We start from the raw sequence: 144,179 nt of genomic DNA, 5'->3' as shown, positions 1-144,179 counted from the left end.
GGCAATGGCCAAGGGGGCGGTATCCGAGTTCCAGCTGTAGGCCCCTTTTTTTGGCAGCTTGGGATGGTTTGGGCTGTATCTGTGCTGTTTGGATGCCACCAGCAGCCCAGTGGGTGCCTGAGTGGCCTTTCCGGAGGCAGATGGGCCTCTATTACCTCCCTTTTACCAACAGGATGGAGGTGTCACTCCCTTTCTCTCGCTGGGCCGGCCCATTAGTGTATGCAGATTGAGCGGGGGTAGGGGGCAGTAGCGGCCCATGGTGGGAGTACTGCTGGGCGCTGACGTGGGGCAGAGTAGGGGGTAGTAAATTACGTATTATGGCCAATTAGAGGTAAGTAAACATAAATAAATAAAAAATAATTTTGTTGCGCACCCTGCATTGCCAAATGCGATGCAGCGAGCACAACAAAACTCATTTCATTTATTTATATGTTTACATACCTCTAATCGGCTTTAATCTGTAGTTTACTGCCCCTCACCCTGCCACCCTCCCCCCCCGCCCCACATCAGCGCCCAGCAGCACTCCCACCACGGGCCGCCGCTACTGGTAGGGTGCCTGAGCCGAATTGGCCTCACTGTTATTCAGTTGTGGTTTACCAGTGTGAACTAATCGTGCCTTTATTTGATCTAAGTGGTTTATCAAAACATGCCTCTGACAGAGACCTCTCCTCCTTTTTTCCATAGAACTTTCCCTGCAGCAGTGTTTTGCGGAAAGGCAATATGCTAATGTGGGCACGTTTTTAAATGTTTTTTTTTGAGTGCCCGGGACTATTTTTTTACTTTTTTTAATACAGATTTATATAGTGCGAACTCGACCCGAAGATATTGGAGCACTTTACATAGGCACCGGTTACGTTACACAAGGACACATTCAGGCACGGGAGATTAATCGATTTGCCCAGAATTACATCCGCGAACCCGAGGCTCGAACCTTGGTTTCCAGCACCAAAGTCAGCAGTCTAGCCGACGGACCACATCCTCTCCCAAGCAGGACAGTGAGGACCCCAATCTCGAACAGCAGGTTGCACCGAATGTTGAAACACCAACAAAAAATAAAAAATTGCGCCAGGGATTCCGTGAGACCGCGAGTCAGAGGAAGCTCGCACTACAACTGCCCCTGAGAGGCCTCTCCTACTGGCTTAGCAGCAACGGCAAAGAGCGAACTCCTACTGTACTTCCTTCAAGTCTCTCCCTTGCCCCCGTTCCTGCCCCACTTTTCTTCCATCCTCCCTCTTCCAGTTCCCTTCTCGTGTCATCCCTTACCCTCTTCTCTCCTCTCTCGCCGTCCTTCTCTCTCCTCACCCTCAAAGCTCTCCTCCTTCAAAGACACTTCCAAATTTAATTCATGCCCTCTCTATTATCTGAAGGAAGTCCTTCCATTTTAGGAAATTCTGTTCTACATGACTATTGAAGTGCCTTCCCAATGTGTTCTTGTGGTTTGAGAGTCTGCCATTTATTGCAGTATTATACTTCTACTTGTATTGTGTACTCCTTTGTAACATGCACACGTCACTTTCCCTCTTGTGATGTATCATTTGCTACCTCTTGTATTTTGTTTGCTTTTGATACATGCACATTTGTCACCATTGCCTCATGTAACGTAACGTTTGTTTGTGTGTTTTGTGTATCTGCCATTTAGTGCAGTATTATATCTCGACTTGTACATTGTACGCTCTTGTAACATGCACACATGTCACTTTTTTTCCTCTTGTAACGTATTGTTTGCTACATCTTGTTTTTTGTTTGCTCGATACATTCGCAATTGTCACTATTGCCTTATGTAACGTAAAGCTTGCTTTTGTAACATGCTCACTTGTAATTTCTCCACATGTTTCACTACTGTTCCTATTGTAAAGCGCTCTGAACCTTCGGGTAAAGTCTGCGCTATATAAAAATGCATAAAATCAGGGCTCGAGTCGGGGTACCACGCGGGTGGATGGCATCCCCCCACTTGTTTTACTGGAGGCACACCGTCCCCCCTGCCAAACAGCTGGACTTCACTCTTTGGCCTCTCTGGGACGAGGAGGTAGGCACTCGTGACGTCACTTCCTGACGTGACGTCACTTCCGGTGACAGCGCCCCCACTTCTTTTTTTACGAATTGTGCCCTGCATAAAATAAATAAATAAATAAAAATCATCCTAAACTTATCCAAGTCCATTGCCTTCTGTCTCATCCTCTCTTCTCCTTTACCTCTGCATTACCCACCTTCCCCTCCCTCGTCTGCCCCCACTGCTTCCTCTCCTGAACCACCTCCTTCTGCCCTTCCTACTCTCCCTCCTGCAGATCCTTACCTCTTTTGCCGTCGGCTTCCATACCTTCTCTCACGACTGCCCTTTCCACCTGCCTACGCACCCTTCTGCCTCTCTACCAGCCCTCCTGAGCATACCTTACTTACCGCTCTCTCCTGCTGCCTGCCACTCTCCGCCAATTTTCCAGGCGCCCGGGTCATGAGAGCACAATGAGAGGTCATCATGAGAGCGCGCACAGGTACGGAACGCGCATGCGTAGTGTGAGAGCAGGTCCCGGCTTCGTCGGGTGGATGGCAAGGACAGTGGGACGCAAGTAATAGCCTCTGCCCTGTAGGTGGCGGTGTGGTACCTCGGTGTCGCGTGCAGCCCTTCATGTCTGGCCATTTCTCTGTAAATACTGCTTTCTGGAGATAGTCGTGAAGGGGGACCCCGGGCACCGTCTGCTCACCCCCCCCCCCCACCCCATGTACCCGAATCCAGGCGATGTAAGAACAGCAGAGCTCCAGGTACTGGTGGACGCGCGGTGCGGCACTGTAACTGGGCTAAAACAGAGTAGTAATTTGATGGGAAGTATTATTTTAGGTGGGGGCAATGACTCTAGTGGGATGAAAACACGTGGAGGGTCTGTAAAAGGGGTGTGACCTATCAATGCGAATGACCTCAACAACTTCCGCCCCATCACTAACCTTCCCTTTCTTGCAAAGATAACAGAAAGATGTGTAGCCAAACAACTCTCTCGTCATATCAAGGACAATGATCTTCTTGACAATTGTCAGTCCGGCTTCATCCAAAACTGCAGCACTGAAACAGCCCTACTGCAAGTGGTTGATGATGCGCTGAGGATACTCGACTCAGGGGGGTCCTGTCTGCTAATTCTCCTTGACCTCTCCGCAGCCTTCGACACTGTTAATCACAACACCCTCCTCAATATTCTTCAACAGAGAATGGGCATGGAGGGCACTGTGCTTAAATGGTTTGCATCCTTCCTCTCTGACAGATCTCAAATGATCAAAATAGCGAACAGTCTTTCTTCTCCTGTGGCGGTGGGTCAAGGTGTTCCCCAAGGCTCTATACTTGCACCCACACTGTTCAATCTCTACTTAGAACCACTGGGAAACCTCCTAAGCAAATCCGGGATTCACTATCATCTCTATGCAGATGACACTCAACTCTACCTCAAGGTTGCCTCCACTCATGATCTCTCCATCCTAAGATCTACTCTTGACTCCATTCAAAACTGGATGTCATCTCATCAATTAATTCTGAATCCCTCCAAAACTGAATTCCTCCTCTTCTCCTCCTCACTCTCTCCTCCCCCGGTTCAATCATGGATGGATCAGATGAATCTACTAAACAACAAACCCATCATTGTCGACAGCGCAAAATCTCTTGGTGTCATTCTAGACAAAAAACTCAATCTAACTCCCCACATCAATTCTATTGCAAAATCCGCTCGCTACCAACTGCGCCTTCTTTGGGGAATCCGTCGCTTCTTCCCGGAGCAGGACCTTATAACCCTGGTGCAATCGCTGGTCCTCTCCAGACTAGACTACTGCAATTCTCTTCTTACTGGCCTCCCCAAATCTCACCTGTCCCCACTTAAGTCTGTCTTCCATTCAGCAGCTCGTTTCATCTATGGGGCCAAAAGAAGCGATCACATCACACCGTTGTTATCCACCCTCCGCTGGCTTCCCTTCGAGGCTAGAGCTATCTACAAGACCGCTTGTATCACCCACAAAGCCTTGCACTCCTCCTCTCCCCGCTACCTGGTGAATAAACTGAAACTCTCTGGAGGCTCTAGACCTTCACGCAATGCCGAGAATCTACTGCTTGAACCTCCCACTTTCAAGAAGGAAAGAACAATGGCCCAATCCTTTTCAGGCAACGCAGTGAGAATCTGGAACTCGTTTCCGCCTAAGCTCCGGACCACCGCCTCCTCCCAGGCCTTCAAAAGGGACCTCAAAGTTCTCCTCCTCCAGAGACACCTCCAAAAGTAATTCACGTCCTCTTGCTATTCGGAGGAAGACTTCCCACTACTGATATTTTCTACTTTCCATGACCATGGGAGTGCCTTCCCAGTGTTTTCCTGTGGTGGGAGTGTCTGCCTTGTTGCAGTATTCTCCATGTACTTGTGTTCGGTGCCCTTTTGTAACATGCACACAACACTTTGCCCTTGTAACACACGGTTGCTACCTCTCACATGTTTTTACCTTTGATACTTGCTCAAGTGCCACCTTGCCTACGTAACGCCTGTTCTTGTGCCTAGCACTTATTGCAGTATTATACCTCAAATTATACTCTGTTTTCTCTTATAACTGCACACTTGTCACTTTTCCTCTTGTGCACTTTTGAGTACCTCATGTATTTTTAGTTGTTCACAATTTTTACTACCTCAAGTATTTTGTTTGCTCACAATTGTCACTATTACCTTTACTACCTCATGTATTTTTGGTTGCCCACAATTTTTACTACCTCAAGTATTTTGTTTGCTCACAATTCTCATTATTACCTTTACTACCTCATGTATTTTTGGTTGCTCACAATTTTTACTACCTCATGTTTTTTGTTTGCTCACAATTGTCACTATTACCTTATGTAAGTAACGTATGTTTTAGTAATCTGCTCTTCTGTAATGTTTCTCATTATGTTTCATTTCTGTTCCTAATGTGAAGCGCTCTGACGCCTTCGGGTAAAGCCCGCGCTATATAAAAATGCATAAATAAATAAATAAATAAATAAACATGCAACCTACATTTCTGAGATGCCCATACACTGGTGCCTCTCTGAGCTTTCTGATAGGGCATCCATTCCAGATATATTATAAAACAAATGCCACACCTAAAACTAGCCAGGACTGATGGCTTGTTAGTGGTTGTTAGCTGTCTGAGGTACATGAGTAACAATAATGATGTTGTAAACAAATGAATAAACAGTTTAATTATTTTTTTTTAAGTGTGAGTGAATCATCATACATTACTGAGGCCTTTGGAAGGGATAGTAGTCTTCACAGTGCTTCAATTGCTCCCTTTATGTTAATATGTTGGTCAGGCATGTCCTTTTTCTCTCTACATTTCCTTCGGCAGCATATCTCACACCTCATCATCTTTTTCAGTACCCTCCCCACTCTCCTGAATGCATGTCCTCACATCTCCTTCACTTCGTCACCCGAACACACACAACGCACCACTCACCTGTAAGCACTGCATTTTCTTATACTTTCACCTTGTCAATTCAATTCAATTCAATTCAAAGATAGCTTTATTCGGTATTTGACAAACACCATATAAGCAAACATTACAAAATACAATTAAAACACCAACATTAAACATTTAAGTACAGAAAAAATTCCTATTCGTTACGCTAGTCATTCAATTAGTCTAGTATTAAAAACCATAAAAAATTTTCCTAAAACGTTTGGTACAAAAATTAATTCATTAGCTTGATAGGAGGTTGAGGTAAATATAACATATTTATGTATTATATGGTGTTATTAGGCACAGAATAATACTCCTACAAACCCTCAGCCTTCTACTCGCTTCTCATAGACCCTCTACATTTTATAATGAACGACAAAAATTTTATCATCACTCCAATAGTAAGCTCATCTTGAAGCAAATACAATCTATGGAGGGCTGCTTTACAACTTCTCACGCCCCACAACTTTAGTAGTGGCAACAGGTGTTTTTTTCTCCCCCACTGATAATACTTGCAGAATAGGATACAATGTATGTTAGTCTGGGTAGCTACTCCATCACACGGGCATTTTATCAGTTTCACTGACCAATCATTTGGGACAGGGAACGTTATTAGCCTGAAAAAGGAATCTGTCCTCAAACGTGCTAAAAGCATTCTGTGATAACAAGAGAAATTTGGCGCCAAATAAGGATGAAGACCATGATCATGGAGGATCTGACGATGGGCTATAATAGTAGACTTATTCCCATCCAGATAATATCTCCTCTCCTCCAGTAGACCAAGACATGTCTCTTTTAATACTTTTTTTGAGATTTGGGCACATGAGGTTGGGTCTAAAAAGAATTCTGGTTGGCCTATGGAGTTCAGGAATTTTTTAACATAGGCCAGCCATGGCTGTTTAGCGCCATTCACTTGCTGCAGACAATCATGAATTACTTCCCTATTGAAGGTCGTGTCCTCGCATGTCCAGATCTTGTGCCACAACATGACTGGCGCTATCTTTATCAGATCACTAATATGGGATCTGTCAAGTTCGTTGTGGCAAATAGTAGTGGATGTGGAGCGCGGAACTCCTAGGAGATACCTCAGGAAAGCATTCTCCACCCTTTGGATTTCAGAGCTATCTGCGAGTCCCCAAATCCCCGCCCCATAGACAGCTGTAGATACACATTTTGCTGCATAAATCTTAAGTAGTGTGTCTACCGGTTTCCCGCCAAGTTTTTTGGCAAATTGCTTAACCGCCCCTATTGCGCGGGCAAAGGCCAAATTTCGGGAGGTAATCGCTGCAGACCATGTCCCTCTATTGTTAAAAATAATACCCAAGTAAGAAAAGGTTTTGGACATTGCTATCTTTGAATCATTAACATAGGTTTTGCAGTCTGGTACTTTTTTTCTGGTGGTGCATGACATCGTAAAAGTTTTCCCCACGTTTATTATTAGGCCTCTAGAGCTCATAAAGGTTGCGAAGCCCGTTAGTGCCTTTTGGAGTCCCCGCTGAGTGCGGGCCATAATCACCGCATCATCAGCGTATAACAGTAGTGGGACTGCGAGTCCGTTTATCTTAGGGTAATCAACCTCCAGATTGGTCATGGAAACTGCCACCTCGTTTATGTACAAATTAAATAAAAATGGTGCGAGAATGCAACCCTGGCGAACACCCTTTGCTATTGGAAATTTTCTGGTTTGCTCGCCATTTTTGCCAAATCTCACCGTGGCGCCTGCGTCTCTGTACAGTTCCTGGATAAAACTTAAAATGTTTTTATCTATCCCCATTTTGGTCAGGGTTTTCCACAAGATTCCATGATCCAAACAATCGAATGCCGAGGTTAAGTCGACGAATGTTAGGAACAGGTTCCCTTTTTTTGATCCAATGTATTTATTTATTATGAGGGACAGGTTTAAACCCTGCTCTATGGTTCCCACGCCCGACTTAAAACCGTATTGGAATTTTGATAGTATCCCGTTGCTCTTGGACCAGGTTTGTAGTTTGGTTAGCAACACCCTGCCTGCTACCTTCATTAAATTATCTAACAGGGAAATGGGGCGATAACATTTTGGGTCTTGTCTGTCCCCTTTTTTAAATATTGGGATGACTATCGCTTCATTCCATGTGTTGGGAAAGCCTAGTTTGGTGTAAGCATTGAGGACATTTGCTAGTAAGGGGGCCCAGAGGTCTACGTTCCCTTTAAACAAATCAATAGGGACTCCATCAGGCCCCGGGGCCTTTAAACTTGCGCTCTGGGAGATCGCTTGTTCCAGGTCTGCAGGGGTGAACATTACTTTTAGTGGAAAATTTCCCTGTGACTGTGAAAGAAGCTCTCTCCCCGCGTCCATCTCCTCTTGTGGGATCAAATCAAGTGATTCTTTCTTATAGAGGGAGGTAAAATGATTGACCCAGACATCTTCCGATATGCCTATTTCCAGGGAGTCTACCTTCCTATCCAGAAAGAAGGGGGCATTAATTTCTTTCCAGAAAGACGTGTTGTCCCTTAATGCGCTTGCCTTTATCAGGGCTTCCCAAGCTGCGTTTTTAAGTTCTTTCTTCCTAGTTAGGAGGGTCAGCTTATAAGCTTGTCTGGCCTCCTTGGCTCGGCCGCTATCCCTAGGTACGGTCTTTAGAGCCTGTAACAGTGCTTTGTGTGCATTAGTACAGGCTCGATTAAACCAGCCATGTATTCTCGTTTCGTCCCCTACCTTTAATTTTTTAGTTAGCTTAGTGTTTATTGTAGCTTTAATCTCATCATATGCCTGTATAATTTGCTCGGGGTTGGTACTTAGTTCCAGACAGGTGCTAAATTGTCTAGATTCTTTCTGTAGTAAATCTTTTAGAAAGTTTATGGGTTCAATTTTTGCCCATTTAATAGCGTAGCCATTTTTCCTGGCCAACGCCACTGAACGACCATGCAGTATATTCGTGGTACTTATTTTTTTTTGGGTACCAGGTTTCCCTAGTTTAAGGGAGGTACTGATAGGAAAATGGTCGCTTATTGCTAAACCCTCCGTGTCAAAGCCCCCCACCCAGCCTTGATTCCTGTTGGAAACTAGGATAAAGTCAATTACAGTGCCTGCCCCATGGCCAAAAAAGGTTGTTTGAAACGCTACGGGTGGCTGGCAGAGTTCATTTGCAAAGGCCAAATCCCATTCATGCATGAATTGGTTTAACAAATTTCCTCCTAAGGAATGTTCAAAGTGCGTAGTGGGATCCCCTTTTAAATCAAAAATGCCACAGTTTTTTGTTTGACTATAGGGACATAGGTGACAATTGAAATCCCCTGCTATGAGTAAGCAGTCTGCCGCCTGGCCGCCTCTCTTTAGCAGTGAATCCAGTTCCGCTATTAGAGTTTTAACCTCAACTTTTGGCACGTTATTATAGAGGTTTATCAGGAAAAAGGATCGCCCATTTGATTTGATAAACAGGCCTTGTAATGAGCTCCCTACACCTGTTTTTGGCCCACTTGCCTCATATATGTTCTGTTCTAAGTTACAGAGGTTAGAAGTAAAAATGCACAGTCCCCCAGAGCCTCTGCCTCGGTTACCCTGGATCGAAGGAACGTAGAAAGTGCTAAAACCCTCAATATGGGTCTCATCTGGGTCCCAGCACTCCTGTAGGCAGATTATGTCCTGCCTCTCCATAAAAGTTAGGAATGGCTGGTCCCGCACTTTTTTCGCGAGCCCAGCAATGTTCCATGATGTTATTTTTAGCGAACATTTCCCCTCATTGGTTGGACGGGGTTCTTCCTGCCTAATTAGTGAGACAATGCCCACGGGCGGGGCTTCAATCTCGTTATCAATTTGGGTCTTAGTCCTATCTACTGTGCTCAAGTATGGGATTGTGCTGGTAATTTCAGTTGTGGGCCCAAGTCCTCTCTCCCTCCTTGGCATACTGGGTTTTTCTATTAGCTGCTGGCCTGACCAGTTTCCACCACCCGTGTCTTTCACTAGTGTGATCTCTGTCGTCACAGGATTTGTGCTTTCTACCTGGGGGGGGACATCATAGGTCTTTAATTGGGCGGCCGTGACTTCTGATACCCCTGTGGTAACCTTTGTTGGTCAATCGACCATGTCTAAGCAGTCATATCTGTTCCTTGTGGGAACCCCCCCCCAATAATCAAAATTTGGCTTGCCTCTACTATGGTACCAGGGGCGAGAATCCCAGCCTCTGTTCCAACAGCTATTGTTGTTCCTATTTCTGCTTCTATTGGTGTACCCCACCTGTGTCCAAGGCCAGTCTTGGACGTCATCCCAACCAGTTGTATTCTCGTAATTGGGAATGTTTAACGGTGGATAGAAGAAGGAAAGACGCTGTACGTCCACCCCCCCCCTTTTTTCAAGCGCTGGCCAAGAAGAGATATAGCCAACCATGGCAGGATCGTCACAATTGACTATAACACAGTCACCCTGTAGGCTTTTTTTCGTGTCCCCAATCCAAAACACTCTTCTAACTGAGTTGATTCTGCTAAGATGCGATGGCTGTATAGGTCTGTTTTGGCTAAGCCATTGCAGAACTTTATTTCTCAGTGACCACGGGGGCTCGTCCGAGCCCTCTGGCAATTCTGAGACCCCTGTTAGGACAACAGTGAACGGGGTAGCCTCAGGTGGAAGGTGGTACGGCCGCCTGAATCTAGAACCCGTCCTCTGTTTCCCCTGAGCTTGGAGGGGCTGAGTTTTTTGTGATTTATGTGAGGTCTCCTTTAGGTTGGCTAACTGAGTATTTAGAGCCACTAGGGCTGGGGTGGGTTGTACGTTATCACTGGTGGTAACGGGTTGGCCCTTCCCCTCTACAATTTGGGGTTTGGGGGTGTTTTGTGGGTTTTGTTTGACGCTTTTAGTAGTCTGGGTGTTTCCTTCTTTGTCTTGTCCACGGGGCTTTGGGCACACAGCTGGTAAAGTGGGTGGTTGAGTTGGTTTGGCCGGTTTAACCGGTTTACTTGGCTGTTTGGTTTTCCCCTCCCCCATATCTAGGGTACTCAGTGACTTCTGGGTAAATGCAGGAGTATTTAGTTTAGCGAGTTGTTTTTCGATTATCCTTATACTTTTCTCCAGGGGTTTCAGATGGTATTTTAACAGTTCCCCCATACTATTTGTAAGAAAGTCATGTAGTGTCACACATGTGGTGCATGGTTTTTGTATACCACCTACTGCGCCTAGTGTATCTAGGTTCCCCAGTGGCGTGATATTCTGTGGGGGCGTGTTAGTGATCACACTATTGGTTGGTGGTGGGGTTTGCAGCACTACGATGTTGTTACTATTCTTATTCGGGTTGCAGGGGTTCACACCGTTAGGTGGAGCTGATGTAAGCTCATATGAATTCAACCCCTTGTTTAACCTCTTAGGTATGGCACCCTCCCTATCCCCCATGGAGTTGGGTTCTAAAGCCATTTCATGATTGTGTAGGAGTTGTAAATCTGGTGTTTTTTCCAGATCCTCCACAGAATCAGAATCTGAACCTAGTGATAACTGTGTTGCTGACAGGTCCACAGTATTTGGAACTGTGTGAACTAGTGCACTTGCTTGATTCAACAGGGGTATGATCGGACCCTTTTGCATTGGGGTTTGTGCTGAGGCCAACGGGCCCATTGATGATCTTTTCCTGGCCATCTCCAGTTCGTGGGACACCCGTCGATCTATTAATTGGATGGTATTATCGATGACGGCATTGGCCTTATTTAGGAATAAGTCAATGGGTCCAGTTATATCAGTAGTTTTATCTGCCTTTTTGCTTCTGGTGGCTCTAGTCATGATCACACGCTAAACGTCTCGTTCTTGAGGGACAAGACGATAGGGCACGAACAGACAGATCTCACTATAGACTTATAACTGAGATGATAATAATAAAACCCCACAATTTCTATCAGAACAAATCTACAAATGGCTGGAAGAGAAAACGCAAATACCGTGGCCCAGTCCAGTCTCTCACAGTCTGGAACGGGCTGAAACGGGCCCGCCCTTGGCCCGGGCTTCGCCTCGCGCTTCTCCTCGCGCGCGTCCCGCGTTGCGTGTAATGCGCTCCAATTTATGGGGAGGTTGGTGCACGGGGGCGTTACCGCCGGGGGAAGAGGCACCAGGTGTAGGAAGCAAAGGCTTCTGGGCCTCGCAGTCCCCCGGTGCAGGCAGCCAATGGAGATGGGGTCAAGCGCTTGCTGGGAGCTAACAGCCTCCGTCGAGCACGGGAGAGCTCCCACCAGCAGCGCGACCTCGATGTAATCAGGATGCAGGCAGAGAGTTTGCACGAAAAGCGCTCCTCGCTTCTGATGCTGTACAAGATCCCTCGCAGGCAGTGGTAAGTTTGTGAGTGGCACCCGCGGAGCGGGTGTCACGAAAAGTTATAGGCGGCAGGTAGGGGGCGTTACCGCCGGGGGAAGAGGCACCAGGTGTAGGAAGCAAAGGCTTCTGGGCCTCGCAGTCCCCCGGTGCAGGCAGCCAATGGAGATGGGGTCAAGCGCTTGCTGGGAGCTAACAGCCTCCGTCGAGCACGGGAGAGCTCCCACCAGCAGCGCGACCTCGATGTAATCAGGATGCAGGCAGAGAGTTTGCACGAAAAGCGCTCCTCGCTTCTGATGCTGTACAAGATCCCTCGCAGGCAGTGGTAAGTTTGTGAGTGGCACCAGACTAGACTACTGCAATTCTCTTCTTACTGGCCTCCCCAAATCTCACCTGTCCCCACTTAAGTCTGTCTTCCATTCAGCAGCTCGTTTCATCTATGGGGCCAAAAGAAGCGATCACATCACACCGTTGTTATCCACCCTCCGCTGGCTTCCCTTCGAGGCTAGAGCTATCTACAAGACCGCTTGTATCACCCACAAAGCCTTGCACTCCTCCTCTCCCCGCTACCTGGTGAATAAACTGAAACTCTCTGGAGGCTCTAGACCTTCACGCAATGCCGAGAATCTACTGCTTGAACCTCCCACTTTCAAGAAGGAAAGAACAATGGCCCAATCCTTTTCAGGCAACGCAGTGAGAATCTGGAACTCGTTTCCGCCTAAGCTCCGGACCACCGCCTCCTCCCAGGCCTTCAAAAGGGACCTCAAAGTTCTCCTCCTCCAGAGACACCTCCAAAAGTAATTCACGTCCTCTTGCTATTCGGAGGAAGACTTCCCACTACTGATATTTTCTACTTTCCATGACCATGGGAGTGCCTTCCCAGTGTTTTCCTGTGGTGGGAGTGTCTGCCTTGTTGCAGTATTCTCCATGTACTTGTGTTCGGTGCCCTTTTGTAACATGCACACAACACTTTGCCCTTGTAACACACGGTTGCTACCTCTCACATGTTTTTACCTTTGATACTTGCTCAAGTGCCACCTTGCCTACGTAACGCCTGTTCTTGTGCCTAGCACTTATTGCAGTATTATACCTCAAATTATACTCTGTTTTCTCTTATAACTGCACACTTGTCACTTTTCCTCTTGTGCACTTTTGAGTACCTCATGTATTTTTAGTTGTTCACAATTTTTACTACCTCAAGTATTTTGTTTGCTCACAATTGTCACTATTACCTTTACTACCTCATGTATTTTTGGTTGCCCACAATTTTTACTACCTCAAGTATTTTGTTTGCTCACAATTCTCATTATTACCTTTACTACCTCATGTATTTTTGGTTGCTCACAATTTTTACTACCTCATGTTTTTTGTTTGCTCACAATTGTCACTATTACCTTATGTAAGTAACGTATGTTTTAGTAATCTGCTCTTCTGTAATGTTTCTCATTATGTTTCATTTCTGTTCCTAATGTGAAGCGCTCTGACGCCTTCGGGTAAAGCCCGCGCTATATAAAAATGCATAAATAAATAAATAAATAAATAAACATGCAACCTACATTTCTGAGATGCCCATACACTGGTGCCTCTCTGAGCTTTCTGATAGGGCATCCATTCCAGATATATTATAAAACAAATGCCACACCTAAAACTAGCCAGGACTGATGGCTTGTTAGTGGTTGTTAGCTGTCTGAGGTACATGAGTAACAATAATGATGTTGTAAACAAATGAATAAACAGTTTAATTATTTTTTTTTAAGTGTGAGTGAATCATCATACATTACTGAGGCCTTTGGAAGGGATAGTAGTCTTCACAGTGCTTCAATTGCTCCCTTTATGTTAATATGTTGGTCAGGCATGTCCTTTTTCTCTCTACATTTCCTTCGGCAGCATATCTCACACCTCATCATCTTTTTCAGTACCCTCCCCACTCTCCTGAATGCATGTCCTCACATCTCCTTCACTTCGTCACCCGAACACACACAACGCACCACTCACCTGTAAGCACTGCATTTTCTTATACTTTCACCTTGTCAATATTTTGACAACTGCTTACCTCCTTCACACACACAGCACCGAATTGAAACTGGAGTATGTGACTATTGCTCTATGCGCTCTGCAGAGAGGCCAAGGATGGGATGAGCCTGTAGTCTGAGCACCTTTCTGACCCACTGGCAAGCACTGTGAGAAACTCGCACTGCATTCAGTCTCGGCTGCAGAGCGCCCACTCGTATTCTGTAATAAACACCAGGAGGCGACTTAGTTCAAAATAAGAAATATACTACAGTAATATGCTACACGAAAAAAAAATACAGAAACACAACAGGCTTAGGGAATTCAAGAATAAATACAATTTGAAATTTAAACAGGAACTAAATTGACTGATTACTTTAACGGCTTTTACATTCATAGTGTTAAGGACATGAATGAATGTAATGTCTGTTTTTAGTTACTCTTGGGACTGCGACTTGGAGGGACCCCAGCCCACTTAAAGCCGGGGGAGGGGGCTCCAGAAAGAGGGGGACTTCTTGAGAAGACAATGGACTCTATCACATAGGCTAACCGTGTCCTTGAACCAACACAAAAAAGTGGAATCCATGGAGGTGAGATACCAGACATGGGAGAAACTGTCACATTGGAGTAGGTCAAACAATACGGAGACAGGAGTAAGAGCCTGGCGCTCAAACTAAGACAGTTGACAGAACAATGCCTTTAAGTTTAAAATAGTCTTAATTACATCTATGGCCCAGATTACAACTCGGCCAGAAAATTGCAATCCATGTGCCAACCACTGTTTGTGCAAGGATCAAATTAATAAATTGGGCAGTTTACAGCACATAGCAATTAGTGGGTGTTATAAAGTCCGCACTTACGTAATTTTGTCCTGGAACATATTGGCAGGTCAAAGTACCCAATATTTACTTGGGCAAAAAACATGTAAAGGCCCAGACATGCACATTATGGTGCAAATGTGCATGTTATGTCCCTGTTTGGAAGACTTAACTTAGAATAGGTGATATTTATAGTACCCAATATATAGCGAACTCTGGAGTGTCTGATTTTATTAGGATGTGATAAATATTGCATCCCCTCTTAGGCACTGGTAAACAGTGCATATTCTCAGACACTCCAGAAGCAGTGGCGGCTGGCAGGGAACGGAGGTGGCGGGGGACAAAATATAACAAATAGAAAACACTTACCTCCTCACTGCCGCCGGCCACTGTCTCTCCTCCTCGTTGCTTCGACCCGGAAGGAGAAAGCACGCGCTCCCCTATGTCAATCACAATGCTGCATTGCAGCATTGTGACTGGTCTGAGCGCCATGGTTTGGCGCTCAGACGGGGACTGGGACCCTGTCATGTTCCCCACCAGGCTGTCTATTACAGCCTGGTGGAGCACATGCAAAGTGCGCTAGACTGTTTGGCCGCACCCAAGACGGCCGGCCAAACTGTCATGCGCACTTAGAGTGTGCAAACCACTCCTCCCAGACTGTGTCACCAGCCCCGCCCTGTCCTAACCCAGCCTCGTTGCTACGAAAAATAATATGATAATTATGTTATTATTATTTTGATTTTCTTTTTTCCTGCTCTAAGAGCAGTGGGACAACTCTTCTCCACCTTAGTGGAGGAGCCGCCCCTGTGCAGAAGAGATTAATCCAGAGAGGATGAGATTGATCAAGTTCCCTCCTCCAGCTCACATGCACAAAGAGAGCATCCAGAAACCAGATGCAACAGAAGAACAGCAACAAATTCAGGAACTGAACAGACTGGGTTTGTTTACAAATCATGACCAATCACATGTAAAGCAACACAGAAGCAAAACAGTTGCAGAGGATTCCCCAGACCTTGCCGCCGAGATATAGGATGACAATGTAATAAAACATGCATTCACCTCACTGCTATATATGTAAACAAAACCAGACAGATGGGTTAGCTAATCCACTTTGCTTTCCTTAGAATGGGTCTTATCAATTAGAGGATAATCTGGTTGACACTCACTTAACCATGTGTCCTAGGCTGATAGGCAGCGATCCAGATCCTTTGAATTCCTGGAAAGCGTGAGACTCGAACATATGTATATTATGGTCAGCTAAGATTGTTAATTAAAAGTAAAACAGTTCCATAACTTTAATAAAGGCTATTTTATCTGTACTGTACCAATTATGGCATCAAATAAACAACCAAAATGATTTTTGTGCAATGCTCTATTATGTCTAGGCCTTGGTGTGAAATTCCGCTCTGCTTGCGGAGTTAGCAGAGTTTTTCCCAAAACGCGCTCTGCGTAGCGTCCAGAGTTCCGAAAAACTCTGTGGAGCAGAGTTTTTTCCTCACTTGCCAACGTTAAGTTGACGAGCGCGAACAAGAAAAATCTTACTCCAGACTACCTCCCGGCAAGCTTTTTTCAAGCTGGCAGTCGCGAATGGTTGTTGCTGCTCACACTGAGAATCCTTCCATTCGCATTGAGGAAGCTGCCATCCAGTAAAACATCTACTCGAGCGGCAGAAAGAAGCAGCGCCTTCTTTTACTGTGCGTGATGCCTTTTGTGCTGATTTATTAGCGCAGTACAAACACCCAGTGTAAAAAATCAGCACGAATGGTGTGACCTAGCGCACTCCGTCGGTTGCAGAACTCCGAGTAGTACAGCAGTTTTTTGTTTTTGATTCTTATGATTTACATATATTTAGCTAGCACCCTTCATGGAGAACTTACTGTTTTATGTTTGTACTTTGAGGTACTTTTGGTCTGTCTCCTTCAGCCATTGGCTTAGTTTTCTCTGGAACCAACAGCCACTGAGACATTGTTAGTCACATCTTGGTCAGCTCACAGGAATATCTTAGTCCCAACGTCTTTTTTATTGGCTGTTTTGATGTGCTCTTCCTCTTCAACTGGAATGCATTTGGGACTAATTTACATTTGAAACCATTTGGGGAGCGGCCCTTCAGCACTGAAAAGGAAACAAGCATTGCCAAAGACTGTAAGTATCACCTTTTGGGGTATACTGGCTTTGCCAGTAGGTTTTAAGCAAGGTACGCAGCATTCTCGATACATGGCTAAAGAATAAAAAAAGCCTTTGAAGCGGCCATTCACGTCATTTTGTAGGTGGGTTCATCAAGCACCTACAAAATAATGTGTTTTTTGTTTATTAGTTACCGATCCGAGATTGATCTGTAAGTAAAAAGAAAAATAGAGTGTGAAACTATGTGGGGGCCAAAGCAAAGCAGAGAGTGCAGTTGGGAGAAAAGCAAACAGGCAAGAGAGCAATATGGAGCTGGCAGGAAGAAGCACACAAGTTGGGAAGAGTACCTGTAGGAAGGTGGCTACCTGACTATGGTTACCCCAGATTTTTTGCCTTGTGTTTAGCTGGTTTTCGACTTAGTTGGCTTGGTTCCCTGCTAATCAGGGCCCCAGGCTATCTGCTCTTTCTGTAAAATGGATTCCATGTACCCTAGGTGCATAACTAAATTGGCTTGGGTCACCTTATCAGCCCCTGTACAGTGCACTATAGGTGCCCAGGGCATAGGTGCATCCAAGGCCTACCAGGGGCTGCAGCATATCTTTTGCCACCCCTGGCTGGCTATCCAAAATTGACACAACTGGCTGATCACTCAGCTGGGGCAAGGTGGTGTAATCACCCCTTGCTTAGATATAGTATGCCTATATCTAAACCTATCTGGACACATATATACCTATAAGTCACTTCTATGGCAGGCCTTAACAATCCTGGAGGCAGAGTGCTTGGTTTTATGTGAGATGGTGCTCTAGCATGAGCTGAGCCTGTCTGCAGCTGTCGGGACCAATTCCCTAAGCTGTTCCGGGATAATGCCATACCATATACTATTAGGTGCATTATAATCCTCGCGGTTATATGTTAACTTTGGTTTGGCTTTATCGAAACATGTCGTGTAAGGTGTCATACGATTTGGAAAACTATCCCCTCGACAGTCCTGTTGACGGGGATAGCATTCCACCCCTCTAGAGGGAGATGACATGTTACTTTGCTAAAAAGCGGTTGATTTTAAAAGGAGCCTCAGCACCACAAAATGGATGCTTCTGCCACAGACACGGGGCTGACCTCCTGCTGCTGACCGAAACTCATCCAAGGAGGCCTGGACAAAGGGTTTCCTGTCACAGCGAGGTGTCACACCACCCCAGACAGGAGATAGTGGATTGTAGCAGGGAGGTTTGAAAGAAACCAGACACTGCCTGGGGAGCACAAGGCTTCCCCTTGCATAATCCGGTCAAACCGGTTCTGGGGCACAACAGCCCCAGTCCCAGCGTGACTTGGACAAAGGGAAAGGGGTGTAACCACCCCCTTCCTGGGTCCCACCCATAGGAGGGCACCTAGCAGGTAATCCAGCCCCCTAGATTGGTATAAGAATGGGAGCAGTGCCAAAGCACTCAGATTATCCTGACTGAAACTTATGAAATGAAACTCTGGACCCTTCGACATCCTACTCGACGTAGAAGACTGAAGAATCTCCCTTGTGGTCAAGGAGTGACCACCCTGTGCAAACAGGCACCATTCAGCACCTCGACGTTTGCTTTGTTGCAGTTTCCGCTGGAACTCGAGCAACAGAGATTGACAAGACCAAGCGTGCCTGCCTTCTAACAGCCCGATCCACAGTTCCTGCAGAGCTGAAACCCGTGGAGGCGACCGGAAGCGTGGGGCCCGCCATCTTGGAAAGACCACGAGACGCTGACCGTGCAGCCCACGAGTGACCCTCGAAGCTGTACATCGGGGTTTGAGAAGCCCCAGCCCTGAGCCACTTTTTCACTGAAGCTCACCCCTCTACACTCACCGAGTGCTGCGTGGGGCCCTTCTGCTTCTTTTGGCTCAACGCGTTGGCCCGGTCACTTGCCCGTTGGCTTGTGGCCCCTGTGCCGTCGAACTACAAAATCTAACTTGTGATTCTGGTTGCTCCAGACTTGCACTCGCTCCTCTGAAAAGGAGCACCCGCTCTGACCCTCCTGGTCCGAGTGAGAAGCAATCTTCCAGTCCTGCGTGGATTGCTCTTGCCAAGTGTTGTTTGCTCCAATCCTGAAGCCGACACCGGCGACGGCGAGAGCCTTCGTGGGGCAGCTCGTGATTCACTCCTGGACGTCGCAGATGCCCTAGAGTCCACGTGGCAGTGGAGAGAAGCTCCTCAACAACCACCTGATTGCGCCCGACATTGCCTGGTTCCGTCCTGGTTCCACCCTGGTCACTGCTGAGTGACCCAGACTCTGTCCACTCTGCTTTCAGGTACTCTACAACTCCGATCCACCCTTGGATCACACCGCACACTTCTCCTTCACGACGCCTGCAGCATCTTCAGCTCCAAGCACCATCAACCAGCGTGACAAAACCGACACTACTTCGCACCTATGCACCCGCTTCCTGTGGGTGAGGTAACTCATCAACGCCGGTGTTCCCACACTGGTACACACCTCTAGTGTATGTGTCTAAAGTTTCCTCTTGCTAGGTTAAGCGGAAGTCTCCTTAAACTATAACTTTATAACTTTCACGCACCATTGACTTTGCATTGGTGCATGTTTGTGCATAAAGAGTACAGAGGATTATTCTAGTAATAAATACATACATTTTTATAATATATACTTGTGTGGTGTCCTTTCATTTGATATTACAGGATTGTGATTGGTAAAACAGCTTGCTTAACACGACCTCTAGAGTTAAGCCTTTAAGGCTGCTTAGTCTATGCTACCATTAGGATAGCTTGTCTATAAGGTTGACTTACAACCAGACACCATAAGGGATTGTTTGGACTGATACAAGGTGGTTCCAGAATTGGAAACATCATATATCAGGCCAACTTCTCACAGTACCACAGAGCGGAAGCACATGCACTCTCATGGAGTGCTTAAAATAAAAAATAAAAACTAATGCTTGAAAAGCAAGCAGTGGTAGGACACAAGTAATGAGTGCATTATCCGTTGGGCAGACAAACAAAAGAAGATAAACGAAAGCCCAAGCTAATGAACAAGAAGCAAGCAAAGGATAATAAAGCCAGCCAGTGGTATGGAATAGTCAGGCTCTGAGTCCACTGTAAGATAATTATACGACTTGCAACAGACAACGTATGCAGTGTCTGTATGTCTTTAAGTGAGACTCAGAGGGTTTGTAGGAAAGTGGGTTTCTGTTGCAGTAACGCCCCCACTTTTTGCCAGATTTCTGATGTACTTTGACTTGATGTGCCCTGGGTTCCTGCCAATCAGGTTCCCAAGGCCTGTGTTTTTACCCAAAACTGTACATTTGTACCCACAATTGGCACCTCTCTGGCCACATGTACATTTAAGTCCACTGTAAAAAGTACCATGGGTACCAAGGGCACTGTGGCCAGAGAAGGCCTCTAAGGGCTGCAGCACATATTGTGCCACCCTTGGGGGCCCTGCACCCTAACACCCACACACTGCAATTGCAGGCTGTTTGTTTTGATGCAGAGAAAAGTGAAGATTCAACATGGCACACATCTTTGTGTGCCATGCCTGTAACCCACTGCCTATGGTATAGATTATGCAAACACAACAGGTGATGGACCGAATGTGGATCAATGTCACACACTCACCCCAGTCCAAAGATCTGGGCACAAATCCATCGTTTTTTTGCACTCCACACCACCCTGGGTTAGACAACGGCGATATGCAAATCAGCTCTGACCCTGTGCCCCATGGGAACAGTCCAGTCCGAACTACAAAAGCCATGTCCTTCCCAGAACGGAATCAAGCATCCGAGGACCGGACCGGTTTCGAGGTAACACCTCTCATCAGCCCGGCTAGCTTGACTCCAGTGGTGTGGAGTGCCTGGGACCCACGTCTGGGCATCCCCAGCGCACTTAGGGCGGAATATGCAAACACAACAGGTGATGGACCGAATGTGGATCCATGTCACACACTCAAACCCAGTCCAAAGATCTGGGCCCAAATCCATCGTTTTTTTGCACTCCACACCACCCTGGGTTAGACAATGGCGATATGCAAATCAGCTCTGACCCTGTGCCCCATGGGAACAGTCCAGTCCGAACTACAAAAGCCATGTCCTTCCCAGAACGGAATCAAGCATCCGAGGACCGGACCGATTTCGAGGTAACACCTCTTATCAGCCCGGCTAGCTTGACTCCAGTGGTGTGGAGTGCCTGGGACCCACGTCTGGGCATCCCCAGCGCACTTAGGGCGGAATATGCAAACACAACAGGTGATGGACCGAATGTGGATCAATGTCACACACTCACCCCAGTCCAAAGATCTGGGCCCAAATCCATCGTTTTTTTTCACTCCACACCACCCTGAGTTAGACAATGGCGATATGCAAATCAGCTCTGACCCTGTGCCCCATGGGAACAGTCCAGTCCGAACTACAAAAGCCATGTCCTTCCCAGAACGGAATCAAGCATCCGAGGACCGGACCGGTTTCGAGGTAACACCTCTCATCAGGCCGGCTAGCTTGACTCCAGTGGTGTGGAGTGCCTGGGACCCACGTCTGGGCATCCCCAGCGCACTTAGGGCACTCCACACCACCACATTCGGTCCATCACCTGTTTTGTATGGTATAGATTAGTCACCCCTCTAGCTGGGTGCACTATACCACTGGTGAGGGTACAGTTGCATGCGCACTGTGCCCCCTACAGTGTCTAAGTTCATTCTTAGACATTGTAAGCCCAGTAAAGCCATAAAGAAGATATGGTCTGGAAGTTTGCCATTATGAACTCCACTGCACCATAATGGCTTTACTGGATTCTGGGAAGTTTGGTAGCAAACTTCTCAGCATAATAACCCCACACTGATGCCAGTGTGAGATTTATTATACAATGCACTCAGAGGGCATCTTACAAATGCCCCCTGATAAACAACCAGGCTCTGGCGGGTTCCTTTACAAGCAAACACCAGCCTGCGACCACGAGAAATATTTCTGGACCCCTGGGGTGGAAGCCTTTGCTCCCTGAGCCCCGAAACACAGCCTTTTCTGGGTGGAGGTGTTCACACCTATCCCAGGTCAGGAATAGCCATCAGTGGCAGGGGAGCTTCAAAGACCTTGCCGCCTTTGCGAAGCGAGCCCCAGCCTCTCCTGCTATCAGGGGCAGGCCCCCTTCCTGTCTAACAGCCCAGAAGGTGTGCCCACCTCTGCCAGCCCCACACCTCAGGTGGGGGAGGCAAAGCAAAGCTCACTCATCAGTGCCTGAAATCTTGCAGAGGGCAGGCACTCTCCAATCAGGTTAGGGTTTGTGCCCACTCCCCTGGGTGGGGTGAGCACACCAAGGGTGTAGTCACCCTAAGGTCAGTAGCCCATTGGCTACTACCTCAAGACCTCTAACATGCCCCCTAAATGCAGTATTTAGGGGGCAACCCTGAACCCAGAAGGCATATTCCAGCAACCTATGAAGAAGAAGGATGGAAGAAGTCACACAAAGAGGAGACTACAGAGAAGAACTGACTTGGTCACAGCCCTACCGGCCTGTCTGCGGTTTCCGGAGATTCTGCACCAAAAGTCGACCTGTCCTCCTGCAACCAGTGACCTCCAAAAGCCCTGGGAGGACTGACTGCTTTCAACAAAGACCGGACCACCTGCAATTAGAAGCTCTGTTCAAAAGAATCTCCGAAGACAGACTCTGAGCCCGCTGAGGACAAAGAAACTCGACACCTGGAACCACCACTGCACCCATTGCCTATGGCCCGAGTCCAAGTGGCCCACCAGTCCCAGAGAGGTCCCCCAGGGCTCCAGAGTCCGAGTCCACTGTGAGTTGATCCCCCCGAGGACTCTCATACGTCGCTTGCAGCCTCTGCATTGAGACCCCCCTACTGCGAGTGGCCCAGTAACGTGAAATCCAACCTCAAAAGACAACCCTGCATCCGGCCGGCCTGCGCCCTGGAGAAGAGAACCTGTGGTGCACCTAAGTCCCAGAGCCCTCCAACTTACCTGCCCAGATGTTGGTTTCTCCCGAATGACTTCAAGGACCAAGCCTGCACCCAAAATCCAAAACCGGCACCCCCATAGGATTGTATTGGGCTCCTGACCCCTCCTAAGCACCCTGTACCCGGCCGCCCCAGCGCCGCTGGTGGTGTGGACTTAGTACTGATTTGGGATCCCCTTTGCCCTCACCTTAACCATAGGAGCTTGGTTTTGTAGACCGAGTCGCCTGCCTGTGAGCAGCCCCCAACCGAGGTGCCCCTTTAGCTAACATTGGCATCCTGCACTCTGCACCCAGCCGCCATAGTGCCATTGTTGGTGCAATATGAGTGCCTACCTGGACCTTACCCCCAAAACTCCAGCTTGTAAGATGTTTACTTACCTGTAAAACTGATAAACATTTTTTCTCTATGGAAACCTATATTACGAGATTTTGGGCCTAAAAATGTTCTAAGTGTTGAACTGTTGTTTTGTATGGGAACAACAATAACTATAACTCAAGCAAGAAAAGTCTTAATTACTGTGTATCCTAAGAGCCTTAGGTATGGTCTCTAGGCATACTGCCCCAGTACTCAATGTAATCTGAAAGTAATCAAAAAGTATCCTAAAAGTAATTACAGTGTAATTCAGACTGTGTTTTAAAGTGATACCGACCTGTAACCATTGCAAATCCATTCTCAATTGCATTTCTGCATAAAGGTTTACAACTGAAAGTATATTTTACTTACCTATACCAAATCCTGCTTGGTTCTAGAAATAAAATACAAACGCGCTTATCGTTTTATTAGACCACAGCTCCTTTCTGTTGAATTCTTGCCGCCTTGCTGTTCTGCTGCCTGGGGACTCTAGAGGCATACCTTGCACCTTGCCCAATTCACCATCACCTTCATTCTCCGGGACTCGCAGACTGCCGGGGCACTACAACCCCCAGAAGGCAGTGCGGTCTCGCGAGAAGAGCCGCGAGAGGACCAGCACCAGCACGTAAAAGCAGCTGGGAGCTCCCGCGGCGCGGGACGCGCTTATCGTTCTATTGGACCACAGCTCCTTTCTGTTGAATTCTTGCCGCCTTGCTGTTCTGCTGCCTGGGGAATCTAGAGGCATACCTTGCACCTTGCCCAATTCACCGTCACCTTAATTCTCGCGGACTCACGGACCGCAGACTGCCGGAGCACTACAACCCCCAGAAGGCAGTGCAGTCTCGCAAGAAGAGCCGTGAGAGGACCAGCGCCAGCACGTAAAAGCAGCTGGGAGCCACCGCGGGACGCGCGCGGGCGAAGCCCGGGCCAAGGGCGGGCCCGTCCACGCCCGTCGTAGCCAGGAGGAGACTGGGCTGAGCCACGTCCCTTTCATCTTTCCCTGCTCATTGTGGAGGGCTTGCTGGAGGACTTGGTCAGTGACTTTTGTCTGGCTGTGTATTTTTATATTTTGGGAGTAATTCATTGGTATTTGTTAATATAAGTGTTTTATGCCCTGGGGGGGGGGGGGCTGAGTATCTCATCTCTTACTAAGTGTGATATTAATGGTCTGAGTAATCGGGCGTTATGGCCACAAAACGAAATCTTGTGGGTCAAAGGGGAGTGGGGGTGGTAGGCACATTGGATGCCTTTCTATCTAGGGCTAAATCTGTGCTTCAGCACGAGATCCAGCTCACTGAAAAAAAAATTTCTTTGGGAACTTATGTAGACCAAAAAAGATCATCTTTGGGGGCCATAAGAATGGCAAAATCACCTATGGCAGCTATTCAATCAATAAGCCGCCCAAGTATAGACTCTACAGAAATCCCGCAAAGTAGTATGGCCGAAATGACCCAGAGCTTGGACTTAGAACGGGGAGATGTGTCCGATACCTGTGCCATGGAGGCCAATAGTGCCCCAAGATTGACCTCACATGGTGCCACAGTGGACCTTACTAATTTGCAGAACCCTGATTCCCCTTTGGTTCAAGTCCCACCCCACGCTCAATCCCATCTCCCTATCAATACTGGGGCAGTCCAAGATGATCGAGTTACCAGGCCCAAGAGACTCGTAAGAGACAGCGGTGGGGGGGTGGGTGGCTCAGGGGAACCTTGGGCAAAGAGTACCAGGGGTGGCCTAGCCACGAGGGATAAAAATAAAGATAAAGGGAAAAATAAGCACCAAAAAGGGAAGTCGCCCCCAAGATCTGAGTCTGGTGTGCCCCAATCCCTCAACTCTAACATGACGGAACTGGGAGACACAGGGGACAACCCGGCTTATTGGAAACGTATGGAGACATTCACTATCCTCGCACCCTTTTGGACCAAGTTAGGGGTAATTGAAGAAAAAGTTGCACTCTTGGCAAAAGGTGTTGAAGCAAGGGTAAATACGGATATATTGAATGACGTAGGGGAGGGTTGTGTGGCTACAACAGGTCTGGGGAACAATGGTCCAAGCGGGATTCAAAATAAGGCTATGACCCATGGCGTAGCGGACAGTCTCAACGGTACAATGTGTATTGCAACTCCGCTAGCCCAGGGTACAAGCTTAACTCCCCTGGGGGGCCGCCCCCATTACGTAGCATTACACTACAGGGCACGGGTCAGCAGGCTATCTTGCCTAGCGCAGGTGCTCAGAATTTGCAAATGCCAAGGGAATTGTCCGGGGCACCTATCGCCACCCCGGTGTGTTCTGGTGTTGTTCATACTACAATAAATAATGCATTGCTTAGATCTACCGCCAGTGGCTAATCCCCTTGTTGTTGTCTTGGCTGGTGTTCCTCCGTTGAGACCGGACCAACCCGAATCTTGGACCGAGCTAAGAAACAAAGCTGTGGACTGGCTAACAAGACACAAAGGTGTTAGGTTCTCCTTGAGTAATAGTATCCTGATGGTGCGCAGAGTTGCATGGGTGGGTCAATCGCAAAAGAACATAGGGGGGACTGCGTTATTGTTAACTTTCGAAGTCCTGCAGTTGCCCAAATGATTCTTAAAGCCCATGACTATTATTTCCCCTCTGCTACCTCTATTGCGGCCCTCCCATTGGGGTATTTTTACAGGCCTCCGCTGAGACCACAAGGGGAGTTTACCCCTCTCATATTGCAGTCTCAAATAGATTTGAGGCCCTATCTAACCTATACGATCAAGGTTGACTGTCAGTAAATCACGTAGCCACAGAGGAGTCATCAATTATGGGGGCAGTGGTAGATATTGAATTCCCGCTTTCTATGAATAATCCTGCATTGTTGATAACACCCCATATTGAAGAGCCCAATCTTACTGCGTTGGCAGACATTGAATCTAATCCTATGGGGCAGACTTTAACCGTTCGGGAATTAAAAATTCTCTCATGGAACATAGCCGGTTTACGCTCAAAAAGGTGGGATACCAACTGGGAATCTTGCTACCTTTTTGGATGACTATGAGGCCAAGGATGATGTGCCCTACCATTTGTTAATCCTTGGTGATTTTAACATTCATGTTTGTCCTACCAATTGTTTGTTAAGCCTGGAGGAGGAGTATGGCCCGCAGGGGCTAACTCATTTTGAACATCCAAAGTCTGGGGCTTTTCTAGAGAGTTTTTTATCTGCTTATAACTTGTTCTGCCCTGTACAGTCAGATACTTTGTCTCCTATTCCTACATATACTGGTCAAGGTCATCGAAGTATCATTGACTTTATTTTTGTTTCAGGCCTATTGATGGACCTAATAGGCACCTTTTGTATAACCCATAGTTGCCTGAGTGATCATAACCCATTGACTCTGGACATTAACATTCTGGCCGTTGAGAAAGTTAAACCCTTGGCACACATATCTAACTAAAATATTGCTCCTAAAGACCAAGCACGGAGGCTAAGATGGGAGGTTATCACTCCGGAAAGTTTTCTTGAAAACCTATACTAAAGCTGCGTAGAGGATTTTGGAATATGTTTGGATAAGGATTCTGATCCGTCAACAATACTAGGTGCTTTTGACCGCATTACGGGACAGGTTGCGGCCAACTTGACCCTCCATTGTAAATTAAGGCCCAAGAAAACAAAAAATGGTTTGACCAAGCGTGTGCCAGTGCACACACGGCTCTCTTGGGGGAGCGGAAGGAGACTCCAAGGGATGGTAATAGGGTTAAACAGGTTAGGAGGGCTTATAAAACTGCAGTTAAAACCAGAAAGACGCAGTTTAGAGAAATGGCATGGGACAAACTCAGCCAAGTGAGCCTTTTGACCAGTAGCACCAGATTATGGAGAGTGGTTAATAGCCCAACGTTTGACGAATCAACTAATTCTGTAAAAAATGGTCTTATTCCTCCGGAAAGGTGGGCTGAATACTTTTGGGGTTTATTTACTGACGTGAGCCAGGGGCTGTCTAGATGGCAAGGGACCACCATCCATGCCTTAAACGTTTTGTTCTCAGAGGGAGAAGTCACAGAGGCAATCATGTCAACTTCAAGGGGAAAGGCACCAGGCCCAGATGGTGTCCCGGCCGATCTTTACAGGGCAGATCCTATCGTATGGGCTAAGATTTTAACTTTTGTTTTTAACGCTGCGACACAGGTCGGCTTTCCCCCATCTTGGGCTAAGGCTGTAATTATCCCAATATTTAACAAGCATTTACAATGCAATGGTTTCGGCAATATTATAGGTAGAGCTATTGGCATTGCTTATTATTTTTTTTATTTTTTTTTATCCCTAAGTAAATGTTATTGTCATTTCTATTGTTAATAGCTTAAGTGTTTGCATATGTGTTACATATTACATTAGACATATTGCATTAGCAGAGAGAGAGTGAGGTAGCGAGATAGAGAGGTATTGAAATAGAGAGTGAGTGATGTAGTGAGAGAGTGAGGTAGATAGAGAGTGAGGTAGTGATGGAGAGTGATGTTGTGAGGTAGTGCGATAGTGAAAGATTGATGTATTGAAAGAGAGTGAAGTAGTGAGTGTTAGTGATGTTGTGAGGTATTAAGATAGAAACAGAGTGATGTAGTGAGATCGTGAGGTAGTGAAAGAGAGAGTGTAAGTGACTTAGTGTATTTGAGAGTGAGGTAGTGAGAGAGTGAATTAGTAATTTAGAAAGAGAGAGTGAAGTTGTGAGGTAGTGAGAGAGTGATGTAGTTATTTTTTGAGAGTGTGTGGTGATATAGTGAGGTAGTGAGAGTGAGATAGAAATAGATATAGTAATATAGTGATAGAGAGGTAGTGAGATAGAGAGAGAGTGAATTTTGAGTAGTGTGTTAGAGTGAGAGATAGTTACTGTTGTAGTGATATTGTGTTGCTGTGAGAAAGAGAGAGTTGAGTAGTGAGTTAGAGAGTTAGTGAGAGAGTGTAGTATAGTGAGAGATAGTGAGATAGTGAGGTAGTGAGAGGTAGTGAGAGTGAGAGTGACGTAGTGAGTGGTGTGGGGGAAGAGAGTGGTGTGGGGGAAGAGAGTGGTGTGGGGGAAGAGAGTGGTGTGGGGGAAGAGAGTGGTGTGGGGGAAGAGAGTAGTTTGGGGGAAGAGAGTAGTTTGGGGGAAGAGAGTAGTTTGGGGGAAGAGAGTAGTTTGGGGAAGAGTGGTGTGGGGGAAGAGAGTGGTGTGGGGGAAGAGAGTGGTGTGGGGGAAGAGAGTGATGTAGTGATAGAGAGGTAGTGAGATAGAGAGAAAGTGAATGTTGAGTAGTGTGTTAGAGTGAGAGATAGTTACTGTTGTAGTGATATTGTGTTGCTGTGAGAAAGAGAGTTGAGTAGTGAGTTAGAGAGTTAGTGAGAGAGTGTAGTATAGTGAGTTATAGTGAGGTAGTGAGAGATAGTGAGGTAGTGAGAGATAGTGAGGTAGTGAGAGATAGTGAGGTAGTGAGAGATAGTGAGGTAGTGAGAGATAGTGAGGTAGTGAGTGTTAGGGAGAGAGAGAGTGACGTAGTGAGAGGTGTGGGGGAAGAGAGTGGTGTGGGGGAAGAGAGTGGTGTGGGGGAAGAGAGTGGTGTGGGGGAAGAGAGTGGTGTGGGGGAAGAGAAAAACACTTTTGTCAAAAGTACAGAACATTTAAAAAAATGTCACAGTATCATATTTAATGCTAGCATTTGATAAAAACACACCTAAAACTTTAGACTATATAAGAAAACTGAAACGCAATCTCAAAGCGTAAAAAAAATTAAAGACAAAATGGCTTACCTGGCACACCGGGAAAAGGGGTCCATACACGACGGGGTGGTGACGAAGACAAATCGGACGGGACAAACAGGACACAGGGAATCATAGAAAGCAAACACAAAAAGAGAAAATGTAAGCAAAAAATACAAAATGGCTTACCTGCCGGTCCTTGCATCACGGAGAAAGCCGGACAGCCACAACTGCAAACAGAGCTCACAGGACACGGGCACACCGGGAAAAGGGGTCCATACACGACGGGATGGTGACGCTAACAAATCGGACGGGACAAACAGCTCACAGGATACAGGGAAACATAGAAAGCTTGCATCACGGAGAAAGCGGGAAAGCCACTACTGCAAACGGAGCGCACACTGCACTCTACGCCACTGCACCACTTTACTTGACGTACTCTACTCTGAAACATTCTACTCTGCGCCACTGACTCTTCTTTGCACCACTCTATGTCACTATATTCAAAACCATGACGTCTGAATCTGCTCCCACACACACATAATATAAAATAAGCTAAGGTACAAGCATGAGAGATATTGTTTGAAAAATCATGTTCATGAGTCACCTATTTGAAGCTCAATAGGATTTACCCACTATTTAAGGTAACACATGCATGGTGTGGCATTGTTTGTACTATGAGCCCAATTGTACGTTAAAAACAATTGTATGGACTCCTTTAAAAAGGCGCAGTTGCAGAAAAGCATTGTGAGAAACCCATAACCTGATAATACAAATTGAATTTCGGATTGTGCTGTCAATTGGAATCCTGAGTGCATTGGTGGGAGAGCAAAGAGGGGGACTTGGGGTTATGACATTTTTTGAACAGCAGAAACATGTGTGGGTGTAACGAATAGTGGTTAATTTTTTCAGTGTTTATTTTTTGTGAACTACGGAGGTGTTATTCCAGTTTGTGAAATTTTGTGTTTAAGTATTCTATTACATATATAAAATTGAACAGTGTGTATTTTTCCAGGATGTATGAAAAACTATGCGATGTCCATGAAGGGATGTAGTAGAATAAAATGTGCCTTTCTTCACTGTCACACTAAGTTTCCCATGGTTATCTCCCAAAATGGAAATCGTGAAGACACGATGTGTGTTTCGTCATAGAAACACTGATTTTTGAGCTACAGATTAAGTTTGTATTTGAACATTATTTATGAATCAAACATACTGATAGTGCATTTGGATCAATCTTGATTGAAAGGTTCAATCCATGTATATCTTTCACATATGACCAGTTCGTTAATATGACAAACTATAAAATAAATATCATCCTCTTGTGCCCACATTCTCTTTTTTTTTTACAACGGCTCCGTTCTGTAATATGTCCATAGAACACCAGAGCACATTAGTTATAATAAATCTCGGAGCACACCAATAGACTCAAGTTGAACTAGGATTAGCACCTATTAGCTTTGCCAATGGTTATCAACTATGCTGCACAGCATCCCCGATGCTGTGCTACATGGTTAAAGTTTTTAAAACAAAAAAAAGCCTCTGTCGGAGCAACCAGAAATAATTGTTTAGTTACATGTGCCTACAAAATAGTGTTGGAGCTAATTCTTTTTAGTTCCCAATCCAGTTTGGATAGTAAACTATAAGGAAAATCGAATGCGCCAAGCTTTTTTTTGTTTTCTTAAAAGTGAGTAGGGAAGTGGAAGCAATGAGAGGCAGAAGCAAAATGGAACCTCAAGTCAACACTGTGGAGGGCTGGGAGATGCGAAAGTAAACCAGGATGTGGACGCAACACGCAGGGTGGTAAAAGTTGGGGAAGAAGCAACACTAAGGGCAGGGTGAGGGAAGTAACAATGGGGGAGAGGAGGGTGCGGTTGGGGGAAGCAACACAGTGGACATAGGAAACCATGTGGAGAAGCACACGGGTGAGTGCAACAAGAGGGGTGGGGGTAAGGAGAAGCACACATACGATAGAGAGCAACACAGAGTCTAGGGGCAAAGAAGTACTTGAGGGAGACTGCTTGAAAACACATGAATACTCAGAGTGCTGAACACAAAATAAACAAGGGCAGAGAGAGACACACAGGGAAGTGGAGCGAGATAGGGAGTGGGAGGGTAACAAGGGGGCAGAGGGGGAGACACGCATGGAGGTCATAAGGGGAGAGAGAGACAGGGGAGAGAGAGATACACAGGTGTTCAGAAGTGGGAGAAAAAAGCGAGGGGGAGACGGAAACAAGCATAAAGTGATATGCATGGGGGCCAGGCGTGCAGCAAGATAGCGAGGGGGAGTAATAACCTAGGGGAGGGAGACGTACACACACACACACACAGGGTCAGAAGTGGAGCGAAATAGAGGGTCTGATGGAAAACAGGGCAGCAGGAGGGAGATGTGCAAACAGGATCAGAAGTGGAACGAGACAGAGAGGGGTGAAGGAAGCAAGGGCGTAGGGGAGAGCGCTACACATACAGGGGGCTCAGAAGGGGAGCGAGAGAGGCGGGGGAAACCAGGGCAGAGAGAGCAAGAAGCCGACAGGAAGGGCAGATGTGGCTTGCGAGATCGGCGAGGGCACAGAAGGAGAGGCCGCGGCGGGTGACCTTCGCCGCAGTGGCATCGATGCTACCCCTCTGGCAGGTGTGCCTTCATTACCAACATTCCCTCCAGCTGCCAAGAGCGTTGACGAACGCGATGTTAGCATGTCAGATTTACAACCTAACAGATGGGCATGGAAGTTTAAAAGGCAGTTTCTATCTGATCTGGTGGGTCACCTTAAACACCGACCGCCTGCGTAAACCGGACTGGTGTTGGTGTAAAGATTTTTCTCCAAGGCGGCCTGAGTTGACTGGACTCTAACTCCGCCTCGCAGCAGCTTCTGATTCACCATCCGCCCCCGAGAACAACCCGGTCTTAACGGGATTACGTTACTCTCGCGTCTCCAGAGTTCCACTTAGAACGGCCGCCCAAAGTCTTTGAATAGCTTGATGGTGTATAAACTATTAACGTAATCCCGTAGACAATAGCGCTGCAGCTGTCGCCGCCTTTCTGTTCATCCAGAGGCTTCGGGCTGGTGTGGCGAGGCGCGGGAGCACGCTTCAGAAAGGCTTCACACACCGGGACCGTCGGGCAGCATCTCAGACCGGACCCTGGCCTTCAACCACCCTCTGGCAGACTACAACTCACCGGCTGTTTGAGGAGGCGGCGGCTCCTCTTTGCCGCGGGCAGGGCTGCTGGGCTTCTCCGGTCGGCGGCGGCTGGGGACGGGCTTCTTCTCCTTGCCGAGCAGGAGCACGGGGAGACCTCCCGTCCGCTGGACTTATAGCGAGTTAGGGTCTCAGGGCGGCCCCAGAAGTGCGGGTCCAGCGGCGGGTCAGCGAAGCAGGCTCTGTGGTTTCAGCGAAGGCAGCAGGAGAGCCCAATGGTCCCTGAAGAGACGACCTCACAGGGGACGGGTTGGTGCAGGCTAGACTGCGGGGGAAAATGGAGGACTCGAGCTTCCGATATTTTTCGGATTTGGGGGCGTGGTTTTGCTGTCCTGAGTGACGGACTACGTCACGAGCTAAAGAACAGCAAAAATGACGCCCCCAAATCCGAAAAAGACGGAGCCTATTTGGAGTGATGGCTCTCTCCTGCAATGGCTGGCCTCCATTTAGGAAGCCAGCCAATGGAGAACGAGCAAAAAGAGGGAGAGATAAATGCAGCACTCTAAGAATCATTAAATCTCCGACTTCCGGTTTCTGCCTTTACGGCAGAACCGATAGTCCTCGACCTAAAAAGGGCTCAAGAGAAGATCCAGCCTGTTATAGACCGATCTCACTCTTGGATTCTGCAGCCAAGTCAATGGGGAAGGTCGTTCTTGCCCGTCTAACAGATTGGTTAGATAAAAATTACATCATCTCTGATCTTCAGTACGGATTTAGGCAGGGTAAGGGCACGATGGGACAATGCCTTAATCTCCACTTAGTAATAGGGAAGTATACTGTCGCGACGCGTGGGGACATCCACTTGGCATTTATGGATCTATCCACTGCTTTCGATCTTGTAAATAGGCAAAAACTTTGGGCTTCCCTACATAGCATCGGGCTGGAGCCGGCTTTAATTTCTTTTTTGGCGGCCATCCATGAAAATACCACGGCTGCGGTCCGTTATAACGAGGACGGCAGCCTAACCGATGCATGGGGTGCGTCAGGGGTGCATCTTGGCAACCCTGTTGTTCACACTTTACATTAATAAACTTGGGGACGCCCTGACTTCCTCCTGTAAGGATGTACCAAAAGCAGGCTCAAAAATGATCCCGGCATTGCTGTATGCAGATGATGCGGTTTTGGTAGCTAGGTTGTCGCGAGGGCTGCAATCTCTTTTAGATTGTTTTATTGATTTTATGGACGCTCTAGATTTAATTACAAATCTTAAAAAATCACATTCAATGGTGATTGGTACGGCCAGGGCAAGGAAGGTCAAATTTGATTGTAAGGGGTTGGAACTCACGAAAGTCCCCGCCTTCCCGTATTTTGGCGTTCTTTTTGATGAAAGATGTTCGTGGGGTATGCAGCGTGCACATAAAAAGAATACCTTTACCAGGGCTTCTGGGGCAATACTAAGGTTTGCAAGAAGAATAGGCTCTAAACCACTCCCGGCCCTCATGAAGATTTATAATGCTAAGTGCCTCCCAATGGTGACCTACGGGAGTGACATATGGGGTTATGCTGAGACTGGTGACATACAGGCAGTTAAAAATAATTTCTTTTGTAGGTTGCTGTCGCTCCCAGCCTCTACTCCAATTTTTTACTTTCATGAGGACCTAGGTGCTGGTTTTATCTCGGATCAGATCGCAGTTGCCCCATTACTATTCTGGCTGACAATTTGGACCCAACCTTCACCTAATTTGAACCAGTTGATCATTCAACTGCGTGTCTTTAGATAAAGGGCTTGATTTCCCCTGGATCCATTATATTAAGACCCAAATAGTTTCACTTGGCTGTCTTGACTTATTTTTAAGTCCTAGTGCTCTTGGCAAGGCAGCCATTAGAGGACTGAAGCAGCAGTTCTTGACCAGATCGATGTTAATAAGGGAGGAAGGAGAATTAGCCAAACCCTTAGTAAGGAGCTTTGTTACGCTGAGTCTAGGTAGGCAGATGCAGCCATATCTAACTTACATAAATAAACCTTATCATTTATTTGCCCTAATTAGATTTAAGTACAATATGGTGCCCTGGTTACTATCGTTCCCAAAAGGCTTTTTTAAAGAGGGGTCGATGGGTCCCTGTCCTTGCGATAACTTCTCAGAGCAGAACACCCTCCAAATGATGTTTTTCTGCGATTTTTACGTTACGCTATGCAGGAAATTTATCATACCACTCTTAAGAGGGCGTAACTTTGAGCAAGTTAGGCCAGCTTTAGCTTATTTGCAAATGCTGGGCTCCCCAGTTGTTTGTTTTGGGGTAGCCAGTTACATCACAGGGGCAATTAGGCGTCGGAACAGACTTCTATTATAGTCTTGGCTTTGTTTATCTTAAGTACCTTCGTTAAAATCTACTTTTTTAAATGATGGACATCGGTATGTGACAAACTTTTTAATATATTTATTTAGATTCCAAGGGATGTTTTTTTGGGAGGAATGTGTATCACTTGATGGCCCATGGTGTTCTTGTAAATGGCATGCAACCGAAATGAATTTTTGTATCAAATAGAACGTTTTAATGTAATATGCAATGTGATCTGCACATTGATGGTTTTAAATATTAACGGAATCAAGTAATTTTTTACTTTGACTTTGAAATACAAATATACCTTTTTTTATACTTACCCAATTGGTCTGGATTCTGTCTCTGGGTGTGTGTAATCTGTCTTTGAGTGAGTGAATACAATAAATACTTAAATACATGTTTTGCTTGCACATAATATGTCCAGCACATAGTGTCACTCTGTTTATGCCTACAATAAATACTTAACACACTGTCAGGATAAGCCTTCCTGCTCGCCCACTCTACCACAAAGAGAGCTGTCAGTACTTACCTAATTTAGCCTCAGCTATACCTCTGGGGACTCCCTGGACTTTTTGCAGACTATACCTTACTTTGGTATAGTATATACAGAGCCAGATTACTACAGGGTTGTTTTGTTTTTTGTAGTATCCACATTTCAGATGGTTTTGTCAGCGCTAAAGCTACACTTGTTTCTGCAGCATCCATCTTTCAGATGCTTTTATCTGAATTTTAGGGCAATAGGTTTCGTCTTTGTATGGCATATGCATGTCTGAGCAGCTTGCCCTACAAACGTCAAGCCTGTTGGCTTCCTTCAACTTTGTTATCACTTTCCCTCCTACGCTGGCTAGGTTACTAGATTGAAATAAGGGCCGCACTGTCAGTCAACTTAAAGTAATTTGTTTAATCAACTCTATATGTACTAACACAGAGTTGAGGCCCCAACTAAAAGGAGGTCTGATTTAAAAAAAATGTGGTTAGGCTATTTTTGAGTCTACCTTCCAGCTAAAGTTGTTCTAGGCTACCAATCTAACAGAAGACCCCAGAGAAAGCGATCCAGTCATATTGTGAAAGACCTTAATGCCTTTCCTACGACAAAGATTGTGAATACGTCTTCCTCATGTAAGGTCTTGATGTCTTTCTTACTAGGGATAAGGTGATCAGGTCTTCAAGAATGGCCAAACATACTTCCTCCAGGAGAGAAAGCAAGTGGTGCTGCATTGTGTGAGGACCTGCTCTCTTTTCCAATAAGAAAGCAAACAGGTTTTCATTGTGTGAGGCTTCAACCTTTTTCTTACTGGTCAGAAGGTAATCATGTTTCCGTGTATGCGACCCCCTCTTCATCAGGCCAGCACTCCTCCACTGCCTACGTGGGGGAAGCAGAAATGTTTAATCCGTAAATAAATATGTTTTCAGGTCAAAATATTAACGGAAGGAAGCAGACAACAGTTTGCCTGTAATACTGAGCACAAGCTACTGTATGTCTGAGGTGTTTTGCCTTGCAGGGCTACACAATTGAGAGTGTGGGAGAAAAAGTCAAACATTTAATACAGATGTTTCGTGAGAGAGGGGGTGAGAGTAAGAGAGGGGCATTAGATAGTTTGGACTCCACCTCTTCTTCCTTCTCTCCTCTTTGTCCCTCTCTGAAAGGGAGAGAGGGGCAGACGTGAAGTGAAAGAAAAACAACAGCAGATCAGATGGGGGAGCACAAGCTTTTGAAGAAGGGACAGTAATGGACAGATGGCTAAAGGATAGGGAATCCCTTATCGCTGTGCTCTCGGGGATTATCCTGGGGGGGGTGGGGGGGGGGGTCCCTCCTACCTCCCTACCCGCCAAAACACTCAGTCACACACGTACTCTCTCCCCCCGCCCATGAAAGCTACTTATCATCTGTGAGCCTGTGCATGCAGGCTCAGCAAATGCGCCTGTGTCTGAGCTGCAAACTTGAGGGAAGGCTGTACTGAGAGCTTTTACCTCTGAGGCCTGCAGTGAAAGAGCACAAGAGAAGTGACCGCTGGCCCCGACTAGAGAGGGCCACCACCCCAACATACAGCATCCTGAAGGGATACTCGATTCAATGCTTCCTCGATATAAACTGAATGTGGCTTAAACACCAACGCTGGCAAAGACTTCCCTTGCAACAGAACCAGGAGAGCCCGAGGGGTCAGAGAGAAGATCATGATGGGCACGCGGGCCACCTGGACACCATCTTAAGACCAGAAAGTGCAAAGTGAAGAACTACAGAGGACCTAAAGCAGGCACACCGAAGAAGTAAAACGCGCCCCCCAATCAGGGGCAGGATTGGCAGCAAACGGAACCTCGAAATGCAAGTCAACAGTAGTTTCCGGTATCCAGGATAGACCCACTAAATCGTGCATTTTCAACCTGAAGGGACACTTGGTGTGATCTTGGGGCATTCAGCCTTCCACTTGGATCAAACACTGGTTCTGCGAGTTGTGATTTATATACACCTTGACCAACCACAGACTTCAGCCTGGTTCTCTCAGCGTTGTAACCGACCACGCCTTGTGTGCACCTCTCATGGGCTTCACAGACCCGGGACATGCAGCGGCGGCGATGGTGGTCCCGCCCCCGGAAAGTGGCTGGGGCTGGATGGTGTTGTTGGGCTGCTTCATCATCACTGGCTTCTCTTACGCCTTCCCCAAGGCGGTTAGCGTTTACTTCAAGGAGCTGATGCGCGACTTTGGTGTGGGGTACAGCGACACGGCGTGGATCTCATCCATCATGTTGGCCATGCTCTACGGCACAGGTGAGGCGCAAAACCCATCCCACGGTCCACGACCCAGCCCGTGGCATTGGGTCCCACCAGCACCAACCGTTATACTCACATTGTAAACAGAGAAGGGCTTGTACTCACTATCCCACAGCACCTGTTCCCTAATCAGAAGCTCTTTCCCATGAAAAGCACTGAAGACCCTGCCGAGAAGTGCAGGTGTTGTACTGGCCAAATTTAAGAAGTACAGGCATACAGCACCTGCACATTTAAAGCACTGGTGATGCCTTTCATGTATGGTGCTAGGTGGGGGCCGGGGCCAGGCCCAGCCTCTCAAGGGCATGCCTGGGTGGCGGTTAACTCTGGGAACAGTAATTGGGCACTGGACAGAAATCCCTGCTTAGGGCTAGCCTGTCCTGTGCAAGAAGCATCAATCCCAAGCCAGGCCTTCATTTCTTAAAATGAAGGAGCTTTTGTGTTTATCCAAAGATTGGCCAACATATACATATGTGGGCGGCGTTTGACATCAAGACCTTGGCGAACGTTGGCCTTGGCCTGCGGTGAACATTTCCTTATGAATTTATTTCCTGGCACAATAAGGAACGGCGGCAAATGTTGAAAAGAGGGGGTGGAAGTTGTCGAAACTCTCTGAAATGGGACATCTGTGTCTAAAAGGAGGCGCCCGTTAACAACAAACGGCTGACCTTTGCAGGTGTGACCTGAAGGTCACAGGTTCGAATCCCAGCAGGGTGAAGTCACATAAATTGAGCACCCTTAAACTTGGTGATAGTAATACTTGTGACATGTATCTATATGAAATGCTTTAACGAGAGCTAGATTAAAAGGTTAGTAAAATGAGCTTGTGGGGGTCGTACAGTTTCCCTCAATGCTGAATACAAAAGATGCCGGCCGTTTCTTACTTCGCAAAAGCCTTCCCCTGCAGAAAAAACATTCTACTTAACGTGCATGAGTTTAATTCCAAGCCAACGTTTAAAGTTGAGGTCAAAATATAAGATTTTACAACAGTAAAAGACAAATAAGTATTCCTCCTTTTTGAACTGAAATGTTGGAAGGTGTGATCTCATGGGTTGGTAACAAGACTTGTATCATATGATGTGAGCTTGTACCTATGCTATAATGCTTCTAGGAGCTATTCTAAGTTTTAAGTTAGACTTGTACTTCCACCCTCCTAATAACTGGGAATAAGTTTCTGCGTGGCGCTCAAGTAACCCCGGGTAAGGAGATGCAATAGGTGTCTTATGGTACCCAAAGGGAGGTACTCCAGCGTACGAAGACTCCCCTTGTGCCGAGAAGGGTACGCACGTTCTGGTCAATCTGAGTGTCAGATACCCTGGGGCAGATGGATATCTAGCCATGGGCAGGTGTGTACTCTGACAAATAGATACCCCAGAGCAGGAAGAGGTTATACCTTCACCAGGCGCACATAGGTTAAGTGCCCCCGGGACACCTAGCTGGGCAGATGCTCCTAGAGGTCTAGTAAGGTGGCTACACCAGGCCACGAGGAGGCGAGACCAGATCACAAAGCGGGTACCTCTTTGTGCCTCAAGGCACTGAGGGTGTGCTGTACTCACAGGCAGTCCAGAGGGCAGCTAACCTCATTGAATCCAGAGGACAGGAAACCCAGGGCATCTGAAATATGAGGAACCATCTGGAGCACTGGTAGGGCAAGAGCCCCGGCACACAGAGGCGAGTGGCACTAGGGGAAGAGAGGCATGGGTAGCCGCAGTACACTGAGATCAAGGGTCACAGAGAGGTTCTATACGCCCTGGGCACGCAAACAGCAGGTGCCCTACAGACACTACCCTTGGAATATCAAGAGACTCCAGTACCACTGGGCACTGAGAAGTGAATATCCCAGGACTCCTGGAAGGAAAGGTACTTGCAGGCACTGAGACTTGTAGAGACCCCTAAAGGACCAACGTGGGCAGACACCCACCTAAAGTACTATCCTGGGCCACCGCAAACAGCAACCTGACGGGCCAGTGTCTATGTCACCTACAATGAATGGTAAGTGGTAACCTTGGGGCATCGAGAAGCAGGAACTTGTAGGTTACCCAGTGGGCAGGTGCCCCAGAGGCACAAGGAAAGTCCAGTTCCCTTGGTACTACCGGAGGAGCATGTATCCCTGCGGTTACCATCCAAATGATAGAGGGTTCCTCTAAGACTGAAGATCCTGGCGCCTGAGTGTGCCTCCTTGCACACCAGTATGAGCGATCTACATGTCTTGTCACATGCATCATGGGAACATGTACCTCCAGCACTTTCCCTTCCCATGATGGTGGGCGTGGCCTATGCAGGTAGCTGGCTCACGTAGCGCCTCCTTATTGTTATATTGAAGAGAGTATTTCCCTCGGAATGAACACGAGGAGGTGCTTTAGGTCGGTGGTCAGCAAGCTCCCTGACATGCTTTCAATGGTCCCTCTCCTAGGCTTGAAGGGTAGGGCTGTTTTGATAAAGAAATAAGGACTCCCTGTTTATGAACTCCTCACTTTCTTAGGCCTGCCTGACAAGGGTGGCAGTTTTCAGTAGTACAGGTGCAGTTATTGTATGCAGGTCAAATAAAACTACGTTAGTTGTGTTGGTAGACATTGTTCTCTCCTGCATTCCATATCTTGTGAAAACAAAGCAGCCCCCTTCCACATGAGCCAGGCGAAACGTTCATGTAGCTGACTGGCGCTGCCACATAACCTCCCCTCTGGCACAAAGATGGAGAGCACGGGCGTCCGCAGACATTTTTTCAAGCGGCTGAATAATTTTAACATTATCGTTCCTCTGCCCCTTTTTGACAATGTCAATGGGCAGGGGCATAGTCATTAAAGGGCAAGTGAAAAATCTGGGGCGGGGGAGGGGATGCCCCCTTACCCTCCCATGCAGACACTCATGATTGTGAGGTGGAATTTACCAGGGTTTGCCATTAGTGCATAGATCTAGGATAGTGGCTTCGACACCTACCTTCAAGAGCCTCATTAGTAGAGTTTGGGCATGTGGAGTACAATACCCTTGTTCCAAAAGAAATGAGAGGACATCCAGTTGTACTGATAAATGTACAGTGGAGTACTGGTCGATAGCCCATCACAGACCTGCACGGCCCCGGCCATTGCCTATATTCAAACATTTGAGACAAATGAGTTGCAATTTTCTGACCTACGAGTAGATGACCAGAATATGCACTAGATGTGAATCTATAATAGATTCATGCTTGCTATCAGACCATATCTTTTTATATGGCTACTACAACCTCCGTGGATGTAGGTACCTGAAGGCACCGCACCCAGTTTGAATCAGAGAATCTCCTTCTGAGGCAGTTACCATGAAAACAAATACTTCCTCCTAGTTTTCCACCTTGGGTATCATCAGCAAACTCAGAAACAGTCAAATACAGCGCCATTTGTGTTTCTGCACAATTCATTATTTTTACATCCTTTTTTAAGAGACAAAAAGCTATGTCCCTTCAGTATTATTGGTTCTGATGACTTTTGTGGTCCCGCGGCAGATTCTACACCTTTTACTCATATCTTTGCAAACTTCCCAGCTACACGAGGCACAGTTAGAGTTTGACAATGGCCTGTCACAGTGACATCTTGTGCATAAATGTTGTCCCCTTTTAGTTTCCAGCCTTTTACTCTGAGAAGATCCAAAATATGCTAGAGGAGGCGGTGAATGATGAAGAATGTGTAGAGGTAACAAAGTATGCATTATAACCAGCGCCACTGCAGGGATGCAACTTGTATTCTTTTGATATATTCTATTACCTCTATGTATTCTTTAGCTCTAAAAGTTTCCCCTGCAATACCTAGTAATTTAGACCGAAGATCCCTTATAGTAACGAATATAAGAGATCTTCCTGACAACATGCCAAATACCTGGTCTTTCAAACAAAGCATCAGTCACAGCCTCTGACTCCAGGCAACCATGTTTAACAGAACTGAGACAGAAACGCCAATTGGTGGTCTACAAATTTCCAGCAAAAGCTCCCCTCTTAATAAAGCAGCAGTGACTGCTGTGCGACTGCTAGAATGTGCTGATATTTAACCAGGTGGACTTCGGTTGCTGCCTCAAAGAACCAGCTAACGCAGGGCACTATTTTGCATAATAACAGCTTTTTGTAATGAACACACCTTTGGGATCACTCCCATAAGTTACACAAGAGCTGTGGAGTATATTTATGAAACGATCGTGCCGCGCAGCACGTCGCGTCACCTTGCTGCGCTGCGTGATAGGGAAATGGCAGGAATGTGGCGTACTTAATAATATATGGCGCAATCCTGTCATTTACCAGCTCTGCAAACAAATTCACGAGCCAATATCTTAACTCTTCAAGACTTCAGACCACAAACCACACAGTGGTGAAGGCTCCTCTTACATGAAGACGTCTGATGCCTGAGCGCCTCTGCTTCAAAACTGCAATCACCCATCAGATGAACAGCTGTACAGTAGCTAGCGCCTAGCAGGGGTAGTGAACAGCATTCCCGGAGGGTGGGTGGGAGGGGGCATTGGGGCAAATGATATAACATTTCATGATGGTGGAGGAAGCATGCCTGGTCCTTGGGCCAGGAGGAGATGGTTCAAATGCAGGGGTGGCTCCTCTGCTAGGGAGTGTGCCCCCCACTGCTTTTCAGCAGTGCTTAAAAAAAAAAGAAAATGGTAATAATACAATGTTATTCTTTTATTTTTCTCTGCTGGAGCCAGGTTTGGGGCGGGCGGGCATTGGCTGTTGTCGCAGTCAGTAGGGGAGGAGTGGTGAGCGCACTTAAGCGTGCATGAAGGTTTGGCCGGACGTCTTGGGCTGGACAAATAGTCATGCGCACTTAGCAAGTTCTCCACCCGCTGTATTGCACAGCCTGGGGGGGGGACATACACAGGCTCCCACTCCGCTCAGACCAATCCCAACGCTGCAGTCATGATGGTAACAGCAGCGGCGTGATTGGCTACAGGAGTCTGGGAGCCTGTGTGCTTTCGGTTCACAGGAGGAGAGGAAGAAGGAGAGCCGACCGGCAGGTAAGTAATCTTTTATTTTTTAACACCCTCACCCTCCTCCACTGCTCGAGAGCAGCCACCACTGTTCAAACATAGTGACTAAAGGAATATATGTATAAATACTATACATAGGTTAAAACACAGTAGAATTCAATGGCTAATTTACAAAGAGGTATTTATGTTTAAAGCATTAGGCTAACAGGATAAAGTTATTGCGTAAAATAGGGGCTGGAGTTCTCCTAAAGCAGTGGTTCCCAAACTTTTGACTCCTGAGGACCCCCATTGAGTCACCACTGGAAGCCGGGGACCCCCAAGCAATTTGTATGAGTTAAATTTCAAATATTAAAACAGTAATTCGAAAATAATACACACGTGTGCATACAAAACAAATACTCAAAGTACTAAGGATTTTGGGGCCAGATGTACGACTATTTCAATTAGCGCCTCGCAATTGGCGACATATGGGAAGTGGCAAATTGCGAGTCGCTAAATGAAATGTACAACAGTGTGTTTAACACTGTTTGGGATTCCCAATTGGGTCGCAAATTGTGAGGTTCATTAATATTAATGAGCCTCTCGCAATTTGCGAGCCCATTGGGAATGCCAGCCCTTCCAGATATGGTGGCCTGCTGGGCTCTGCAGGCCACCATGTCTTGGACTGCTTTTAAATAAAGCAGTTTTAAAAAGAAAATGCAGCCCATTTACCATGCATTGAAAGAAAAAGGAAATGAAACATTTTCGTTTAATTTTCTAAGGACAAGCAGAGGTTCCTTGGGACCACGGCCTGCCCTTAAAAAATAATTTTGCATGCATTTGCAAAGGGGAAGGAGTCCCCTGAGGACTCCTTCCAATTTGCAAATGCATTACCATCTACTTGAAGTAGGTGGTAATTGCAAATGTTTTGCGACCGCAAAACATTTGTACACGGTTTTGAGACTCGCTATTTGGAAGGAAATGCCCCTTCCAAATAGCAAGTTGCAAAACGTATTTATCAAGTCGCAAACAAATTGCGACTCGCGAAATAGGCAATGTACATGGCCCAATAGGTTTTTGCATGTGCAAACGGGTTCGCGAACCCGTTCGCACATAAAAAAACGGATCATAAATCTGGCCCTTAGTATTTTATATTGAAGTAATAGCCCCTCTGTAACAAGCATTTCATTTGTTTTATAGCATCTCTCATACCATTGTAGGATGCCAGAGCACTTGACACCACACACATATAGAGACATTGAATCATACATGTAAACCAGTGTGTTTCAGAACATAACACTGTGGCTAGCACTGACTTTAACATATAAAATGTATTTCCACCCAAATAAACCTTTTTAGCAGCATCAGGATAATGAATAATTGGGGGAAAACATAAGTTACTAACTGGTACCATGCAGTTTGCAATCAGCTCTTTGATGACAGTTTATAGGTCCCTCTGCTCCATTACAATTGTGAAGTGCACAGTAACGAAAGAATCTCTGTGACAAAAGCAGTAACGAAGAACCTATGCACATAACATACTGCGTTTTAAAATGCATGTTACACGTTCTTTGCAGTAGGCACATTAACCCTCTGTGCTACATTAGTTAAGTCAAAGCTGCCACTGAACAAAACTCTCCTCACACTCCGGCAGGTACATTAATCACTGGCATGATCTTGACACTTTTATTGTTGCTGGAAAGCTGCTAATTATAAACAAAACGTTTCTGTGCTTTTAAAACTGTTGCCTACGGACCCCAGGAAATGTGTCACGGACCCCTGGGGGTCCACGGACCCCTGGGGGTCCGCGGACCCCAGTTTGGGAAACACTGTCCTAAAGCATTTAAAAAAGATACCAGAGAATATCCCAATTCCTTTACTATAGAAATGGTCATGGCCTCTTTGAGAGAAATAAGGTCTCTCAAATGGCTTGCTTAAACTTCATCAACTTGCAACAATCTTGTTTCATGGTTTGCTCTCTGCTGGAATCATCAGATGCTTGTGTGAAGGGTCTAAATCAATGTTGTTGCTTTAATTGTGTAATTGGATGTGCTTGGGTAGGTGTGTATTTTCAAACTCTAATCAGCCACCAGTCATTTTGAGAAATACCGTTATTTTGCTGCACAAGTTTCAAAATCTCTTCATTAAAGGGGTATCTTGTACTGTACCTGAGAGCTGGCCGCTCTATTTTAGCTTCCAAAGCATCTTTCTTTATTTTGGTCGGATTGGGAATGTATATCTTGCCATCCATTCCCTTTAACATTCTTTCCAGTATGTTTGCTGCACATATGAGCTGATAATCTCTCTATCTCTCTTAACAGTTCCTTTACAACAGATTTGCCCTTATGCCATGGCAGCCTCTTTTCAATTCCAGCCATTATAAAGCCTGGCCATGAATACAGAATGCTATTAAAACGCTGATTTGCGGTATCTAAAAGGAAGCTAAAATATAGGGTGACCAACTGGCATGGGTGCAAATTCAGGACAGTGAGTGCAAAAATTTAGGAAAAAGGGTTAAAACTCTGGACAAAAATTCAGGTCAGAATTCAGGATGGAAATTCGGGAAAAAAGTTACGTTTTGCATACATATCAGAGGAAGTTGAGCAATAGGGCATAAGTAAATCGACAGCCAACACAAGCACAAGTCAAAATACGTTTATTTTAGGTTGAGAGAACCTTGCACTCACTGCAACTGTTGTGTATGCGAGGGAAACACACCTGCGTTTGCATATTAAAAAAAAAAAGTGAAGAAAAAGATCAAAGCTAAAGGCTTCTCAGATCTTACATGCCCCCCCCCCCCCTCTCCCCCACTGAAAAAAATCGTCGGATCCGAATTGCTGTTACTGGGCCGAGACGCCCATTATCATTCTGTACGTGATAATTAGGCCAACATACAGAATGATAATGGGCCTGATAGCAGTCTGTGCCAGGTCGGGGAGGGGCTGCTGCAGGCCACAGATCACAGCAGGAGTGTGAGCTGGACCCTGCAGTGAGAGTTACAAGCTGCTTGCAGGGGGCAGCTCACGCCAATGTCTGAAATTACGGACAAAAGGCGTCTGTGGAAGAAACCCTCATGGACAATGGGCAAGAGGCCCAAATTACGGTCAGTCTGTGAAATTTACGGACAGTTGGTCACCCTACTAAAAAACCCTAAAAGCAGTGCTTAATTTGTAATAAAATACTTGTCGGGCCCTCGAAAGGAGGCACTCACGGTGCCCCTGCCGGTGCTGCCAAAAATATTAACCCTCACACTCAAAGGTGTGACAAGGCAGACTATACCAGGCACTCAAAGCTGTAAGAATCTCTTGGGCGGCAGGTAGGAGTCATTTTTAATGTATAATTAGTAATAAACATCTGTTGTTGTGCTCATCTCTAAATTAGACACCATGTGTCAGACTGTCATATGTACCAGTGTTGACAATTAAGTGCCGGTGCAGAGCACAGGAAACCATCGGTTCACATTAAGCACTTCCTATAAGATATCGAAATCTATACCTTTAAGTATTAATTTATCTTAAAAGGGTATCCTAAAACCAAACGAATGACCACACTCAACTGTAGGGCTAAAGCAAGCACAGGTTTGAAGCCTCTGCTACAATCTTGTCCATCTTTTAATACCCGAAAAGATGCACTGTGGAAAAGCATTGCTCATACTGCTGCAAGGCAAACTGAGAGGTAGGGGCACATTTTGAGGATGTAGTTATAAGAATAGAATCAGCATCTTTGACAATCTAGTGTAATAAACAAGGACCTGCCTGCCCACCAGATTTATGAAATAATCCGGGCATCTGACTCCAAGGGGCATTCTGTATGCCACATGTATCTGAGCCTCCCTTAATGAGATTGGATTAGAATATGCAGAACAGTTTACCTCACCAGGAATGGTGCAAGGATGTTCGGACTTCCAGGCAAAATATGGTTTGAGGCTGGAGTGCTCCTCCTCCACTAACAAAACAGCATTTTTTCAGATGCTTCTTGTAGTTATGGATGCATCGAAACTGAATCTGGCATCTTACACCACCTGCAATTCAAATAATATTCTCTTGAATTATTTAGTTTTATCCCGCTAGTGTTTGCCCTTTAAGGTACCACATCCCTCCAAGGAGGGGACATCATGTAACATTATCAAACAACAAGAAAATATAAAACAGTTTTAAAATAATGGATGCAGAAAAACAAACTGCAAAGCAGCACCATGGAGGCATGAAGAACCCAATGCATAAGCCTCGGCCTTGTTATTTTACTCCAATAAACACGGCTTACCCATGCGGCATATGACTGGAAAATCCAACTGGCACAGCACAAAGCAAAACACACTGATATATCTCCAGGAGCGAGGGTAGACTGCAGAGAAGATCCTATGAAGATACACAGTGTACATTGAACACTTAGTCATGGCTTTTTAGTCAACACCATGTGCATTCAGGAGCTTGTCCAGAAACAATTTGGGGATAGGATGTAGCCTAACGGCTAAGGCGGTCGATCTCTAATCTGTGGAACTGGATTCGAGTCTCTGCAATGACGCTCAACATCCTGTGATTCTGGGCAAATAACTTAATCTCCCCATGCCTACAAGAAATTAATATGTCCTTGTATAACGCAACTGGTGCTCATGTAAAATGCTCTAATACCGTCGGGTCAAGTTCGCACTATATAAAGCTACGAAAATATGTATAATAATTTGCCATTCCTAGTCAACTCAAGAACACCCCTGGCCCCACTCAGACTCTCTGGACCAGCTCTAATAGATCGTCAGTATCCCCTCAGAGAAGTCCAACTGGCTTTCAGACACCCCTAGTTGGCATTGAGAAACCTCGAAAGAAACCCTGGGTCTAGGAATCAGATGAATGCTAATGGGGCATCCCCTTTGTATGACAGTTTCCCTCACCCACACGAAGATACCACGCTTCATCATAGGGTAACCCCCTTGCACTATGAGCCTAGAACCAGTGCAGGCTACAACCCCCTCTCTGAGAGGGAGGAGCTCAGGGATGTTTTAGTTTGTCTGACAGAGGTACACTAATTTCCTTAAGTGAAGTAGGTGTGGTGAGGGGCGCAAAGCAAAAAATAAATGTGAATTAAAACTAGTTCAGAGGTACGCAATCAGTTTTATTCAGGCGTCCCCAAACAAAGATCAAAAACAAGCTATAACAGTATGAGGTTGAACCTGTCATAGGGGTTCAAATTGGCCATAAGTCGACATGTTTCAGCCTAGTACCATCGAAAGAGGTGTGGCGGCATTCTTCGGGACCTTGTGGTTGTTACTACCATGTGTGTGTAACCAATTTGTGGTGCGTGACAAAAGAAATTATTAAATACTAAACCCGTGGTTGGAGCGGGAACGCCACTCGGTCAGTGATCCATAATAATTAGCATAGGTTGCTGGGGACCAATAGATCAAAAAGGCTGAATATAATCAATTGGGATGTATTACCTACCCCAACTTAACCTTGGCGCAAACACTCAAGGTGGCAACGGGTTCTACAAGATGAATAGAATAGATGCACGTCAAAAACTCGAGAGACAAACTCATAATAAACCATACAATAGGTTTGTTTCAGGTCTGAAACAAGGGGTAGGTAAACCTAATGTATCCAAATCAGTGAACCTAAGACACTGCATGTTAACATAGTAGTCAGTACCCTGAGTACCTAAGGTATAACTGAATCGGTGTTGTAAAAAAATAGGTAGTATCTAGAGTGTAGCTGACTTGATATTGAATAACAAACATATCAGCAGGAAAAACCTCTACAACAGAAGCTGAGGATACATTTTTACTAATGTTAGGCATATTGTAATATACCCAAACAATGGTTACTGATATTGTTTTTATGGTTTCTTTTGCCCGAATCTGAGTATGCAAGTAAGTGAACCAGGGGTCATGTTAGATGCCGGGGGAATTTTCACATGGTTGCTGGTGTCTGCTACCTACGTGGACACACATAACAAAGCATCAAATACAGCCCTGGTTGCCAGAACGCGACCGTAGGCGTAAGGTGAAAACATCTGACCAATGGTTCTTATTAATTAATGTTGACACGCGAGAAGAGAGTATCCGCCTCCATGTGTACTAAACTACGGGTGGGTATTCTATTTACAAGTGTTCTCGCATTCGCTCGTAGTTTAACCCGTTGAGTGCTCATGATGAGCTCAGCTCGTCATGAGGCACGGTTGAGCTGCACTCATGACTAGCTGAGCTCCTCACTGCCGTTGGAACGTTCACACGCGGGGATAATTTCCCCGCTGTGCTGAACGTTCTAAAACGGGTGTGGTCGTGACGAGCTCAGCTCGTCATGAGTGCAGCTCCACTGTGCCTCATGATGAGCTGAGCTCGTCACAAGCACAGCCACGCGCGCGCTGCCCCCCTCGCCCCCGCATAGCGGGGGGACAACACCCCTCAGTGAAGGGGTTAATCACGATGTCAGGCTGCGTGGATTGCGCGCGGAAGAAGGTGAGTCGAGCCGAGTTTGTTATGTGATTTTCCAAAGTCGAGCTTAGCGATTCAGATGACTCGACTCACCCTTCATTTCCGGCTCAGCCGAGTGACCCATCCGAGAACTACAAGGAAGATGGGAGACATAGTTCTTGATTAATTCTTTCTCATAGGTGATACCGAGAAGTGGAAAAACCAGAGAACCCAGACCTACGGGTCTCATATGTGGCTGGTTGAAAAGTACAGCAAAAAGTAATATATTTCAAAAGCTGTTGTTTGCGGTTCCTTCCAAGAAAAATTGTGGCCCCATGTATATAGTCATATTGCCACACAACCTAAGGAAGAGAGAGGGTTATATCAGGGTGGGGAACCTCCCTCTAAAGGCATTATGTGTGGTCTGGGACGCCACTGCTCATGGTGTGTACACATCTTGGAGGGGGAGCAAGTCCTGTATTACTCTCATAATCCATACGTACCCACCCAAATTCTTAGGTGTTTGAAAAAAGGGGTGGGCTAGCTCAGATCTTTGAGAGGGAGGCACAGGGGATCTCATCGTTAAAGCAATGTTTGTCACCATTTCTGTTTACTTCTAAACAGGTACTGGGTCACATTTGGAATAGATACAGGGATGTTTTGTTTGTCTAATACAGTCCATGTTAGATTGTTGGCCTGGTGACCCTTCTCTAGAAAGGGTGCAGTCAGTTTTGTAGCTTGTTTGCTGCACCTAAGGGGAGAGGTGTGGAGGTGGAGGTGTAGAGGTGAGATGCAGCGGCCAGGGCAGCTGACTTTCGGAGCCCAGGGCTCAACGTTCGATCCCCGGCTCCGGCGGCAGCTCAGCTCAGCACCATGTGATTCTGGGCAATAACTCACTTAATTTCCACAACGGCCCCCAGCGCCTTGAGACCGGTAGGGGTGAGTAGTTTGCGCTTTACAAATACCAGATTATTATTTTTTTACCTAATGCTGCTCTTATGTTCCATTATCCTGATTTTGACCTTATGTGTCGTCATCCTAATATATCTTATCCCACAAGGACATGTAATCAAGTATATCACCCGTTCACTATTGCAATTAGTGAATGGGCGACATACTAAATAGTAATAAACATTGCTTGAACGACGAGATCCCCTGGGCCTCACTCTCAAAGACCTGAACTAGCCCGCCCCCTTTTTCCACTTCCTAGCACACTGACATCCCGGCTGTTTGTCATGCTTGTAAGTGTGTATAGCCTGCAGGGACCTCCATGTGTATGTGTGAGAGGGCTAGAATGACACAGGCCTTAGGGATCTATTGTGTATACCCCAGGCCTGGCTTTTGCACAAGATGGAAGTGAAGTTGTCTTCTCAGACAGTGGAAGAGTACTGCTAACATTCCTGAAGATTGAGGGAGGAAACCTAGACAGTGAATGGAGGAGAGTGGGCACAGGACTCCATTAGAAATTCTATTAGGCCTTTTGTTTGGCAAGGAGCTTCTGGCTAGTCTTCCTGAACACTGCCATTTGGTGAATGGTAGAGGTAAGGGGTGGGACTGTAGACTCTGTTGTGCAAGATGAGTGGAACCTTTAGGTAAGGCCTGCCCTTTTGGCTTTCCCAGATTAACACCTTCAGTTGACTGTCAGTCAGGCTCTGAAACCCGACATCTCTTTGTTCCTCTGTTGTGGGTGTTGCACGCTAGAAACTACCTTGGTGTGAGAAGCAACACTTGACACAAAGGCTGTGTCTGGAAAAAAGTGTGGAGATGAACCTTGAAAGGAGAAGTACCTCAAACCAGTTCTGAAACTGCAGACAGTGGATACACATCTCCTGTATGATTTTGGTGTACAAAAGTGGGACCTCACTACCCCGCTTGTTGTTCCATATTCTCTATGTCCAAGGCAGGAAGTGTTTCCTAGCTAGTCAGCATCCCAGCAGTGAAGGAACATACCTGGGACTGGATCTCTTTTTAGAAGAGCTGTGTACCTGTCCTAGAGCACCTAGGGGCCTTCCTACTTGCTGAGAGAGAGGGAGCCTGTCTAACCCTGCAGGAGGAGTGTCTGTCAGGGAGGAGAGAGGTGCAGCATGTCCCAAGGGTCTGTTGGTGCACCCACCAGAGAAGCACTGAGGAGAGCAGTCTGTGGACCCCACTGCATGTGGGTTTGCAGCGTCTCCACATCAGTTCAACTGCAACAATCACCATTTCTAAGGCCAGTCAGGGCTGTGATTGCGTGTCAGAAGTAACTGCCCTGGGCATAGCCGCATCTGCCCAGAGTAGCCAGCGGGTGCACGGCCGTATCTGCCCAGTGTATTTGGCCTATGTGTGGCTGTATCTATTGGCCCATGCAAGGCCACATCTACCTACATCATGAAGAGTCTGAAGAGCCAGCACCTGTTACCATAACCAAAACCCCCACCTGCTGCAACATCCAAAAGAGGTCTGACTGGTACTGCGATGACCCAGGAGTGCCAAAGCAGCACCTGCTGGGCGCACTGCTGGAGTGCAAGCCCAGCGGACATAGTGGAGGATATGAAGGAAGCTGCCAGTTAGTGCACCACCTCCCAAGAGAGTGGGTGCAAATGCACAGGAGGAAGCAAGCCGGGCAGCTGAAAGGACTGACTGAGGACTGATCCATCAAGTGTGGTTAGAGTTAAAACTGAGACTAAACAGTAAAGACTGAACACAGTCATCTCAGCAGTGATATCTGCACCCGAGATATATTACACTAATACCTCTTACCCCAAAGAGTGGCAGGTCACTTTGACCGGAGGGAGGGGACCAGGGGAATGATCATGAGAGATACTAGATAGAGACAAGCACTGCCTAAAGGACTTCCAAGGATGCTAAATTACATAGTGTCTACTTCGAGAGCATTAAAGTACTTCACTGGACCTGCCATTCATTTATTGTGCTTTAGTGTGATTGTTGAGCTCTGAACTTGAACACTCCAACACTACTGTTCTGAGAAGCCTGTGACTGCTTGCCATCGCTGCCACTGAGAGTCAAGTGTGGAAGGGGCTGTACTTAGTTTGCAGAGCCATAGTATGATGGGCCCAGGGACATCAGAGGCAAACAACCTTCGCCCCCACAGTCGAAGCTCACTAGTCCCTTTCTTCCCCATGGCACCCTGAATGGGATCCGATGAGTAGTTATTATGGGTTAGAGCTATGCATGGGAGGAATTTGTGTGCAGACAAAACATGCAGGAAATCACTTAATGATTCTAGACTCATTTGTTAGACTTACTCGAGGCCCAAAAACTTGTAATTGCACAGTGCAGGGACAGAAATGCCAGCCTAAAAAGTAATTCTGCCCTATATTCAGAGCACTGGAATTATGTTATTCTGAGGCAAAGGTATTTTCTGCATAATTATGGATTTGCCACATTTTCCACATGATCCATCATTTTCTGCATAATCTGCAGGTTTAACAAAAAATTGTTTCTAGCTCAAACAGATCAAAATATACTAAAAACGCTTTTACACGTGTTGCCGTGAAGTGGAAGGTCCTTCGCAAAGGTTGATTTGCCACCTATCAGTTGCTTGCAACAGTATTTGGATGTGGAACCGGTACCAATGAAGTGAAACCTATACCCAGGCAATTTTAACATGTAAAAATACCAAAACACACATTTATGAAAAACCTATGTTTAAAGGTAAACTTAAAAAAAACCTTTCATCATGACTTGTTGTACGTGTGCCCCTAAAACTAGGCATTTTGTCATCAACAATATCCAGGGCCCTAGAGTCTTTATGTTCTGTTACTTAGAGATCTTGTTTCACAGCAACAGAAATTGGGTTCTTCAAAGGCTCCTTAAGACCCAGCAGCTAAATAAAACGGCTACATCTATCGCCTCCTTATTGGATTGAAGGCCCATTATAGAGATGATCACAATATACAAAAGCAAGAGTGTTTCCGCTACTACCTATGGCCCCGGTATCTGGGGTTATACTGATTATCAGCCGCTGCAAAGGACGGAAAATCCAGTAGCCAGAAGATCGCTTGCATATATCTGCCATAAGGAATTAGGTCTTCCCCATAATGAGGATATAATTCGATCAAGGCCTATCAGTGGTTGATTTGTAAAAAAACATAAGTGACGGGGCTCTCGTCAGGAAGCAGCATCGACCAGCCCATTTCTCCTATTAGCGCTGCCTAACACAGAACCAAAAAACCTTATAAGTGAGGAGAGGATGTGATGTAATGGTCAGAGCTGCTGACTTCAGAGCTGGGGAACCAAGTTAGAGTCTCAGCGTCGGTTCAACATCCTGTGATTCTGGGCGAACCACCGAATCTCCCTGGGCCTACCATAAATTAATGTGTCCTTACTGGTTCTCATGCGCCTGTGTTGATGATTAAGTGCCGGTGCTGAGTACGGGGAACTACTGGCTAAATTAAAGCACTGAGGCCTATGCACTTTTGGAATTCCATTTGGATGAAACCTGCAGCCACTTTAAATAGAGTGTCAAAAACGGACTGCCTCTTCCTGGAGTTTCCATACAAAGTTCCTTGTCTAGAATGTATTAGATCTGGTCATAACACCCTAGGCATAAGCCTTGGTATCACTGAGGGTAATATTTCCACCATTCTTACAAAAATTGATCTTAGCCATAAATTGAATGGCTTGGCATGGGAAACCAAGAAACATTGTTAAATGGCAAAGCAAACCGCCACAGCCCACGCGCTAGACTCAATAGGTGAAGGTATCCAATTTTATCTTTTTTATGTTTTAAATAGTCATCATTATGTTATTCTAACTCCTTTCTGATTAAGTACTGTACACATTTTGGTGGCATATCCAAAAACTGGTCAATGATTCAAAGGAAATAAGGTCTTCCCTTGTGATGGTGTTTCTGTAAGAAGCACTTTGCTTTTATGTACATTTTATAGACTATCAAGAGAACGCTTTTATAAAAACAGCACCTGTTAGGTTTTACAAGGTGTAGACCTGCTCCTATGTTCTTACAACCTTTTCCAACTGTATGTATATGCTCAGTTGTTTTATGCTTTGTAAATAATGGTGTGAGAACTAGGGAAATAGAGCCTAACATGCATGTAGAGATCGTATCGAAATATAATTTTGTTTTAATTTTTATTTTTATCGGGCATGGCTTATGAATTGGTGTTCAAGTACGGGCTCTTTATAGGTTTTTAATGTCTTTTTAATTTTTTATGGTTGTGCTCCACAAACCAAATAAAGATTGATTTGAAGTGACAAAATAATTAATACTATCAGAAAATGTGCATAATAAGCCGCATAATGTGTGGTTTCTTGTAGAATAATTTAATCAACCTTCCTGCACAATTTAGTCCTACCCTGCTGCATACTTCCAGCGCCCTATCATAACAGAGAATAATTCCCTTGTGGCCTAAATTCCTTTACCAATGACATATAGTTCCTACTTTCAAAAAAGTCCTTCAAAGCATCGCAAACACATTTGTTTATTTCATATTTGTACTTTTTTATTTATTCTTCTTTTACTTTTTTTACAAAGTCATTTTTTATACTTTTTTCCATATCTAAATTCATTATATTTATATCTCATAAAAATTTGAATCAACACATGTATATAATTAACAATGCATGTGTGAGCAATAAAAAAAAGACACAAAATACCATACAGAGAACACACCTAAACATTCTCACAAATTCATCATACATCCACTATCATTCACCCAAAATGCACTCTTTATTCTGTGTCTAAGGAGTCACAGGTCTTTATGTGAACTGTCACGCTAGGTCGACGCGTTTCGGTGGGCTCGGACCACCTTCTTCAGGACCTTTGACAGAACAAAGCTCGTCACAACAGTTTGTGCACTCTGTATGGATATCCTAGCAGAAATGCAGGGAGATGTCTCTATGCAGACTTTCAGCCGTCGATTAGTTAGGCAGTTCGTCCTATTGAAAATTCTGCTTAATACTGTCTGTTATATAATATGGCTCTTAGTTGGTTTCTCCCAATAACTGTTTCAGGTAAACCTTTTGGGCAGTTTTTGAGTACACAACTACAAATCTGTGCATGAGAGGCAGTCTTTTAATGGAAGCGACCAGAAATCAACTTGATATTACATTTTCAAGTTGAATTTTTATTCCAATGAGCATTTGAATACATTTTGGACCCAATAGATGATATTCTTGTTGTTGCACCAGGTTCATCTTTGGCAGAGTTAATGAAAACCTCAAATTATGCTATAGGAGCAGCAATTTACAGCTTATGTGAAAAATATTCTTTAAACGTCATTTGGTCCCCATCTGATCTTCCAACGCCGAAATAAGAGTCTCCGCCTCAGCCATTCTTTCTGTAATGCCATTACAAGTTTTAGCAAGCCGTCTGACCGTACTCTGTAGCTTCCTGCAGGCTGTGTTTTTGAGTGCTCTGCTCGCGTTTCCGTTCTATGCTCTGATATACACCTATAGATTGCCTCCAGTGATATTTCTCCTTTTATTTCCTCCACCCTGCCCCCAGCTGCTTGATCAGAGAGGTTCAGTCCATCTGGCGTCTTCTCGCCTGTGGAGAATTCCCGCTCAGGAACCTCCGTTACATCGATACCAGACCCTCCTTCCTTAATCAACCTCCGTACTGTGAGTGTTTCCATACTTGCGATTCCTCGAGGAAGGTTTTCCGACTCATTGCCCATGTTTATTGGGGAGCTTCCTGAGGACCCATTTTCCAGCAGATGGAGGTCCTCCTCATCCGACTCATCTGAGTGTTCAGAAAGAGAGTAAAACTTGCTCTCCTTGCTACTGAGCCTACTGATAACTTTAATTCTATCATCACTTATGGCACCTTCTCCCTCTATTGCAACTGATTTTCCTTTCCCAACTCCTATGGTACTAGTGGAGGGAGTCTGGTCTTTTCTTGTGGCCTCCGATACATGAATAATGTCCCAAAGATTGATTGCAGGTCCCTCAACTCCTGTATGTAGGCCCTCCAAAGCAGGGACAGTCTTTAATGATACTATCGATTTCTTGCTGGCCCCCACTTGAAAGATTTGCGGGATCTTAGCAGTTGTCTGGGTATGACCCTTACTTTGTGTATTACCCTCCTTTTCCTCTTCTCCCACAAGGTCTTTTAAGCCTTTCCCAGCTAACGACGCTCGCGTTCCGACTATCGCTTACCCTTGTCTTCCCACCACGATCCGTTTTTGGTGGCATTGTTAACTGTCTATTTCAATAATTCACGTGATTTCTGCCACAAGAACTCAGCAGCCATTCCTATAGTCCATAATAACCCCCAGACTGGCCTGTATAAGTGTACTATGCGAGCCAGCCAAGCGCGTTTGCATATAACTTAAAAAGTGCTCAAGTCCTCACCATACTGTAGCTCACCGCGAGCTTTGCCGATTAGAGTGCTGATTTACTGACCGCAAGTAAAGGATGGGATAGCAGCAGTCCACTGAAGTCACTCACCCCCGCTGGTTGTACATGCAGTACACATGTAAGAAAAGTCTTCGCCTGCCGGCGTGTTGTGACCGGTTCCTTGCTGACTGTAATCATTCACCGGATCGGGAGCCTCATCCTTCGGTCCTTATTTCTATATTTCCAACGTCTGCCGGTCACACTGCCAAACCGCCTCTCCGCCGCCTCTCTGCCAGCATTAACCTCTGAGCCAGCCACGGAGAGTCCCTCCTCTCGACCGCGAGGAATCAACCTCCACAAACAGCTCCGCACGCTGGCCACATCAGCATTCAGCGCAGGTGAGCTAATTATCTACTGCCTGCCGCCTGTTGTTGCGGTGCTACCGCTGTTCATTTTCTTCAGCAATCCTGCAGCGAACTTCGGTTTTCCACTGTGGTAATTTCTCCCAACGTTAGTATCAGCGGTGCCTTGTACTTCCCGCTGCCGTGATATTCCCCTCCCAATCGAACCAAAAGGGACAGGTGAGCAGTTAGGGTGCAGCTCACACACACTTTCACGCCGTGGACGCCATCTTGCCTCCCACCCACTTTTGGTGACACAAAAAGGCCTTGTAGCGGATATAAAGGCTAATAAAGATGATGTACATAACAAACTTGTTGATATGGAAAACTGACTGCGCCGCAACAACCACCTTTGGGTTTTGGGGGTGACGGAAGGGGTGGAGGGACAAGTTGTTTGTCAATTTGTGATTGAAATGTTTGAGGAAGCGCTCCCTGAACTTAAAGAATGGAATTGGACAACAGAAGTGCAAAGAGCACACAGATTCCCCTTTCGGCAACGGATAGTCAAAAATGGTCAACTGGCACAGCTACCACGGGCGATCCTGATTTCATGAAATCATTTCTTGGCTCGACAGGCACTATATGATTTGGCACATCTGGATAGGAAAAGAACTGGGAAGGGGACACCGTTTTTTGTCAGACTGGACTACTGCCATGCTACAGTGACAAAAAAGGTGGCAGATGCGCCAATTGATTTTGCAGCGTCACGGGCTAGTAGATGGATGGGCTGTGGTGAATCATGGAAAGGCACGAAATCCAGGATATATGTTTTATTCATTTCCCCACAATAAATTCGTTCGGTTGGATTATGTGTTTTTGTCTCGGTCACTCACTGTAGGTGCAAAGATGCAGGTATGGAAACGAATCACGTCGGACCATGGCCCCTTAGTATTAGACCTTACTAATCTGAGCCAAGTAAGGGTAAGCTGGTCATTTACTTTCAATAAGAAGCTTCGAGGAGATGGTCATTATATTGAGCATATTAAAACATGGGCAAAACTATTTCTGGACAGCAATAGAGGTTCGACTGCCCAGCCAATGGTATGGGATGCACTGAAAGTGGGGCTGAGAGGTGAAACACTTAGCTATGGATGGGCCAAGCAAAGACAACAGAAGGAGTGTATGTTGGGTCTTCTCGAGGAGTTAAAGGTAGTGGAGCGTGAACTCATGCAAGTGGTGAGAGATAAAGAGGACACTAAGGAGACACAAACTAAAATAGCATGCATCAAGGCTAAGATTAATGGGATCTGGTGTCATGAAATAGCGGCCCAATATAAAGGGCATCAAGAGGAAAGGTCTGAATATGGGGAGGCCACTGCCCGTTGTTTGGCCCAAAGGCTGCAGGGCAGGCAAGCGGCCCAGAAAATTGAATTATTGGAAGATAGGAAGGGGGGTATGGCTGAAACTAAGGAAAAAATATTGGAGGTGTTTCATTCCTTTTATAAAGAGCTATATACACAAGAATCAGTGGAGCAGGCCAGTATAGAGAAATGTTTGCATACACTGGATCTAACGGGGATTGGACAAGAAGAGCGTGAAGTGCTAGAAGCCCCGATCACAATGTCAGAGCTTGAGTAGACATTGGGTTCATTATCCGGGGGAAAAGCGGCAGAACCAGATAAGCTCCCGTTGGAGATATATTGTATACTTTTTCAAACTATAAAAGAAGATATGCTGGCTAAATTTCTTGCGGCTCAGGGTGGTAGCCACCACCCTCTTGGGACGATGCCAATATTGTGTTTTTTCAAAAGAAAGACAAATCCGCGAGACTCCCCGGTTCGTACAGGCCCATATCACTGATAAATGCAGATGGTAAGTTGTACTCAAAAATTCTTGCAGCTAGGCTGGCTCAAGTTATTGCTCCTTTGGTCTCTAGGCAATAACATGGCTTTATACCGGGCATGAGCATGGTTAATCACTTACATAGACTGATTGCAATGATAGAATATGCTAAAGTACAGCAAACAAATTTAGGCATAATCCTCTTAGATGCTGAAAAAGCGTGTGCCCGTGTGTCATGGTCTTTTTTGTGGGCTATCATGCTCAAAATGGGGTTTGGACCCCGATACATTAAGTCTATACAAACCATGTATAAAAGTCCTTGAGCCAAAATATGTACAATGGGTAAAGAGTCACCCCCGGTATACATTAGCAGGGGAACAAGGCAGGGGTGTCCTTGTTTGCCCCTGCTTTTCGCTATCTACATTAACCCGTTGTTGCTTTTGTTGGAAACAAACAAAGGGATTAAGTCAATGAAGTATGGACATTATCAAGTCTTAGCTTATGCCAACAACATAGCGGTAGTAACATCTGATCCAGAGCAAGCGGTCAGGGAGATTGAAAACTTGACTCAGAAATTCGGGGAAGTGGCTGGGTATAAACTGGTTGTTTCTAAAACCCATATTGTTTGTACTGAAGGTCTCTGTCCTGGAAAAGGATGGGTTACAGCTGAAGCCAGGTATCTGGGAATATAAATTAGGATGCCACTTCATGCGGTAGAGGAAGTCATTTGGGCAGATATAGTGTCTTCAGCTAAGCAGAAATTGGATAGGGTTGAATGTCTGCATCTGTCAATGGTGGGGAGATGTAATGTGCTCAAAATGTGTGTACTCCCTAAGGCAATGTATTATTTCAAGGCAGTTCCGTTGGAACTGACACGTTTACAACTTTCGAAATTACAATCTATTAGTGATAGGTTTATTTGGGAACAAAAGAAAACTCGCCGGGCCTCAAAGAATATGACGCTACCATTAGAGCGTGGGGGATGGGCAGTACCTAATTTTACACTTTATTCTTTAGCCTGCCTCCTACAAAATATGTGGTATCTTGAGACTGGAGAGGAAGCTCAATTAGCAGAAGCACCTAATGTATACCAAATGCTGATGGGGACACAGGCCAGCAAGGCTTTATTAAAATTTTTTGGAACCTACCTAATTTAAAACAACACGATTTAAGGTCATGAGCACAGCATATAAAGCATGGAGGATAATATGTAGAACTGCTTCAATAACCGGAATAAATTATTATACACCTCTGAATTCCACAGATATATTCCCCGCTATTTTTTGGGATACAAAGATGGGCAGCTGGCAAAATAAGGGGATTAGACATTTAGGCGATATTTATTTTGGGGGGCTACTGGCTTCCTTCTCCGACTTAACTGAACCGTATAAATTGCCTAAAAATGACTTCTTAAAATTTTTACAGATCCGAGATTTTTTAAGTAAACATTATAGACAGATTGAGATTGGTCCCAACACTTTAGTAGAGGCAGTCAAAAAAAAGAGCTAAGATAGGGACATTATATGGAATATTGATTGAAGCTCAACCGGATGATATAGAGAACCAAGATCTAAGTGGAGGGAACGATTTGGGACTACAGACACATATGTGCAGCAATCAATAGATATGGCAGCTAAAGTCATTTTGACAGCGAATTTACGTACTAAACATTACAAAACTCTGTTTAACTTGTATCACATCCCCCCCAGTAAAAATGATGAAGTGGGGGGGGGGGGGGGGGGGGGGTCCCATGATTGAAAATGTTTCAGGTGTCAGACAGAAAATGCGGATATTATACATACATTCTATGAATGTACAGTGTTAACTCGGTTTAGAAACCATATTGTGCAGTTCTTAACGGAGATTACAGGGGTTGATGTATGTCTATCTAGACAGGTAATGCTAACAGGAGTGTGTGGGGGTACTCAGACTGTACTGCCTTGCTATCCATTCAGGTACCATATATTATGGCTACTGCTGTAGCTCAATTATCTGTTGCCTCTGTGTGGCTTCAGTCCAAAGCCCCATCATTTGAGATGTGGCGAGCAAAGTTCTATAATGTATTTAACTTGGAATATAGCTTGTATTGTACAAAATCATTAACGAAGAAAAAACTGGCGGCGCAAATTTGGGGACCCATGCTACATCATATGGAGAGGTCGTTGTGAATAGAAATGTATTATTTACTTTTTATAGTTTAAGTTAATGTCTGCATTAAGTAGTATAAATAACTGATAGTGTATGTTTTACATGCTATGAATTGAACAATAAAGAATAAAAAAAAAAAAAAGTCATTTGGTCCAGATCTCTGCGCCTCTTGCAAGAATCATTGTGCAGCAACCAATATTAGCACCTTTGAGAACACGAGAGGCTGATATAAGGTGAAAAGCAGATTCCTTAGTTAAAATTGTGCGTCTTCCCACTTGAACATAGATACATTGCAAGCTAACAAAACTGGAACATGAAAACAATCATCTTGCCCTGTCTCTTTGCAGCACTGCTTTAGGTTGTTCTAAAGACACAGTTCTGCACCTGGCCGTTCTTATTTATTTTTTGAGCGATCTCACATCTTTTAGGGACCTCAGGCTTAATATCCTCTTTCTGGCACACAAAAAAGTACCTGAGAAAAAATGCCCATGCCATTTTATCAGCAGCACACCCTTCTCTAGTACACAGGTGTGACATTTGTGACAGCTTTCAGTGACCTTCTGCAGTGAGATGTTTTAGGGGTGACGGAATTCTCCTCAATGGGAATCTGTACCTCTTCTTTATGATGTGAGGAACCCTTTCCTATTTCTAGAGTTGTGTGACTTAAAGGACTTCTCAAAGCGGCTTTGCCGGACCACCTAATCACCATAGTCAAAGCCTGAGATGCCATTTTTTGCTTCACTATCACTCTGCCCCATATAGTATCTTATCTGGAGCTTCTGATACCTCATAGGTGGGTGAAGTGACTTCAGAACTGCTGATCAAGCCCTCATAATCGAGAATCTTGATGGAGGGAATCCCCAGCACCATGGAAAACCAGGCTCCACACTGGCACCTCTGAAGAGCCTCCTAGACACCACCGCACCACACATCTCATCTCGGGCGTGAAGAAATATGATCACTCCATCCCCATACTGATGGAACTCCACTTACTCCCCTTGTTGGATCGCACCATCTTTAAAACCAGTGGCATCATTTATAAAGCCATCTTTACCAGCACGTCGCTTATCTTGCATTCAGTCTCATCATCTTTTGTGGTTCCTGGCAGACTCAGACTGGAGACTAAGAAATGAAAAAATGCAAACAACAATAGAAGGCAGCAAGCCTTTTCCATCTATTCACATCTATGCACCCAGGAGCTGGAACAACCTCCCTGTATCCACCAGGACCACCCTAACGCTGCTTCAATTGAGGAAAGAGATGAAGACACACCTCTTAAAAGAATACTGCATCAGAATGTATTAAGAGTCCATAACGCCGCTACCTCAACAGTCACTCATTGGTTATATGATTGTCTTTGACCCTGTACAGAAGGTCGCTGCCTTTGTCTAGGTTTGTGCTATAGAAATACCACATACATACATACATTTGCCTTCACAGTAGGCATGGAGGCATTACTTCCTACTCAGTCCAATCCAATGTCTTCAACATGAGTGAAAAGCCTGTTTGCCTGAATGCATGTCACCAAAGAAATTTCTACCACCGAGTTGTAAGTCAGGAGGTAAATCAGACAACCGAAGGAGGCAGTCTCATTACTGATGATGTGGTCATCCTCCTCCTAGCACAAGAATCATCCGAGACTGGGCCCGATGAATCAAATGTTTTAAGACATCAGTCATGACTAGTGTCAAAGCTTCCACCTCCGCCACATGGATATGGTCAATCGCCTTCTCCATTAAGTGCCACAGCAGGCATCGGTACGTGACGAAACGTCTTGACCACATTGAAAGAGTTCAAGGCTTATAAGCCAGAGGCAACAACCTATTCACATAGACTATCAAGAGGCAAAGGTGGAAAAGCATTGGGCATCCATCCCCCTTGCATCAACATCTATGAAAGAGTTCCCCAAATATGATGGTCAAGTTAAAAAGATCTTCCAACAGAGGTCTATGTTTCCTCAGTATGGTTATAGAGATCGCCAAAGTCGAAGGTGGCTTCTTACAAATATCTGCAATTGGATTAATAAATGCCTCAACAAATGGGAGGATAGGTGCCTTATCTTTTGGTACTTTCTGTCGAACATGTGTCACAGTGTTATGAACATTCACTTCCTCCAGGGTCAGTGGCCACAACCGTACAGTGGAAGATGCCCTGCTTTAAAGAGCTACACAAGAACCTTGATGGAGTTGTGGGCACAACCTATGAAGTGACCAGGCCTTTGGTATACCGTAGGATCTCTTTGCAGTCATACTCTGCCCCCAGTTCAGTCATTCCCATTACCTGCTCGTTATCACCTTCAGACGTTCGGAGCACCAGGATACATTATCCACCAGGCTTATCCTATAAGTTGTTCCCCTTGGGTAATGAGTTAGGCCTACACCCAAAAGGTGCTGGGTGAGGCGCATGACATTTGGCCATGGAATATGCTGCCACCCGCAGTCGCCTGGTAATGACCTTTGACTGTGCTGACTTTTTACTCTTTCAAAGCATCACCTTCATGCTTGTCTTGCACCCCTGCCACCTGATCAGCACGAGCTTCATCTTTTCCCAGGTATAATGGGTGCAGGGCCTGGCAACAACAGCCTCAAGATATTGAGAAGAGGGCTTTCAGCCATTAACTATTTTCAGTTTTGATCCCCCTCATACTTTGATGACACCATTCACCATGCCCCAAGTGTATTGATGGTAGGGCTTGGTCTCCAGCCACAAGCTGCATGGAGTACCTTAGCCACCCCTGTACACCATAGGCACTACCCCAGCAGGCTTACCAGGCACTGAATGCATATGTCCTCACTCAATGATCTCTGGGCATGACCTTTTTAGAATCCGCAGATTTCAACTATATACACAATTTTGGTCCGCCTAAGTTTAGCAATGGTCGGAAATGGCTCAGATGAGTGCACGAGCTTTGTTTCAAAGTCCCCAAAATGGAGACTCTCCTTTTTTAGAAATCACATTTTCTATCCCTGAGAGATGTGCTCTAACTTGCATTATGGTTTGTCTGGACCCACCATGTCCCGCATCCGAAAACAATTACTGAGAGCCTGAGAAAACAATTCCTGAGTGCCTGAGTTATAGTTGAGAGGTAATCGAATACCCTCGGAATGAGGGAAGGAAGTACTAAATACAAAAGAGAATTTCTGCGAACATGGGGTTAATAGTGCCTGCACAGTCATCTCCAGATTGAGCATATCCAGCATAAAATGTAGGCTCTTCTGTTAAAAACCAACTTTAAATCATGCCCCAGTTCAGTGCAAAACAAAACGGGTGTGGCGAGAAACCTTTATGAGAGGAGCAGGCTATGTAACTAAGAGCACAGCCTGAGATGTGAAATAGAATCCTGTGCTTGACAAGTTTCATAAATGGAGCCTTACTGGAGAAATCAAAATAAAAAATAAAGAGCAGCAAGAAATCTTAATTAACAGTTGAAATAGGACTTTTATCCTTGGCCAAAAGCAGTAACAAAGTTGGCAAACTAAATTGAAACCTAAGAAACATAACTTGCCAATTCAGCTTGAATGAAACAGTGCTTTTACAACACTGTTTTTACAACGACTGCGTTGTTAGTACGCAATACCCTTACATCGCAAGTCAGTAGAACGACTTGCTGTAGGGGGCGCTAAGGTATTGGATATGAAATCCAACACCTTCCCTGCTATTGCGCAAACTGGAGTAGGAATAGTAAATAATACTATCCCTAAGTCCAGCGTGCCCCCTACAGCAAGTCGTTGTAATGACTTGCGATGTAAGGGTATTGCATATGAACAACGCGGTCGTTGTAGCGGCCGCGTTGTAATAGCATGTAATGTAACATGCTATATTCATGCTTTAAGTACTGAAACACCAAAGGTAAACTGGAGTATCCACCATGTTGCTGAGTCCTCGTGTCACAAAGGGGTTTTCAAATAACATTTCCCTACAGCAGTAACATGTGTGTGTGTGTAGGTATACGTATATAGCGCGACCTGTCACCACAAAGGGCATCCTGGCGCTTGCCTAGGGAACCCGTCCTGGTATTCCCCTGTGAGAGGCCCCGGCAGGGTATCCATAAGGTGAAAGCCAGGCATCCCGCCGCGAGGGGCCGTTGTGGAGATTAAGCAAGCTATTGCCCAGAGTCGCAGAGCATGAACCCATGAGTCGAGAAGGCACCGGAGCGAGAATTATCGAGACCGTGGAATTTTTAGCCCAAGACCCGCCGAGGCGGGGAATTGAACCCTGGTCCAGGGCCGATCTCAGCTTCCGGGTCTGCCGCCTCTAACCCCTGAGCCACACTTCTCCACATGTTTCAGGGAGGCAGTTTTTTTTCCTTCAGCCAGTAAATGACAAACAAAAAAAGAAGGCTACATTGGCACCTGACTCAGTTCCCATTTTTAGGCCTTGTCTTAGCCAAGACCTTTTGGGACTCTGGGACTTAAACCCAGCAGCTCCTCCCCGGTCCACCACCAGCCATTAGCGGGCTGTTTGTGTGGAGGGAGTCGAGTCTGGTAGGGACCCACTTCCGGTGTGCCGTGGTCCCCCGCCATTTTGGGTGAGGAGACGGTCTAGTCGTTTAATCCCTCGCACCAGCCCAGTGAAAAGGGGCTGATGGCGCGGAATCGCAGCGGACGCGCGCAGCGGGCGCGCCAAACGCAAGCCCGTCTGCGCCCGTCCACGCCAGTCCGCCAGACATGCTGCATCCCCCGCTGGGGATAGGCATTCTTACACCCGCAATAACCTCCTTATAATTAGAAGCACGGTGAGTAACTGCAGACAGTCTTTTGGGGATATGTTTGGGGGCCCGCTTTGCTGCTCTCAGTGCAGCTTTAGAACTGCACATGCCCCGTCTACTGGCCGCCACCTCCCACACCCTAACAAGCATATCAGCATTTTAAACCTGAACTGTCGTTCCTTAGTTAAACATCATGCCGATGTCCATGACTTATTAGAGGACTCTGCCCCCGACGTTCTCTTTCTCCCAGAGACATGGCTCTCGGATGCCATGACGTCGGAGCCAGTTCTTGCCCTTCCCCCAGGCTATTACATCCTTACTGTGAACAAGGAATCTAGAGGAGGGGGAATTGCAATGATTTTTATATCTTGTTACCCCTGTACTTTTATTAAACAAGCTATCACAGGTTGTGAATGCGCTCTTTTTAAGATTTCCCGGAGCCCTAATTATACGATGTCTGGTCTCCTGGTATTTTGGCCCCCTGGCCCTTCTAGGGACTTTCGGACCGCCCTTGCAGAGACAATCTGTGTACTTGCAGTTAATACAGCTAATTTTTCCGTTAATGGAGATCTGAACCTGCATTTGGATGATTGTCAAAACACAGATATGGTCAACTTTATAGCAGATTTAGCGGCCTGCAAGCTTGTTCAACTGGTGTCAGGCCCTACGCACATTGCTGGCCACCTCCTGGACCTAGTCTTCACGACCATTTCCTCACTACTAGTGCACACGCCCATCCTCATGGGGTGGTCAGATCACTATCTCGTCTCCATGTCACTTCAGAGTTTATCTCTTTCACATAGTGAGGTTCGGTCGACCGCACTAAAACGCCCATGGCATAAATTGAACTGGGAACAATTTGATGCTTGCCTCATGGCTACCTGCCCTAGTCTCCTGGCAGATACCAATGAGGCCTATCGAGTGCTCTCTGAATGGATTCGTCAGCCATAAGATAGATTAATTCCAGAGAAATGGTCCTCCAGCCATAAAACCAAGTCCAGTCCTTGTTATTAAGATGAGCTAGCAGTGACCCGTAAACCTGTAAAAGGTTGGAGCGCGTCTGGATGCGGGATTTTGATCCTGCCGCAAAAGTCATCTACCGGACGGCAATCAAGAAATATCACAGGGCCATTCAATCGGCCCGTGGAACTTATTTCGCCAAATAAATCCGTGAAAGCGCCAACCCCGCAATAAAAGTGTTTTCACTACTGTCTAGTCTTCAAACCCAGCAGACCGCGGGTCCAACTATCAAATCAAATAAGCAGTGTGAGGACCTGGCCACCTTCTTTATCAGTAAGGTGGATACCATTTACAGGACCTTCCCCTTGTCTCCCAGCAACACACACATGGTCCAAGGTTCTTCTATTGTCAACACCCTTGATACCTTCCCACCTATTCCCGACGAACAACTGCAATAATTATGTAATAAAGTCAAGTCTGGCACCCCTTTGTACCCGCTCAGACCGGACCAATTCAGGATGCTGTCCCCTACCATTCTTCCAGTCATGGGTCAAGTGAGAAACGGGTCGCTTGCCACGGGCTCTGTGCCAAATGCCTTGAAACAGGCCATGGTGGTACCCTTGTTAAAAAAAGCCTCTCTCGATCCGGCCAAGGTAGAGAATTATCGCCCTATTTCACTGCTGCCCTGGGTGGCAAAGATCATTGAGGCCTATGTCAACTCCCTCCTGTCGGATTTTCTGATGAGGAATGATCTGCTTGACCCCTCTCAGAATGGCTTTCCACCAGGTCACAGCACGGAATCTGCCCTCCTGGCTGTGACAGAATATCTCTGGTCCGCTCTGGACGCCGGCCAAACGTCGGCGCTGATCCTTTTAGATCCAAGCGCCGCGTTTGACACGGTGTCCCATGCCATTCTACTGCACCGTCTGTAAGTGGCCAGCATCACTGGATAGGCTTTGGAGTGGCTTGCCTCCTTCGTCCGGGAAAGGTCATTTGTGGTGGTAGTTCCCCCGTTCGCCTCGGGCTCGCACCCTATCAAGCAAGGGGTGCCACTGGGTTCTTCCCTCAGTCCTCTGCTTTTTAATCTCTATGTGCAACCTCTAGCCACGGTAGCCAAGAGCATAGGACTGACTTTGGTCTCCTACGCCGACGATACCCAGTTGGTGGTAGCACTCTCCAATAACACCGAGCAGGACGCCCGTAAGTTTCAGGGCGACCTGCAGGCAGTCGCCGAGTGGATGACCGAGAACTGCCTCCAACTTAATGCCAGCAAGTCGGAGGTACTACTGGTGGGGAAGGACCATGGTCAGTGGAGTGACCAGTGGTGGCCGGGAAGCCTTGGCCGCTCCCCCCATCCTAAGGAAGCTGTAAATAATCTGGGAGTGTGGCTTGACTCATCTCTCAACTTCAGAGTCCAAACAAAAAAAGTGGCAAGCACCTGCATTGGACTCTTACGGGGGCTTCGTCCTCTTCTGGGGTTTTTTGACGCCCCAACTCGACAGATCATCATTCAAGCATCTGTTCCGTCTAGACTCGACTATGCTTCATCGCTATACTTAGGATCTAATAAGGCAGAAATCTTGAGGCTTCAAAGAGTTCGGAACGCGGCTGCAAGAACCCTTCTGGGTCTGCGCAGGTCTTGCTCGGCGTCTGGTGCCATCCGGCGCCTGCATTGGCTGCCGGTGGCCAGGCGCATTGAATTCAAGGCTCTATGTATCGCCTTTAAAGCCCTGAAATTGTCTCTCCTGACATCCTGGCACAGCTTATTCTGCCCTATGTTCCCTCACGCCATCTTCGTTTCCAGGGCCAACATCTGGTAGTTGTCCTCCGAATACAGGGAGCCCCGTGCTGGTGGCCGCTCATCCCGCTGCAGAGCCGCCCTCCTCTGGAATTCACTTCCAGTTCAGATCCGGGGCCTTAACAGCTACCCGGAGTTTAGGAAGGCCATTAAAACCTACCTGTTTCCTACACCATAGTCTCTCCCTCTCGCCTCTCCGTCTTGTCAGTTGTGTTGCTGCTAGCGCCGGGACGCCCCTTCGCTGGGGCAGCTGTTTTGCGCTTTATAAGTAATGCTAACATAACATAACATAACCTTTTGATTTTACTAAAATTATATGAATAATATACTTATAGGGGCTTTCAGCCAACCCTCTTCGTCCATTGGTCTGTTGTGTAATTCACACTTTTATTCCACCCACTACAGCACACAACTTGGCGAAATAGGTCAACCCACCTTAGCCAATGGCTAACTTCCCTGTGAGTAAAATTTGTCTTCCCTTTCACGAGGAACGCCACCACACACAAAGTAGTTCTCTTACATTCCAGGGACCTCTGTGGCAATGTGTGATTTTTGCGGCCAAAAATATTTTTCTTTTTTAGATTGATGAGGGCCTGGAAGCTTCCCCAAAGAATACCATTCTAAAACAAATAATTAACACAGGCTAAGGGCTGGGGTCCAACACAAGACTTATTTGCTTTGCCATTTCTTGTTTTGGTTTGCCTGTGCCCAGCCCTGGCAGACCTTGCTCCATTCAGAGTACTGTAGAAAGAGTAGCAAAGGCCCAAGGGTTTTAAGGCTTTGGACAACACTTGAATAAGTATAATTGATCCGTGGGTGGAGACACACTCGAAGCTCTGGACCTCTTGGGCTTCAAATTAAGGAAACAGTTTTGAGAAGATTGTAAGTGTGATCTCCACATATAATTTATTCAATTTTCCAGGATTAATATCCGTTTTATCCAGCTCATGGTATGGAGGACAGAAACATTTCTGTTTGTAGCAAAATTTCTTTATTTTAATTCATACAACAAGGACAGCCGACACGTGTTTCGCCCCCTCTTGGCGAATTGCGCCGGGGCTTTCTCAAGGCTAAATGGATTAAATCACGTTGGCAATTCTCATTTCCAGATGTGTACAGTGTCCGAAATTTTAAAAATTACTTCTTCAATATTAAAACATTTCTAGTCTTGGCAAATGCCCTCGGTCCTAGAGTCCTCCCAGCATGGTGGTTCTTGGGTCGAATCCTCCCGCGATTCGACCCAAGAACCACCATGCCGGGAGGACTCTAGGACCGAGGGCATTTGCCAAGACTAGAAATGTTTTAATATTGAAGAAGTAATTTTTAAAATTTCGGACACTGTACACATCTGGAAATGAGAATTGCCAACGTGATTTAATCCATTTAGCCTTGAGAAAGCCCCGGCGCAATTCGCCAAGAGGGGGCGAAACACGTGTCGGCTGTCCTTGTTGTATGAATTAAAATAAAGAAATTTTGCTACAAACAGAAATGTTTCTGTCCTCCATACCATGAGCTGGATAAAACGGATATTAATCCTGGAAAATTGAATAAATTATATGTGGAGATCACACTTACAATCTTCTCAAATCCATTCAGAGTACTGCCCGAGTTGCTTTATTTTGTCTGGCTTCTGCTCACAACAGTATCCTCATGAGATTTTTATGGTTGTAATATCAATACAAAAAAAGCCACAGACAAGAGAGGCGGGAAGGACTGTCCTGTTTGTAAGGAAAGGGGCTGATGTAGTGGCTTGTGCCATCACATAAACGTTCTCAATACCAGTTGTCAGTGTGTGCTTGTGGGTAGATTTGATAAATGCATGGTTGTGGAGGCTAAGTATGTTGGTGGAGGTGTTGACAGTGTTTTTGTTTCATATATATGCACTCTGGGACTAGTCGTCACTATGTACAAATGGGAAAAAAACATGACAGCTACGCAGTACTGGCGGCAGAGTACATTGCTGTTTTTCTTGTTGGAGTGCTGGTGTGTGTGCATTTTAGCTTGCGTGTACTGCGGCCAGCCATTGCTGCATATGGATGGCAGCATCCACATGTGCATGTACTTGGCGTCCTCGACCTGGTGCATTAGGATGCTGGTCCAGTGCACGGGTATGGACTGGTGTTAGGAGTGGGAGAACTGGCTTGCATTGTTGTTTGAACGTTTTTTATAAGTCGTTCCCATCACCAGTGTGTTCAATAAATGGTGTATCAGATGTTGTGAAGCATCCAGAGGAGCAGGAGCTTTGTGCAGATTCAGGTGGTTTGGTGTCTCGATCTTGGGCAGGTTGGTTTGGCTTACAACAACCAGCTCGCCGCCTTCCTCGAAACCAACAAATCCCTCGACTCCTCACAGTCCGGCTTCCGAGCCAAACACAGCACTGAGACCGCCCTCATCGCAGCAACAGACGACATTCGAACCCTACTGGACAATGGAGACACAGTCGCCCTCATCCTCCTTGACCTCTCCGCAGCCTTCGACACAGTCTGTCATAGCACCCTGCTACAACGCCTCAAAAACATCGGAATCCAAGGAAAAGCACTGGAATGGATCACCTCGTTCCTCACCGGAAGAACCCAGAGAGTCCGCCTCCCACCATTCAAGTCTGAGGCCACTGAAGTCATCTGCGGTGTACCACAAGGATCTTCACTCAGCCCCACCCTCTTCAACGTATACATGAGCCCCCTCGCGGCCATCGCACGCCAACACAACCTCAACATCATCTCCTACGCTGATGACACTCAACTAATCCTATCACTCACCAGAGACCCCAACACTGCCAAAACCAACCTACATGAAGGAATGAAAGAGGTAGCCGAGTGGATGAAGCACAGCCGTCTGAAACTGAACTCAGACAAAACAGAAGTCCTTATCTTAGGTACCTCCCCCTCCACCTGGGATGACTCTTGGTGGTCAGAGGCCCTTGGAAAAGCACCCATCCCGACGGACCACGCACGGAACCTGGGCGTCATCCTGGACTCCTCACTCTCTATGAACGGACAAGTCAACGCCGTCTCATCATCTTGCTTCAACATTCTTCGCATGCTCAAAAAAACATTTCGCTGGATCCCCACCGAAACTAGAAAAACGGTCACCCACGCACTGGTCACGAGCCGCCTGGACTACGGAAACACCCTATACGCCGGTACCACCGCAAAACTCCAGAAAAAACTCCAACGCATCCAGAACGCTTCAGCCAGACTCATACTAGACATCCCGCGTAAAGACCACATCTCTGGTCACCTGAAAAACCTCCACTGGCTCCCCGTCAATAAAAGGATCACTTTCCGCCTCCTAACCCACGCACACAAAGCACTTTACGATCTAGGACCCGAATGCCTCAACGCACGACTCTCCTTCTACACCCCCTCACGCCAGCTACGATCCTCCTACCAAGCCCTTGCTACTGTACCTCGCATCAACAAAACCACCATGGGAGGGAGATCCTTCTCCTACCTGGCAGCTAAAACCTGGAACTCACTCCCTACTCACCTCCGCCTCACTCAGAACCACCTAGCATTCAGAAAGCAACTTAAAACTTGGATATTTGACAAGTAATTCCCCACCCTTCTTCAAGCGCCTTGAGACCCTCTGGGTATGTAGCGCGCTATATAAATCTTTTTGACTTGACTTGACTTGCTTTCGGGAGTTGTGGATTGTTGGGATGCACCTTGCTTTGAGTGTGTATAACTGGGTTGTCCATGAGGCCGCATGTGTTGTTGCTTGTGGAAGAGGAAGAAGAGGTGGGAGTTTGTCTTGTTGTTTCTGAATTATTGTTGCATCTGTTTGACATTTGTAATTTAAAGGGGCGGGGTGTAGCGTGACGCGGTTGTACAGAAAGGAAAGGGGATGATGTAATGGCTTGGTATGTGTGTGTGGGGGCAGAATGGGAACGCAGTATAATGTTAAATATGGAGCAGTAAGGGTGTGGTGGGGCAGAGGGCACGGCTTCCTGTGTGCTCCCGAGCCGCCGCCGCCGCCTCTCTACCTCACCGCCTGTGGTAAGTGGGAGTGTTCCGAAAAGGCAGCATTTTGAGGAAGTGTGCGGTGCACGTCGAGGGTGGGGTTACAACAAGGGCCAGCCCTCCCCTTCACCTCCTCAGTGGGGGGAGGCGGCAGTGTGCGGTTTCTTCACCTGGCAGCATTGCACATACTAAGGGAGAGAGAGGAAGCGAATGAAAGAAGGGGCACGGAACGCACCGGGCGGGGGCAGGACGGACACCCCTTTTCCAGGTACGTGCGTGCTCCCTTCTTTTCAACTGATGTGTTTTTGTTCTGCTGTTTGTGAATGTTGGTCGTGTTACTCTAAGCACAGAGCGCCTCTTGACCCCTGGACAAACTCGCAGATTACTTGTCAACATCTGAAGTCCACGCTGCGGGGAGGTGTTGGTGAGTCTCAAGCACCCCGCAGGGGGGCAGACCTGTCTCAACCAGTGACACGCTGCTGGAAGAGGCATGCAGTGGGGTCAGGAGTCTGGGCTTCGGACCCACTCAGAGGAAGGTAAGATTGAATAGAGGGGCACGGCACGCTGTGGGGCCAGTTCCTAGGAAGATGCCGAGTGGGACAAGTCGCTCTTCCAGTCAGGCTGACATTTCAGTAGGCCTTCCTCCAGTCAGACGTGTTTGGAATGGAGCTTCTCCCGAGCAGCCGTAGTACAGTTGACAGATGCTGCTATAGTGACTCTTAACCATCTACTTTGCTTTTGTCGTCTCTGTCCTGCCACAGAATTCCGCTTTTGTGTTGTCTTTACGGGTTGAGGACATGATGGAGGAGGGCCATGGTGGGGGTGCACTACCAGTATTCCTTTGGGCATTTGTTTCTCTGGGAGGCAGGCTTACGGCACTGCCGTGTACTTTAACTAGAACATTGAAGAAGCCAGATTGGGAGGAAGAGCGCACTTCGCATCATCTGGGCTGTGCAGATCTGATGGCGGAAGGGGATTGCAGATGGTGTATGTTAACGTGGGCGGCCAGCAAGTTCATGACATTGCTGTGACTCTGCAGCATGCAGTTCGACATGATCCTACACCTTGTACTGTGCACTGTTTGAATGTTGTCCTGTGTGTTATGGAGCTAGCCGATTGTAGCTAACAAGATGATGCTGTGAGTTAGCCACTTGATTCTAGCCCCTGCAGTGATGTGCTGATCGCAACATCGAATCCTGCCAAGGCAAGCTAGGCCTTAAGTTAGAAGGGATTGGTAAACTGACTGCAGCAACATGGATAATAGTAACACCTGTTGCTTACTGCTCTTAGAATCGGCATAAGGGTGGATTGAAACGCCGGTTTAAAGCAAGTTTTTTTTTTAAAGATCTTAGTATATCTCTTTTTATACTAAAGTATGAGGGATGAATTAATGCTCAAACTAGGTCCCTCTAGTCGTCTTTACAGTCTAGTGCATAGGATGTCTAGATGTTTTTGAGGAAGCTCCGGATTCATTTTAGTTGTCCCAACTAGGGGTGGTTGTTTCGCCCTCTGTTTATTTGCTTGCTAAACAAAATACTCTGGGCACATCCGTATAGGGCCCTCTGATGTAGGGGAGGTTGTGCTTGTCCCTCTGAGGGAAGATGACATGAAGATGGCATGAACACTTTGCCTTGGAATGAACTGGAGGTCCGCATTATCGGTTTATGTTGGCGTTTTGCGCGTGACTTGCAATGACATATCAAGGGTGTATTTGTGTTTAATTGCTTTCTGTGCATGGTCTTGTATGAGTTATGTTGAGGACTTGCAACTATGTAGCTCAATGATGGGGAACACTGCAATAGAGCAACATTACTGGGAAAACAAGTGCAAATGGGTGCCGTTTTTACGTCTTATATCTTATTTTATTTGTTGATAACATGTTGATTGATTTTTCTGAATCACACAAACTCTCACAACCATAGCATTTCTCATTCAAGACAAACAAGTGGACTCGATACCGTGTTGTAAATTCCGTCTCTGAGATTAAAAAGCTCTGAACATGCTCTTGTTTTCCCTCTCTAGTTCAGTACCAGATGGAAATGATGCGGAGTCTGCGCCACGTGAACATAGAGAGATTAACCCCATGGCTGCTAAGGCAATTCCCCTCCTGTGCTGGCGATTTTATTTTTACATTGTTTTATGACGAGCTGGGCTCGTCATCAGTGTACGAGGAGGCTACACCATGACGAGCCCAGCTCGTCATCAGCTTGGAAGGGGTTAAGCTAGTGGCAATGTAAATGACAATGCCATTAATTTATCGGTTTTCAAAACCAACACATAAATAAAAAAATTGTCATTTACAATGCCAATAGCTCTAACTTTAACAAAGGCGAAACCGTTGCATTGTAAATGCTTGTTTTTTAATTCAAGGAAAACAGTCCCCTTACTTTCTGTGAAAAGTTAACCGTCCCGGGACAGTCAATTCAGAGAGTTGAAATGCTTAAGCTGAAGGGTAAGGCAGGAAATCTTCTGTGCTGTGAAACCAAAGGCGGGCAAAGAGCTAAACAAGGCTTCTTGCCAGGGTGTCTGCTGCCTGGGAGAAATGTAAATGTGCACAACTGGTTAATCTGCAAATGTAGATGGTGTTTGGCTTTGATTAATAGAATCACCTGATGATTCCTGATGACACAGATTTATTGTTTTAGAGTGGTATTGGAAAGGAGTTACCAGCTAAACTGTGAAGTGTGCGCTTTTTAAAGGGGTGTAACACAGGCCTTGTACCGCAGGAGCCCGTGTTATCCCCTATCTATTCTCCCCTGCTCTAACCAGGGTTCAGTTCCATATCTCTCTGGTTACAGACACAGGCCTCTGCAGTGCATTAATTAATAGAGGTTTCATAAAGTTCAAAAAGGCATTTACCATTGATTAGCCTACCTTGCATTTATTTGACGTTTAAGCTGTGTGTTATTATATATATACATACCTGAAGTTGAAAGACCAAAAAAAGAAACAGAATATTTTTTTTTTAGCCATGCCTTTGACCATACCCCACGCTTACTTGCCCCGCCACGCCCCCTATTGTGCACAGTATCAATGTTCCCTTGCTTGTTTGAATGCAGTTCGACGGCTGGTAATATCCTGGTTCACACTACCCTCTCCCACCCACAGGCCCTGTTTCCAGTATCCTGGTGAACAAATATGGATGCCGCCCAGTCATGCTGGTGGGGGGACTGCTGGCCTCTTCTGGCATGATCCTGGCCTCCTTCGCCACCAACATTCTACAACTGTACCTGACGGCTGGCATGTTAACAGGTTGGTGCTTGTAGGGAGGTGACGCATTAGAGGGACACGTCAAGGGCACGGGAGCACAGAACCATGCCTAGTGGATATATTAGGGCATCGCCCCCAGCATTCCCCTACGAAGCTGCAATTGTCTGATGCAATAGATGAAGTCTGCTGTAGAGCAGAGGCTGTTGTTACCCGATAATAATGCTTCTTGGGTACCTTGCTCTCAAATAGGGAGTAAACGTGACACCATGAGCGCCTGCACACACCATTGGCATCCACACAACATCTCACTCAATTAGCTAGAGCCTCTAGCTCTCACAAAGGAAGCCCTTGCAAAATCTCACTCTCCCCCGGGAGCACCGGCTATCTACACCACACACGGAGCCATGCATCTAACCCTAGAAGTGAGAGCCTCACTGTGTGAGCACCGATTCACCCTCACAGGGGAAGCAACAGCATTTCACCCTCCTGCCAGGAAGTCTTTCACCCAAAAACGAGTCTAAGCATTTTACCCTCACACAGGGAGCATAAACATCCTAACACAACCAGCTTGGGGGTCTTAACCTCACATAAAGACCCATGTGCCCCACCCTCACACAAAGTGCATAATTGTTCCACCATCGCCAAGAGGCTGAGCATTCCATGCGGATCCAGGCAGCATACGCGCCTGACCACCGCACGCCTGAAGCATGGGTATCTTGGTGTGACAATCTGAACCATGGTAGTGAAGAGCGTCAAAGGCAAAAGCTAATGTATGTTTCATTTGTCTTCCCTCCATCTGTTACCCATCCCATCTTTTTCCCTTTTCAGGGCTGGGCCTGGCTCTCAACTTCCAGCCATCGCTCATCATGCTCGGCGCTTACTTCGACAAGAGAAGACCCTTGGCCAATAGGCTGGCAGCGGCCGGGAGCCCAGTCTTCCTATCGACCCTCTCGCCTCTGAACCAGGTCCTGCTGGAGACCTTTGGCTGGAGAGGTGGCTTCTTGATCATGGGGGGGCTACTGCTGAATTGCTGCACATGCGGGGCCCTGATGCGGCCCCTAGTAAACCAGAAGGGGGCAAATAAAAAGTGTGAATCCAAGAAGATGCAGGCCATCGGAAGGGCAGAAGAAGGTATAGCTATCGACAATAAGGCCGACCTCAACAACAAGGACATTCTCGATGACAAAGGCTGCCTTAACAGTAAAGTCAAGAAGTCCAAGAAGCTTCTGGACTTATCCGTCTTCTCCAACAAAGGTTTTGTCATCTACACCATTGCCAAGTTCTGCCTTGTCCTGGGACTTTTTGCACCTCCCATTCTCCTGGTGAACTACGCCAAGGACATGGGTGTGCCTGATGGCGATGCCGCCTTTCTGCTGTCGATCATTGGCTTTGTCGACATTGTGGCACGGCCATCTTGTGGAGTGCTCGCAGGACTACCCCAGGTGAGGCCACGCGTGGCCTATTTCTTCAGCCTTGCAATCCTCTTCAATGGACTGACGGATCTATGTGGTGCCAGGGCTGTTGACTATAGGGGACTGGTGGCCTTCTGTGTCTTCTTTGGCATCTCCTATGGCATGGTGGGGGCCCTACAGTTCGAGGTGCTCATGGCGACGGTGGGGCCCCAGGCGTTCTCGAGCGCCATTGGTCTGGTGCTGCTCTTCGAGGCTGTGGCTGTTCTCATCGGACCTCCTTCTGCAGGTACAGTAAACCAAGGTTCTACAATATGATTCTGCCTGGTTCATAAAGGGTTCACTGACTGCTCACATAACCTATATGCAGCAAGGGAAGTAGCGGTTGGATGCTACCAGACAATTTTAGAAACAACGGCTCTTTGGTCTGCCCTTATCAAAGGGTTTGGATTGAAAGAATCAACTACTAGTCGAGGCCCTCTGGCCCCTTTCTCAATGCAGACAATCTAATTTTTCATGGTCCCTAAGTTTTGAAGCAAAATCGTAGGACTATGAGAGACTTGGCCTCCATTATCATGCAAATAAAGTGGCCTTTATAGGGGTCTGTGGACAAAATGGATGCCATCTGATGACATCCTAACCCAGACTAAAGCGTTTGGAGGGTGGTCCTGACACCTTGCTGCCCACACAGATGTGGATACCGCAGAACTGCCTGCCTTTCATATACGAAAAGAAATGGTGATAAAACTTACTACAGCAATTATTCTCATAGTACAACTTTACAGGGTACCGTGTGTTATGGAATTAGGTTACATTTGAACGGAAAAGTACGAAAAAACCCAAATTTGCAGCAAATGCGTATTAAAAGAGTCAGAACTGTCTGTCTTAGGGTGGTCTTCCCCCAAACGTTTTGCCCTACTCCTCCATATTTTTCTGATCTCGTTTTGTTGGACTTAATAAGTGCAGAAATACAGATCATTTCAAATTTGAGTAAAAACCGGAAGGAATGAGTTGGAAAACGGTAAGGGAAAATCACTACAGGAATGTTGTTAGAGGAAGCAATCAGAGCAAAGGAAGAGGAATGAGTGCAGGAGTCAAACATGAGAATTGGGGTGCTGTGAGAATTAGATGGGGGCATGAGGAGGTCAGCAAAAGGTACCTTTGCAATATAGTGCATAAAGGTACCTTTGCAATCAGTGCATAATTTGAGCCAGTGGCTTCCGGTCTTCCGGTGTTCAGCACTGGCACTTAATAGTCATCAATCAAACAACAGGAGAGTAAGGGTATAAATGTTCACTCTCTTAACCCTAGTCTTAGTATTAATTAACAACAGAAGAGTGAAACAACAAAAGAGCAAGAAACCTCAAAAGGATCGTGTGAGGGACAGACTAAAAAGGAGAAGAAATGGTGAAGCAAAACCACATAGAATAATAGTTATAAAGAACCCTCACTCACCAACCTAGTGGTGGCATGCTTCATCATTGGGTTCCCACTGGAAGGACCTAGTGTGCTACAACGCCTGATTACAGCGGAGCTGGTTCTTGTGTGTGTTGGAGTGGTGAAAATAACCCAATTGTGCTAAGTGAGTGCAAAAAAAGGGAAGATAAAAACTGCTAAGTTGTGACTGTCAACTATTATATTAATAGTCCAACCAGCACTAGTTAAAAACAGGTGATGAGTGGACTCATAGGTTAAGTCTCATTTAATGGAGACCCCTAGTCCTCAATAAATTTAATCGAATTTGGTCAACATGTTTCTGCTTGGAGAGCCCGAGTAGCTCAGGATATTAGTGTGAAAAAAGATAAAATTATTATTATTCTTATGTATACTCACGGCAATGGCCGTTGAGGCCACTCAGCTTTTTGCTGGCGCCAGATACAGGAGGCATTTGTTACCGCACTGCATGGGCTGACACGGCAGGGGGGGTTTCTTCACGCCGCGTTCTCTGTGATACGCAGGCGACTCCCCGCAGGTTACCTAACCTTTCTCCACCGCGGCCCTTCATTCGGGCCGCGGTGGAGAAAGGTTAGGTAACCTGCGGGGAGTCGCCTGCTTATCACTAATATCCTCACGGTCGGATGCACCTTAGCGCGTGCAGATCGCCGGAGGATCACACTACTGGTCCTGAAGAATGCTGAGCGACTCGGGCTCTCCAAGGAGAAACATGTTTACCAAATTTGATTACATTTATTGAGAACTAATGCCTCCTGTATCTGGCGCCAGCAAAAAGCTGAGTGGCCTCAACGGCCATTGCCGTGAGTACACATAAGAATAAGAATAATTTTATCTTTTTTCACACTAATATCCTGAGCGACTCGGGCTCTCCAAGCAGAAACATGTTGACCAAATTCGATTAAATTTATTGAGGACTAGGGGTCTCCATTAAATGAGACTTAACCTATGAGTCCACTCATCACTTGTTTTTAACTAGTGCTGGTTGGACTATTAATATAATAGTTGACAGTCACAACTTAGCATTTTTTATCTTCCTTTTTTTTGCACTCACTTAGCACAATTGGGTTATTTTCACCACGCCAACACACACAAGAACCAGCTCCGCTGTAATCAGGCGTAGTAGCACACTGGGGGGATGCTAGGTCCTTCCAGTGGGAACCCAATGATGAAGCATGTCACCACTAGGTTGGTGAGTGAGGGTTCTTTATAACTATTATTCTGTGTGGTTCTGCTTCACTATTTCTTCTCCGTTTTAGTCTGTCCCTCACACGATCCTTTTGAGGTTTCTTGCTCTTTTGTTGTTTCACTCTTCTGTTGTTAATTAATACTTAATAGTCATCACCACACTTATGACAGTCTACCACATGTGGCGCTGCTCATCTAATTTTGAGATGAGTAGAACAACGGTTGTTTGTGAATACAATATACATTAAAAATATACTAATACCTGCCTTTCCAGCCATTCCTTTAGCTTTGGAGACCTGGAATAATCTGAACAGTCACACTTGCAGGCGAGAGAGATGGTTAGTAGTTGTTTTTGTGACCTCAATCGCAGCGATGTCTGGGCAATGGGTGGTGCAAGTGGCAGTGGTCTCCTGGTCAGGGCCCTGGCACTTATTATTTTACAAATGAAGCACTGCATTGGGTTATTATGGGCACGAGGTGGGGCAGCTACAGAAAGACTGGTACTCAGGTGCGCCTATTTTGCATATCCAAAGGTGAGGCGTATATTAAGCGTTAGTGAAGTACATCATGTGTGCCAGTGGTTGCAGGCGGGCCCACCGGCACTCATTTAAGGGGACCAAGACAGAGATCCAGAACACAGAAGGGAAAGGCAGAAAAGGAAGGAGGAGGAAGCGAAAGAAGGAAAAACAATGACAATTAGAGAACACAGGCTTGAAAAAGAAGCTGCAAGAGTGAGATAAAGATAGAGGCAGCCTAAGGCGGCGGAAGAGGAATGAGATTAAATCAAACCAAGGCGACGGTGGTAGTGGAACCCCGGTGGCCAGCTTCTACGAAAACTTTGAGCATATGCACTTATTTCTTTTATAAATTAATCACTGCATGAGAGAAAGTGATGGCAGCACTGGGAAAGTGTAAAACCCGTTTTACTGTCTTTCAAAAAGAGGTGCATCACGTTTCAGCTGCAGAAGGTGGTGCAAAAATATTAAATGACAGAGGCCTACACAATTACTCTGAAACAATGTTAGTGAATAAGATAAGCTTCAAAGCTGTTTTTCTCATGTTGTCGTATGATTTGTTAGGTTCAGCCCACTAAAGTGCTCAGATATCCTTCGGGATCTTGTTTGCGCTATATAAAACTTTGTAAATAAATAAGTAAATATAGTCCATGCGCGGACTGTTGCGAGGCATATTGTAGCATAACAACGCCTCCACCCACCCCTCCTTCTCTCTCCCTGTTGTTTCTTTCCTCACCCCTGCCCTCCTTGTTGCTTTCCCCATCCCTAACACATGTTGCTTTTGTGTTCCTCACACCCTGTGTTTCTTCACCTTCCCCACTCTCTCCTGTGTTGTTTTAGCGTCCCCTGTGTCGCTTCCACATTCGCCTATCTTACTCCACTTTGCTCTCGCCCCCCCTCAACGTTCGCCCTGAAAAGAATACTTTTGCATCTTTTACTTTCCTTTTAGTGAGTGATCCAACTCAGATCAGTAACTAAAAAGAAGAAAAGCATCTGCGTCATTTTGTAGGGGTGCGTCTGCATGGCGCGTGCCTACAAACTATCAAGGGTGGCTGCGTCAAAGGTTTTTTTATTTTTACTTTAGCCTTGCTGCACAGTATTTGGGACGCTGTGCAGCCTGGCTGAAAACCATTGGCAAAACCATTAAGCAATAGAGGCAAGACTTATTGACTTTGCCAGTGCTTGTTTCACTAGATACAGAGCAGACTCTGGGCAGCAAAGGATAATGGCAAGAACCAAGGGTAAGGCCTTATGCAGACACAACCACTGAAGAGCTGCAAAAAGAGCTTACTTATACGGACGTGTGCAAAAGTCGTAGGAGAGAGTTCTAATACAAATGCAGTTTTACAGCTCTACATCACAATAGTGAAAAAGAACAAGCACTGGCGTTGCCAATAGGTCTCGCAGTAGGAAAGTTGGAGCTATTGGTTTTGTAAATGACAAAGCCCTTTATGTTTTTGAAATGAAAATAAAATAAAAGGCATTGTTATTTGCAATGGTAATGGCTCCAACTTTCCTACTGCGAGACCTATTGGCAACGTGAGTGGTGTTGCGTGTGTGAGTGGCTTTGCGTGTGTGAGTGGCGTTGCGTGTGCGAGTGGCGTGTGTGTGAGTATCGTGTGTGTGAGTGGCGTGTGTGTGAGTGGCGTGTGTGTGAGTGGCGTGTGTGTGAGTGGCGTTGCATGTGTGAGTGGCGTTGCATGTGTGAGTGGCGTTGCATGTGTGAGTGGCGTTGCATGTGTGAGTGGCGTTGCATGTGTGAGTGGCGTTGCCTGTGTGAGTGGCGTTGCATGTGTGAGTGGCGTTGCCTGTGTGAGTGGCGTTGCCTGTGTGAGTGGCGTTGCATGTGTGAGTGGCGTTGCATGTGTGAGTGGCGTTGCCTGTGTGAGTGGCGTTGCATGTGTGAGTGGCGTTGCCTGTGTGAGTGGCGTTGCATGTGTGAGTGGCGTTGCCTGTGTGAGTGGCGTTGCCTGTGTGAGTGGCGTTGCATGTGTGAGTGGCGTTGCATGCATTGCCTGTGTGAGTGGCGTTGCCTGTGTGAGTGGCGATGCCTGTGTGAGTGGCGTTGCCTGGTGTTGCGTTGATGAGTGGCGTTGCATGGATGAGTGGCGTTGCGTGGATGAGTGGCGTTGCGTGGATGAGTGGCGTTGCGTGGATGAGTGGCGTTGCGTGGATGAGTGGTTGCGTGGATGAGTGGCGTTGCGTGTGTGAGTGGCGTTGCGTGTGTGAGTGGCGTTGCGTGTGTGAGTGGCGTTGCGTGTGTGAGTGGCGTTGCGTGTGTGAGTGGCGTTGCGTGTGTGAGTTGCGTTTCGTGTGTGAGTGGCGTTGCGTGTGTGAGTGGCGTTGCGTGTGTGAGTTGCGTTTCGTGTGTGAGTGGTGTTGCGTGTGTGAGTGGCGTTGCGTGTGCGAGTGGCGTTGCGTGTGCGAGTGGCGTTGCATGTGTGAGTGGCGTTGCATGTGTGAGTGGGGTTGCATGTGTGAGTGGCGTTGCATGTGTGAGTGGCGTTGCATGTGTGAGTGGCGTTGCATGTGTGAGTGGCGTTGCATGTGTGAGTGGTGGAAAGGAGATATAGAGGAGAAAGAGGAAAGACGGACAGAGACTGGAGAGGGGGAAATCAGGGCGGAGAGAAATAAGGAAAGAAAAGTGGAAACATGGAAAGAGGATGGGGGAGAAAGATACAAAGGAAGGGAATGTGTGATAAAGGCGGGAAGATGGCACAATGATTGTGTAAATAAAAACAATGAGAACAATGTAGACGAATGGAGTGAGAGGGTAGATCGTAGAGAGGAATAGAGAAAGTGAAAAGAAAGGGGTGGAAATAAGGCTAACGAAGAGCAATGGGGGCTCCAGTTTCAAAGGGGAATCCACCAGCCAAGCGGCGTCATCGTTTCAAACCCGGGCAGGCGAGGCGGGAGTGAGGCGCGCGCGCGAGGGACAGAGATGGAGAGAGGGAGAGAGGGCCATAGAGTGCGTGGAGATTAAGTACAAAATGTAGGGCCAGGGATAAAGGGGTGAAGTTTGAGGGATGAAAAAATACGCATCAGGGGTTGATGGATACGAGGGGTGAGAGAGTGTAGAGTGAAATGAGAAGGGGGGCATGTGGAGGAGTGGGAAGAAAAAGACGGAAGTCGCGGAAGACGGCTAGGGAGGAGGTAATAGTGAAAGGGAAATAGCACATGTGGGGGGACGGGTATGGGGTCAGGGAATAGGGAAAGTTGCGGAAATCGAAGCGGTCACAGAGGGAAGTAGACACGAGGGTGATGGAAAGGAGATATAGAGGAGAAAGAGGAAAGACGGACAGAGACTGGAGAGGGGGAAATCAGGGCGGAGAGAAATAAGGAAAGAAAAGTGGAAACATGGAAAGAGGATGGGGGAGAAAGATACAAAGGAACGGAATGTGTGATAAAGGCGGGAAGATGGCACAATGATTGTGTAAATAAAAACAATGAGAACAATGTAGACGAATGGAGTGAGAGGGTAGATCGTAGAGAGGAATAGAGAAAGTGAAAAGAAAGGGGTGGAAATAAGGCCAACGAAGAGCAATGGGGGCTGCAGTTTCAAAGGGGAATCCACCAGCCAAGCGGCGTCATCGTTCCAAACTCGGGCAGGCGAGGCGGGAGGGAGGCGCGCGCGCGAGGGACAGAGAGGGGGAGAGGGCCATAGAGTGCATGGAGATTAAGTACAAAATGTAGGGCCAGGGATAAAGGGGTGAAGTTTGAGGGATGAAAAAATACGCATCAGGGGTTGATGGATACGAGGGGTGAGAGAGTGTAGAGTGAAATGAGAAGGAGGGCATGTGGAGGAGTGGGAAGAAAAAGACGGAAGTCGCGGAAGACGGCTAGAGAGGAGGTAATAGTGAAAGGGAAATAGCACATGTGGGGGGACGGGTATGGGGTCAGGGAATAGGGAAAGTTGCGGAAATCGAAGAGGTCACAGAGGGAAGTAGACACGAGGGTGGTGGAAAGGAGATATAGAGGAGAAAGAAGAAAGACGGACAGAGACTGGAGAGGGGGAAATCAGGGCGGAGAGAAATAAGGAAAGAAAAGTGGAAACATGGATAGAGGATGGGGGAGAAAGATACAAAGGAAGGGAATGTGTGATAAAGGCGGGAAGATGGCACAATGATTGTGTAAATAAAAACAATGAGAACAATGTAGACGAATGGAGTGAGAGGGTAGATCGTAGAGAGGAATAGAGAAAGTGAAAAGAAAGGGGTGGAAATAAGGCTAACGAAGAGCAATGGGTCGCCTAGAGTAGGGAGACAAAAACAACAACAAACAAGGATGTGTTTGCGGGGAGAGAGAGGGGAGGTGCTGGTGTGGGAGGGGGGAGGTGCTGGTGTGGGAGGAGTGCTGTTAGAGCAAGGCTGTGTTTGCGGGGAGAGAGAGGGGAGGTGCTGGTGTGGGAGGAGTGCTGCTAGGGGAGGAGAAGCCTGATGCAGGATGGGGGCGGGAGAGCCTGGGAATGCGAGAGGCTGGGCTTGCATGAGATGCGCATGCATGTACACGGGAACTGCATGAAAACCGCGGGGCTTGCGCACATCGATAGGTCGCGAGACCTAAAAAGAACTTAAATGGGGGAGAAAGAACAAACAAGAAAACAAGAAAAGTATGTCAATTCAAATGCTTCTTAGGTGTAAAAAAACGGCTGAATCGACCTGTTGTTATTCCCAGTTAAAGCAAGTGAAAAAGGGCTGGCATGGTATGGAATAGGGCTACATTTCTGCAAAGGCCAAGATCTCACATGTGTGGGGGAAAAGCCACGAAGCATAAAGCTCCCCCCTTTCATATGTATTAAAAGTAATTCCCACAAAGTGGCTAAACTAACATGTAATGTTGTGATTGGCCACCGGGGAGCAAAGGAGGCAGAAAGATATTTTTGGCACTCAAAAACTATTTTTGGCACTAAATAGGTATACAAATACGAGATTGAGTGGATAAGAAGAAGGTGGAGGACTGGCTATGGAGGGAAGTTACTGTCCTGTATTTGTAGTTTTGTAACTTGACACAAATGTATATTCACCTGGTGTGTATTTCCCCCAATCCATTGAGCATACTGAGATGTAAAACTTGTTTTTCTACCAACACAAAACTTTTTTTTTACTCCAACATGGTTTTGTCCGAACCCAGGCCCATCATGGCGAGTTACGATAGTACTATTGTCAAGAGGCGGTGAAGGGACCGGAGAGTCCACATGGAAAAAAAAAAGTCATATCTTCCCCCAAAATTGTCTCTTTCCATCTTTCTTCCACATGGGTGCCAAAACAAGACTAGCGCAGGGTGTAGTATTCATGTTCCAAATCAGAAGGCAAAAAAGGCGGGAATTTGTTTTTGAGGATCACACAAATACCAGACCTTAGGGCTTCTCCAAGGAAGGCAATAGAGAGGGTTAGAAGGGGTGAGTACTCATAAATGGGGCGCTGGTGTGGCTGACAGATCAGAGAGGGCTCTGTCTAGAAGAAAAGCAAGGCCAGGTTGGGCACAGAGACTCGTCCCTCCTTATTTCTAGATCAATACCACTGCAGGTTATCAGGCAACCCATCCCAATAGAGATGCTTCACCCCTAAACAATGGTACCAAACTTACCTTTCGCACCAAGACAGAGAAGATCTTAAGTAATCTGTGGACAATGTGATGTAACGCAACAACTTCTCATCTTAATAATGGAGTAAATGATGGTTCCACTTAGGAAGAAGTTGCTTAGGAAGCATGCTGACCACAGGTTCTGCTTCTTCTAAATAACCCCTTTAGTGGTTACATGCAATAACTGCGTTTTTTTCAATTTCAGGGCGACTAGTGGACGCCTTCAAGAACTATGAGCTCATCTTTTACATGTCAGGGGCGGAGATTGTCTTCTCTTCCCTTTTTCTGGCTGTTTCCACGTTCTACCTCCTTAGGACAGAACTGCCGGAGCCTCCACAGCCGGCGGTGGATGGCGGGGAAAGCGCCAATGAGGAGCCAGAGCCTCATGAAGCAGATGGAGGCATCGGAGTGGATATCCTTCATATTGGGCCAGATGTGCCCCGGGAGAGCCTGGTAGAGGCAAACCAACCCCAGCCTAGCCCGACCCAATACAACTCAGTCCAACGCAACCCAGAGCAGCAAGGCCCGAAAGACAAAAAAGACATTAACGAAGTGGAGGAGTCAACAGTGGAAGAAAAGGAAGAGGAAGAGGAGAAGAAGGAGGAGCAGGAGGAGGAACAGCAGCAGGAAGAGGAGGAGCAGGAAGAGGAGGCGCAGGAAGGGGAGGAGTCTGGGGAAGGGGTTAACAACAGCCACTCCACAGAGACTGAGGGCGACAGCAGTGGAAGCGACGTAAACTCAGACGAAACAGTGGAAAAAGAACGATTTTAGCGGGAAGCAGCAACAGCTGGGACTATATGAACACATATGTACATTTTCACTTTGGACAGGGGTGGTGTGTAACCCCTATGGGACCAGAAGTGGGAGAACTTATCAGGGAGGGTGCGGGCTTTCGGGTACTGTGTGGAAACCAAGCAGCAGGGAGACTTGAGTACCCTGCTCACAAGAAACAAAAGACATGTACAAAGTCTGCATTTAAGATTTATTATGGAGAAGTTTTCCATTGAAAAATAGACGTCTTTCAAGTATATAGCACATGATTTCATGAGATTTTTTTGTTTTTGCTGGTTACAGTAAATTGTTTTTCTCCCCTAAGTTTGGAGGGGAGAGGGTGTACTTATTTTGACTGTCTGTATAGGTATTTCCTATGCCACAGAACTCGCACCAAGAGACAGAGGAACATTTTATAGCCAATATTTTTTTAACCAAGGGTTTATCATGCCGTGCTGCACGGCTCTGCATAGCTAGTGCCTGCTTTTATGGGCTTGCAGTATGTAAAGTGAATTCATTGAACCCATGTGCTTGCAGTACGTAAAGTGAATTCATTGAACCCATGTGCTTGCAGTACGTAAAGTGAATTCATTGAACCTCTGTGCTTGCAGTATGTAAAGTGAATTCATTGAACCCATGTGCTTGCAGTACGTAAAGTGAATTCATTGAACCCATGAGCTTGCAGTTTGTAAAGAGAATTCATTGAACCCATGTGCTGGCAGTACATAAAGTGAATTCATTGAACCTATGTGCTTGCAGTACGTAAAGTGAATTCATTGAACGCATGAGCTTGCAGTTTGTAAAGTGAATTCATTGAACCGATGTGCTTGCAGTACGTAAAGTGAATTCATTGAACGCATGAGCTTGCAGTTTGTAAAGTGAATTCATTGAACCGATGTGCTTGCAGTACGTAAAGTGAATTCATTGCACCCATAGGCTGGCAGTATGTAAAGTGAATTCATTGAACCCATATGCTGGCAGTACGTAAAGTGAATTCATTGAACCCATATGCTGGCAGTATGTAAAGTGAATTCCTTAACCCATAGGCTGGCAGTACGTAAAGTGAATTCATTGAACCCATATGCTTGCAGTATGTAAAGTGAATTCCTTGAACCCATAGGCTGGCAGTATGTAAAGTGAATTCATTGAACCCACAAGCTGGCAGTATGTAAAGTGAATTCATTGAATCCATATGCTGGCAGTATGTAAAGTGAATTCCTTAACCCATAGGCTTGCAGTATGTAAAGTGAATTCATTGAACCCATAAGCTGGCAGTATGTAAAGTGAATTCATTGAACCCATAAGCTGGCAGTATGTAAAGTGAATTCATTGAATCCATAAGCTGGCAGTATTTAAAGTGAATTCATTGAATCCATAGGCTGGCAGTATGTAAAGTGAATTAATTGAATCCATAGGCTGGCAGTATGTAAAGTGAATTCATTGAACCCATAAGCTGGCAGTATGTAAAGTGAATTAATTGAATCCATAGGCTGGCAGTATGTAAAGTGAATTCATTGCATCCATAGGCTGGCAGTATGTAAAGTGAATTCATTGAATCCATAGGCTGGCAGTATGTAAAGTGAATTCATTGAACCCATAAGCTGGCAGTATGTAAAGAGAATTCATTGAATCCATAGGCTGGCAGTATGTAAAGTGAATTCATTGAACCCATAAGCTGGCAGTATGTAAAGTGAATTCATTGAACCCATAAGCTGGCAGTATGTAAAGTGAATTCATTGAATCCATAGGCTGGCAGTATGTAAAGTGAATTAATTGAACCCATAGGCTGGCAGTATGTAATATGAATTCATTGAATCCATATGCTGGCAGTATGTAAAGTGAATTCCTTGAAGCCATAGGCTGGCAGTATGTAAAGTGAATTCATTGAACCCATAAGCTGGCAGTATGTAAAGTGAATTCATTGAACCCATAAGCTTGATGTATGTAAAGCATTTGTTTAAGACAGGACAGCGCAGAAACAAAAAGAGACAAACCTTGCTGGCTGTTTCCAATAGTAGTGCCTGAAAATCAAGCTCTAACTCAGAGAAATATCGGGTTAAAGGAATGCACATTCCACACTCCGGGAATGCACTGTAAGCCCTCGGCTCTGCGCTGAGCCGGCACAGCCCACGTTGATACAGCCCCAGAAGCAACTCATGTATGACCACAGGATGCTGCTTGCTGGGCCATTCTGCAGTTGGCCTACAGAACGCCTGATTTGTTCGGGAAAGAGGACTCGAACACAAAGCTGGCACGACACCAGACTGCACACTCTGTAGTGTGCTTTGTAATATATTTACAAAGCACTCAGTCAGTCAGTCAAATAACTTTATTCGGTTTGTTTGTACAAAACCATCAAAGTATACAAAGATAAAAACTGACTGACTGACTACAAAGCACTCATTTACATTATATCATCATCATAAAACTTTATTTTCGATCACAAAGATCTTATAAAGTACAATACATACATATACATACAACATCCCAAAAGAATAATGTAAAATCGCAAATTTACCTTCTAGCTATCACGGAGGCAAGCAAACAGTTAACAAGGGGGTACAGCTTCACTTGTTAGGACAAGACCCTAATAAAAACAAATAATCACATGTACAGGTAAAAATACAACGAATAGACAATTCCTTGCAAATAATTAAAAAAATAAAACACAATGAAAAAGAAGGCAGAAGGCAATACTAAATGGACATCCATCCATTATATCACACATTGTTACAGTTTACTGCACAGGATGATAGAGGGATTAGCCCCAAATCATGCAATTCTTTGGTCAGGTGCCAGAGCTGGGATTACAAACAAGGACATTGAGTTACAAGGTGAGCATGTTAGCCACTAGGCAGCCTCTTCTCCAAGTTTGTATACAAACCTCATGAGGAGTGAGCTTCTCTCACTAACAAACCAGGCCCGGAACCAATCCCTAACACAATGTATCTACACACCTCACAGCCCTACTGACCACTTCTCCTAAGGGGTGAGGCAGACTTAGGTTACTTGAGGTCGTACTCGCGTATGGGGCGGGCTCTGTGGACACAGCATGCTAGGTAGGTGGATTACCTGAGGTTTCTGTCCTGCAGCCGGGGGTCTGTCTCCCGAGGATTAAGCCAGCAGATCCCCTTTTGAGCTCTTGGAGACGTGCGCCATTGCAACGCCTCGTCGACATGCTACTAAGCCCCTATTAAGAGCCCTCCCATCCCCTCTTAGCTTTGACGGACAGCTGCCGCTCCCTCGTGGCTGGTTGAAGCCCCAGTGCGGGTGCAGTTCTGGAAAGGGCCACAGACACAGTATTCATAGTTTCAGAAAGATGATCTCCCAGGAAGAGTGATAGCCTGGCAGGTACACAAGAAAGCCATAGATGATGGGGCTCATAGCAGCCAGAGATCCGAGGTCAGAACATCTGGGAGGGACTATGGCTTTCCGACATTGTGTTCTCTCTGATACTGATAAACTGTACGACTTCCCCTCACCTGTGCGAGATCCCTTGAGGACTAAGTTTACTCTGAGTTGCGGGGTTGGAGGTAAGTTTACTCAGACTGTGGCACTAACAAACGGTGTATCAATTCAATTCAATTCAATAGAGACTTTATTTCGGTTTTGTTTCAAACCATAAAAGTACACATATAAAATACATTGAACATTTCATATTTAAAATCACAATTACAAAAGTACATATACGTATTTCATTAATGAGTAAGTGGGCGAAGTCAGCAATAAAGTGCAATTAATACTGGGTTTACAACATGATATAAGGTCTTTCAATAAATAAGCTCATCATCCTTCAGAGGTGTAGAATCAGTGGTCCAGGCAATTTCTTAGTTTGACAGTTAATTTTAAAAATTCTATGACATGAAGAACACTGTCACTGTGCAAAAGCTGTAGGTACATAAGTGATTAAAATGTAGTTTCTTTAAAAGAGCAACAAGGTAACGTCTGCGTGGGTATTCATAAAACCTACATAAAAATATAAAATGGAGCATATCCTGTGGAGACTTCCCGTCGCAGCCATAGGGAGCAACAGTTTTATTAAAAATATCCGACTTAGGTCCTTGAGGACAACGTTTACTCTGAGCTGCGGGGTTGGAGGTAAGTTTACTCAGACTGTGGCACTAATAAACGGTGTATGGATTACCCGTATTATAGGCAAATTAGCATTTTGCCTGCTGAAGCACACATCCTATAGCCAAAAAGGAAATTGTCAGACTTTTACAGTAATTTGGAACCAACACTAGATGTCGCCCTTAGGATGCTGCCATACCTTGCCCTATGAAAACGCCAGCCCTGTTTGATCGCTTATGCACCAAGATGTTTAGGGAGGCTGAAAGCCAAGTTCAATGTAACCTGTGGCAGAGTGGGACTGGCCTATACATCAAGCAGGCCATGCCAGAAGGGATGCTACGAAAGGTCAGTGTGTGGGACTTTTTTTGTGGTTGTTTGTGGACCTGTTTATGATCTGATGGGTTGGTTTTTACTGTTGATTTCTCTCATATTGCCTTAAATATTACTTGCAGCAGTACAAATGCATGCAGTCTCCCACTCTTTACCATCCTTCTAAATAGCTGACTTGTATCCTTCTCCTGCTCATATTTAGGGAACTACATTTTTCTTTTTAAGTTTTCAATGACAGTGCATGTGTTTTCCAGTTCTCTCCATCATGTGCTACTTACCCCCACATACCTGACCACGCTCTCTGTGTTTCTTCCGCTTTCTCCACTTGCTCCCTCTCTCTTGTGCTGCTTTTCATGGTGGATACCTTTCTCCCACCCTATGCGCTCAGTGTTGCTCCTTTCTAACTCCAGATATTTTTATTTACATGTCTTTCCACCTACCCCCACGTCTGTTGCTGTACTCGCTTCTTCATGGCTCCCCCACCACTTACAGTTCTTATTATATTTTTTGGCAGGCCTGATAGCTCCCGTTTGCTACAGGGCTTCTCTGCTTTTACAAATGCACTTTGCAAGAGAGAAAATGCTTCTTTTATTTACCACTCCAAGTGGCATTTTCCATCTAGGATTGGTAAATAAAAATAAAATGCGGTCCACATCATTCGCTGTCATCACCAAGCGTGTGCCTACTGAATGAGGTGGCCACATGCACGTGACATATCAGTTTGTTTTTATTCTTTTTTTGCCTTGTCGATGCTGGACAGCGGTGGCAAAAAGCATTTTGCAGACAAAACACTGACAAAACCAAAAGGTCACAAAGATGAGAACAACTGGCTTTGCTAAAGCGAGTTTTATACAGAGTTATACCAGTTTTTGCAATACCTAGATGCTTTAAAGGTGAACATACATGCAGATACTGGCTACCAAGATCTCTAGAGTTTCTTTATGAACATACGAGGCGGAAACAAAAATAACTCAAGCCTCATATTTTGAGGGAAAGATCTACCTCGTAGACAACTCCCCCAGGGAAATCTTTTGGATTGCCAAAAAAATATTAAAAGTCCCAGATCCACCCATGATCCCTGACCTCTCAGGATGTCGATGCAATAACCTGGCACAATATTTCTTTTCTAAAGTACAAAACATCCTCAAGCTTCTTCCTGTGAAAGACCATGTCTTTTTAACCGATGTCACAAAACCCTGCCTAGCCGAGAAAGCCCCTCGTTTGGAGATTTTCACCCCCCTTACTATGGAGTCGCTCAAACCCATTTTAGCCTCTGTGAAAAGTGAGTCGCCACTTGACCCTGCTCCACTTAACATATTGTAAATGGCAGCATCCACCATCGCCCCCTTCATCCTCAACGTAATCAGCGCTTCCCTCTCCTCTGGCCTGGTTCCCCCCCTCCTCCCCCCCCCCCGAGTGGAAAAGAGCGATGGTTAAAGCACTTATAAAGAAACCCCATTTGGAATCCACTGACTTGATCAATTACCGGCCCATTTTGCTCTTCATTGGAGTGAGCAAAATTGCAAAAAAATATGTTAATGGCACTCTCTCTGCATTTCTTGAGTCCTACGATCTGCTCCACCAGTCACAAACAGGTTTCCGTCCTCGACAAGGAACCGAAACCGCTTTGATAGCGGTAGTGGAGGAAACAAGAAAGATCCTTGACGCAGGAGGCACATCTGCCATTATCCTCCTTGACCTTAGCGCGGCCTTTGACATGGTGAACCATCAAATCCTGGTTCATCGTCTCAGGAATGTGGGAGTGTCAGGCCGCGCTCTCACCTGGCTGTAATCCTTCCTGAAAGGAAGGTTTTATAAAGTGTTTGAAGATGATGTCACCTCAGACACCGTCCCCTTGCAGTGCGGAGTTACTCAGGGCTCCTCCCTGAGCCCTACCCTTTTTAATGTTTAAATGTCTCCCCTAGTGGACATTGTCGCCCCCTTTGGGATCCACATTGTGTCTTACGCCGATGACACGCAGCTGGTCATAGCACTGAACCAACCTGACCAGTGGCCCACTGACCTCCACTCCTGTTTAGAGGAAGTGGCCAAGTGGATGAGCCTTTCCCATTTGAGACTCACTGCGACAAAATCGAGCTGATGATGTTGGGTAATTGTTAGACCTGGCACTATTGGCGTGGTTCTCCTTTCCATTTTTGCTGTTGCCTCATGTTTTTTTGCTGGTATTAGATGCTTTGGGCACTGTGCCACTGCTAGCCAGTGCCAGTGCAAGTGCTCCCTATTGTAAATTGATGTATGGATTAGTGATTCCGTGTTTGGCTATTTTGGTTTACCTGTCAGACCCCAGTCTAGTGCACTAAGTGTGCCAGGGCGTGTAATCCAAATGCTGCTGGTGGGCCTGCAGCACTGGTTGTCACCCACAGAAGCAGCCTTGTAAAATGTGTCTAAGGTCTGCCATTGCAGAGCCTGCGTGCAGTCTGGTACTGTCATGCTGACTGGGCAAGTGCATCCACTTCCCAGTCCCTAAACCTTCCCTTTTCTTCATATCACTCACCCCTATGGTAGGCCCAAGGGCAGGGTGCATTGTAAGTATAAGGTAGGACAAGCCCTGATGTGTGTGGCATGTCCTAATAGTGAATTACAGCCATTTTCGTTTTTCACTATTGCAAGGCTGCCTGTTCTCCATAGGCCAGAATGGGCTGTTAGAGTTATTACATTTTATAATCCTAACGGTCTCAGAGAACCTGGAAGAATTTCGAGTTTCGTATGCCTAAACTCAGAATAATAAAATACATATTTTAGTAAAGTTTATTTTAATATTCTGTGTTTGCAAATACCACTTTTAGAAAGTAGGTATTTGCTTGTCTAACCATTCAAACCTGCCTCTGCTAGTTTGTGTATTCCTATGTCTGGTTTTGTGAGTAACAGGGCTGGCCAATTCCAGGAGACAGGCTGAGTCACCCAGTGGTGAATAGAGAGATCTGCATCTAGATGGGAGGGAGGAGTTGCACCTGAACCTTGAATAGGGCTGTGTCTGCCTTCCACAATGCTGGCTCCACCCCCTGGGGAGCAGCTGATGTCTCTGCCCTACACACTGAAAGAAGAGAAGGAGTCCTGTAAACAAAGTGCTCCAGGACTATACTTGCCTTCCACAATGCTGGCTCCACCTCCTGTGTGGCGTCTGATGTGCATGCACTGCACTGTGAAAGGAAAGGAGAAGTCTGGTAAACAGAGTGCTTCAGAACTGGTTTGGACTGGGCAAAGGCCCCTCTCCCCTCAGAGAACAAAGGATTTTGGGGTATAAATATTGGGACCCTAATCCTATGAAATTAGATCACTTTGGACTACAAGAAGAAACCTTTACCGAGGAGAGGAACCTTAAGAAACTGAGGAAAGACTATTCCCAAGCTGAGGTGCTACTTGGGGGATTGGCCTGCAGTGGTTGCCTTACTGCCAAAGGAAGGAGAAAGGAACTTTGTGTACTTTGCTTTTAACTTGTGAAGGATCTCCAACTGAACTGAACTAAGCTTAAACATACCATCTTAAAGTAATCATAGTGTGTATTTTTTTTGTTTATGGTCTAGAGGTAACTCTATATAAAGTCTACTTATTTTTTATATAAAACCTGTCTGGTGTTCATTTGTAGTGTTGTCACTGGGTTATTGTATGTGGTCACAACTGCTTAACTTACATCGCCTCTGAAATAAGCCTTGACTGCTTGAGCCACGCAGCCTAGAGGGTGAGCAGGGGTTATTTTAGGAGTGTAATCCCCTTGTCCTGACTAGAGGAGAGGGTCCCTATTTGTCACAAGTACCTACCTGTGCCAACTAGAGACCCCAAAATCTTTCAGTAATCATCTAGTACCAACATGAACGCTCTCTGGCCAGCCGGCATGGGGACGGGACGGTCCCTAAACCGGAAATAAAAAGTCTTGGAATTTGGTTAGACCAAGATCTTTCCTTCAAAACTCAAGCTAGAAAGACAGTCGCTTCTTGCTACGGCCTGCTTAAAATGATTCGGAAAGTAATTCCCTTACTTCCATTTCAAGCACGAAAGAAATTGATTCAGGCCCTGAACCTTTCTAGGATAGATTTTGGTAATGCCCTCTATCTGGGGTCACCCACCGCGGTGATTAAGAGACTTCAGATTGTCCAGAACGCAAAGGCATGATTGCTTACCGGCACTAGCCATCGCTGTTCTGCAAAGCCCGCAATTCGCTCCCTGCACAGGCTTCCAGTGCTGTAAAGAGTCTACTTCAAGGCCCTCTGCGTGGCCCACAAGTCCCTAGAAGGGAACGGTCTTCCCATCATCAAAGATCTGATTCATCTGAATAAAGCCTCCAAAAACCTTCACTCAGATTCACTGCGCCTAGCGGAAGTCCCTAGAATCAAGAGAGCCAGAAGTGGGGGCAGACTCTTTTGGTACAGTGCCTCCAAACTTTGGAACACTCTCCCACTTCACCTCCGTAGAGAACCCAACCATCTCACTTTCCGTAGGCATCTGAAGACCTGGCTCTTCCCTTAATCTTTGGTTCCTCTCACTCTGGTTTGATCAGCGCTGGGACACTACCGGGTAGCCATGCGCTCTACAAGAACCCTTTTTCATTTCATTTCATCTCCCCAATGGCCGCCCTGCACCCTGATACCCTTAGGGGTGATAAGTTTGGGCTTTACAAATGTGGAATTATTATTATTATTAATATTATTATTATATGCTTTCTCTTAGCACACAGGCACACACCTCTCATCACAATCTCCCTATCCACCCGAATAAATACACATGGCTACACCTCTCGCTTACCGGAAATGTAGTTCCTCTTATTATACCAGACCTCTCACAGAGCACATGAATCTCTCACTAGCCACATTGACATCATGCTAAGATACACATCTGCTTACCAGAAACAACTACTGCACCAGACTTACCACACAGAGAAGCACCTCTCACTCGCCACAGAGACACACCCTTTCATCACACCTGAGTTACCACAGACTTGCCTCAGTTACTGACTTAGAGAAATTTCACCACAGAGACACACCTCCCACCTCATTGACACTCTACACCAAACCACATCAACAGTTACACGTAAACCATCTCTCACTTACCACAAAGTCACTCCCTTATCAACACACAGCAAAAGCTATTACAGATACATCTCACACTCATAGCAGGGATTCATTGGACCACAGATGTGAAATAGACAGACGCTATTACAGACCTATCTCAGTATTATAGCAGCCAGACACTGCACCACAAATTTAAAATACATAGACGTGATTCTTGCTCACCACAGGCCCTCTCTATTCACACACTTCAATGCCTCTCGTCTCATCATCCGCAAAAGTGCCTTTAGTACCACTGACACTGCCTTGTTAAAACACCAGACCTATCACAGACTTAAGATCCCCTCTAACTTACCACATTAAAACCATACCAACACTTCTAACTTACCAGACACAAGCCCCTTGCAACAAATCACTGCATCACAAGCATGCCACTCAGACACAGTCACTTTTCACTTACCACACACGAATTACAGACTCGCCTCCCACCAGAAAATGCAGACATCTCATCCATCGTACTTACCAAAACCGGACACTTCTGACTTCTTACCAATATACCTTAACTATCACATAGCATACAATTACACACTCCTCAATTATTACCACCATGCAAACCCCACAAACACGCTTTACCACAAACATACACCTCACAAACGAGGCACTGACTATTACACCCCAAGAACTACACATTTCTCAATGTTAATAGACAACACCACACACACACGCAAAACGTTAACGCACACAGTGAGTCACCACACAAACATATCAAACTTACACAACAGATTCAACCCCCACACACATGTAGGCGCGCTGCACATGCACTCAAACGCGTGCCACAAAGAACCGGGCTTGGACAGACGACTCCATAATCATTGCAGACAAAAACACCGCACCCAAAACAAACGGACAATATAGAGACACGAGCGGAACACGCACACAATACAGACACTTTCCTTGCCCTTGGAAAACAAAGTTACCACACACGAGGAGCACCCGTAACATGTTTATTCTATTCGAAGGCGACTCCTGTAGACTTTCTTTATTCCATTAAAAGATGAAACATTGTATTCTTCTAGGGTGTGTGCAACGTAGTTTACATTTTGTCCGCATTCTCAGTTTCGTCTACTGGGAGACACATACGACCGCCTCTTTACTTCACTTTACTGGCGGCCAGGGGCGGATTGGCAAGGCGGGCATTCGGGAATGGGCCGAAGGGCCGGTGCCTCAGTGCCCTCTGTGGGCCGTTTTTTTCTCCCCTGTCCCATTCCACAGAGAGTGGACTAGGAAAGGGGAGAAAAAAAAACGGCCCACAGAGTGCACGGAGACAGACAGAGAAAATGAAAGCAGCCTCGCTGTGCGGCCAGACAGCGATTGTCAGCTGTGGGCTCTCCTTCACCCCTACCCTGCCAAGCAATCAAGCTGAGGCTGGGCTCGGGAGGGGTGATTGTTTGCAAGAATCGGCCTCCCTGGGGGCCAGGTGTTTCTCAGGCCTTTGAGCCATTTTCACCTCGGCCCCCCTGGGGCCCATGCAGCCCAGAAACGGTGTTAGTCTTAGCACCTCGCCCACAGCCCTTCACATTCAGGGCATAGTGGGCGAGGAAGAAGGGGTCTTGCTGTGGGGGCCTGGTGATGTTTGGAATTTTTTATTTTATTTATTTATTTATGCGATTTTATATAGCGCAGACTTTACCCGAAGGTGTCAGAGCGCTTCACACAAGGAACAGCAATAATACATGAGGAGAAAAATTACAAGTGGACAAATTACAAAAGCAAACGTTAAGTTACATGAATCAAAAGTGACAATAGTGAGCAACCAAAATACATGAGGTAGCAATCGGTACATTACAGGAGGAAAAAGTGATATGTGTGCAGGTTACAAAAGCGTACAAAGTACAAGTAGAGGTATAATACTGCAATAAATGGCAGACACTCCAGCACAAGAACAAACGTTACGTAGGCAATGGTGGCACTTGTGCAAGTATCTAAAGCAAACAAAAGTGAGAGGTAGCATACAGTGTGATACCAGAGAAAAGTGACGTGTGCAAGTCCATCGACAGCCCCAGAGTCCACACTACGAGATTTTAACGTCCCCACAGCTGACAAACTAACAAAGATATGTCGAAGTGTGAAGTCTGGTTCCCCTAATGATCCGGCCCCGGCCTGGGTATTCTCAGAGGGCCTAACAGCCCTGGAACCTCACATTAGACACGTCTTACAAACCTCCTTCTCCACTCAACGGGCACCGATGGAGTGGAAGAAGGCCATAGTACTGCCTATTAGAAAAAAACCAACAATAAGCCTGGAGGTTCTGGAAAACCTCAGACCCATTTCCCTATTGCCATACGTGGCTAAGGTGGCTGAGAAGGTGGTCAACGCTCAGCTCACTGAACACCTGGAAAAATGGAATGTACTCCATCCTTCACAATCAGGTTTCAGGGCGGGCTACTCCACGGAGACAGCCCTCCTTAGAGCTACTGAGACCTTAAGAGCAGGGGCAGACGTAGGTCACACTATGGCCTTGATTATGCTGGACCTTAGCGCAGCGTTTGACACCGTAGCACATTCCATCTTGCTACGGTGTCTACAAGAAGCCGGGGTCGTTGGTCCTGCGCTGGGCTGGCTGCAATCGTTTCTGACGGAAAGATGCTTCCAAGTACAGCAAGGGACTTGCCGATCAGCGGAGGTGTCACTAGACCAGGGAGTGCCTCAGGGCTCGGCTCTAAGCCCTACTCTTTTTAACCTATATATGGCCTCACTAGCAAAAGTGGTACAGTCCTATGGGGTGGAATTGGTGTCGTACGCTGACGACACCCAACTGCTCATCTCCCTATCACAGAACACCTCCAACACCCCTCACAATTTCAAAGCATGTATGCAGGCCCTAGCTGAATGGATGGACGCCCACTGTTTAAAACTTAATGGCTCTAAAACGGAGGTGTTGGTGGTAGGGGGAAAAAGGGAAAACTGGTCGGATGAATGGTGGCCTTCATGTCTGGGTCCTACCCCCATACCATGTCAGGAGGCAAAGAATCTAGGGATCTGGATGAACCCTGCACTCTCTTATGATGGCCACATCTGGCGTCTTGTAGGCAAATGTTTTGGAGTACTAAAGACTCTAAACAAAACGTTAGACCTCCTCCCTCTATCGGCCAGAAGAACACTAACGCAAGCACTAGTAACTTCGCGTTTAGATTATGACAACGTCTTGTTCCTAGGGGCCACCGAAGGCAGCATAGGTCGCCTACAAGTCATACAAAACTCCGCCGCCAGACTGGTGCTAAGAAGACCCAGGAGAGCCAACTCAAAAAAAGCACTGGATGCGCTTCATTGGCTACCTGTAAAGAAACGTGTGCGTTATAAGTGCCTCCTCTTTTGTCACCGTATCGTCTGGGACAGATCACAGACTTATCTCAGGGACTTAATCAGCAGATACGAACCAACCAGGTCCCTTCGATCAGAGGGCACCGGACTGCTGATAGTGCCTAGAATTAAGAAGGCTAGAATGGGTGGACGCTCATTTGCACTCCAAGCAGCCCAACAGTGGAACAAACTCCCCTGTGCACTGAGACTGGAGAGCAACGAAACACGGTTTAGGGCCCTGCTCAAAACTCATCTCTACTCCTCCTAATCCGGGCCGTCTGTATGCTGATCTCTTGGACAGTGTTAGCGCGGGGACACGCCGTGATGGCGTTACTGAGCGCTCTACAAACTCGATATTATTATTATTATTATTATTATTAAGTTACAAAAGGGTACCATACACAGGTACAAGGGTAATACTACAGTAAATGGTAAACACTCAAACTGCCAGAACACACTGGGAAGGCACTTCCCATGCACCAGCTTCACCTCAGCCTCCCCCCTGGCTACCTGGCTACCTTGGATGACCCAGAAAGCTGTGTTTTGTGCTTCCCTGCCAGGACATTTTCGCGAGGCCTGGAGGGCTGATTAATTTACTAATTGCAGGGGCCTTACCTGTTCATGTGCTCCTGAGCTGAAGGTCTGGGGAGGGCTAAGTAGGTTAGTAATAGCAGGGGCTTTGCTGCTTTTCAGGTGCTCCTGTGCTGGAGGGCTGGAATAATTTTGTGACAGAAAGGGGCCTTGCTATTTTTTTTTAGTTGCTCAGCATGTAGGCCATTGGCACCTTTGCCCTGTGTCCTGTGCAAGAACAGTATCCTCCCACTTTCATTTCTTGTCTGTACAAATAGTGTTTCATGAAAGGGCACGCCCCTTGAATATGGGCCACGGCCCTTAAATATGGGCCACGCCTCTTGAATGTGGGCCACTTTTTAGGGCTCGCCTGCTGATGCGCTTCTGCGCATCGCTGGCGAAGCTCTATTACGGCTTATCCAGTGTTGATCCACCACTGGCGATTCCACTGGCGATTTCTTCAAGTGCATGTGCTTTTTAGGTCATTGCGCAAGCGCAAGCCCTAAAAAGCGCGTGCACAATGCCACCAGCCCCCTGCCTGCCTGCCTCGCATTACCAGATCAAAGGCAGCCCAGCCCCCCTCCCACAAGCTTCTCAGCGTGTGCTCTGCCTCAGGCCTGCATTTCTCCTCCCCTCGGGCAAACAGATAGCCGCAATAACACCCTCCCTGCTCAGCTTTTTTTTCTCAATTTCTCCCCGTCTACACTTCCCATTAGGAGCCCTTCCTCCCCCCAGATAATCTATCTCCATAAGAGATAAGCAGCTCTTCCACCATCTCAAACCCGTATTAGTGCTCCTCACTATGCATGTTTTTACTTAAAAAATCAGCACAATGCAGCAGTGTGACATCAAGCCAGGTTCATCGACATCACTGCAAAAGTAAAGTTTTTATTCCCCATTTCCTCTTCAAGAAAGTGACTGCGCATCTGCCTCTACGGATCAGAAAGCGGAGCCCCTCCACTGACCGGGCTGCGAGTCAAATGGCCATGTTTCACAAATTATGGTTTTCGTGGTCTTATTCTGGAGTAGCCCTGTTGGCAAGAGAGGAAAGAGCAAGGCTCTGACAGTCAGTCCTCCTCTGCTTCATAGTATGCCGCGCCACTATAGTAAGTTGAACAAGGGATATTATTTGACAGAAAGAGGCAACCTGCATCTATTCACGGAAATACATTGAGCAGTCTACATTTTTATTTTTTAAAGCTACATACAATGCACCATAACTATTCTAGGTCTACAAATGGAAATACATAACAAGCAATATTTTTATTTATTTTTTAAGAGGTGCATACTTAAAAAAATGATTACAAAAATTAAACATCAACTAGTAATTAAAAAACCTAGCAATTAAGATATGCCACGTCAAATAATAACTTTTGTCGCCAATTAATTATCAGTGTCTGGAATGGATATGGTCACTCCCTCACTCACCCTCAACCCCTCACCCTCACTCACCCTCAACCCCTCACCCACACCCTCACTCACCCTCAACACCTCACCCTCAACCCCTCCCTCACGCTCACCCACCCTCACCCTCACTCACCCTCAACACCTCACCCTCACTCACCCTCAACCCCTCACCCTCACTCACCCTCAACCCCTCACCCTCACTCACCCTCAACCCCTCACCCTCACTCACCCTCAACTCCTCACCCTCAACACCTCACTCACCCTCACTCTCACTCATCCTCTATCACCCTCAACCCCTCACCCTCAACCTCTCACCCTCACTCACCCTCAACCCCTCACCCTCACTCACCCTCAACCCCTCACCCTCACTCACCCTCAGCCCCTCACCCTCAACCCCTCACCCTCACTCACCCTCACCCTCACCCTCACTCACCCTCAACCCCTCACCCTCACTCACCCTCACTCACCCTCACCCACCCTCACTCACCCTCAACACCTCACCCTCACCCTCACTCACCCTCACTCACCCTCAACACCTCACCCTCACTCACCCTCAACCCCTCACCCACCCTCACTCACCCTCACTCACCCTCAACCCCTCACCCTCAACCCCCCACCCACACCCTCACTCACCCTCAACACCTCACCCTCAACCCCTCCCTCACGCTCACCCACCCTCACCCTCACTCACCCTCAACACCTCACCCTCACTCACCCTCAACCCCTCACCCTCACTCACCCTCAACACCTCACCCTCACCCTCACTCACCCTCACTCACCCTCACTCACCCTCAACACCTCACCCTCACTCACCCTCAACCCCTCACCCTCACCCTCACCCACCCTCACTCACCCTCACTCACCCTCAACCCCTCACCCTCAACCCCCCACCCACACCCTCACTCACCCTCAACACCTCACCCTCAACCCCTCCCTCACGCTCACCCACCCTCACTCACCCTCAACACCTCACCCTCACTCACCCTCAACCCCTCACCCTCAACCCCTCACCCTCACTCACCCTCAACCCCTCACTCACCCTCAACTCCTCACCCTCAACACCTCACTCACCCTCACGCTCACCCTCACGCTCACCCACCCTCACCCTCAACACCTCACCCACCCTCAACCCCTCACCCTCACTCACCCTCAACCCCTCACCCTCAACCCCTCACTCACCCTCACTCTCACTCATCCTCTATCACCCTCAACCCCTCACCCTCACTCACCCTCAACCTCTCACCCTCACTCACCCTCAACCCCTCACCCTCACTTACCCTCAACCCCTCACCCTCACTCACCCTCACTCACCCTCAACCCCTCACCCTCACTCACCCTCAGCCCCTCACCCTCAACCCCTCACCCTCACCCTCACCCTCACTCACCCTCAACCCCTCACCCTCACTCACCCTCACTCACCCTCACTCACCCTCACTCACCCTCACTCACCCTCACCCACCCTCAACACCTCACCCTCACTCACCCTCAACACCTCACCCTCACTCACCCTCAACCCCTCACCCTCACCCACCCTCACTCACCCTCAACCCCTCACCCCCTCACCCTCACTCGCCCTCACCCTCACTCACCCTCACTCACCCTCACTCACCCTCAACCCCTCACCCTCACTCACCCTCAACCCCTCACCCTCACTCACCCTCAACACCTCACCCTCACTCACCCTCAAACTCAACATACATACATACATACATACCCTCACTCACCCTCAACCACTCACCCTCACTCACCCTCACTCACCCTCACTCACCCTCACTCACCCTCAACACCTCACCCTCACCCTCACTCACCCTCACTCACCCGCACTCACCCTCACCCTCACTCACCCTCACCCTCACTCACCCTCAACCACTCACCCTCACTCACCCTCACCCTCACTCACCCTCACCCTCACTCACCCTCAACCCATCACCCTCACTCACCCTCAACCCCTCACCCTCACCCTCACTCACCCTCAACCCCTCACTCACCCTCACTCTCACTCATCCTCACTCACCCTCAACCCCTCACCCTCACTCACCCTCACCCACCCTCAACCCCTCACCCTAACTCACCCTCACCCTCACTCACCCTCAACCCCTCACCCTCACTCACCCTCTCTCACCCTCAACCCCTCACCCTCACTCACCCTCACTCACACTCACCCTCACTCACCCTCACTCACCCTCACTCACCCTCACTCACCCTCACTCACCCTCACCCTCACTCACCCTCACCCTCACTCACCCTCAACCTCACTCACCCTCAACCACCCTCAACCCCTCATCCTCACTCACCCTCAACCTCTCACCCTCACTCACCCTCAACCCCTCACCCTCACCCTCACCCAACCTCAACCCCTCACCCTCAATACCTCACCCTCACTCACCCTCACCCTCACCCAACCTCAACCCCTCACCCTCAATACCTCACCCTCACTCACCCTCACCCTCACTCACCCTCAACCCCTCACCCTCACTCACCCTCAACCCCTCACCCACACCATCACTCACCCTCACTCACCCTCACTCACCCTCACTCGCCCTCACACGCCCTCACTCACCCTCACCCTCACTCACCCTCACCCTCACTCACCCTCACCCTCACTCACCCTCACTCACCCTCAACCTCACTCACCCTCACTCACCCTCAACCTCACTCACCCTCACCCACCCTCAACCCCTCATCCTCACTCACCCTCACCCTCACTCACCCTCAACCCCTCACCCACCCTCAACCCCTCACCCTCACTCACCCTCAACCCCTCACCCTCACTCACCCTCACCCTCACTCACCCTCAACCCCTCACCCTCAATCTCTCACCCTCAATCCCTCACCCTCAGTCACCCTCACCCTCACCCTCACTCACCCTCAACCCCTCACCCTCACTCACCCTCAACCCCCTCACCCTCAACCCCTCACCCACACCATCACTCACCCTCACTCACCCTCACTCGCCCTCACTCACCCTCACTCACCCTCACCCTCACCCTCACTCACCCTCAACACCTCACCCTCACTCACCCTCAATGCCTCACCCTCACTCACCCTCAATGCCTCACCCTCACTCACCCTCAACACCTCACCCTCAACCCCTCACTCACCCTCACTCTAACTCACCCTCACTCACCCTCAACACCTCACCCTCACTCACCCTCACCCACCCTCAACCCCTCACCCTAACTCACCCTCACGCTCACTCACCCTCAACCCCTCACCCTCACTCACCCTCAACCCCTCACCCTCACTCACCCTCAACCCCTCATCCTCACCCTCACTCACACTCACCCTCACTCACCCTCACCCTCACTCACCCTCACTCACCCTCAACCCCTCACCCTCACTCACCCTCAACCCCTCACCCTCACTCACCCTCAACACCTCACCCTCACTCACCCTCAAACTCAACATACATACATACATACATACCCTCACTCACCCTCACTCACCCTCAACCCCTCACCCTCACTCACCCTCACCCTCACTCACCCTCACTCACCCTCAACCCCTCACCCTCACTCACCCTCAACCCCTCACTCACCCTCACTCACCCTCACTCACCCTCAACCCCTCACCCTCATTCACCCTCACCCACCCTCAACCCCTCACCCTAACTCACCCTCACCCTCACTCACCCTCAACCCCTCACCCTCACTCACCCTCACTCACCCTCAACCCCTCACCCTCACTCACCCTCAACCCCTCACCCTCACTCACCCTCAACCCCTCACCCTCACTCACCCTCACTCACACTCACCCTCACTCACCCTCACTCACCCTCACCCTCACTCACCCTCAACCTCACTCACCCTCAACCTCACTCACCCTCACCCACCCTCAACCCCTCATCCTCACTCACCCTCACCCTCACTCACTCTCACTCACCCTCAACCCCTCACCCTCACTCACCCTCAACCCCCACCCTCACTCACCCTCAACCCCTCATCCTCACCCTCACTCACATTCACCCTCACCCTCACTCACCCTCACCCTCACTCACCCTCACTCACCCTCACCCTCACTCACCCTCTCTCACATTCACCCTCACCCTCACTCACCCTCACCCTCACTCACCCTCACCCTCACTCACCCTCACTCAGCCTCACCCTCACTCACCCTCACTCACCCTCACCCACCCTCAACCCCTCATCCTCACTCACCCTCATCCTCACTCACCCTCAACCCCTCACCCTCACTCACCCTCAACACCTCACCCTCACTCACCCTCACCCTCACTCACCCTCAACCCCTCACCCTCAATCCCTCACCCTCACTCACCCTCACTCACCCTCACTCACCCTCACTCACCCTCACCCTCACTCACCCTCACTCACCCTCACTCACTCTCACTCACCCTCACTCACTCACCCTCACTCACTCACCCTCACTCACTCACCCTCACTCACCCTCACTCACCCTCACTCACCCTCACCCTCTCACCCTCAACACCTCACCTTCACTCACCCTCAACCCCTCACCCTCACTCACCCTCACTCACCCTCACTCACCCTCAACCCCTCAGCCTCACCCTCACCCTCACCCTCACTCACCCTCAACACCTCACCCTCACCCACCCTCACTCACTCTCAACCCCTCACCCTCACTCACCCTCTCTCACCCTCAACACCTCACCCTCACTCACCCTCAACCCCTCACCCTCACTCACCCTCAACCCCTCACCCTCAACCCCTCACTCACCCTCACTCTCACTCACCCTCACTCAACCTCAACCCCTCAGCCTCACCCTCACCCACCCTCAACACCTCACCTCACCCTCACTCACCCTCACTCACTCTCAACCCCTCACCCACCCTCACCCTCATTCACCCTCAACACCTCAACCTCACTCACCCTCAACCCCTCACCCTCCCTCACCCTCAACCCCTCACCCTCCCTCACCCTCAACCCCTCACCCTCGACCCCTCCCCCTTAACCCCTCACCCTCACTCAGCCTCACTCACCCTCAACACCTCACCCTCACTCACCCTCAACACCTCACCCTCACTCACCCTCAACACCTCACCCTCAACCCCTCACCCTCACCCTCACTCACCCTCACAACACATATTGTGTTACAATAGGTGTCACATTTGCAAAAGATAAAACTATTGGCATTGTAAATAACAAAGCTATTAATTCGCTATTTTCAAAACAAGCACATAAATAAAAAATGTGTCCTTTACAATACCAATAGCTCAAACTTTCCTAATGCAAGACCTATTGCATTGCTGTGCTTCTCTCCCCTGCTGCACTCTCCTGCTCTCTAGAGATGTGGCCTAACGACAAGAGCTGCCATCTAAGTCACGTAAATACAAAATATGTTGCATTCCAAATGCTATAGGTGTCACATTCGCAAAAGTTACAACTATTGGCATTGTAAATGACAAAGCCATCAATTTAGCAATTTTAAAAACCAACAAATAAATAACATATGTCATTTACAATACCAATAACTCCAACTTTTCTAATGCGAGACCTATTGCATTTCCAATGCTTGTTTCGTCAGTGCCCGGGCCGAATTGTGATCCCAATCCGACCCTGCTGGCGGCGCTGTTAAGAAATGCATAATTTTTCCATGCGAACTGTGCAGAAAGTTTGAATAGGTCAAGGCTCTGTCTCTGTATTTTCTGTAATCTCCCGTTCTCTCAAACAACTATTTTAAAAAGCTCTGTTAAATATGCTGGAGATGAATCCATTATCCATGCAGGCCTTGCTTCACGTACCACGAGACGAATCGCTTCTCACACCAGCAACCCGGGGTATGTATGCCCTGCCGCGCCGATCAGTCGTCCCAAAAGCGCTTGTTTCTGACATTACGAGATTGAGATAAAATCATGAGTTTGTACCTCCCGCCTAAGAGATCCTGGGGTTCGTCTTTTTGCGTGGAGAGAAGCTCCCACCCAGTGGCCGCAGTGGAGAATGCACTCAGCACAGGCTGGTCTCGCGGAAGAAGGCATGGGATTGGTAGGGGGGACGATTACGAATCATTCTTGCCTTTAAGAATCATTACTTGTTCCTTGCATCACGTTGCAACAAACTGCAACATGATGTAAGGAATAATTAACCTCCGTCATTACTGATCGCTCGAGCAGCATTCCACACCAAAGGAATTCGCCCACAGTGCTACTTTAAACTAAGATCTGCCATTTGCAAGTCAGACTGGGTCCGGCCCCTATGGGAGCAGTCCAACCTGAACTGCCAGGCCAGCTGCCTCCAGCAGGGATCACAAGCAACCCCGGACTTCTTTCTGCCTGTTTGGGCCTCGTCAGCAGTGTCCAGCGTGAGTCTTATGGTACAGTGAGCACGAGGACCTACCCCAGGCCATACTAGTTGCACTTACTATGTCTGATGCAACAAATAAACGCCTGGCTTGAATTAACCTCATCCACTGGAAGTCTATGGGGCTGCATTCCAGTTCATTGTTTTTCAGCCATTGTGGCACTCTAGACAGAGAGCAGCCATAGGAAACTAATGCTTGGTCCTGCTCTAGTAGGAACAGTCCAGCGCAAACTGCCAAGCCAGGTCCCTTCAAGACAGAATCAAAAGCAACCCCAGACCAGTTTTGGCCTTCTTGAGTCTCATCAGTGAAGTATAGCTTGGGGCACACGGCACAGAGCCTACTGTAGCAAATACAGCGAAGAAAGGAATGCTTATATTCATGTAAGCCACTAAGGACCATATGTATCAAGCCAAACTGACTTCGCAAACGCCGAAATTCGCAGAATTTCAGCGTTTGCAAATGCAATTTGGACTAATGGTATGTATCAAGGAAATCTGCTTGCATAATAAGGAATCGCAAAATTTGCGATTTATTATTTTGCGATTGCATTTTAGGAATTGCAAATTTTGCGATTCCTTAAATGCAATGCATGAAGCAAAAAAAAATTGCAAATTTGTCTTAAGGAATCGCAAATTACCACTAACTTCTAGTTGGTGGTAAGTTGCGAATTCCTTGAAAAATGCATATTTTTGCATATTTCAAAGTGACATGTGACGCACATACATGCCCTTATGGCATGTTTGTTCTTCACATGTGCACCCATGCATATTTTAAGGGTTGCAACAGGGTGTCCCCTTTGGACACCCCTGCACCCTTGAAAATATTCTCAATTTGCGAATAGCAAATTGCGAATCGCAAATTTCCCATTCATTCCTATGGGCCTCCTGGCCCATAGAAATGAATAGGAAAGTATTCCTTAATTGCGAATTTGCAATTTGCAAATTCGCAATTAAGGAATATCAAGAAATCGCTACAAAATTGCGATTTTCTTGATACATAGCAATTAGCGATTCTGAAATAGCGATTTCTTAAAAATCGCTATTACAGAATCGCTAATTGATACCTTCATACATATGGCCCTAAGTGATTGCTTGGGCCACATTGCACTCCGTTGTTTTTTCCCTCTGCACAATTTTAGAGAGACCAGCAATATGCACATTCCTACTGGTCCAGCCCCTACAGGAACAGCCCAGTCTGAACTGATAGACCAGGTCCCCTTCAGACAGGATCTAAAGCAACCCAGAACGGGTTTTGCTTCCACGGGCCTCATCAGTGAAATGCAGCTTGAGTCCTATGGCACTGAGAGCATGGGGTCCATTTTGGGGAATTTTCTTTGCATTCAGAACATCCAGTGCATCAAACAATATAGTGAGGAAATGGATGCTTAAATTAATGTCAGCCACTTGAATTTGCTCAGGCCGTTTTGTAGTTAATCGCTTTTTGTAGACTGCTGCTCTAGATCAAGACTAATCATATGTAAGCCTGCTTAGTCTACAACCACAGAAAAATTGTAGTCCAAACATTCAAGCTATGTCCCCTCCCATAGGTCACAAGTAACCTTGGACTCATTTTGGCCAAGGCCCGAGCTACCTCAACAGCCGAGTCAACTTCTACGCTCCCAAACGCCACCTCCGATCAGCCAACCACGCCCTCGCCGCCGTCCCCCGCATCCGAAGAGCGACTACAGGAGGAAGGTCCTTCTCCTACCTTGCCGCCAAGACCTGGAACTCCCTCCCGACCGACCTGCGCCTGACCCAAGACCACCTCTCCTTCAGGAAGAAGCTGAAGACCTGGCTGTTCGAGCAGTAGCGGCACCCCCCCCCCCACCCCCAGCGCCTTGAGACCCTACGGGTATGTAGCGCGCTCTATAAATGTCATTGATTGATTGATTGATTCTTGAAGCCCATCAGCATGATTAATGGCCTTTCAGTTCCTGCTGCTTTGTGTTTAAGGAGGAAGAGGAATGATTTGTATATGGCTGGTCTCTGTGTAGAATGGCAAACTGGGTGAAAAATGATGGACTGGAATGTAGCCTGGGTAGCTATCAATGGCTGAGGATTATTCAAGTATTTATCACTTTGAAGCACAGTCAGCCACATGTCAGGATCAATCTTAAAGGTCACATGGTTGGAACCAAGTCATTCAAAAGTTGGGATAACTTCAGAAAGGTGACGGGTAGGGCTGAGGAAGTCTCATCCACATGTCAGAGTCATCTCTGAAAGGCAGCAAGGTTGGGAAAGAATCAGGCTCACTTTTAAAAGGACAGAAGAGCTGAAGCAGTCAGTAACACTGAAAGTCAAGCACTGAAAAAACACAGAGTACATCTCGGTAAGCTCCGTGCCAGGGTTAGCTCTAAAATCAGGTAGGGTTGGAGAAGACTTTCAAGAAATCTCCCTAATGTCACTAGAAGGGTTGTTTGGCAATCAAAACCATTGACAAAAATACCATGCAACAGAAGCCTGATCAAAAAACAGTTACAGTACCCCATTTCAAGTCTAAACCCAAAGCTCCCAATTGGGAGGTTCCTTAAGGGTCATTGCTGTCCTCCCCTATATTCAGTATCTACATGCGCCCTCGGGTCAATGCTGTCCTCGCCTTTATTCAGTATTTATATGCGGCCTCTGACCCATCTCCTAAATAAAGTTCAAGGAAGATTTTACATGCACGCTGATGATACCCAAGTGATCTTTAGGTTTTCCTGCATCTCTCAGAATTCCTCTGCAGTAGAAGAAAGTTTATGCATGATCCCTTGGTGGACGCGCTCACCTTTCTGCCGAGACGCCGCGAGGGGAACGGCTGCCTCTGGGCCATTTGTTCAAGGTCCCTCGCTGCATTAGCAGCCACAGCGCCGTGAGGGGAACAGCTTATTAATTGACCACAGCGCCGTGAGGGGAACAGCATCGCGGCTCCACTACCGCCGCCTACAACTCCCAGGTAACCTTACGGGAGCAATGTCACCACCGCGCTGGCCCCAGCCCTCAAAGCGCGCCCACACCCACGCATCGCGGGACGCGCTCACCTTCCTGTCGAGACGCCGTGAGGGGAACGACTGCCTCTGGGCCATTTATTCAAGGTCCCTTGCTGCATTAGCAGCCACAGCGCCGTGAGGGGAACGGCTTATTAATTGACCACAGCGCCGTAAGGGGAACGGCATCACGGCTTCACTACCACCGCCTACAACTCCCAGGTAACCTTACGGGAGCAACGTCACCAGCGCACCGGCCCCAGCCCTCAAAGCGCGCCCGCACCCATGCATCGCGGGACGCGCGCAGGCAGCGCCGGGCTGAGCCCGGGCAAAGGGCGGGCCATCTGTGGCCGTCAGGGGCCAGAAGAGGCTGGGCTGGGCCATCCCCTTAAAAACTTTGCCATAAAAACTGTGAGTAACTATAGATGTACGTAGCGTAAATGACAATTCTTAAGAAGTATAGATTGGAAGCTCTTCACCTGGACTACGCTAAATGGCAGTTACTCAATATTAAGTGAACTTTTTAATATGGACTATAAGGCAAAAGAGCATTTACCTTATTTCTTTTAGTTATTATTATTTCATTGCTTATCAGGAGCAATACGTGAGTTGGTAACTGTGTGAATTTATTCCTACGGTGTAAACGATATTGAGGTCAGCGTTCTGGTTTCTTTTCCAATTGTATGTTAGTTCATTCACATAATTAGAATTCCCTAATTTAGTGTGGTCTGCATGGCACCACGGAAAGATACAGGTACTACAGGAATGATTGGGACCCTAGACGCCTATCTGACTAGGGCCGAATCAGCCATCAACAAGGAAATTATTCTGGCTGAACGTAGGCTCTCCATGGACCCCGTATTTGTTAGATCAACAGCCTCTCCAGCCTAACTCCTCCTCCTCCGGGTCAACCAGTGATGGCCCAGTCAGATGGTGACATTTCCTCACTGAATGAAAGTCTAATTTCTGGATCACCAGAACTGGCTCCCAGCCCAGTAAAGTCCAGACTACGGGCGAGAGGTAAAAAAGGAAAGCCAGTTCTGATCTGTCCAAAAAAACTCATTACCCCTAAAAAGGCTAGGGAACCTAAACAGAATCATGCAGCTATGGGCAGAAAGGTAGTAACTGTTGTAGAAATACATGACACTGGGGCAAAAGTTGATAGTAGAACAATCCATAACGCCCAGTGTGAGGGAGTAACATTGAGTTGCAATCTTGTTGGTGAGACTTTTGGGGGAAACTTGAAGGTATGTTGCAAATGCTGTTGGAACCGATTATGTTGAAACTAAGTGAGGTAGAATCCAGGCTTACGCTTTTGGAATCTTCTGTGGGAATTGTATGAAAACATTAGTTACAGCACATACAAACATAGAAAACCCATCTTCTTTTAGTAGGAAGAATAGGCCATTCAGTAACAGCACCAACCTGACTGACCCACTAACAAATATATTAAGTCCCCCAGTTTTAGATGGTGCCACTAAAACCACTCTACATCAGCCAAGTACAAGGAGAAAAACGCCTATACCTGACTCTCAGACAAGATTGGGCGAGGGTCTTAGTGCGGCTCCACGACCCATAGTTATTGACTTACCCCCGGAAGTGACCCCCTATGTGGTCATACTGGGGCATGCTCCTGTCCTCCCTTTAGGAGAGAGAGACAGCTACGGTCAACTACGGAATAAAACAACATTTTGGCTTAACCAAAATACTCCAGGGGGGGTGAATGTTTCTAACAACATAATAATGATACGTAGGGTCAGTTGGATTGGCAGATCAAATAAAACAGGGAGTGGGGACTGTATTATTGTTACAACCCTTCCACTGCAGGCCAATTACTATCTAATGGCCAATGTCATCAGCAAATGACTAGCACGACAATTGAACTACTTCCCCTGGGGTTTTTCTATAGGCCAGCTTATGGGAGGGGCCTGGCACGACCCAATCAGGGAGGTAATTGGCGTTTGAGAGATCAACCAGGGGCGAGACTTTTCACCAGCTACCCGCCCCCTAGGTCGCAATATAATAATCCTAGTAATCTAGATATGAATGGGCTTGGACTCCCAGTCCAAAACAGATTTGAACTTCTGTCTGGCCTGGAGGCCTGTGATTGACTCAGGGCTCCAGAAGATCAGGGGGACGGGAGGCCGAATGACCCGGGAACCAAAGAAGCCAGTCCGGGTAGGAGGAGTTTTAAAAATGTTATTTCCTGGAATATTGCAGGTTTAGCTGCTAAAATGCAGGACTGTAGCTGGATTACCTCTATTAGGCGGTATCTGATAATCTGCCTACAAGAAACTTGGTCTGTTGAATGCAACAATTTTCTGGAAGGTTATAAGGCATATTTTGTTCCAGCTACTGCCACCAATAGGGGAAGACCAAAGGGGGGGGTTGGTTATAAGTATGGGCGGAAAATCCGTTCCGCTCGCGGATTTTGCAGATTTTCGGTAAATTCGCAATCTGCGAGCAGCGGATTTTATGGCTTGCTCGCACTGTTCGCGTGAGTTCGCGGCTTCCCAGTTCAACTTCGCGCCCAGCGAATAAGCGCTAAATTGCAGAAATACGATCTTAGCAAAACTGAAACTACTTACCAGGTTCAAAAGTTCAAGCTCATCATTAGTAGCCATTTCCTGTAGTGCTTCCTGAGGGGCCCCTCCAGAGTTCAGTTGCTTACTTGCAACTATTATGTGACCCTGCTCTGACCCTCAGAATAGTTACACATATGCCACAAAGGTCCTGAATTACAGCTAAGGGAGACAAGCAGGAGCCAGGCTGGAAGTTCAAATCCAGTGACACATTAATCAGCCCCTAATTCATTATTGTCAGTTGGGGCAGGGCAGGTGTTGTAACTAATTTTGCAACAATGAAAGCACTTAGCAAGTGCAAAAGATCACTAATCAGGAAGCACTAAGGAAGCAGGTGCCAGCTAAAAAAATATTCTGTGACACATTAATCAGCCCCAAATTAATTCAGGTCACTTGAGGCAGGGAAGGTGTGCTTTGCTTTGCCACAATAATGTACACTGGACAACCAGAGGGTGCTGTGATGAAACAGAGGGTGGCATGGGTGAGCCAGAGGGTGGCATGAGTAGTCAGAGAGTGGCAGTGGTGACAGAGGGTGGCAGTGATGAAGAAGAGTGTCCCAAACAGGCTAGACACGTAGAAACAACAAGTTCGCAAAACTTGCGACCCGACAGGTAAGTTCGCGTTTGCGAAATTGTACAAAAACCCTCGCGAACTGGCAGAAACCCGCACGAACACAAAAAAAATCCGCAAATTCGCGAGAATTCGCGGATTTTGCGGATTGCGAGTTCGCAAATCCGCAAAATTCGCGAACGCGAGATTCGCAAAATTCGCCCATGCTTAGTTGGTTATCTACATTTCTGTGATGCTGGCCTGCAAAGCGCATTGAGTATCATCAACTAACCCAGGCATTCTTAGTTTAACCCTAAAAGGAGAAAATTGTTTAGCTGGCCTAGTAAATTTTTATAACTCAATTAACTCATACTCAGATTTTAGCCATTTATCTGCTCTGAATGTTTTTGTCAACATCTCAATGAGTCATAGTCTGCACAACCTCATGGTCATGGGTGACTTCAATATACATCCTTGTGGTGACCCCCTATTTAAATGTATCCCAGAACTAAATTGTTCACGTTCCCATGGTTTGCACTTTGAACACTTGATTGAGGGGGAGCTCCTTAATGACTTTTTGAATGTCTATGACATGACACCCACCATGGCCCTGATGGACCCGTCCACTAGACTCGAGACACCCACCTTTAAGGGCCATGGGAAGGGAACATTCATTGATTATGTGTTAATCTCATTATCTATGCAGACTTTTGTAGACTTTTTTTCGATTGAGGAGAGTGAATTTAGTGATCACAATCCTCTTACCTTGCGCTTGCTGGGACCATGGATATCAAAGGAGGGGCCTATCCCCAGTCAGGGCAGGTTATGCACAACTGATGGAAGGCGCAGACTAAAATGGTCCAAAATTACCCCTGATTTATTGTATAAAAACATTAAAGTATTTTGTGCAGACGAAATTATCGCCTGCACCCAGGGAGGTAATCAGCACGCAAAGGTGCTTGGGGCATTTCAGTCGCTCTCAGACAAGGTCAAGAAGCTGCTGTCCGCACCAGCCGAAAATCAAACCAACGTGGATCCTAAGTGGTTTGAGCACGACTGCTCTAAAGCAGCTAGCAATCTAAGGGTGGCTCTAGCAGCTAAGCCAAGAGTACAGGCTAATGTACAATCGTGTCGGAAGGATTATAAGTTAATACTAGCCAAACGTAAGGAAATCCTAAGGGACGAGGCATGGAATGAGCTATTGGACCCTGAAACTCTTAAGAACAGCTCTAAGTTTTGGGGTGTAATGAAAAAGCCTTTTGTCGTTCAGGAGACCGGTGATGGTCTTGAATGCCACATACCCAAGGAGGACTGGGAAGCACACTTTGAGCATTTGTACAACTGTCCTCTGGAAGATACTGCTAGCCCGGCACCTGCCAATAATGGAAACACAATTACAATTGACAGGGGTGAAATCCTTGAGGGTATCTTGGGATTAACAGCTGGGAAAGCACCCAGACCAGACGGGATTCCCCCGGATCTATTTAAGTCTGAGCCTTCTTTCTGGGCCCCTATTTTGGAGTCCGTTTTTAATGCTGCAGTACAATGTGGATGCCCCCAATCCTGGGGATCTCCACAATTGTCCCTGTCTTTAAAAAAGGGGGTAAATGTAGCCCATATTGCTACAGACCCATTTCACTTATCGATTCCATGGTAAAAATAATAGGAAGAATACTGCTGCAGAGACTTTCATCCTGGGTGGAGGATAATAACATCATGTCCATCTCCCAGTATGGTTTCTGCAGTGGTCGTTCAACAACAACCCAATGCCTTAATCTTTTTTTAATTTTCAGTAAATATACAGTCGCTCAGAGGGGTACCATCCATCTCGCCTTCAAGGACTTGTCCTCAGCTTTCGTCTATGTGAACAGGCGGAAGCTGTGGCAGTCCATGAGGGCGAAGGGGGTGGATAGTGGTATTGTTGACTTCCTAGTAGACCTCCATAACAATACTAGAGCCAATGTTAGATTTTCCCAAGATTTGAGTGTGACAAATAATTTTAACATCAGTAGAGGAGTCGGACAAGGATGTATTTTTGGCTCCTTTTCTTTTTAACTTTTACATTAATGACCTGGATAGTGTTTTACAGGAGGTGGAGGCTGACTGTCCTAGAGTCCGCCGCCGGGGTATCCCAGTCCTATTATATGTAGATGATGCAGTCCTCATATCTAGGACTGAAAGAGGCCTCCAAGCTCTTTTAAATGTTTTTAAGTCCTTCATGACAGATAGGGATTTAATGATCAATAATTCTAAATCATTTGTCATGCAAGTAGGTCAACAACCCAGAAGGAACTTTGCATTTAAAGTAGATGATGCAGTAATCCCCATATCTAAGACGTTCTCCTATCTTGGGGTCCTCTTTGATAGTAAATTAAACTGGGGCCCGCGAGTTCTTAAAAAGAGAGGGGAGCTCGCCAGGGTGAATGCATCTATTTTTAATTTTGCATCCAAACTGGGGAAAAAACCTACTGGTGCCATGCTGCAATTATACAACGCCAAATCAGTGGCCACGGCTGTATATGGCAGTGAAATATGGGGGTATGTCACGGGAGAGCAGCTCCAGATTGCGGCAAACTCTTTCTTGAAACGTCTTTTGTGTGTCCCATCGGGCACGTCCAATCTAGCAGTCCATGAAGAATTAGGGACACAATATGTATGCAATATTTTCTCCCTACGTCCACTGACCTGTTGGTTAAAACTTTGGCTGAATCCTGATATTCCATTAACGCACTTAATTGTGAAAGACTGTTTGTCTCAGGATAATGCATTGGCCATTCCATGGTTGAAATATTTAAAGTCTGGTTTTCTCAGATTGGGGCATTCAGAGTTGTTTGAGAACCCTAGCAGCATTATTAAGAAGGACCTGGAGGCAACGAAACTGGCTTACCTCATGGATAGGAAGATCCAGAGGGAAGCCATTGAGATCCAGAAGCAGAGTGTCAGAAAATATGTTATGCTAAAAACATCTGCTTCTATCGAGCCTTATCTAATGGGCTCTCTGACCTCACATGAAACATTTTGTACTGACTAGATTCAGGCTGAATCTCTTTCATGTTTTGCTTGTCAGGCCAAGAACTGCTATTTTTAGTAAAGTTGCAGCTCCCTGCGGCTGCAACGGAAAGTCTCCGCAGGATATGCTGCATGTTATGTTTTTATGCAGTTTTTATGAATATCCCCCGTAAACGCTATCTGGTGACACTTTTAAGAAATCTTAATTTCCCCCAGATCAGACCAGCTATGATGTATCTACAACTCTTGCACAGTGACAGTATTCTCCACGTACTTGAATTTTTAAAATCAACTGTTAAGTACAGGAAATGCATGGACTTGTAATGGTTTCTATTTAATGAAATTCATGTATGAAATAGTTTGTACAATCTGGAAAAATGATGTACTTTCCTTCATTCTGAAATGCTGATTTTATATTTTGCACCTTCTGTACTCGACGGGACACGTATCACCAACTTGCTTTACGCCGATGATCTGATGCTTTTAAGCCACACAAAAGTGGGTCTACAGAGACTACTGGATGAATTGCTACCCTATACGACAAGAAACCATCTAGAGCTTAACTTGTCAAAAACTAAAACCATCTCTTTTGGGAAGCAAAAAAGGTCAACAGAAAGGTGGTACTTTAACAATACAAAGCTAGATTCAACCCCCAGCTATAAATACCTGGGCATCTTTCTGGATAGAAGAGGCTCCTTCAACAAGCACAAAGAAGCATTAAAAATCAAAGCTCTGTCGTTAGACGTGGCTGCTGCAAAGCTGGCAAAACAGCTACTAGGTCCCAGTTTAACACCTATGCTGAAAGTAATGAAAGCCAAAGTAATCAACTCTTTGACGTATGGCCATGAGATCACCAAAGGCATAACCAGTATATTGATAAACAAGTTAATAACAAACATTTTTAAAAGAGGCTTTGGACTGCCAAAATCTGCCTCGCCAGCTCAAGTGAGACTTGAATTTGGTCTCCAAGATCAGCATGGAGTGGAGGCAGGTGCATTCATCAAACTTTGTCATAGATTGCGCCTTGCCCAGGAGGGTTCCTTGGAGGCCCGACTTTGGCAGGAAATTCAGCAAAAACAGACAAGCCACAAGCATCGGCAACTCCTGGGTTACAGCCTACAGGTATTAGGCGCAAAAGACCTCTGGACATTAACCCATCTTTTTCGGTGCTTAAGTCCACCATCAACAAATCCGTTAGATTGTGGTCCTTTCACTCGGACAGGGAGACACTCTCAAAGAGGAGGCACGCCTGGGCTGTAATTGGCAATTTCAAAATGGGTGTTCAGCCGCTCTACTTGTCAAGTACATATGCACTTTATTGGAAACGTACGTTTCTAGCCCTGAGGATGGGAGAATGGCCCTCTTTGATGAACCTCCCGGAATGGCGGCGGGCGTGTAGTAGCACGGAATGCCGATTGTGTGGCTACCATTCAGAATCTAAGGAACATATTGTCTGTGCATGCCCTGCACTGCTCACAGCCAGACGGTCACTGTTGCGGGGCCAATGTATTACGTTGGGAGTTCGATCTTGCCGTCAAGCAATAATGGGCGCTCTTGACCCCGACCACACCAAGTTAAACATTGGGCTTGCAAAATTTGTCCATAAAGCGTTAAAACTCCTCGAAGCCACTCTCCAACCTAAATGTCTTCCCAGCATAGCAGAGAGGTCGAGTTAAAGAGTTACAACCTCCAAAACAGAGACCATAGAAACCTGAATTTATGTACTGTATCAGAACATTATCAGATCTTATTGGCCCTCGAATTTTAAACTATTTCAAATTAAATGTTTTGAAGCTTTTATCACAGTCATTTTTTTAATCTTTGTCATGTCGTAAATTGTAAATGGTTTTTTTAACCAATCAATAAAGAATTATACACACCTTCTGTATCCTGTTATGGCATGAATTTTTAAGAACAATGAAATCTTGTACTATTGTATGTGTACTTTAATGGTTTTTGAACAAAACCGAAATAAAGTTTTTTATTGATCGATTGATGTCAGATTTATTTCTAAAACGGATCCCCTCCAAAACTAAGCTTCAAATCACCCCTTGGGTGACCACTGCCTAAGAGATTTACAATGGGCATCTAGCATACACCTACCTCCTAGTCCCGCTCCCGCTATCCATAATCTATGCATCTAACTCATCCATTATCTGGCTCTCGACACTCAGGAACCAATGGGTTCCGAGTTCATGTTTCGTTCATTTGAAAAGTCTACATTCCATTTTCCATTTATCCGGGACCTGCAATCTCCTGGATACCCTATCGGGTGATTAGCAGAGCTTTATAAATCCTGATTGATTAATTTTACACCCCTGTGATGAATGCCGTATTAAAATCTTGACTGATCTATTACAGAGCCATTCATCTTTTACTCCAGAAAAAATCTTGAAATACATGCAGTTGATAAAAAATGCAGCTGCCTGCTTAACTTGCAGCATATCTAGATCAATCCATATTTCTCCTATTTTAAGATATTTTGTACTGGCTGCCTATATATGGAAGAGGGTCACCTTCAGGGTGATGGTTAGCCTCCACAGATTTACTCATCCGGTTTTCCCAAACATCATGACTTTTAAGCGTGTTTGCTACAAACCTTTAATATTATTAATATCTACTCTATTGTCCTTGTTGTCAATACCAGGTGCCAAAACAGTCACTTTTGGGGACAGATCACTGTCCTTTGCTGCTGCAGAAAAGTGTATCTGTTTGTTTTTTTTGCAGGTTAGTATAGCACAAACTCAACCCGAAGCTATTGGAGTGCTTTACATGAGCACCAGTTACGCTACACATTTATTTTTGGTAGGCACGGAGAGATTAAGTGATTTGCCCAGAATCACAGGAAGTTGTTATAACGCCGAGATGCGAACCTGGTTCCCCAGCACCAAAGTGGGCAGCTCTGGCCGTTACGCCACATCCACATCTGTCATTGCCCTTACAAATGGAATCCTTTCTGAGTCCTATAGAAAACCATTCAAACAGATTTATTTCCTCACTAATAGGCACTGTCATTTATAACGTTAACATAAAATGTGAGGTAGGGGCAGGTGACAGGGTGGTGTAGGGAAGAGGCTAGAGAACAACTACTTGAGATTTTGACAAAAGGCTCCTTCTTGTTGTAAGACTCTGGAGTGGTGAAGTAGGGCATTTCCTTGTAGGCCGCCATTGAGTAGCCCAATTAAGAGGTGTTGTTTCAGTTCTTTTTGGGAGTGAAGGGGTGAACCTGATCTCTGGTTAGATGTTCCAAATTCAGGATGCATAGTTCAGGAAGGCCTGTCTTCCAGTCTTTTCCTTTTTGCATTTCTTGGTTTCTCGTTTGGTGGTTTCTAAGCTCTGAGGTTTTTGTTGGCGTCCTGGGATGGTTAATTTTTCTGCCAGGTAGGGTGATACACTGGATGTTATAGCCTTGAAAGTGTTAAAGCAGTTCTTAAAGACAATGTAAGCACCGGAGAGGCGTAGGCTGAAAGATTTTGTCGCAAGGCCACAGGCATGCAGAGAAGGAAAGCCGACAGCAACTGAGGAGCACGTTAATATCCATTAATGAAGACACACATGACCAGGCTTGCAAGCATGCCCTGGGGAGCTGGAGCGAGCTGTATAATCTCTAGGAACATTTCAATCCATTTCTACTCATTCCTTTTGCAATGATTTCAATTTCCCTCTTTCCCTTGGTGAGTCAAGTGTTCCCACCAGTCTTCAGAGCAGCAGGGTCTGTGGTTAAATACCACAAGTCGTGGGAGAGAGAGCACTAGAGAGACGATGAACTTGCTGAGGATCACAGAGAGTCAGAAGAGAGCAGGACATAGGTGAGACTACTTTTACTACAGGGAATGAGGGCAGATGTACCTTTCTGCAACAACAGTTCTCTGAAATGTGGCTCTTCTGCTGGCTCCTGCTATTTGTATGTCAGACGATGGATATTGGCATTATTTCACAATCCCATTTTAAGACAGTGGCCATTTTGTTTGGGATCTGATGAGGCGGAAACCGGCAAGACTTCTAAATTACTTTCTAAGGACTGAAAGTGCTCTTTATGTTTTTACCTATAGCAGAGGCAGAACGGTCTACACCAGTGGTATTCAGTCCTTTTTAATGCTGCGTCTCCCTCCTTTAAAAACTATTTGGACAGGCTCTCCACAAGGTCGAACATATTTTACCACAATAACTCAGTAAAAGTTTCAGCTCTAAACATATTTAACAATACATTTCAGGTATTGTAATTGCAATTATATAGCACTTATTAACCCTGACGAGGCGTCAAAGTGCTTTTTAGGCGAGTAACACGCTACTCCAGAACCGAAAAGGATTAGTGGTGAATTAGTATAGGGAAATATGAAATTAATTTGAGCTGTGGACATGTTAGTCTGTTATTTGGATTGAAAAGGATAGTGGTGGGATAAAAGAGGGCAGGGTTTGCATTTATATAGCATTTGCTACCCCTGGTGAGGTTTTGAAGTGCTTTTGGCGAGTAGCACGCTACTACGGAACCCAAAAAGGATTAGTGATGAATTAGCATAGGGAAATATTAAATTAATTTGAGCGGTGGACATGTTAGTCCCTTTTACCTTGTAAAATGAAATCAAATATATGGTTACCAACATGCTCTAAAGTGAAAAAGTATCCAAAATGTGATCTTTTATCAGAATTGGGGGGAAGAGACATTGAGGGTTAGATGGGCCCCAACCCCCACCCTTTGACACCTAATCCCACTCAGGAAATTAGTGACAAAATATGTTAAGATGGAATGGACCATTGCAGAGTGGCTCAGTGCCACTCTGTTATTCCACTAAAACACAGCACTGTTTTCAACATGATACTCCTCTTGGAAAGTGCCTGGCACCCCTCCTGAGATCAAGTCAGACCCCGGGGATGAGGGGGAGGCCTTGCCCCTGGAAGACCTCCTCTGTACACCAATGGAGTTGACACATTTATAACTATGATAGTAACATTATAGTTTTGGGCCAGTGGCAAGGTATTTGACTCACATACTTCAAACTTAGTGGTATGTGTTGTTTAAAATAATAAAATCACTACAAAGGCTGTATTCTCAGGCACAGTTCATCATCTCAGGTGACTGTAATATCAATTTATGTAATATCCCAGGGAACCTGAACAAAAAGGAAATCCAATTTAGACGACAATTTGAAACACTAGGATTGACTCATCTTAATGGAAACACAAAAGAGGATTCACCAGCAACAATGACCTTTTAAGGTTTTATTAAAGGGCGACAACTAGCGGACCTTACTTATGATCTCGTAGGAGCAATTGACATCGCATCCACATTTACCCTCCCGTTGACTGTTCTAACATTGGATGCAACGAAAGCCTTCGACAGGGTTAATTGGACATACCTTTCTGACGTAATGAAGAAGTTTCATCTAGGGAGAGGATTTTGTGCAAGTCCCCGACGGCTAGATTACTTGTTAATGGGTCATTGACAGATTCTTTCATGATTACTAGGGGTACCCGGCAGGGCTGCCCACTCTCCCCTTTCCTATTTAACCTGTATATAGAACCGTTTGCACAGGTACTCAGAGAAGACCATAACATTGTCTCTTTTAAATTTGGAGAGTGGGAGAGAAGAGTGGCCCTGTATGCGGATGACATCCTATTATTTACAGCTAACCTAGATTCAGCTTTTTCTGCGGTCATTTCCAGTGCGGAAGAATTTGGCAAAATTTCGGGATACGAAATAAATGCCAATAAGACCGAGGTAATGGCATGGAATATGGATACTGCACACCACCATATCACCTCCACTATGAGTTATTTAGGAATCATAATAACTCAGGACGTTGGGAAGATCCCTGAATTTAATCTTGATAGTATTTTTAGAATCTGACAAAAACAACTGAAATCCTGGGCTCACCTGCCGCTTTCCATCTTGGGTAGGATAAACTTAATTAAGATGTCAATTTTGCCCAAGAAAACATTTCTTTTTAATTCCATTCCACTAATGTTTGAAAGGAAACAACTAGCAAAATGCCAAGGGGAATTAAATTCATTTGTATGGAAATATAGAACTTCCAGGTTAGCTTGGAAAAAGCTTAGGAGGAGGAGGGAGAAAGAGGACTGGCAATGCCGGACCTGCAATACTATGCATGGGCATTTCAATTGTCTCATTCCAGAATGCTGTTGAAAATGCCCAATACTACAACGGTGGGAGAAATGTTTAGGGCCATGTTAAGAGGAGTGGGAGTGTCGGAAGCGGGCTATATGTTTAAGTTCAGGGACCAGAAATTCTTTAAAAAAGTTAAATTGAAGGTCCTCCAGTCAATAGCCCGAAGCTGGTCAGCATTAAGGAGAAGAGTAGGGCTGGGATACTTCTCAAATGGGGCACCTTTATGGGACTCTCCGGGCACGCCTGCATGTTTTCAAGATAGTCTGAGTATCCCTCTGAAGGATGCTGGGATACTAACATGGGGGGACCTGTTGGAGGGGGCCACTTTGCCCTCATCGGAAATCCTCCAAGAGAAAGTGGGGCCTGGACTCTCTAAATTCAAGTACTATCAAATAAACATCTGGCTATAATCACAGGCTAAGCGTGATATATCATTAGGGAAGATGAGCCACTTAGAAGAACAACTAGTGGCGAAACAGGCAGGCAAAAAGGAGATCTCATTATGGTACTGGGCTATCGAGGAGGAAGTAGACAGAGAATTCAGACTTGCCGATGAACTGTGGAGAGAGCAGATGATTATGCAATGCGAGCCGATTTGGATGGACTCTTTTAATACTCTCTACAGAATAGTTAAACCTGCTTGGCTTAGGCGTAACCACATTTTCACAGCTCATAGAGCATATCTCTCCCTGCTAAAGCTATCGAAATATCAGATGGGTAGAGTATGCAATAAATGTGGTGTCCCAGAAGCATCAGACATACATATGTTCAAAGAATGCCCCCTCATTAGCCACTTTTGGGATTCTGTTTTTAAAACTTTGGAATCCATCCTGAAGGTCTCATTGTCTATCAGTTTGTCATTAATCATTTTCGGACTTGATGATAACATCATGGGCTCCTCAAGATCTTTACTCTTTTATGCAATATTGCTTGCAAGAAGGCAAATATGCAAACACTGGGCTGATTCAACCGCACCGACCCACTCAGAATGGCTGACCTCTTTATACGAAGTATCTAAGGTTGATCTGGCCAGATCCTGTAATAAGAACAAACTTGTATTTTGGGATATATTGAGGCAGTGGAGATAGGGGTCCGGGATTTTTAATTTTTTTCCCCCCGGTCCTATGATTATGCCTTCGATGCTTCATGGACTACCGAAAAAAGGGTCTCCCACTATAATAATGGTCCGGCAGGTTTGCAAAAACCTACATGGAGCAAAAAAAAAAAAAAAGAAAAAAACCTCTCCCCCACGATGTTTCTTTTTAGTGGGGTTAAGGCAAATGAGGACAAAAAAAAAAAGATTAAAAAAAAAAAAAACCAATGACCTTTTAAAGCGGGACCAAAAGTTCGACCATACCTTAGTGAGTGAAACTGTAGCGCTACAGGCGCAAACATTGCAAATCGTGTCATTCATAGAGAGCGATCACATGCCACAAACTTTGCAATTGGAGCAATTTACAGCCAGGCTGACAGCAAATAAAACTCTACTCTCCACGCCACATGCCTAAAAATGTTAAAAGTTTGAAATGGGGAGGAACAGGGATTGAGAAGGTAATGACTGAAGTATATCGCAAAGCGGGCACGAGTGAAGGAAGTTTAGAGAAATCCGGAAGTTCAGAGCTACCTCAAGTCGGGAAGGGCGAAAGATTAAGAGCATGGGAAAATCTAACGGGAGCCCTAATGGAGAGCTTCGCAGACAACAAGAGGCAATATCCCTCTAAGCATCACAGGAAGCCCATTTGGACAAGCAGTCACCATCCCTGGTTCAGTCATGAACTACGTAAGCAGAAAAGCCCAATAGTGTGCAAAATAAGAACTCTCTCAACCTAGTTAAAAATTGGGGAAAAACCTGACAGAAGTTAGTTTAAAAAATTAAGAAAGCAATACAAGAAAAACTGTTGAACAGCCAAAAACAGATAGCGTGTTGCAATATGGAATAAACTTCTTCTGGCAAGTAAACAACGGAGCGGAAAACACTTCTGGTATCAGATAAATTCACTGACCCTTGGGAAAAATAGACATCAAAATACAGGGATAAATGAGGATACATGGGTAGCACACATAATGAGCATGTATAAAGAACCAAAGCTCAACCAACACCAGTCAGTCAAATAGTAAAAAAGGACAGCAGGAGGAGCGCGGAACAAAAAATTGGGATTCTCCCTGGGGTCATCAACTTGAATAACAAACATATCGCCCTACAACACAAAAAATTCCAATGAATTAATGGAAGTAAGTCATTTAATAAAAATGATAAAGAAACTAAATTTAGCGGGTGCGCCAGGCCCAATGGAATCCCCAATGCCCTTTTCAAGGGAGACACTTCATATTGGGCCCATTACTTTACTCCACTCTTCAACAAGCTGTTCATTACAAACGGAATCCCAGAATCATGGAGGGCAAGTATCATCCAGCTAATTTTTAAAGGGGGAAACTCAACAAAGCCGATAAACTACAGATTGGTCGCTTTAATTGACATTGAAGCAACTCTATATGCTAGCTGCTTGCTAACCCAATTGAAATAAATGGTCAGACAATTACAACTGCATCCCAAGATCTCAAGTAGGATTTTGGGCCAGAGCAAGCACCTTAACAAACCTAACGGCACAAACATTGTTAGCCGAAAAAGCCAAATTTAAAAACACCCGCTTGTTGCCTGTTTTGTGGACCTTAAGCAAGCTTTTGATAGTGTGCCCCGTAAACGTCGATGGGAAAAACTGGACAGCTGGGGCATCCCTACAAAGTTATTAAACACCATCAGAGAACTATATTTGTGCACATGGAGTCGGGTAAATTTAGGAGATGGCCGGTGGATAACAAAGAAAATATACACCCAAAATGGTCTGAAAGAGGGGTGCCTGTTAGCTCCAACTCTTTTCAATCTGTATAGATCTGATCTTGAAGACACTCTCATGCAAATAAATAGTCATCTCCCATCGATAGTTAATGAGGAAATCAGGTGCCCTCAGTACGCCGACAATCTAGTACTACTAAATAAAAAAATCTGAGTAGTATGTAATGCATGTGATTGTTCACTTGGTGATAACTTGCCTCAAAAGCTTTCCCCTTTAAGAAAGCCTCAGAGGCCCATAAAGATCTGCCTTCTCTCAGAGCTTTCACCCTATATAGGGTACAAAGATTGCACAGTCAATGCTGGTGATCAAGAACTAAAGCTAGCGGGACAAACACTTGATTAGCATGGAAATCAGAAACAACTTAAGGTAAAAGCAAATTTGTTCTAAATAAAACTTCACCCATGTTGAAAACTGTAAAAAGCCTGTCAGCAGATAGTTCCCTTGAGATTCACTAACTCTCCTGACAGAATTAGTTGCAACATTGAGAGCTTTCTTCCAAGTTAAATATCTATATTAGGATCCTAGGTACAAGCAAGCTGGCTGACTGGAAGGAAGTTTCTTTTCAAATCTTCTAGAAAAGGGTGGATGGCTTGAACTTTGGAAAGAAAGCCAATTAGGCATTTTGGGATTGGTCCAAGGGGGGTAAATGAATACCCAGTTCAGTGTTGACACCGAACTGCTCACCTCACCAAGTGTAAGAGACAACACCAAACATGTAACACAGTGTGTTCTATGGACCACCTTATCACTAAAAACACACAATGCAGGGCTTGCCAACAGAAGAGCATGAAATTCATGAATCCCTCTGACTGCACCAATGGTCACCTTAATACAACTTACACAAAAACAATTAGTGGCTATCCCAACCGAAATTGGCCATCCAATATTAACACTTATTAGGGATGTAGTATCATGCACAATATCTTTTAATTTGAAATGGAGGTGCTGTTGTGGTAGTGAAACACCCCGCCACCTGGGGTGCCTACTTGCCTAGGACGGCATCCTTGGCAGGAAACTATGCAAAAATGATTAGTACAGAAGCACACACAAGAAATCCGTTCAGTAAAGGTTTTGTAAAGAAAGTAGTTAAAATGTAATCCAAACTACAAAGTCCATCAAGATCTTTCTTCTTTTTTTTGTGAAATATTAATTCCATTTGTGATTCCCACAGTATCTGGTATGTACAAGCAGAAGCAGCCGACACGTGTTTAGTCCACTGGACTTTTTTTTTAAAGCGGAGTGTCCTGTAGTAAGTACAATATCCAAGGCCGACACAAGAACACAATGGAAATCTGAATCATGCAAGATGCCTGTAACAGGCGTCTTCCATGATTCAGATTTCACAAAATAATTCCCAAAAAAGAAGAAAGATCTTGATGGCCTTTGTAGTTTGGATTACATTTTGACTACTTTCTTTACAAAAACCTTTACTGAATGGACCTCTTGTATGTGCTTCTGTACTTATCAATGTTGCATACCTTATAGAACTTTCTAGGAAATGAACTTCATTCACATCACAGCCATGGACTATCCAGAACTCACTATCACTACATCTGGTGAGAATCTAGTGTTTAAGAGGAAGGCCACACCATTCACAAGGCACTTTCTTCATTCCATATATCCTGTATCCTCCTTCATAAGCCAACTTTTTCATATGCTTTCTCACCCCAGGCACCTTGAGGTGACTTCAGGGTAGCATAAGCACAATAAAAATCACAAGCATAACACAATATGTGGCGGGAGCCTATGGAGGAGAACAGCAGTAGAAAGACATGACCAAACGTTTGAGAATTTAAGTCTAGTGAATGGAAATTCCTACCGTTTTGGACTGGGGCCTGAGGCAAAACTCCACCTGCTTGAGGGCAAAGATGAAATGGACAATTGTTGGTTACAGTAGTAACAGAAGAGACATACAGTGTATGCCAGAAAATGTGCATGTGAGGTTGAGCCACCCCCGGAAGGCCAAGCCAGGAGCATAGAAGACCAATCAACAATGAGCACGGACCTGGAGGGACGGACGCTTGGACCTGGGGTAGAAGGCAGAATCCGGAGACTCCAGAAAGGAAGGAGGAGTCAGGACTCCAGGGGATAAAGAGGTGGAGGAAGAAGACGGATGGTTAGTTTCGGCAGCTGAAAACGGGAGAACAGTGCCAGAGGACGACGAGGCTCTAGAAGGGTGGAGCAAAGAGTGGTGGTCGCCCTGGGAGATCCGAAGTCCCCGCCGTAACTCAGGGAAGAGTTGCGGTTTACCCAGTACGTTGACAGGGGGAGACAGTACATTTGGGGGGGGGGGGGGGGGCGTATGGGGAGGGGGACCCAAATAAGAAATATTCAGAATTCAGAAAGGAAAGCAAAGAAACAAAAAACATATAAACGAAGAGTACCAGAGAAATGGTTAAAGCTGTAGCGTAAGGAGAGCTACAAAAAAGGATTCCGGAAGACTGAAAGAGAGTCCCTATAATCAGTTTAAAAATAAGAGAACAAAGTAACACAGAATTAGATATATATATATATATATATATATATATATACATATGTGTGTATTTATTTTCTTTCTCTCCTGTGTGCACTAAACCTCCCCTCTTTTCCTCACCCCCTCCCCTATCAGAGGGTTAGAAGCTATGAAAGATAATTATCCAAAGAAAAGGGAATCTCACAATTGAATCATCTCAAACACCTAAAACGACCCAAGCAACAGAAAATTGGGAAATTAAATCATTAATTCAGCATAAGAAATTCCCAGCACACTGATGGATAAAAGGGAAGTTGACAGGAATGCTGTCATAGAAACTTTTTTTGAAGACAGGACATTGATCAATAGTGATGTACCACGGGGACCAGAAAGCCAGATATTAAAAACAAACTAAGAACATGGGAGAAATTATCCAAAAAGGAAATAAATAAATGATGGGAGGTGGCAGCATTAAGAAAATATCTGGAGGTACAGAGAGTCCCACGGGGACTACGAATCAACCTCATGCCAAACCACCAAGATACCAGCAAGGAGTTGTTAAGTGAGTGGGGGAAATACATCCTCAAATCATCATTGGGTCTAATGGAAATTTTGATCCGACACATTGAAATAGCACTAACAAGGATCACGAAACAACTTAAAGATATGGAGAAAGAACTAGCTACAATTGATATGGATGCAGATCTTAAAAAATGTCAAGAAGAACTTGAACATTACATTAGAAAACATGAGGAAACAGTGAAAACGCGAAAACAAAATAAATTCCAACGAGATAAGGAAGATTATCAGGACGGCCGCATATTCACATATGCACGCAAATTTGACCGGTTCAAAAACAATGATGGTTCAAATCTTGATGCTGAAACTGGGAGCTTTTCAGAAAAGGGGGTGGTGATGAACAGAGTGTCTGAATTAAGCAGACCACTCTTACCCAGTCCAAAGATCAGGGCTTGATCCATCACCGTTATTTATCTCACTGCACCATCCCAGCTCAGAACCTGGCTATATGCAAATCAGTCTGTCCCTGGCCCAGTGCATCATGGGAACAGGGCAGACTAAACTACCAAGCCAATTCTTCACCAGAAAGGAGACAAGCTACCGGGGACCGGTTTCTGGCATTTCAGCCTTCTTCGGCCCGGCTTGCTTGAATCCTGATAGTGCGGTGAGAAAGGGACTCATGTCTGAGTATACCCTGCCACACCTATAGTGGCCAAAAACGATTCAGAAAAGGGGGTGGTGATGAACAGAGTGTCTGAATTAAGCAGACCACTCTTACCCAGTCCAAAGATCAGGGCTTGATCCATCACCGTTATTTATCTCACTGCACCATCCCAGCTCAGAACCTGGCTATATGCTAATCAGTCTGTCCCTGGCCCAGTGCATCATGGGAACAGGGCAGACTAAACTACCAAGCCAATTCTTCACCAGAAAGGAGACAAGCTACCGGGGACCGGTTTCTGGCATTTCAGCCTTCTTCGGCCCGGCTTGCTTGAATCCTGATGGTGCAGTGAGAAAGGGACTCATGTCTGAGTATACCCTGCCACACCTATAGTGGCCAAAAACGATTCAGAAAAGGGGGTGGTGATGAACAGAGTGTCTGAATTAAGCAGACCACTCTTACCCAGTCCAAAGATCAGGGCTTGATCCATCACCGTTATTTATCTCACTGCACCATCCCAGCTCAGAACCTGGCTATATGCAAATCAGTCTGTCCCTGGCCCAGTGCATCACGGGAACAGGGCAGACTAAACTACCAAGCCAATTCTTCACCAGAAAGGAGACAAGCTACCGGGGACCGGTTTCTGGCATTTCAGCCTTCTTCGGCCCGGCTTGCTTGAATCCTGATGGTGCAGTGAGAAAGGGACTCATGTCTGAGTATACCCTGCCACACCTATAGTGGCCAAAAACGATTCAGAAAAGGGGGTGGTGATGAACAGAGTGTCTGAATTAAGCAGACCACTCTTACCCAGTCCAAAGATCAGGGCTTGATCCATCACCGTTATTTATCTCACTGCACCATCCCAGCTCAGAACCTAGCTATATGCAAATCAGTCTGTCCCTGGCCCAGTGCATCATGGGAACAGGGCAGACTAAACTACCAAGCCAATTCTTCACCAGAAAGGAGACAAGCTACCGGGGACCGGTTTCTGGCATTTCAGCCTTCTTCGGCCCGGCTTGCTTGAATCCTGATGGTGCAGTGAGAAAGGGACTCATGTCTGAGTATACCCTGCCACACCTATAGTGGCCAAAAACGATTCAGAAAAGGGGGTGGTGATGAACAGAGTGTCTGAATTAAGCAGACCACTCTTACCAGTCCAAAGATCAGGGCTTGATCCATCACCGTTATTTATCTCACTGCACCATCCCAGCTCAGAACCTGGCTATATGCAAATCAGTCTGTCCCTGGCCCAGTGCATCATGGGAACAGGGCAGACTAAACTACCAAGCCAATTCTTCACCAGAAAGGAGACAAGCTACCGAGGACCGGTTTCTGGCATTTCAGCCTTCTTCGGCCCGGCTTGCTTGAATCCTGATGGTGCAGTGAGAAAGGGACTCATGTCTGAGTATACCTTGCCACACCTATAGTGGCCAAAAACGATTCAGAAAAGGGGGTGGTGATGAACAGAGTGTCTGAATTAAGCAGACCACTCTTACCCAGTCCAAAGATCAGGGCTTGATCCATCACCGTTATTTATCTCACTGCACCATCCCAGCTCAGAACCTGGCTATATGCAAATCAGTCTGTCCCTGGCCCAGTGCATCATGGGAACAGGGCAGACTAAACTACCAAGCCAATTCTTCACCAGAAAGGAGACAAGCTACCGGGGACCGGTTTCTGGCATTTCAGCCTTCTTCGGCCCGGCTTGCTTGAATCCTGATGGTGCAGTGAGAAAGGGACTCATGTCTGAGTATACCCTGCCACACCTATAGTGGCCAAAAACGATTCAGAAAAGGGGGTGGTGATGAACAGAGTGTCTGAATTAAGCAGACCACTCTTACCCAGTCCAAAGATCAGGGCTTGATCCATCACCGTTATTTATCTCACTGCACCATCCCAGCTCAGAACCTGGCTATATGCAAATCAGTCTGTCCCTGGCCCAGTGCATCATGGGAACAGGGCAGACTAAACTACCAAGCCAATTCTTCACCAGAAAGGAGACAAGCTACCGGGGACCGGTTTCTGGCATTTCAGCCTTCTTCGGCCCGGCTTGCTTGAATCCTGATGGTGCAGTGAGAAAGGGACTCATGTCTGAGTATACCCTGCCACACCTATAGTGGCCAAAAACGATTCAGAAAAGGGGGTGGTGATGAACAGAGTGTCTGAATTAAGCAGACCACTCTTACCCAGTCCAAAGATCAGGCTTTGATCCATCACCGTTATTTATCTCACTGCACCATCCCAGCTCAGAACCTGGCTATATGCAAATCAGTCTGTCCCTGGCCCAGTGCATCATGGGAACAGGGCAGACTAAACTACCAAGCCAATTCTTCACCAGAAAGGAAACAAGCTACCGGGGACCGGTTTCTGGCATTTCAGCCTTCTTCGGCCCGGCTTGCTTGAATCCTGATGGTGCAGTGAGAAAGGGACTCATGTCTGAGTATACCCTGCCACACCTATAGTGGCCAAAAACGATTCAGAAAAGGGGGTGGTGATGAACAGAGTGTCTGAATTAAGCAGACCACTCTTACCCAGTCCAAAGATCAGGGCTTGATCCATCACCGTTATTTATCTCACTGCACCATCCCAGCTCAGAACCTGGCTATATGCAAATCAGTCTGTCCCTGGCCCAGTGCATCATGGGAACAGGGCAGACTAAACTACCAAGCCAATTCTTCACCAGAAAGGAGACAAGCTACCGGGGACCGGTTTCTGGCATTTCAGCCTTCTTCGGCCCAGCTTGCTTGAATCCTGATGGTGCAGTGAGAAAGGGACTCATGTCTGAGTATACCCTGCCACACCTATAGTGGCCAAAAACGATTCAGAAAAGGGGGTGGTGATGAACAGAGTGTCTGAATTAAGCAGACCACTCTTACCCAGTCCAAAGATCAGGGCTTGATCCATCACCGTTATTTATCTCACTGCACCATCCCAGCTCAGAACCTGGTTATATGCAAATCAATCTGTCCCTGGCCCAGTGCATCATGCATGGGAGCTTGTCATCGTTAACATCAACAGATGCCAGCCTGAGTGGGGAAGAAGGTGATCAAAGGGCACAAAGGGCTAAGGTCTCTTTTTTAGACGAAATGAAGTTGGCGTTACAACAAAAGAACTGGAAAAAAATGGGACCACCCCCAGGTACATCGAGGGGCAGAGGAAGAGGCCAAGGGAATGCCCGACGAAACCAACCAGGAGAGGCAAACGAAGGCGCAAACAAGAGTTCTGGCATAGGTCGAGTGAGTACAACGACCCGAAGCATGCGGCAAAAATTGAATTAACACCACAGGAATACCAACATCCTGCAACCGAAAAAAGAGATACGGATCAGGAACTGGAAATAATGAATCTCTCTAAAAAAACGCTCACAGGATTGGAACTCAGTATTTTAAAACAAGGATTAGGTTTCTGTCCAAATAACAGGATAGATCTAGCGGAGACACGAATCAACTTATATAAATATGTAAGAAAGATTAAGTTGGCTAAATTGTTTGCTGAAAATCCTAAAATGGCTAAATATCAAAGACCAATCCCTCAGACAACAATGACTTTACCAGCAAGGGATGCGGAAAGTTTTATCACTCTTATGGAGTTGGACAAAGACCCTCTAACTGAAACAGGAACTATTGAAACACATTCGACACAACTGGGAGCAGGATGCAGTAAGATGAGACCAATATCGAAATTCTATCCACAACTACCCCCAGGAAATAAAATCGATGTGTTTCATGAATGTATGATAAAAGATCTTTACAAATTATCAAACATCAACATAAAGGATAATCCCTCATTTAATGAACGCCAAGCATTGAACAACTTGCAAAAAGATAAAACAATCGAAATAAAAATGGCGGATAAGGGCGGCAATGTCGTCATTCTGGAGAAAGACGCAAACATGCGGGAGGCCCATTCGCAGCTTAAAAACAAGGAATATTATGAAAAACTACAAAGAAGTAATCCCACACCTAAATGGAAGGAGGAATTGGATACTAAACTAGACGGTTGGCTAAAACAAAATCTACTGAATGAAGATGAAATCAAATATCTGAAAACAACACATCCCAAAATAGCCACAATATACGTTTTCCCAAAGGTACATAAGCAACCCACGAAACCATTAGGGAGGCCAATAATTTCGGCCTAAGAGTCATTATTCGAACCCATGGCTAATTATCTAGATGTATTTTGGTTACCATACGTGAAAGGATTAACCTCGTACCTTCAAGATACCGGCGATTTATTAAGGCACCTTCAAGAAACCCAGTGGCAATCGACATATAAATTGATCACCATGGATATGGTATCACTGTTATAAAATATACAAAATGACATCGGCCTAAGGGCATGTGGACATTTTTTGGCAGAACGCAATATACAGTACATAAACTACAATAAAATGTTAATGGAGATGATCAGATTATGTCTAGAACAAAATGCCTTCATGTTTGGTGACCAGATCTACAAACAATTGAAAGGGACGGCGATGGGGTTCTCTTTCAGTCCACCGTACGCCCGTTTGACCATGGACCTTTGGGAACAAGATTGAGCATGGAATAGTAGTAATGAAAGATTTCAGAGCAAAACTGTAACGTGGCTTCGTTACATTGACGACATACTATTGGTCTGGGATGGCAGTAATGATGAGGTCATTGAATATTTTAAGATCTTAAACAGTTCGGACTACAATTTAAGATTTACATATGATATCAGTGAAACTAAAATAGTATTTCTGGACACGGAAATTTACATTGAAAACAATGAGATACAAACAACATTCCATCGTAGGGTTACTGCAACAAATTCAGTGCTACATGCACAAAGCTTTCTTCAGGCCAGTCTGATCAAAAATATCCCCTAGAGGGAATTCCTCAGGATTAAACGAATATGCTCGGATAACAAAGAATGGATGAAACATCAGAAACAAGCTGGATCAAGATTCAAAAAGAGACTGTATAATCAAGGGATAAATGACACAGCTTTGAGGAGAACAGAATTGCAAAATAGAACAGAACTGTTAAAAAAAAGAAAAAACAGAGCTCTGAGGAAGAAAACAAAATCAGACTAATAACCACCTTTTCTACGGGAAATAAGCAAGTGATGCATATTTTAAGAAAGAATTGGCGTATCTTACATATGGATAGTACAGTAGCCAAGATTGTAGGAGATCATCCAAATGTCACCTACAAAAGAGCCAAGAACTTGCAGGACAAATTGGTCCATAGCCATTTCCAACCCCCCAAAAAACTTGAAACCTGGTTGAAACCCAAAGGGTTTTTCAAATGTACAGGATATAAGGTCTGCGCGATCGCCCTTAACAAACAAGCATTGGAAATGCAATAGGTCTCGCAGCATTAGAGTTAGTGCTTTTAGAATTGTTTATGGGTTTTTTTTGTAAATCTTTAGCATTTTTGTTTCCTGTAGCCAATGCTAAAGAATTACAAATAAAAAAAGCCATAAACAATTCTTAAAGCTCTAACTCAAATGCTCCGAGACCTATTGCACTGTGTGAGGGTGAGGGGTTGAGGGTGAGTGAGGGTGAGGGTGGGTGAGGGTGAGTGAGGGTGAGTGAGGGTGAGTGAGGGGTTGAGGGTGAGTGAGGGGTTGAGGGTGAGTGAGGGGTTGAGGGTGAGTGAGGGGTTGAGGGTGAGTGAGGGGTTGAGGGGTTGAGGGTGAGTGAGAGTGAGAGTGAGGGTGAGTGAGGGTGAGGGTGAGGGTGAGTGAGGGTGAGTGTGAGTTAGGGTGAGGGGTTGAGGGTGGGTGAGGGTGAGGGTGAGGGGTTGAGGGTGAGTGAGGGTGAGTGAGGGGTTGAGGGTGAGTGAGGGTGAGTGAGGGTGAGTGAGGGTGAGTGAGGGTGAGTGAGAGTGAGGGTGAGTGAGGGTGAGTGAGGGTGAGTGAGGGTGAGTGAGGGTGAGTGAGGGGTTGAGGGGTTGAGGGTGAGGGGTTGAGGGTGAGGGGTTGAGGGTGAGGGGTTGAGGGCGAGGGGTTGAGGGTGAGGTTGAGGGTGAGGGGTTGAGGGTGAGTGAGGGTGAGTGAGTGAGGGTGAGGGGTTGAGGGTGAGTGAGTGAGGGTGAGGGGTTGAGGGTGAGTGAGGGTGAGGGGTTGAGGGTGAGGGGGTGAGGGGTTGAGGGTGAGGGCGAGTGAGGGTGAGGGGGTGAGGGGTTGAGGGGGTGAGGGTGAGGGGTTGAGGGTGAGTGAGTGAGGGTGAGTGAGGGTGAGGGTGGTGGCCCGATGGGAGAGAGCAGCCAGGATGGGAGAGAGTGTGAGAGAAATGGCAGGATGAGAGAGAGATGGCAGGATGGGAGAGAGAGATGTCAGGAAGGGAGAGAGATGGCCGGATGGGAGAGAGTGTGAGAGAAATGTCAGGATGTGAGAGAGATGTCAGGATGTGAGAGAGATGGCAGGATAGGAGGATAGGCGAGAGGGCGTCAGGCAGACAGAGAGAGAGAGTGGGAGGAGCAGTGACTCTGTTACAGACAGATCGAGGGAAGAAGGGAGAGAGGTGAGGGGAGGGAGAAACGGCGGCCGCGATTACTGACACTTCAGGAGAGAGGGCGTTCTGAATTGAAAATGTACATACTGGCTGGTTTGTCACTCCTTGATTCTGGTGGTGAAAACCCTAACAAGACGAAGAGAGCGAGAGTGAGCTGGCCCTGGAAACGCCTCTGCTCCCTGCTGTTTGTTTCAACAGAAAGAGGAGAGGAATCAGCGCTGCTTGCCAGCACAGCCGCCCATAGTCAACAAGACGGAGGGAAGAGAGGGGAGGGGGGAGGAGAAATGCGACACGGCGGGAAGGGAAGGGGGCGGAAACTAAGGAGAGCCTATGTGCACTACAAAACAGATACCTTCGCTTAGGAGAGACAGATCCCTCAACGCTTAAGGATAATACCCTGCACTACGGATCAGAAGCCGCACCCTGAGGGAGAACCAGCTCTGTGGGACAAAGACCCTGAGAGGCAGTGCACACTAGGCGGCAGAGGACAGAACACTAAGGTGCGAAGGCCTTTCTAAGGCGATGAGGTCTTAGCACTGAGGGACATGGTGCTCCAAAGAACAGTCAGTAACACGTAGGGGCAGATTCCTAACATGAAGCGGAGATACAACGATTACAATCAATTTTCAATCAATCAACGATTACAGCTGTGAGTTAATGCATAGAAATTGCAATGCACAAGTGAAATGTTAGCAAGGCTTAAGAGCAGACTCCTCACAATAAGGGGAGACAGCCGGCACAATGGGGCACATGACGTGACATTTAAGGGCAGAGCCCCGACACTAAGGGAAGACAGTCAGCACTCGAAGGCAGGTGGTGTGACACTTATGGGCAGGTCCCTAACATTAAGAGGACACAGCTAGTGCCTAGAGGCAGAAGACATAAAACGCAGGAGCAGATCCCTGACATTAAGAAGGGACGATAGTTGTTTAAAGAATGCAGCTGTAAGTCAATGCATGTAAAATGCAATGCACATTTCAACAAAATAGCAACACTTGAGAACAGATCCGTAATATTAGGGGGAGGCAACCAGCACTAGAGGGCCGAGGACGTAACTCCCAGGGGCAGATCCCTAAGATCAAGGGGAGGGAGACGACAGTGACGGAGGGAAGAGAGGGGAGGGGGGAGGAGAAATGCGACACGGCGGGAAGGGGAGGGGGCGGAGCGGGTAAACAAAGACGGACGGGAGGCAACCAGCACTAGAGGGCCGAGGACGTAACTCCCAGGGGCAGATCCCTAAGATCAAGGGGAGGGAGACGACAGTGACGGAGGGAAGAGAGGGGAGGGGGGAGGAGAAATGCGACACGGCGGGAAGTGGAGGGGGCGGAGAGGGTAAACAAAGACGGACGGGAGGCAACCAGCACTAGAGGGCCGAGGACGTAACTCCCAGGGGCAGATCCCTAAGATCAAGGGGAGGGAGACGACAGTGACGGAGGGAAGAGAGGGGAGGGGGGAGGAGAAACAGATACCTTCGCTTAGGAGAGACAGATCCCTCAACGCTTAAGGATAATACCCTGCACTACGGATCAGAAGCCGCACCCTGAGGGAGAATGTAGTTCCTTGAAATGGAATTCTGCAGCTCCTTGACAAGTACAAAATGTACCGCTTTCAGCGTCTCTTAGCTCTAATCATGGTGACTCCTTGAACTCTGCAGGCGTAGTTTCCCGCCTGCCAAGAACGCGCAGGACTCGGAGAAGTGTCAGTGGAGCTAGGGGTGCGAAAGGTGCAGCCGCACCTTCGTAAACCACTTGAAAGTTTCGATGGCGAATGAGACATAAAGGAAACCTTCAAAGGTTTGTCCTCTGGCAGCATGGTTTGTGTTTTAAAATAAACACTTTCAAATAAATCCCTATGCCTTTGGTGAGATTATGTTATTGGACAGCCCCCCCCCGCTATTAGAATAGTACACTTGAGCAAGTCTCTAATGCATCACGTGCATTCAAAACAGCGTCAGATTGGAAACTGCTCCGCGAGGAGCCTGTTTACATTCAGCTGATGTGCTAAGTCTGTCATCTCCCGTCGTGCTTGCTGCATGTGTCCTGACACGTTCGCTGGTTTCGCGTGTTTACGCTGTTCACAAGTGTGTGCGTGCGTGTTTCGTAAAGACACAGTGAGGAGCCAGAGGGGGGAGTGGGGGAGGTGGGTTGGGGCCCGGGAAGTCAGTAAATCTTTGTTTCCTTCAAAACCTTTTTTATTTGTCTAACAAGAAGAAATTACAAATAAACATGAAAGAAGAAAATGCGACATGGCGGGGAGGGGGCGGAGCGGGGGAGAGGGTGTGTGTGTTAGGAGGGCATTGCGATATGCGAGACGGCGGGAAGGGGGCAGACATGGCGGGGAGGGGGCGGAGCGGGGGAGAGGGTGTGTGTGTTGTTAGGAGGGCATTGCGAAATGCGAGACGGCGGGGAGGGGGCGGAGCGGGTAAACAAAGACGGACGTGCACGCGCTTTTAAGCTCAATGCGCATGCGCATTGAGCTTAAAAGTCACGGGCACTGCAAGGAATCGCCACGATTCCTTGCAGTGTGGATAAAGAGCGGATAAGTCCCAATACTCTCGCCTTGCTCGATGCGCATGCGCATCGACAGGCGAGACCTAAAAAGAAATTCAGATGGCTAATAAACGTACTTGAAAGATCCAGCAGTTAATAAATTGTAAGAGCCAGTTCGCAATGTATATCATAGAGTGCCCATGTACATTAAAATACATAGGCAGCACAAAATGTGAACTTAAAAAACACATCTTGGAACACGTAAGGGCGACAGTGAATTGTGACCGAAGCAATGCTGTTGCAAGACATATGGAAAAAGACCATGCCAGTGATAGGAAAGAACTAAAATTTTATGCAATTGAAACAGTAGGACCTCATCCACGCGGCGGTGACCGCGAAAAAACTCTACGACAGAAAGAGTCGGAACACATTTTGAATTTCAGAACTCTCACCCCCCATGGCCTGAACGAGGACAAAGAATTGCATTATCATCTCTGATTCCCGTTTGATACCATGACCATCTGAACTTTGAACTTGAACTTTATTTGAAATTGACTTCCCGATACAAACAAATGTTTTTTAATTCAATAAGAAATGTATAGTTCACATTCACACACTATTATGTCACAAATCACATCGCTAAAGCTGAGGTTATCTAATCGCACATTGGTACTATATACACAATGAGTGGGGTCCATTGACAGCAAAAGTAGCACAATTAAGTAGACACATGTTGCAGTACCCACTAGAGGGAAGAAGCAGGTATACACATAAGAATTCTGATAATCTCACTAAAACCATACACATAACATGAACCGGAGTTCTCGGTGAGATAATACACGTCCAAAGACCCACTGGAGGGAAGAGATGTGAGATATTATGTTCAAAATGATAGTTCAAATATGATAAATGGGCAGCTGCAACATGGGACCAAAGACCCACTAGAGGGAAAGAATTGGTTATAGAATACACATAATGCTGCGGGTTATATGAATTGGCAAAATAATTCTAGACTACATATACCATAATGCTTAGCGGTTGTTGCAGGAAATGACACGAAATAGGTCACTTCCTGTTTTAAAAGAAAAAAAAGTGTCTTTCACCTTGCACCTTTATAACCACATGAACAGACAAACACTTTGTTAAAACAGTCTCGTGAACAAGCGGCGTGGGCTGCGAAAAGCGTTGAGAAGTGTTGCTGGATCAAGCTGTTATGAGAATAAAATAACAGAAGGTACGGTTGGAATATTGGTCGTGATTTGGTGTGAGAAGCTGGGAGTGCGAGGGAACTTTTGCTTGCGCCAAAAAAAATGGAACTCTTTGACAAGAAGCAAGGCTCTGCTGCAGCCGATACGCACCGCCAGGAGAGCAGTTGGCAGCCCTCACCTGGGCCACACAACTTGGATATATATATATATCAATCAAACAAGTTTGCCTGCGAAGGATTGAGCCCCAAACAGGTGAGTTCTTTGCCACAAATCTTTAATGTGCAATAGAGCGAGGAGGCTGCTCAGCGTCACAGAAGGAGTAACGTCCAGTGTTGCCTGACGCGTTTCGTGTGTACACACTTCTTCAAAGGCACCGGATACAGAGGCACAGGCACGGCGATTTTCGGCACCATATTTTAATGTTCAACCCCGACCCTCTGGGCGTGGCCACCCCTGTGGCCTGTTGGATGATGTAGTGCTGGTATTCCTGACAGTGAGGTGCCGTGTCGTTGTTTCCAATTTTCAATAGTGAAACCCCAGTGGGTTAGTGATGTTGAGCTTGGGTCCCCGCTGCAATGTGCTTTTCACAAAAATCGGCTCCTGTTCCAAATGCGGCAGCGTTGTGTTGCGCTGCAGCTGGTATGCTGGAAGCACATGGGCTCGTTCCGCGGCTCAGGCAAAGCCGCATAAATCAATCAAACAAGTTTGCCAGCGAAGGATTGAGCCCCAAACAGGTGAGTTCTTTGCACACAAATCTTTAATGTGAAATACAGCGAGGAGGCTGCTCAGCGTCACAGAAGGAGTAACGTCCAGTGTTGCCTGACGCGTTTCGTGTGTAAACACTTCTTCAAAGGCACCGGATACAGAGGCACAGGCACGGCGATTTTCGGCACCATATTTTAATGTTCAACCCCGCCCCTCTGGGCGTAGCCACCCCTGTGGCCTGTTGGATGATGTAGTGCCGGTATTCCTGACAGTGAGGTGCTGTGTCGTCGTTTCCAATTTTCAATAGTGAAACCCCAGTGGGTTAGTGATGTTGAGCTTGGGTCCCCGCTGCAACGTGCTTTTCACAAAAATCGGCTCCTGTTCCAAATGCGGCAGCGTTGTGTTGCGCTGCAGCTGGTATGTTGGAAGCACATGGGCATGTTCCACGGCTCAGGCAAAGCCGCATAAATCCATCAAACATGTTTGCCAGCGAAGGATTGAGCCCCAAACAGGTGAGTTCTTTGCCACAAATCTTTAATGTGAAATACAGCGAGGAGGCTGCTCAGCGTCACAGAAGGAGTAACGTCCAGTGTTGCCTGACGCGTTTTGTGTGTAAACACTTCTTCAAAGGCACCGGATACAGAGGCACAGGCACGGCGATTTTCGGCACCATATTTTAATGTTTAACCCCGCCCCTCTGGGCGTGGCCACCCCTGTGGCCTGTTGGATGATGTAGTGCTGGTATTCCTGACAGTGAGGTGCTGTGTCGTTGTTTCCAATTTTCAATAGTGAAACCCCAGTGGGTTAGTGATGTTGAGATTGGGTCCCCGCTGCAACGTGCTTTTCACAAAAATCGGCTCCCGTTCCAAATGCGGCAGCGTTGTGTTGCACTGCAGCTGGTATGCTGGAAGCACATGGGCTCATTCCGCGGCTCAGGCAAAGCCGCATAAATCAATCAAACAAGTTTGCCTGCGAAGGATTGAGCCCCAAACAGGTGAGTTCTTTGCACACAAATCTTTAATGTGAAATACAGCGAGGAGGCTGCTCAGCGTCACAGAAGGAGTAACGTCCAGTGTTGCCTGACGCGTTTCGTGTGTAAACACTTCTTCAAAGGCACCGGATACAGAGGCACAGGCACGGCGATTTTCGGCACCATATTTTAATGTTCAACCCCGCCCCTCTGGGCGTGGCCACCCCTGTGGCCTGTTGGATGATGTAGTGCCGGTATTCCTGACAGTGAGGTGCCGTGTCGTTGTTTCCAATTTTCAATAGTGAAACCCCAGTGGGTTAGTGATGTGGAGCTTGGGTCACCACTGCAACTTGCTTTTCACAAAATCGGCTCCTGTTCCAAATGCAGCAGCGTTGTGTTGCGCTGCAGCTGGTATGTTGGAAGCACATGGGCTCATTCCGCGGCTCAGGCAAAGCCGCATAAATCAATCAAACAAGTGTGCCTGCGAAGGATTGAGCCCCAAACAGGTGAGTTCTTTGCCAGAAATCTTTAATGTGAAATACAGCGAGGAGGCTGCTCAGCGTCACAGAAGGAGTAACGTCCAGTGTTGCCTGACGCGTTTCGTGTGTAAACACTTCTTCAAAGGCACCGGATACAGAGGCACAGGCACGGCGATTTTCGGCACCATATTTTAATGTTTAACCCCGCCCCTCTGGGCGTGGCCATACCTGTGGCCTGTTGGATGATGTAGTGCCGGCATTCCTGACAGTGAGGTGCTGTGTCGTTGTTTCCAATTTTCAATAGTGAAACCCCAGTGGGTTAGTGATGTTGAGCTTGGGTCCCTGCTGCAACGTGCTTTTCACAAAAATCGGCTCCTGTTCCAAATGCGGCAGCGTTGTGTTGCGCTACAGCTGGTATGCTGGAAGCACATGGGCTCGTTCCGCGGCTCAGGCAAAGCCGCATAAATCAAACAAACAAGTTTGCCTGCAAAGGATTGAGCCCCAAACAGGTGAGTTCTTTGCACACAAATCTTTAATGTGAAATACAGCGAGGAGGCTGCTCAGCGTCACAGAAGGAGTAACGTCCAGTGTTGCCTGATGTGTTTCGTGTGTAAACACTTCTTCAAAGGCACCGGATACAGAGGCACAGGCACGGCGATTTTCGGCACCATATTTTAATGTTCAACCCGCCCCTCTGGGCGTGGCCACCCCTGTGGCCTGTTGGATGATGTAGTGCCGGTATTCCTGACAGTGAGGTGCCGCGTCGTTGTTTCCAATTTTCAATAGTGAAACCCCAGTGGGTTAGTGATGTGGAGCTTGGGTCCCCGCTGCAACTTGCTTTTCACAAAAATCGTCTCCTGTTCCAAATGCGGCAGCGTTGTGTTGCACTGCAGCTGGTATGCTGGAAGCACATGGGCTCGTTCCGCGGCTCAGGCAAAGCCGCATAAATCAATCAAACAATATATATATATAAATATATAGATATATATATATCCAGCAACAGTAGTCCTCCACAACGCCACCACAGAAAAGCAGCGACACGAAAGACTACGCAAATCCAAACGCATTATCGGCAAAGATTTCTTTAAAAGAGAGTCACCAAATCGGACGCGTTTCGGGCGTCCGCCCTTGCTCACAGATCGTCAGGTAATTGGCCAAACACCATTTAAATACATTTTTTTTCACGGTTTTTTCTTTCAATTTCTTTTTTTCAAACAGCTACACGATGTGATAGGTAAAAATCAAGGACATACTGCAAGATATAGATGTATATAGTCTGTTTTCCAAACATTTGTGAAAAGGTCAAGAGTCTCATCAATGTGTAGAGTAAATTGATTACAAATAACATACCTAAAGTTAAAATTGAGTCCATATTTTTTATAACCCACTAATAATGGATCATAAAATATTTTACATCCTGCTTAAAGATATAGATAGGAATAAGTTGTAATAAAAGCATAAATGCTATGGCCGACAGATATACTGGTCATGTAAATATAAATTTCAAATGTGCAAATCACGCTTTATACACTAGTGCAAATTATGCAAGTAAAGTGCAAATTTAGACTGTACAAACAATGCACCTTTATAAACACACGAGCAGACAAACACTTTGTTAAAACAGTCTTGTGAACAAGCGACGTGGGCCGCGAAACGCGTCAAGCACTGTTGCTGGATCAAGCTGTTATGAGAATAAAATAACAGAAAGTACGGTTGGAGTATTGGTCGTGATTTGGTGTGAGAAGCTGGAAGTGCGAGGGAACTTTTGCTTGCGCCAAAAAAATGGAACTCTTTGACAAGGAGCAAGGCTCTGCTGCAGCCGATACGCACCGCCAGGAGAGCACTTGGCAGCCCTCACCTGGGCCACATAACTTGGATATGGATATATATATATATATATATATATATATATATATATATATATATGAACAAGACAATCTTCAGAAAAACCCCACTTCTGTGGACACGAAGACACGGACCCAATGGTTGCAGGCAAGGAGATTTTATTTAAAACCTCTCTGGTTACGCGTTTCGAGCAACTAGTGCTCTTGGTCATATATATATATGTTTTCTTTCCCTCCTTTGTGCACTAAACCTCCCCTCTTTTCCTCACTCCCACCCCCATCAGAAGGTTAGATGCTATAAAAGATAATTATCCAAAGAGAAGGGATTTCTTTTTTGTGCTCTGTGCACCCGGGTGTGGTGACGGTCACTTTTATTACTTCACTAATTGGACAGAACCCAACTCTTACCTCAAGTTTGTGTTCTCTCCTGGAAATCCGGGGACGACACACCCTTGGAGACCGAACTTCAGACCTAAGAAAAGGACAAAAAGAAGTGAAGAATCCCTGGCGAATCCGGAACAGATAACAGAACTAACACAATAATGTTCTTTTGCTTTGCCCAATATTTATATTTTTGTTGCATTGACTTCCAAAATAAACGCCAACATTAAGAAGCACATACGGCCTCCCAGATTTATTTCCCGCCCATCCCTCACAAACGTGGTGTCAGAAGTGGGATCACAGAGGATGGAGGCCATTGTGTATCGGCTGGCAGAAGGCCAGGAGAAACTGGAATGAATCAAGGAACATTTCCTGGCCTTCGCAGATGAAGACAGGGAGAAATGACATAGGACCCTGACCGAGCAAAAACAGACTCAGGAATCCACAATAGGAAGGTTGGCAGATGTACTTAATCTACAGAGACCACAAACAGCAGCACTCCCCTCTGTGATAATGCAAAAACACATTGCTGGAGAAGATCCAGACTTTTTTTTCGCAAATTGTGAACGGATGGCAAGGTCAGCTGCTTGGCTTGTCATAAAAATAGGGGCAATATCTTGGACCGCTACTCTCCGGGGAACTTCAGGCTGCCTAAAAAGCCTTTACGCCTTATGAAGAGGTTTAGAAAAGCAGCCTTGAGAGACTAGGAGCAGATGATGAAATATATTGGATCCGCCTACGTCAGATAAAAGAAGGAGCACAAGAATCACCAAGAGCTTCGTATTTTTTGAGGGAAAGACTTGGCCGATCGAGGGTTGAAACCCTCAGCTTCAACAAATGAAGAAATAGTAGAGAAGATTTATTTGGAACAGTATCTTTGTTCCCTACACCCTCCTATACAGCTATAGGTCAGATAGCATTCACAAAAAAACATGGAAAGAGCAGTGAAAATAGCAAGTGCCTATTACCCGGCACAAGAGATACAAAAGGGTAGGAATTAGGTGAATCGGAAACCTTCGGGAGGGGGGGGGTCCCAACATGGGCCAAAAGAGTGCACCTCCAAAACAAAAACAGAATCTGTTACCTTGATGCCAGGCCCTGTAGACCCCTTTCGTCCGACCTCCTAACCCTCATGGTCCGTAATGTTTTCATTGTGGGTTATTTGGACACATTGCACGCACATGCCCCCTTAAGGTGAAAGCGATGGATGTGGGCATAACAAAAGTGTTGTATGGCGCACATGAAGGCTCGAGACCTCGGTACCAGCACCAAAAACAGTCAATGGAGAACCCAGGGAAGCTCTAATAGACACCGGATGTATACAGAGTATATGCAACCTAAGGCTGTCCCTGGGGGTGTGAGAACCATGAACGATATGGTAAACATCCAGTCTGTGCATGGGTACAAAAAAATATATCCTACCACTGAAGAGCAGA

General features: G+C 46.4%; 1 protein-coding gene across 1 annotated transcript; it reads left to right on the top strand.

Annotated features, from left to right (window-relative positions):
* Nucleotides 1-36,486: 36,486 nt before the first annotated feature.
* Nucleotides 36,487-85,422, top strand: SLC16A8 (solute carrier family 16 member 8). The gene is made up of 4 exons (XM_086928364.1): nt 36,487-36,895; nt 74,403-74,546; nt 75,333-76,202; nt 84,857-85,422. Exons 1-4 carry the CDS (start codon nt 36,667-36,669, stop codon nt 85,420-85,422), a joined length of 1,809 nt encoding a protein of 602 aa, XP_086784490.1. The 5' UTR covers nt 36,487-36,666.
* The last annotated feature ends 58,757 nt before the right edge of the window (nt 85,423-144,179 follow it).

Source organism: Lissotriton vulgaris, chromosome 1_1 (genome assembly GCF_964263255.1).
Source record: "Lissotriton vulgaris chromosome 1_1, aLisVul1.2, whole genome shotgun sequence".
Lineage (NCBI taxonomy): Eukaryota > Metazoa > Chordata > Amphibia > Caudata > Salamandridae > Lissotriton > Lissotriton vulgaris.
This window is presented reverse-complemented; position numbering and strand designations above follow the sequence as displayed.

Bases quoted from the DNA above. Each gene is read 5' to 3' on its own strand.
- SLC16A8 (XM_086928364.1), top strand. From the start codon at position 36,667: ATGGGCTTCACAGACCCGGGACATGCAGCGGCGGCGATGGTGGTCCCG. The intron at 36,896-74,402 runs GTGAGGCGCAAA...TCCCACCCACAG, and splicing joins GGCCATGCTCTACGGCACAG to GCCCTGTTTCCAGTATCCTG. The intron at 76,203-84,856 runs GTACAGTAAACC...TTTCAATTTCAG, and splicing joins CATCGGACCTCCTTCTGCAG to GGCGACTAGTGGACGCCTTC.